Below are 121,896 nucleotides of genomic sequence, written 5' to 3'. Positions count from 1 at the left end.
TATCTTTACAATAAAATATTATTAATATATTTATATAATGTGTGCTTTGTATTTGTTATTTAATATAATATAGTAAATAATGTATATTATTATTTAAAATATATAAAAAGCATCTGCCCAACCTCATACCAAAGTCAGGAGGTGAGGGGAATCAAATACTATGAGGGAAGGCTGCTGCCAGCTTTAGCTGACACAGCCTTAGCCAGACAAGTTGCTGCAGCAGCTGTGGTACCTGCAGAAACAAGCTGTATCTTCCCTGCCACACAAAAGGTCAGGAACCGGGTGGGTGCGGTGGCAGGAGAGGGAGGTGAGGGAGTCTGGGCAAGGAGAAAGAGGTACCCGCTGCTCCTTTCAGACAGGGTGTGCAGCAGTGTCTCTGTTTTATGGTGGGTAGGGAGCAGTAAGGCTACAGGTGTGGCAGAGAGAGGCAGGGCGATGTAGCAGGGAAGGGAAGAAGGTTTATAACAAAAATGTAATTATGCCTTTCTTATTTGTAGAAAGAGCACACAAGTCATATTGGCACGGAGCCTGGGACAGAGGCAGAGTGCCCCAGATTTCCCCATATTCAGGGACACAAGACCGCTGGTTTCCATGCCAGGAGCATGTGCCGTGCCTGCACAACAGCCGGGCGGGAGGGAGGTCAGAGCAGCTTCAGCAACAAGATGCCAAGGTCAACAGCCCCCCAGTATTAGCATTGTCTTTTACAGGCTCTCCTGTAGTTCAGGTAACTCAGACCAGGGGGACGAATTCAGTGCCGTCAGCAGCAGGCAGTGGAACCACAGCAGCCCCTTGTCAGTGTGGCAGGGAACAGATGTGTTTCTATGGAGCTGTTACGCCCCGGCTCCACGATGCTCGTGGGTGCACTATAACCGCTATCTGTGCCCACAGCCAGATTTTTTACATTACAGATAGCGGCTGCTGTGTGGTGTGCTCTGCTAGCAATAGCCACCACGGCTTCAAAATAGATTACTGCGCTGTTGTGAACTTGAATGCTACCCTATTAGTGTTTATTTTATTAATTTATTGAATAAACACTGGCAAGGTTAGATACTGTCTGTGGCTTTGGCTTCTTTTTTCCACAGCATTCAAAGCAATTACTTTCATGAAAGCAAATGGTCCATTTAGTTGGAGAATCTATAAAGCAGAAATGAGATCAGATTCCTGAACAGATGTGCCCTCCTCTAGAGGGATTCAGTGTCTGTGAGGCTTCAAGCTGACATCAGACAGAAAACATCTCCTAACTTCACTAGGTCTGAGCTACACAGTGTATCTGGTGGTTATATCAAGGAACTGGCTCCATAACTTAAAACAAGGGCAAGTACACATCAGTTTAAAGCATTTCACGTACCAGGGAATGGAAGGGAAGAAGGAGGCCTTTGTCATGGGGATGGAGGTGAAAAAACCTAAAAAAACCAAACCAAACAAACAAACAAACAAAAAAAAACCCTACCCCTCATTTATCATAAGAAAATGCATCCCTCTTCCTCAACAACTCAGGCAAAGAAAAATGCTTTTGCTCATTTTTTGCACACATAGACCTGAAGAGAGGGGCTGGAGGGAGCCAACAACTATTACAGGTCCACACATCACGTAACGCTTTCCCTTGGTTGGTGCTGTGTGTCTCAGCAGACACCTGAGCTCCCAGCCCAGTCCCAGGTCAAGTCAGCAGCAAGGCACAACTCCCTGGCGTCGGTTCAGCAACTACTACGAGAGTTAGCACTGCTAACCACAGCCCAGATCATGCTCTGGGAATACGGCAAAGCCCTGCTGACACAGCCAGCCTCAACTGTGCCAGTTATCTCCTGGACAACAGCACATGCATCCATGGCAGTATCCCTCAAACCAACACCCTGGACTTCCCCCATCACTCACGTCTGGCTGGTGAAGTCCCAGTTTTCACCCTGTCCTCCTGGGAGAGTAGTGCTGGCATCAGTACCCCTGGGCTCCATATGCCTGCCCATGCACCAGGCCAGCCCGGCTGTAGATGTCCACCTTCCTCGACGCATCTTCTCTGGCCCATGCCCGCAGCCTCAGAGGGCTGCAGATGAAAGGAGGCACAAAGGAACAGCCGTCATCCACTCGCCTGCGGAGGCAGCCCCTCTGGGCAAAGCACATCGGAAAGCCAGCACAAGGAAGCCTGCATCGCTGCTGTCAATTCCCTACCTGCTCCATGGCTAAGCTGAAAGCTGAGGTCTCAGGGTGATGCATGCCTCAGCCTGGCAACTCTCCCATGCCCTGAATTAGCAGGCATGGAGACTATTTGAAGTCACTCCAGCCTTTAGATGTAGGGACGCACAGCTCCTCAGCGGTAACTGGTCCTGGGGATGCGCCCAGCTGGGACGCCCATCCTGCCATCCACAGTTCATGCTCGTACTCCTCATGGCCAGCATCCATGCCCATGTGTTCACCTGGCAGACTTCCCACCCACAGGCTGCTTGACAAGGTCTCAGCTGCCAGGCAATGATGCATTTAGAGAGGAAGCCTGAGCAGGACTGTAAATATAATTTCTTCAGCCTTCCTCCTCCAGTACAGGGGAAGGAATGGAGCATTTCTCACCCAATGACTGCTACATCATCTCAGCCTGTCCTCTCCTCAAAGCAGTCCATCCACAAGGTAAAAGCAGAGAAGGTAATTATGCACCTCACCAACTTAAACAGACACTAAGGAAAACTCAAAAGTAGTTGAACTTGCAAAGTCTCCCACAAATCTCGGTTGGCAGGAGAGGGGATCACCTGTCCTAATTAGTCATGAGCAAACGGTGGCGCAGGCAAAACCAAGGGTTAACATTTATCACTGAGGCATATGAAATTAGCTTGCAGTCACTGCAGGATGTACATGCAATAGATGTTTTCCAATCCAATCGGGTTTTACTTGGGACAATTCTATGAAACAGCATCTACAAGAATGCAAACATAGTGCAATGAGGTGGCAAGGATAGGCTCTTGTCAAGGTAGGGGGACAAGAACGCTCAGTCCTAACACCGGCAGGAGACACAAGTGGTTTCCAGAGCTGTAGGGATGGGTTTTTTTTTTCTTTTCCAGGCTTTTCTTTTTTTTTTTTTTTTTTTTAAATCTTACTGACTTCATAGGAGCTTCTAGTAACAAAGCACTCCTGCTGTTCAAGATCCTGCTGCGTGTAATGGCGTGCCCACATGAGGAGATGAGGGGGATGCTGTTGGCAGGGGACAATACAGCAGAAAATACGTGCTCACATCTCAAACTGCAAGCTACATGTAAGCTTACAAATGTGTTTTATCAAGAGAGATGGACAGAAATCTAGGCTTATTTCCCACTCAAGAGTGACTATGACACTGACTTGGAGAGCACACACAGTACCTGGCTTTGACCCCAACCTCATCTTTTGGGGGATTTTACCCAAGCGCCTGGATCTTCAGTGTTACTGTTGCAAAGGGACAGTAAGCATCACCATCAAGGAAAAAGGAGAAAGCTTTTGTCTAGGCGTGCTGCAACTGAGAGCATTCCTAAGCCTCAGCATTTTGCAGCCATTTCTCACAATTAGGCAATACTCTTAATTTTAAATAAATAATTTCTTCTATATTTATTTAGTTGTCATCATGTAACAGGTAATATTCCCAGCGATGACAGGCAGGAAGCGACCTAAAAGCCCCTCACACTTACAGCTACAATTCAGGCTGTCCTTCCCCACTTACTCAGAAGTATTCCATCACTGCCAGTCATACACAGAAAATTCTTAGATAAAGAAAAGGTGGTACCTACCTCCAACAAGGATCAGATTTATTGTTGTTGGGTTTTTTTGGTTGTTATTATTTTAAATTGTATTAAAATTCCCATGCATAGGTCAGGAAGATGAGAAGGGGTTGTAAAGATCAGAAAAAAGCCCCAGACATAACAGCTGCCTCTGGGACAACACCCAGAAAACAACTTTCTGTGCAGAAAGTCCCTCTGAAATAGGTGACAACTTCTGTCCAGCGAGAAGTGAGAAAATCAGCTACAAGGGCAAGAGAAGACACATTCTTACCTGCACATCCCTCCTTGACCCTACTTCTCCATTCATAGCCCCTGAAACGTCACCAACTCGTCTCATCTGGAGTAGATACTTGGCCATACACCAGAACTCTTCTGGCCCAAATTACTTTATTCTCAACCAGGTAGCAGGGGAGGGATGCATTTTGAGTAATAGCTGTCCTACAATATGAAAGTAGGCAATAAGGGGGGTTCTGCTCCCCGAACCAGGCAATCGCTGCTTGAAATATAACCCTCAAAAGAGGAATCATGCCATGCTGAGGCACCCTTCCAAAACATATGTAAAAAGTAATATTCTTATAGTTTGTGGGGTTTTTTTGAGAGTGATTTCTTGCCTTAATCAACTATGTGAGTGTAGCTCTCCCAAACAGAAACCAGAGTCCCTTCACATTCCCTAGAGATACTTTTGGTGCACTCACTGTCTTTTATAACCAGTCTTTAGCCTCTGCTACATGCACTGCTAAACATCATGTTTTAAATTCAAAAAGACATTATTAGATGGATTAGGTACTATCTGATGAAACTCAGTAGCTTACATTAAGCAGATCAGCCTATGCAGTTTTAATGGGCCCTTTTATGATTCTACTATTGACAGATGTAGTGTTTTTCACACACTGAGCTAGTTTTTTTGATATCGTGTTATCCAGGTCAGAGGATAACAAAGCCTCCTCAGATTAAAAAAAAGAGTCATCAACAGTGGCTTTTTGTTCAGCAAAATACTTGTCTGTTTGTAGGCAAACCTGCCATAAACAAGTCTGCAACATCCACTTAGTGCAAAAAAATCTCGTCACTGAGGATGATTCATTATACATGGTGATGAGAATAATACACAAGTAAGAGCTGAGCAAACAGCTCCCCAGTGTTAACAGGGTGATCTGGACCCAGGGAAAAATTTCCTTGACACTAGAATTCCTCCTCTGAATTCAAGCCTTTGAAGCCAAGTTACATGAAAAGTGTTTTTAACTCATTAGGAAGACCAAGAAAAGTTGCATGTGTGTGTTTGCTACAGTAAGAAACAAAATTGCAGTAAACAATGCAATCAATACCTTTGATCTGAAAACTGCCTGTACTTCATTAAACCTTTAATTCAAAATTAAGGTCTGGCAGATAACCTGAAGTAACCCATCAGAGAGTCTCAAAAGTGGCAAGTGTGGCAGGAAAAGCTGGTATTAGAACAGTAGCCCAGGCAGAAGTTTCCATTAAACATATTACAAAACCGAACCTAAACCGTGCACTACTAGGGAAATGATTAGTCCTACTCTCTTGCCTGCTCTATGGCTTCAGATGAAGCAGATATGCAGAGTGAAATTATTTGGCTAATTGGCCAAAAACGATGGCACAGGAAATGTTGTGTGCGTGAGACCCACTGGTTTCAGTGTATTCAAAAAGCGGTTTCAAATCACTAAGTGGTTACAAAACCACATGACAGTCAGAGGGCAAGAATGCATGTCCTGGGACAGTAATCTCAAGTTATAAAACACATCCCAAAAATCCACCAGTGTAAGGGACTGTTAGCGAGCAGTTAATTTAACAGTTGCACTTACTCCCCTTCCTGAACAAGATGGCATTCATTTCAAGTAGGTGCTACAACCTGCCACAGAGCCAGCATTAATGAGTCTGGTCCCTGGCCAGCGGCATCACCTAATCGCTACTGCCAGATGGGATAAAGGGCTGGATGAACCCAGCTCCGCGATGCATCACTTAAACACAGGTAGGCCAATATTAGTTACTTTATATTCAGCAAGTTACTCTTCTAAACAAAATCCAAAATGCTGGGTTTAAGCTCCATGTCAATCAAGCTCTCAACTACCTGTTGAATTTGATACAGCCATACAAGAGAGAGTGATCTCAAGGCTGAGGTTATTTCCCAGTACTTTTCATTTTTGGCTCCAGTAGGCAAGCTTACTTTTTGTGTTGCTAATACTAAGCATCCACCTTAAGAAAAAACCCAAAGTTTTGTATTTATTCTTGAGAAAACAGCAAGTACAGCTGTTAACATATAAGTGTAAAACAAAGACCTAAAAACCAGCTTATCACATACACGTTACAAAGGCCTTCACAAAATAATTCAGAAATGGAAATGCGGATATGCCTTAACAGATGTTCAACCTTTGAGTATGTTTGTCACTAACAAGTAAGGAGCCACGTCACGTCCATCCCTCCACCCAGTACAGTTAAACTCCTCCCCAGGAGGATGTCCACATGACCACAACTTGTTTCTAGTATTCAAAATCTCAGCTGCATCTGTATTGCCCAGGAAATAGCAGAATTGCTATGGGGAGGGGAAGAAGGGAAAAAAAAGGAAAAAAAAAAGTAACCTATTCTAGGAACTGAAGTTCGGTCTACTTTTTTTTTTTTTTTTAATGTGAAAGAGGAACCTGAAGCCACGTCTTCCACAGAACAAGAATGCTTTAAATCAGTATTACATCTCTCTTGTATGTAAACTGTAATTTTTTTGCAGATAATGCAGCGTGTGTGACTTAAGCAGATTTTTTTCTGCCACTGTTAAATTAGCCCACATTCAAGTTTGATGGTATTCCCTTTCCCCACAACTCACAAACACCACAAGTTAATAGGAATTGACATTTTTAATTACAGTTTCTTTGACACACGGAAACTATAGATACTAAGAATCTTGTAAGACTTTAAGCTGTGCTTGCAAAACTGGCTGAGGAAGTGTCCAAACCCTTAAGTTATTTCAAATCCATTTTTTTGTCAATGGTTTCCTCAAAAATTATCTCACCCAACAAGCAGGCATATACAGCGCCTAGAGGCCCACCCCTTGTTTTATGAAAAGAACATTTAGGATACCCAAGAGCAATAAAATGTTTTAGTGGATTATCATCCTGTAGGTCAGCTAACTCCCCATGTGACTCATTTCCCACCTGTCAGCTCCAGGTGAAGCAACCCAGGCAACGGAGAGTAAGAAGACAAGCTGCAATACCTATCTGGTAGACGCCTGCAGGCTTTGGACAACTACTTTTTAGGTGATGCCCAAACGTGCATATGCAGACAGCTAGCAGGGCCACCAGCAGCTATCGCTCACTCCAAACAGCACGACGGACGCGTCAACATGTGAAATGGGGAAATTGCATTGATCAAAACTCCATTCTTCAGTTATTTTTAAACCACACCATGGCACATAACTGGATCAGAACCATTTTGTGCCCCACTCTTCTTCAGGCCAGAGAGCATGAACCTGTAATCCCAAAGTGACCGAAGGAAGAGAGCACCAGCATCACATCAGCAGCTTAAAACTTCACACTAAATAACATGTTTATCCTACCTTGCCTAACAATCCACGCGTGCCCTAACCGTGGACCTCGAGCGTTACGTAGTCCTCCTGGCCCGCCGCCACTTTCCAAAAACGCTTTTTTACGAATGCTACGACACACGGAAAAAAGTTGGTTAAACAGGGACTGTAGACAGTCTTGTTCCGCCTCCTCCTCAGCTTTTGTTGTTAACACCAATCCCCATCATTGTGTTTTGTTCTTTCTGCATTGCAGAGCATGTATTTGAGAGACTCCCAGGTACAAGTGAACTGTGAACTCTTGATGAGTTGTGTCAACAATACTTATGACAGATAGCTTCTATGAATCTGCTGGAAAACATATAACCCCAAATAACCAAACTCTCAGCATTGACCATTTGAAAAGAAAAGTTCTTATTGAAAGCTGATCATTTAATTACTTTTACCTTCATGCTGCTGCACATTAAAGACAAAAATATAGTGTACGCAGGACAGGGGGTGAGAAAGCTAGAGATTAAGTAATTTGTTCAGCAATACAGTGGAAACATGTTAATGAAAATCCATCATACTTGAGAAACCAAGTGAGGAGCAGAGCAGTGGTGCCCTAAGATTCCTCAGGAATAAAAACAAGACAGCCTCTGTATCAATACAGACATAGACAGCTAATCTCTAATGACTGACGTGGTGTCTCTAGGACCACAACCGTCATAACCAACACTCTCAGAGACAAAATCTTATCCCTAAACTGTAGGTGTAGCACTGCAGGCTTACATGTTGTCAGCTGCATAGACTCCTGATCCCTTCATCTTCCATTATGAATTCTTCTGCCTTGAACAGTTTAACTGCATTGACATGGTATTCCTCACCCCAATTCTCTTTTAAAAGAAAGAACTTGGTATTTGAGTACCAAACTCTCTAGATTTGGTTTTCTAATGTACCTAAGAAAGAAAAAATTCAGTTCCTTTATCAATACTTCAGTTCCAGGTTGTTAACAAAGTCAGCCTATTTACCTTTTTGCGTAGGTGGTTGCAGCGTTGTTGACTGATGTTGACCAAAACAGAATTCTGAAGTACAGGGCAAAACAAGTAGTTGATTATATTGAAATGCATTTACAGCAAGTTATCAAGTAGAGAGAAGTGACAATTCAAATCAGCTAAGTCTCAGTTGCTCACCTTTTATATTTCTGTTGTTTGGGATGCTCCAGAACAAGTTTTCCTTAATTTTTAGTTGATTGCTATGAACTGCTTGGCATCAAAAGGATGTGATCACATTTTGCCCAGCATTAGTTTTGTCTGTGACAAGCTACTCCATTTAAATAGACTTTACTCTGCACAACCCTGGCAGACAGCATTCATTACTAAAGCCGAGCAAGTTATGAATAATGTGATTTGCTCTATAATTTTTGGTTCTCTGCTCAAGATACCAAAGCAGATAATACATCTCTATTAATGCTCTTTGGAAATCTTCAAATTCACTCATGTGTTTAGAGCTCACTCAGTACCTCTCAAAAGAAGTTAGCAGCAAATAAGCTCTGTAGGGGTCTTAGCATAGAGGGGAAATCCTCACTGCCTGCATTATTTTCTTCTCTAACTCATTCCATTATCTGCAAGAGCTATCAAAAAGTATACCACATAGCTCATTTCCAGACTGGTCCATCAGAATCCTTAACCAAGTTTCAGGTGAAAAAATTAAGATGAAGTTTTTAAAGAACATCATTTTAGCAGTAATTTTTTTCAAAGGAACTTTCATCATCAACTGGGTGGGGAATACAAAAAAAAAAAACCAGTACATTTCAAACATGTGTTCCTGTCTTAAGTACTGCTTCTATGAAGTACTGTAACAAAAGTGGTACAAGAGTCTTTTTGACTAGAGTGTACAAACTGAAACTGATCACATGTAGACTAAGCTCTCAAACATGCTAGAGGGTGTGACTGAAACAAAGGTAGTCAACCAAAAAGTGAACACCTACAAACCAAGAAACCAGATAGAATGCAAAAGGGGTGGGGGGGGGAACACAACCCCCAAAATACACCAAAAAAGAAAACCCCAAACCACCACACCCCACCACTTATACCATACTAAGAAACCACAAAAATCAGAAATGCTTCCAAATTCAGCATTAAGTCAAGTAAAAAGGAACCTAAACAGCAACAGAACTGCTGTTTCTTCGCACTACAGCTTAGTTAGCGAGCTCAGTCCAGCTCCAGACTCTACCCAGTAACATACTCACCAAACTCGCTTTCACATGGAATGGACAGAAATTTTACACTCTTAAAAACCCTCACATATACACTACTTCAGCCAAGGTAATATCCCCAGGGTTTGTTTCCTAGATCTGCTCTAAGTGTTTAGGTCACATATTGAAGATAAAAAGGGAAGGCTGGTGTATTTTTTAAATCAAATACGACCCGCTTGTAATATTTAAAAATCAAGACTAAAACCAGGCATCATTTAATGTATTTTAATAGCAAACTTACAGGAACAGCACAGAAGACAGACAACATTAAAAACATGTACTTGCATGTAGGACAACTCAGTTAGAAAAGTATAGTGAATGGATGGAATCTACTGTATGATAAAAATGCTACAAACACCATTTAGTTGCCATTGATAAGAAATTTACTTGTTTAAAAAAATCCAAATGCTGGCATTGTCCAGAAAAATTTGACAGGTTTCTTTCTTTTTTTTTTATAAAGTTGAATTGTTGAAACTTGTTCACTGAAACATTTTTTGACCGTATTGATGTTTTATGTCCCCTCGTTTATATTAAAAATCCACACACAAATGAAAATGGAAAAAAAACTTGCAAATACCCAATTCTGTCCCCTATTTTTCCATTTGCAACCATATACTTAGGTACCTTTTAACCCCATGGAAAAAATATCTAACGTTCATTACTACCAATAACAGGAAGAAGATTTTGCTTCGAGAATGACAAACCCATCATAGTGAAGTTTAGGCACGCTCTCCACGTATGCGGCGTGCTAGCTGGATATCTTTTGGCATGATTGTGACACGTTTGGCATGGATAGCACACAGGTTGGTATCTTCAAACAGGCCAACCAAGTAGGCTTCACTTGCCTCCTAGTGAAGAAGAGAAGAGTTAAGAGCACTTTCAGTCTCTGAGCACTAGGAAAGAAATAATAATGATTCAAAGTACAATATAACGCGGCATTAAGTTCAGGCTTCTATCTTTATTACCTGCAAACAGCAAAAGTTTTAGATTCTCAAAAAATAAAAGCCTCCATTTTCTTATAAACCACCAAATAACATTCTACGTCAAAGTTGCACACTGTTGCCATTCGGTGAAGACATCCTCCAGAACACAACTGAACCAATGTTCTGGCAGGACTATCACAAGATAAGGGGTTATCTTATCAGAAGGTTAGTTTGTTTAGGAACTTCTGTTACACTATTTGAATGACTTGCCTGCTGCCTCTTCCAGAGTAAGAGCTATTAAGCATCAAGTGAAATTGGCAAGTGTTAAGGAGAAGAGGAGCAGGTATTCCTTCACTACACGCAGTTCGAGCATGCAGCTCCTTGCCATAGGATACTGAAGAGGTGGCTTCATTCCAAAGTCAAAAATTAGCAGGAAAAAAAAGGTACTGAGAATTATTAGGTATAAGACACCACCTTTGACTCGGGAACTGCTTGAATCACAAAAACCAGGACAGCAGTCTGAGAATTACCATCAGGCACTTGTCCTGTTCCTACACTTTCTTCCTGCCTAACCAACCCCCGTCTATTTGGGGCACACACCACAGCCCCCACAGTCACAGAAGGTTCTCACCTCACACCAGTAAGAATCACGGCATTGGCACTTGGGAGAGCAAAGGACAAGCCCTGTCCTGGGAAAACCACAACCCTGACCACAGGATTTTCTCTGTTAGTGAACCACTGCAGAGAGGATTCTGGGCTAGACAGATATTGCGTTGGACCCAATTTCATGAGTTTCTGGCTCATGTTAAGTCAGCTGCTATTAAGCCCAGCACAGCAATGGTAACCATTGACACATTTTTGGGTTGATACAAAATTCTAACACCTAACAACCTCCTAGGAAGCACCTGGGCATGCCAACATCAGACCAGGACACAGCACATGGTTGGGGTGAGAAGGCAGGAATGATGGGGCTTGCTTACAGAAAGGGAGTCAAGGTCCACCATTCTAGAATACATGCAAGAGAACAGCTTGCGTGAACCATTTTCTTACCAGGAACCACAAAATCAACTAAGTTCAAAGTTCCTGCTTAAAAACGTAGAGCACTTAATACAAAGAAATAAAACTATTTACTACAGCAGATGAGGACTGTTATCCATAAGTTCCCCTAACACAGGTTTGCTAAATCACTACATGAAAAGTTAAGACACTTCACTGAATAAGCCATGCTAGCATGAACAACATGGTACTAAAGGCGTTAATGGGGACTGGGGTTTGTTTGGTGGGTTTTTTTTGTTTGGGTTTGTTTTTTCTTGGTGTGGGTATTTTTGTTGTTGTTTTTCAAACATGCAGGAAGCACTAGGAATAGTACATGGACAAGTTCTATACCAACAACACCTTAATGCAAAACAGCCTTCTGAAAACGTATTAACTACTGACTGAATTTTAATAAGCAGTTCCTGATAAAAAAAAAGATACACTGATAAACCTCAGGATTTACAAACTACCACATTCACTCACAGCAGCGAGGACAGAACAACTAAAAGCAAAATTTCAGCAACTTCGCAAATGCATACAGTCCCCTTTTGAAGCTAGGCATTTGCTCAAGTCTATAGCATCTCATGGCATACATTTTGGCCCTTATCAAGTGCGAGTCATTAGCCAGAAAAACTCAATTTTGCCTACATGTCAGATATTCTCCAACTGCAGATAGGTTCTGGAACAATCTTTCAATAGCTAGAAGAACAGCAAAGACCTGTCTTTAATCAGGAGTGTATTTATGTCATGGAGAGGGAAACGTTCCCCCAAAAAGGACAGAGTCTTGGAGGGGACCTAACTTTGATGCAGGAATGTGGGGCACAAAGAACACTCGGCATTTCACCCTCAGTATACTCTAAATAAGTTATTTAACTAATCTATTGAAAAAAAATTATGTGTTTAGCATCAAGCACATGATACAAAAGCACTTTTTTCCCCAACCATGTTTAGATGTGGTTTATTGAGCTGTATTTCTTTAAACTGCATATGAGGATATCAAGGCCTCCATTTGGACACACTAGACCAAGCTTTACACGACAACGCTTTCAGACTGCACAGCTTTCAAAGGCAAAAGCCTCTAACAAAGCTCGAGGATAGAGGAAACATTTATCTTCAGTGTCTTAATAAGATGCACTGTTCTGTCAAGTGCAACTACTTGAGGGGTGGGGGCTGTTAAGAAAGAGATAGCCAATCAACAAAAACAAACAAACAAAAAAAGGAAATCCCCTCTCAACCCCACCCCCCCACCCCCCTTAATATCTTTTGTAAGGAGCTGCAGACCTGTCACTGCGTTGTTTTAGCCTATGGTATAGCAGGGTATCAGCAGATCCCCCTCTGAGCAAGGCAAGGCTGGGGAGCACATCCCCCCACATTAGGCCCCCCCCCCCGGAGGGGCCACGCCCACTGCAGCAACTCTCCAATCAGGTGGAGCTGAGCCTCACCCTAGAAACAGCCTGGCCAATGGGAGTGGGAGGCGGGGCCCTCCTGTACCTCCAGCCTCCAGGTTTTGGGGGGCTTGGGGCAGGGAGCGTGTGTGTATGTGTGTGTGCGTGTGTGTCGCTGTGACAGCACCGGCCCCTGCCTGCTGACAGGCAGCCTTCCCCCTCCAGGAACCCCCCAGAGCAGGCGCTCCCCTCATTAAGGCTCACCTGCAAAGCACCGATGGCAGCGCTCTGGAAGCGCAGATCTGTCTTGAAGTCCTGAGCAATTTCACGCACCAGACGCTGGAAGGGAAGTTTGCGGATCAAAAGTTCAGTAGACTTTTGATAGCGTCTGATTTCACGGAGAGCCACAGTACCCGGCCTTTAAAAATTAAATAAATACATAAAATAATTAGTATTCAGAACACTCTGTATCACCTTAAAAATATGGGTTCATTACCTAAACTAAGCACCACACACGCTCTGTTTTCACCAGAGGAGTCCCAGCGTTTACAATACAAAACCAGTTTCACCAGCAAAAGGTCACCGGCTTTTCACCACTGACCTGCGCAAAGTCCCACCGGCCTCAGCAGGGATCCCTCGGGCAGACGCACCGGGCCCTGACTCGGCTCAGAGACGAGGCGACCGCACACGTTAGCCAACCGACGCTAACGCACCTCGCTGCCGACGTGGCCAACCGCAACGCTGCCACAGGTTAGCTCGTGCGGCTGTACCACAGGTACCCCCGGCCGTCAGCCTGACAGCCGGCGCAATTTTAAGGGAAATCTGGTTCTTCTTCCCTACTGACATCAGGCACTTGCCAAAACCCACAGAACTAACAGAATTTATATTCTGTGTTGTATTATCAGCACAAAACATCTAGCGTATTTCCTTGTATTTGTTTCAGTGTCAGAAGGGCAAATTCAGATTAACGATGTACTTTTGCAGACACAAAGTCCATCTGTGAAACTAATACCACACTTGTTTCTGCGGAAACTTTGTGTTTTCCTACTCCAGCGTTATTACCTGTCTCCTGGACTATTAATGCCACCTCACACCTACAGCAACAGTCTTTCAGATTAAGTCCGCTATTTCAAAGTCGCTTCTCCTTCCCAATCCACTTTCTCCCCCACGGAATACGTACACCTAGCCCAAGATCCTCCTCCAAGCTGAAGCACGACCGTTACCGTTCTGGAGCGAGCACAGAATTCCCCGGGGCGGAAAACAGCATTATTAGAGGATTATCAAAAAGATCTACTGCTCATTACAGCCTATACCCTCCCGTGCACAAACGTCTGCGTTTGGGACGGCCGAGCCCGCGGCTGCATCCGCGGACGCGCCGCGCCCTCTCGCGGCAGATCGCCTCCCCCGCGCGGCCATCGGAGCCCCGGCGCCGCCGAGGAGGGGATCAAACCCTACAACTAAATTAAGATATGCCGGTAACAATAAACTTCGCGGCGGCACGGCCCTGCACGAGCACTGAAATAAGCAGAAGCTAAAAAAAAAAAAAAATTAAAAAAAAAAAAAAAATCGCAGGGGCGCACTGACTGTAGAGGAGGGCGTTGATTTTTTTTTTTTTATTATTATTATTTTTTTTTAGGGGCCAGGACAGAAAAGCCCGGAGGGGCTAAGGGTAAACACCGGGCTCATGCCTGCACTGGGTATTTATGCTTTTTAGGGCAGGTGCGGGGCAGACGGACACCCGCACCCCGCGGCAGTGCTGACCCGGGGAGGGGGTGAGGGAAGAAACCCCCCCCCGGGGGAGGGTTTTTTTTTTCGGGGGGGGGGGGGGGGGGGGGCGGGAGTGCCCCACCGGTGCGGCCTGCGCGCGGCGCTGCCGTTACCTGTAGCGGTGCGGTTTCTTCACCCCGCCAGTAGAGGGCGCGCTCTTGCGGGCGGCTTTGGTGGCCAGCTGCTTGCGGGGCGCCTTGCCGCCGGTGGACTTGCGGGCCGTCTGCTTGGTGCGGGCCATGCTCCTGCCGACGTCGCTGCCTTACACCTGCCGGAGGGGCGGAGGGAGGGGCGGAGAGAGGGGAGGAGAGGGGGGACGGGGGGGCCGCCCCGCTCAGCCCACGTTCCGCCGGTATCTGTGCCTCCCCCCCGCGCCCCGCCGCCCCCCGGCCCCGCCGCCCCCCGCAAGGCGCCCCTACCCGCGGCCGCTCAACGGCCGGGCCAGCCGCTACCCCCGGAGCCCGCGGCCGCCTAACGCCTCCCTTCGCCGAAAGGAGAGGGGGGGGAAAAAAATTAATTAAAAAATTTAAAAATTAAACGTTTAATATTTAAAAAATAGTTATTTTGCCCAGGAATTCAATAGCGAGGCGGCGGCGAGCGAGGCGCCCGGCGCGGAGAGGCGGCTGCCGCCTGCCCCCGCCGGCCGCCCGGCACCTGCGGAGTGTTTGCAAATACGGCCCGGCCAGCACCGGCGGGAAGGGGGGGCCGGCACCCCACCCGCCCCTTCCACCCTCAGAAACACCCCCTCCGAAAGCCGGGTGCGGGTGAGAGCGGAGGAGCGGCCCCCGCCGTCCCCCTGCCGGGCTGCCCGGCCCCCGCCGCCGCCGCTCCGCCAGCCGCCGGCGAACCGGCGTTTACCGTGCGAAAAGGAAAGGGTGCGGATAAAGTGCGAGAAAGCAACAAACTTTTTTTTTTTTTTTTGGGGGGGTGGGGGGGGTGGGTGTCGGTTTTTTTGGGTGCCGTCTTTTTTCTGTGTAACTGCTTCCCCAAAGCCGCCTCGCTCCCAAGCGCCTCTCACAGGCAAACTCATCTCCCAGACCCAGAACAAAATGGAAACAATCACGAAATGCAGCCCTAGTCCTTTCGCAAAGGAGGAAAAAATAAATTGCGAAAAATAACGCCAAAAAAATCGCAAGGAACTCCAAACCATGTGGGTGCGGATGAAGGGGGAGGCAGCGGAAAAGTTTGCACTCGAAAACCAAAAATTGCCTTGGGTTTGGGTCGTTCCTTCGGTGAATTTCTTTCCCTTTTTATTGTTTTTTATGCAATAGGAAAAAAAATATGGTCGGTGACCAGAGAAAAGAGACAAGATGGTGAAGCTGAGCAACAACTGTGGGGAGCAGGGGAAGGAAGGCAGGAGAGTTACCCTGGGCTGGCGAGCGGCTCCGCTCTGCGGCCGCTTCCCAGCCCCGATCCGGGGGGATGCCTGGCCGGGGAGGCAGCCGAGGGGCCAGGGAAGCCGCCGGTGGGGGTCTAGAACGGGGGCGAGGGGGGCAACGACGGCGCCAAGCGGGTCCGGGGGGTGCCGGGCGGAGGGAGCCGCTCCGGCTGCGCCGGGAAGGCGGCGCGGTGGAAGGGGACCCGGGGCTGCCGCCGCCGCCACCCTCCCGAACCCCACAAAAGTTTGTGGGGAGGGTCGGGGAAGGGGTCGCCGCCGGTGTGGGGTGTGTGGAGGGGTGCGGGGTGGGGGGGGAGGCGGCGGCGGCGCCAGACTTACCCCGTCCGCTGGGCGAGCGCGGCTGCCGTGCGGGAGGGAGGAAGGGAGGGCGGGAGGGCGGGAGCGAGGAGGAGCCGGAGCTGCTGCTGCTGCTGCTGGCGGCGGCTCGGAGCACAATTGAAAGATGGCTGACTCGGGAGGGCCGGCCCCGCGCTCGGGCCCGCCCCCAACCGCCGCACCCCGCCCCGGCCGCGCCCGCCCGCCAATGGAGCACAATGGAGGGAAGGCGCGGCCCCGCCCCCCGGCCCCGCCCCCTCCCTCGGCGCCGTGTGTACAAACACAAAAGACACGCCGCGCGCGCGAGGGGGATTCCCTCCCCCCTCCCCCCCACCGCGGGCCGGGGGCGCGCGAGGCCACGGCGGGACCAACGGCCGCTCAAGGCCGCCGGGAGGGGAGAGGGGACCGCTCCTGCCCGCACCGAAGTACAAGGCACCATGTCATCCCCCAGAGTCCCTCTTACCGGATTTGGGGGGTTTGCGGTTTGCTTTTTTTGTTTTGGTGTGTTTTTTTAATTTAAAAAAATTATTTTTTTACATAGAAGCAACGCCAAAACCCTCGCTGTAAGCAGGCCCGCCAGAAGCTAACCCAGCGAGGCTCTGCTGTGGAAGCACCCTTTCCCTCGTTCTGCAAAATCAGGGCAGGAGCGGGGTGCAGGGGTCGCTTCTGACTGGGAAGCAAAGGGCAGCCACAATGGGCACGGGGAGAGCGAGGGTCCGGTGGGAAGAGGTGTCTCGCCCCCGGATCAGTGCTGTCACACTGTTGAAACGCATCTATTGGAGAAGCGACGGTGAATTTGGCACTGCATCGCCAACAGACCCCATCCAGTTTTATCAGCTGCCATGTTGTTTAATGAGAAAATTAACTTTATTCTTTCAAAAATATTATTATTTATTTTCTGTTAATGTCAGAAATGAAACACCCTACGGGAAAGTAACTTCTACTCTAATATGACTGAGCAGTCACTTGCAATTTTCTTTACATTTCAACTACTGAGTCAAATTCTGTGCTTGCGCAAACTGGTGCCACCACCTTGTCGGTGATTTAGGTACAAGAAAGAGCTGTATTTGGTTTGCAAAATCTTTATTATGGGTGACGGTGCCATGCAGTTCTGCACAGAGACATCCGGGCTACCCCAACAGCAGAAGCAGTTTAGCCACGTGAGTAGAGCAGTTCGCTCACGGCTAATCAAACCCAATGAGGAAGACCGTGTTATCGTGGGCAGAACAACCTGCCAAAATAGATATAGGCTGCTTTGGCACTCGAACAAACACAATGGGCTGCGCTACGCGGACTGGTGTAGACACACCAGGCGTACACCTCTGACCCTACGGTGAGTTTGTGAGAGGTGGCTCTCAGGAAAAAGAAACTACAAAGGGTTTTTGTTGTACTTACAGAAGAATTATCAGAGTAATTTCTCTATCGGTAGTATTTTATGAGAGAACGGCGCCTTACTGGAGAGCCGGAAAGAGGACTCGAAGCCGTACAGTATTATACAACGGAGTATTTGCAAATACTCTGTAAACTCTAGAAGCCAGGCGCCGAAATTGGCGTCAGTCCCCAACATGACACACGCAACCCCTAACGAGGAGCCGCGAAAGTTAAAAGCCGGCAGCGCCAGTTCCCAGCTGCGAGAGGCTGCCCGGAGATTAATAATTCATAGGTTATCCCTGTTAGCTGCAACCCCCAACGCTGACGCCGCCGCCGCGGGGCTGACGCGGACACGCGCGGCTCGCTGGCGCGGCGCCCCCTGCCGCCGCCATTGGCGGAAGCGCCTTGGAATTCCATGACGTAGCGGCGGGGGCGGGGCGCCGGGGCTGTCCCGGCCCCTCCGCCCGCGGAGAGCCCGGCCCGGCCGCGGAGCCCACGGCGATGGGAAGTGTTTTTCCTCCGGGAAACAGGGGACCCAGCAAGTCTTCCTCTCTCCTCCAGGGCTCCGCCGCCGCCCGCCCGAACGCCAGTAGTTCTGACTGACGTAATACGCTTAAGAAATACGGCAGGCCGGGCTAAGGTACTACCTGTTGACTGCCTGTGCTGACCCTGACACAAAGCCCAGATACGGGAAAACTACCCCAATATTACCAACTTTTGCATCCTGGTTTCATCCTTGCCGATTAACGCCACTAAACGCCTGTTTTTCTAGGGCTACAGGAACAGGTACGAGCCGGGGCAGCCCGTTAAGCTTTGCCACCAATGATATCTGTGTGCCAGCAGGACGCTGCAGAAAGAGCCGCCCCAACACTAAAAAGACTCCAGATGTCTTTCTTTCACCAGCTGCACAGATAAGTGTTCGCTCCTCCTCTCTGACGGCCTTTATCTCTGCAGACCACGGGGATCTTCCACCCTTCAGCATCTGTAAGCCACCGTGAAGAAATCTAACCTAATGAGATTCCACCGGTTTAACCGACAACATGCCAAGGACAACTGCAGCGCTTCATCTTCACCCAGTGTAACCACCGCCATTGCGAACGTGTCCACATTGCTACAGGAAATAAGGCTAGGGTGGAAAACAGCCGGTCCAGTTTGGAGCCAAAGATGACTCAAGTGATACCGGATAGAAAGGAGGAGCATTTAAATCAGAAGTTGTCCAAGATGTTTTTAGCACCTTTCACAGGACGTGCACAGCCCTCACCCAGCAAAGAGAGGCAGACTTCCACAGCCCATACTCACTGTGTCTGGCTGAGTAGTGTACATTTTCCAAAATACTGTCTTTCATCTTCGCCTTGGTGGGAAACTCTCAACTTGCCCAGGAGACTCTGGACAGAGAAAGACAGGCATTTGTGGCATCAGGCTGGATTAGTTGCAATGAGTGTATCAAGTTGAAAATACTGTTTCAAAACTGTTACTGAAAAAAACAAATTGTTGCTTTGGAGCAAAGCTTCAAGCTCAAGCCCTTCAAGTAGCTCCCAGTCAGCTTCAAGTGCTGGTATGCGGGACTGGCCCTGTTGGCCAAAGAGCTAATGGATCAGCTCCAGTAACATCACAGGCTGCGTGAAGATCCACAGACAACTGCAGCAGATGAAGAGTGTGCCTTTTCTGAGGTTATCGGGACAAAGGAGAATAAGTGAGTCTGCAGTACGACTGTTTTTTAGCAACATTGCAGGTATCTTTCAGAAACATTTAAAAAAGGTTTTCCATTACAAGAGACATTCACAGTTTGTTTTGTCACCAAACTCCAAAGACTCTCTGATTGTCCTGGTTTTGGCTGGATAAAGTTAATTTTCTCCATAGTAGCTGGTAGAGTGCTGTGGTTTGGATTTAGGATGAGAATAATGTTGATAACCCAGTGATGTGTTAGCTATTGCCGAGCAGTGCTTGCACAGAGCCAAGGCCCTTTCTGCTTCCCACCCCGCCCCACCAGCGAGCTGGCTAGGGGTTCACAAGGAGTTGGGAGGGGACACGGCTGGGACAGCTGACCCCAACTGACCCAAGGGATATCCCACACCATATGACGTCATGCTTAGCATATAAACCAGGGGAAAAGCTGGGCGGAGGTCTGCTGCTCAGGACCTGGCTGGGCATCGGTCAGTGAGTGGTGAGCAACTGCATTATGCATCACTTGTTTTGTATATTCTTTTGTCATATTATTTTCCCTTTCTTCTCTGTCCTATTAAATTGTCTTTATCTCAACCCACAAGTTTTACCTATTTTTTTTTTATTATTCTTTCCCCCATCCCACTGGGGGGAGTGAGTGAAGAGCTGCGTGGTTGGTGTTTAGCTGCCTGCCAGATTAAAGCACAACACTGGTCAAAGAAGAAATATTTCTTTCCTATCTATCCCCCAAAAACACAAACTAAAAATCCGAATGACTTAGTCTAGTTCCAACTCAACCAATAGAGAAAGGTCCTATCCTATTACCCAGGGGAAGTTGTGGTTGTTATTCATCTTATGCAAAAAGCTACTCAGACATTCCAGTGAGGGAAGGAGTATAAAAGACTAGCTTTATTTGTCTACAACACTCACTTGACTCCTACATCCACGTATCTCCTCCTAGACCCAATTCTCCCTTCCTGTTCTCCTTCAGCTCCACCCCTCTCCTCTCATGCATTGAACCTCCAACCACCCTTTGCACTCAAGCTCTGCGTCCTCACCCCTATTCCCTGTCTCAGCTGCCAGCCATTTTATGATTTCATATTCCCTACACACCCTCCTCGATTGCTCAGGCAGTTTCATTTTTCACCACCTTTCTCCTTGACCCTATCCTCATCTTTCATCCTCTTGATTTTCATGCCAAACCATTCCCACCTTCTCCTAGTTTTTCGGCCAGTCCCAGTCCCATACCTGCTGTGTTTCCTTCTGCAGCTCCCAGCCATGAGGGTCTTTCCTAGCCAATTCCAACCTCCGTCCTTAAAAGTCCAGTCCAGGGCTGCTTCATCCTCAATCCCGTCCTGGCTAGCCTGCCATCCAGTTTCTGGCTGCAGCTGCTATACAGTCACAACTCCTCCTGGAAATTAAAGTAAAATGTCAGTACAAAATGCTCACAAGTTTTTTAACTATCTTCCTCTTAAGATGTATTTTGGCAGAATGAAAACACTTGTGACCTTAATTTTGTATTAACAGTATATTTTGGTGCAGGTTTAAATGTATTCCTAAATAATAATCTATATAAGGGATGAAAATACACTATTTCCAGTGTTTTTACTAGGAAGTTACTAGGGGTAGGAATCACTGGCACTTAGGAAGGAAAGTACAAGTCATTTAAAACCTCAAAATTATTTACAATAATTTTGTCTCTAGGTAAATAGTTTTCTATTATTATTTGTTTTGACGTTTTCTAGGTCATGTATTTGTATACCACAGAAGTGACAGCATTGTAGTAACGCACAGTTGGCTGATACACACATATCTATCGTTTGTACTATTTATACTCTCTTTCAATATACAGGCAAAAAACACACCGGCCAAAACTACCAGCTGTAGAGTACACTGGAAATACAGATAAGAAGTTGTGTAATAGTAGTAGACACAGCTTTTTCCTCTCTTTCATCTATTTTCATTAGGTCTTTTAATTGTGTATTTTGTCTTTTGCGGTCCTCTAAAATACTTCGCATATGTTAGACATTATGGCCCTGCTGCTTAAACAAAACTCTTAAACACATGTTTACTTTTAGGCACCTCTCAAGCTCCATGGACCTCAGTGGTCATACTCCATGGACATACTCTTAAATTTACACATGTGCTAAAGTGTCTCCCTGAAGACTGATCCCTAAGGAAAGTCCCCCTGTTTAAATAATGACAAAGTACATGTGCCACATGAAAAAATTCTTGGAATTCCTGGGTTCTTTAAGAAGGCTTAAAAGAGACAGCTACTTTAAAATGCAAAATTATCAGTCCTGTCAAAGGTACTTCTTTTCATACTTTGAGCATCACATATGTGCCAGGGATTCAGAACAATCTATTGCAGAGACAAACTGCATTTTTTCTAACATCTCATAACCCAAGAGCAGTAACTCTGTTTTGTTTTTTTCCCCCCCACCTTTTTCTTTACTATTATTTTTTAATTTACACTGTTTCAGTGAAAAGTTTCTCCCAAAAGGAATTTCAAGGACAAAGTTCTAAAGGAGTGAAAAGAAGCCTACGGTAGCTTAGGGAATAAAATTCAGGACTCCTCGGTTTTGCTTCTCTTTTTGGATTACCACTAATTTTTAAGAGGCTCGATGAGTTTGACTCAGCCTCCATCTTTGTGGTTCCCCTCCTGCAAAGGCTTACCAAGCGTGTAGTTTCACTGGGTACATGCCTGCTCTTAATATGTGGACTCCGGGCTCTAATTACCTATGTATCATCCAGGATTCTCTTCTTTTAATCTCATCTGTACTGCCTATTATTAACATACATGCACTGCTGGAACTCATGTCCCATCCTTCTAATGAGGTCCTACAGAACATGAAAGAGTAAATAACATTGGATAAAATAGCATCAATTCTTTCTTTTCCTCGGTGTAGTGAGTTTCTTCTGGTGGAAAGTGCGCTACACAAAAAAACCTGTAAGAGCACGCTATAATGATGTCCCGAAGCTCCACTCCAATTCCTATCTTGTTTGCTTGTTTTATTTATAATAGCCTTTTAAATATGCTTATTATTTTAATGTCCTTTTTATATTTAAAAAAATCAAGTCCATTGCCTTTTAAGGACTGGAAGTTAAAAAATATCTTTAACTGCCTGATACACAGCTAAGAACAGTTCCAGGTACATAAGGTGCATAGTAGCTGTAACCACAGTCTCAATTTTTTTCTTATCAGCTTTGAAGGGCTTGTGTACAACAATTCATTATCTTAAGGTGGAAACGGGTCTTGAAATACTACACCAAAAAAGCAGTATTCCTATTATACTGACACTATACAAATCCTAAACAGAAACACAGAGAGCTTTCTAAAGAGCCATAGTCTATCTTATGTTTTTATTTTGCATGACCCACATGCTTAATACTGGATAATTGTATTCTCATCTGTTTCAATGTATGGGACAAGAAAGGACAATAACAATACAAATAGCACTACATGTTTACACAGTCACAGACCTCCCCTTGTCAAAGGACTTCAACTTCTTATTACCTTCTCTAAGCTTATGCCTTTTCTTCTTCCATTTCTCAGGACAGTATTACACTTTTTTCTTAAAAGATACTATCAGTTTGGAGTGCACTCAAGGGTTAACTGAAAGAGAAACCAGATAGGGTATAGGGTACAACAGATAATTGTGAGGTTATTGTAGAGCCTTGCCAAAGACTAGGAATTGTATGATACCACAAGGAGTATCTGGGATTTTTAGATAAAATATGATCAAATGTCATAATGTATTTCAGAGATATGCTGTGGAATTTAGTTATAAAAATATGTCTAAGGCATTGGGTGAAAGGACTGGTGGACAAATAAAAAGAAAAGGGAGTTTATACTCTGTAATGATAATACAAGATTTTGAAATTTACCGTACCTGCTTGAATTAGTTTGCATTGACAGACACATTTCACGTGGGCTTTCCCAAGATTTTCTGCAGTACAGGGAACAGGAATTGTTCTGGGGACTATTTCTTCCTAAAGTTACAGTACAGTAAAATTATTAAACTCATTTTAGCTCTCCTGGTTATTCACACATGACTAAGTTATCATAACAACCTTTTCCGTCTTTTTGAAGCATTGTATTGTACTGTGGAAGGAACTGGAGAGCCCGTGGGCTTCATCCTAACAGAGACTACTGTAAAATCCTTTATTTCCTAGTACTTCTCTGTTGATAGATTCATTAAAGCTGCCAAGGAGGAACAACCAGCACAAGCTCTAATTGGTTCCCAAAAAAGATCCCTACTACTACAGTGGTTTCCTCGGAGCTCCTGTTGTAGAAGAATTTCAGTAAGCTGATTTGCCCCAAGACTCACACACACTGGAAAATAAACCCCTGCAGGCTTGCATTAGGGAGGGAAAAAGAGAGAGAAAAAAAAAAAAGGCTCACTGTTTTCCACCACCCATTAGGCTCACATTGGCCTCATTTTGCAGTGCTGTTCTTGTAAAGGATGTCTTTTTATGCACTGATGCAATATCTATCCCGTGCTGACACTGCCTTGAAAGGCTCTATGAGCTACTATACTTGACAGAACCAAGAAAGTAGTACTATTTATTTCATTTCTTTGCTCTGTGGGATAATCCCATGAGATATGAATCTCTTCTTCACAAGGCCCCTGGGGATAGGAGTCAGAGTGAAACTCAGCCATACTTCAGTACAGTGCAGACAGCATAGACCACAGTACTCAGGCTCCAAGAGCAAACACCAGACCAAAATATCGCGTATGATGCCCAATATTGTAATTTATTTGGAACAATATTCTGTTGACTGGTTACTTCCAGAATAGATCTGCTTCTTCCATATAGAAGCACAAGAGTAAGATTGTCTTGAAATGGCACTGATGCTTCACAAGCCTCATTTGTGAAAGTCAGCTGAGGAAGGGTCTCAGAAACTAAAATAATATTCCTGACCCTAATGCAGTTGTGAAGTTGTGAAGCATTCCACCATCTTTCTTAACTACTCCCAAATCTCAAAACCTACTTTCTGGAGAGCCAGTCTCCTGAGGGCAGAAAAGGGAAAGGGAAAGAGAAGACGGAGTAGCAGACTGTGTATTTTAAAGCAACAGCAAATAACACTAAGTTATTTTCAGTCTTATGAGACTACAGTTTTGGGGTTTTTTAAAGAAATGAAAGTTTCCTATTTTCCCAATATTCTTTGGAAGTCACACACTCTGTAAACTGTACTTTACTGCACTGAATTTTTACATCATTTTTCTTCATTACTCCTCCTCCTCTTCTTGAATTTGCATCTTATAAGGCATCTCAATGTGAAAACTGCAGTTGCTATTAAGAACAGTCCTTAATATTAGTGCTGCTCATTAGTTTCCTAAATGCTTAGAAACTTATGTAGCCCAATTCACGTTCACACCTTCTAAAGAATAACTAATTTGCCCTGACTACTCATTGTTGAGTATCTACAGTCCCAGCTGAGAATGAAAGGATTCACGGGTATTTACCACTTCTGAAAATCAGGCCTAGTATGCCTTTGACTACATAGCCAGATGTGGGCACCCCAATTAGAGGCTATTTTTTAAAAATCCTTTAAAAATGCCCATATACCTGCTTTCACATCACGAAGACAACAGTGTTAGAACCAGAATTAGAAGTTCCTGGCTCCCAAACACACTCTGACCACACGTCGTCTCTTGTGATAGAGAGCGGAAGCGAGGGTACAAAGGAACGATGTGGCAATAGGTAGTTCCTTCTGATCAAACAGCGCCTGCCAAGCCTCACTCTCTTTGTGGGTACTGCAAAGCCACTTTCATGGGGCGCAGCTGCTTTAAAGGAGTCCAGCAATCCTGTGCGTACAAGAAGAATTTATCAGGCAGCACCAATTCTTCATATGTCTTAGCCAGTTGCTGATAAAATTCCCTCTTCAGTTTTACGGTGAGTCTTGAGAGCTCTAGCAAAAGCCCCAAACCCCTGCAGATAGGTGATAACATCAAAATCTCATCTTTTGTTTTTGAATTCCAAAGAAAGTGTCAGGCAGTTGTGCTTGCACAGACGAGCTTGATTCCCCAGCAGCTCAAAACCCACCAAAACAAACAAATAGCAGTAGAAGGTAGACGAGAACGCACAAATTTAGCATGTGCAAACATTGCATGATTCTGCAAATCCTAAGTTCTGTGGGGACTCATGACAATTTTTGTAGGCTGAGTCCTGGGCACTACTACTTAAAGTGTATGGTGATGTTAAAATACAAGCCACAATCTACACAACTAAAGTGGAGAACATCGGCTGGGTTTAATAAGGGACCAAGGGGCACAGAGCACAGATCTAAAGGCAGAGACAGAGAAGAACCACCACTTGGAACCTCAGCAACAAAGAACTACAGGGGAGGTTGCCAGCCTGCTTCCCCTGGGCTACAAGGTTTTCAAGCACAGCTCCCATGCTGGCACTCTGTCCCACATCCAACAGATGGGCTGTGCTTCTGTAGGATAAACCCCCACTGTGAGAGGGAGTAATTGATCAGGTGCTACTGAAGTTGACATTACACTTCGTTACACCTTGAAGTTACACCCTTTGGCCTAGCCCTGACCCACAATGGACAGCTAGCATTCCTGGGAGCCACGTCATTTCCCACCTGCAAAAAGCACATGGTGCCCTTCTCCCTTGGTTCACTGAAGAACAAGCTGGCTGTCTGGCAGTCCTAAATTTTGGTATGTGGCTCAGAGGGCCAGGAAGATTGGTCTCACCACATCTGCAATATTTAAGATCCTCGGTTATGACAGCCACAAGATCACCTGTAGAGCCTTTACAGGGAAAGGGCTGCCCGCACGAACCATGCGGTGAAGGTGCTTCAGTGCCATGCCCAGTTCTGCGGGTGTGAGAGACAGTTCGAGTGGCATGAAGGCTTCTCCTGATAAACTGCTTCTGTAACTTCCTGCTACAAAAGAACAACGGGGAGAAAAAAAAACAACCATCATCAACATGATTTTCCATCTGTGACTTTCACATGCTAGCAAGACTTCTTCGTGGCCCTGCTTTGCGAAACAAGTGATCTGACATATTCTGACACCGACATCACTTCTAGGCCACAGCCCAAGTCAGACAGGAACACGAAGGAACAAATGCACAGCTGTATCATTGTCGTGTTGCTAATATTCAAATATAACCATGTGAGGACATGATTTTTCCAGGCCTCACATATATATGGCTTAAGATCCTCAAGGGGCATAGTACGCTGTATTACAAATTCCTCACGGATGATGCATAATTACCTCTATTTTGGAAAGGATTAGAAGAAACACTGGAGGGGAGTCCAAAATACACCAGTGACATTCCTTAAACACCATACTAACAATTTAATTTCAGTTGTATGGGTGTGAGAAGATGTTGTATAAACAAAATTGCGAACTATTCCAATATTGAGCCAACAAGAAGATACACAAGTCTGTAATGTAATTAAGTTGGTGTTTTCCAACCTGAGCTTACTTTATAAAACAAAAAAAAATCCAACCATTTTCCCTAAAAATTATTTGTATGGTTTCTTTTAAAGAGAAACTAATAAAACCCTGCATCCATTATTATTAATTTGTAGGTCCTCTTTAAGCTAGCAGAACATTCTCTACACAAGGAGATAAATATTCCTATTACAAGAATGCTATCTGAATATAAGTGGGGCTTACAATGGGCCAGTCAAAAGGAAGCCACGTCAAACTCAGCACCCAAAGAATGAGGCCTCTCCACACTACAGACTGGATCCTTAAGACATTTCTCCTTCAAGCCAATGGAGCTTTGAAAATTTACGCTAGCTGAGGATCTGGCTGATAACATTTTTAGCAAGGGACGAAGAAATCAGTGACGTGATCTTGCTTTAAACAGGATTTATGAACACCCACAACATTCCACGCCCAGTGTAACCATGTGTTACCTCTGCTGAAGGTAATTCAAAATGAGGGTTTACCTGCTTGAGGCACCCTGCTTTAAATTTCTGTCTTTTTAGACCTGTCCTGTGTGCTCTCCCTTTTCTTGCTGTCCTCCTTTTCTCTTTTAGCTTCCTTGTAGAATCTCCCCAGGTAAACCGAAAGCAAGGAGTTGTGGGTGGGGTAATGTAATTTGGGAGCTACTCCCAACTACTGGAAATGCAACTTCAGTTTTAGCAAGGAACATTTCCAATCAACTTGCATCTCAGAGAATCATAGAGTGTCCTGAGTTGGAAAACAAATTAAGATACCCAATCTTTTTTTTATTCTCCTTCAGCTGATCGTTTCAAGAAGAGTATAACTTACTTTGGTCTAGGAGTTTTCAAATGTTTCAAGGAGTTTTCAAATTATTTCAAACAGTGCCACAACTGGATGAAAAACTCCCATTGCAAGGGCATGCAATGTTCGCTCTCTCCTGTTCCTTAAGACCTTTAAGGCACAGGGGTCTGACAGATAATAGAGAGCTACCATGTACATAATACACATCTCATACTGTATGCTCGCTCTTAGCTTTGGATTTTTGCAAAGTTGCCAAACGTTCAGATGCCAATTAAGAAACCAGAATCCAGTCCTTACACAGAGATTAAGTAATTCAGCACAGTGTCTCTGCAAGCTATAATTAAAAGCAATTAGTTTCATTACAGGGAGAGCAAAAGTAAAGAGGCAGAGACCTATTTTTGGTATTGTTTTCCTATAAAATATACTGTACACTACAACTAACCCATTCACTGCTCTCCATCTGTATTCAGTTAAAATTAATCAGAGCAAACCAAACCTAAGCACTAAGGCTAGCAAATCAGAGGAAACACAAGGTTAAGGAAAGCTAGAATCTGAAGTATTAACTCCTACAAGATTACCTGGATGTCTAACTAGCCAATTCATGTCAAATTATTGCTGCCAAATTTAAAATTATTATTAACACTAACAAGGCCGACCATGCTGATGATACTTATGGCCAAGCAAAAAGGGACCTTGGTTTCTCAGGTTCATTACATTATATGCACAGAGCAGTACATGTTCCTTCCCTGAAAGGACTCACAGCACAGGATGGAGACAAAGATATTAAAGCACAACAAAGGGACTAATGTGAGGGCAAAACCAGTTTTACAGCTATTTTTAAATCTAGATTATGTCTAAGTAGCTGCACTATTACAAACTGTGGGCTATAAGAAGAATAAAATATAGTTATTTACCACAGACTTGTTCAGAAAATGATATCTAGGCACTCACTGTGAGACAATAAGTATATTTAAGAGTAGTTATTGTATTAATACAAGGTTAATATAAGTAATGTAACATTTGTATTTCTCTCCCCTCTGCTCCCAACCCAGTAGCAGGTATCTTAACAGGCTGTCTCTACCCATTGCACTGACAACACAGAAACTGAAGCAGACAACTACTGATGTTTGGCAGGAAGCTGCACTTGCAAATATCAACTTAGATTCATTATGGTTAATTACATTTCTGTCAAACAGTACGATGTCATAGTATCTGAAGTAAAAAATGTTCCCTCATGTCATACGGCATCTTAATTATTGTCCTAAGAATATGCACACAAAGGTTTCTTTTCATCCTTTCCTGATCCTCCATGCAAAAATAATATGAAAGAGTATAACACATTTAAGTCTTGCAAATACATTATCTGCAACTTACACTTTGAGATACCATTAAAATGTAAAAGAATATATATTCAGATGAGCCAGTCTCCGTATATACGATAGTACATGACTGACTGTCTAGCAGACAGAAAACCCACTCTTGAAAGGCATGTTTTAAAATTCTTGAAGTGACTGCAGTGGACAAAATCTACCTTTATTAATATCCCTGCACACTTAGAATATCCTAAAAGGAACGTACACATATGTTTCATATTTTAAGTGCTACCTTTCATCCCTTCTCTTGCCTATGTCTAGGAACATTTTCAGGAGTGAGAAACATTGAATACTTATTAGAGCAACTTTTGACCCATCCTTTGTTAATCTGGGTACCTTGTGAACAACTGGTTTTGTGTTCATCACTCCCACAGGCATCTTTCATGTGCAGATTAGAAATCAAGGGCCAATGAATACCTTATAACTTTTCTCAGTACAGAGTCTTGCATAATGTGATCTTGGTCTTGACAGACCGTTATTAAGCACTATAAAGCGCTGCTACTACTATTAAAATGGTATGTACTGGAGGAAACAATAAGGATGAACGAATGAACAGCAGCATTATGACAGTTACATATATGATGGTTCCAGACAGAGATACTGTAAAACCTCTGTTCCAAGTTAAATCAAGTAATAGATTTTAAGCAGAAAATAGTCTAGTCTAACACACTGCATTATATAGGCCACGGAACCACACCCAACAAGTCAGGCATCACACGCATGGTTACCAGAATGAAATAAGAAAAGGATGGGTAGTCTCATCTCTCAAATTATGTCATGGTAGCAGGAAGTTCTAAATTCTAGTCTTGGTCCTTGCACTGATTTGAGAAAGCAGCATAATCAGTTTGCCTGAGTGTTAGTATTTTAAAAGTTGGAGTACTTACTTATCCCACAAGGATACTGTCAGGTTTAATTAATTATGTCTGTAAAATCCTTCCTAAATGAAAAGTGGCAAGCATGATTTATTAATTAAGTCTAAAACACCACTGCAGAATCAGAGACTGATCATTGTTTTATCAAGAGAATAACATTTCTAATAAAATACATTTCAACTGGGAAATTATAGTAACAGCCTTTTTTACTTCCTTTGACTACATGACTTTTTGTGAGGAGCAGGACAATAGACTTTTGATGAGTTGTAGGAATAGAAGTGTGATCAAGCACATGAGATAGAGGAACACTCGCCCACCAACATTAATGTGGCACTAGCATTGTGTAAATCATGAGAATGGAGACTATATACCTAGCACTGCTGTAGGACCAAGCTGAAAGAAAACTACTCCTCTACCTATTAGATGCCACTTGCTTGAAGTCTGTGTGCAAGGATCTGCGTCACTCACCTACGTATAGTCACCCAGAACCAAATATGGCATTAGTAGGCCAAAACTACCTGTAAAGTGGGAATGTCTGATTTAGAAAGGGCCTAATTTATGTCAGTATGACTCTACTGCTGTCAGCTCTCATGCTCACAGGTGTATCACAGCTATAGTTATGTATTTGCAGGCAGAATCCAGGTGTCAGTTACGAATGACAGCTGTCATTGATGTGCACCTCCTCTCAGAGTGCAGCGGGCCCTATTTTTTGGTCCTCTTTTTCCCTATGACAGCAGCTGTGTTAGCTAAGGTAGTCCTTGCAGGGAAATATAATGAAGTTGGTGCTTACTAGGGCCAGGAATTCATCAGCACAGATATAAGAATAGTTAGAAACATTCAGAAAAGACGTGGATCAAAAGACCTGTGGATTACACTGATCCAGCGTATCTATCAGACAGTCTGTGGCCCAACTTTGTCCTGGACGACTCCACCTATTTGGCCTGTAAAGCTGGCAAGCTCCACACCCTCAGCACCAATAGCCGGAGTTTCAGAGGAGGAAATGAATCATGCCCACGGAATGCAACTGAAATCCCACAGATCTAAGAAAATGCTTATTCATCTGCACATGTATACATGCATACCTTGTATATTGCCAATTACATTTCAATCAGATACGGCATATGAATAAAAATACCCCAGATCAAGTGGAATGTAACATTAGGCATCATTCCAAAGATACGGCACGTGATTATAAATGAAACAAGCAGTACCACGTGACTTAAAATACGTCAACTGAATTTGGGCCCAATCCAGCACAAAATAACCACAGCTTTTCCAGGCTACACAGACATCAGGCTTGAATGGTCACACTGTGGCAGCATGACACATAATTTGGAAATACCAACTTGTTGTAGAAAGACAGTAAGGGATTGTCTAGACTGGGTCAAAATGCTTTGCAAATATGTTTTAGCTAAAATTAAGATAGCATAAGTACGGTTGGGTGAAGTTTGATTTGTGAGTTGGCCAGGACAAGCCCATGGGGAGATCCGCTTAATTAAATTATTACTAATTTGTTTACATTTGCGGGTGAAGTCCCCACTTCTGGGTCATGTCACCTCTCTGCCTCTTTGTTTCCCAGCTTCCTCCTTTTTTACCACATTGACTTAAGACTGCCAGGCACGAGAGCTACTTAGCTGTGCTTACAAAGGCCTGGCCAAGCAGCACGGCTCCTCTGCAAGCAAAAAAGGGCGGGACAGCCACAGCACTGAACTTTTTGGAACAGCCAAACAGCTCAGACATAAGCCCCATCTTCTTAAAGCACCATCAATGCTTAAGGCCTGAATTTAGCCACTGGCTCCAACATAGGTGCCTATCTCACTTGTTAACATGGGGTTTTCAGTGTGCTAGGTGACCCCCTGGCAGGGGACCCCCTCTCAGGCAGGGCCAGGGCTGGAGTGGGCAGATTGTGCCATGAGCAACAGCTCTGGCCAATGTTGCTACTAAACAAAAAGGCAGTGCAGGTAACATCGTTATTTGGAAATAAGGTGACAGGCATATTGTGCTGCAGATCTCAGGGCAGCCCAACCACATCTTCACTAGGGTTTGCAACAGTTCCGACGAGAGGCAGCTCATAGTCACCTACCCTCAAATGTCCTTTAGCTGGGTGGTTAAGCTGAAGACACGGAGGACATTTGAGGCCACCAAAGAACACAGTAGTTACATCATCTGGATCGTCATCATACCTCTGTATGCATCCTTTCCTGGAGAGGTAGAGGTGTGCATTTTCTTCCAACCACTTATTCGGTCTCCTGCTTACCGGTAGTTACCGCACATAATGAAGAGCAAGCATGGCCTCCTGCTCCAGCTCAGCTTTCATCCTGATTTTAAAACATTTCATGTGACTATGTAATCAAATCTAGCCCCCATATCAGAGTTTGGGGCCTCTCCCCATCCATACGCTTAAACACATGTTGCAGGACAAAGAAGGCACAGGGACAGAATCCATCATCCTGCAAGTCCTTACATGAAATTTGCACCATATTTGATCGGACAGTTGTGCAACGGCTGCACATTTCCATAACATTTCTTCCACTTGCAGTGCTGCGCAATGGCAGCACTGCCCCTTCCCAGCTGCCCGAGGCGGTATGAGTATTTCCATTCTCATGCTGCTGCTGCCACCACTACTAAAACGGCAGAGCAGACGAGCATGTTTGTAGCCATGGTCCATTTTGCCTGCTGTTACATCCTCTCAGAGTCGATGTGACAGGTTGTAAAAAGTCTTTACAACCTGGTAGGCTGCACATAGCGGTCTGAATTAGAATGATCCGTGTAGAAACGGTAATGCACAGAAACCGCTTCCCAGGATGGCTGCTGGTATCGCTCACAGTGGGAGACGGGGCATTTCTCCGAGCAGCACAATCCAGACGAACAGTGCTCGGGGCCAATTCCTAAAAGATGATACCAGGATGCTGCGCATAAGGCCCTGTGTGGTATGATCAGACCTGTTCCCTCCTAGGCAAGAGTGCCGTGCTCCAGAGTTTTCATTCCCAAAGACTGACTGCTAAAAATACCTAGATTCTCATTTAACCTTTCATGTCTAAAAATGAGAAATTTGGTCCCTAAAAGGACTGAAAGGTCAGACTGGCTCAAGTTTAAAATGTAAGAGATACAGGTTGCCTTACACCTTTAAGGTGTGAAAATGACAAATGTGGTCCCTAAAAGGACCAAAACATCAGACTGATTCCAAAATACCAGAAATGGAGGATGCCTCAACACCTTTCAGGTGTAAAAATGACAGATTTGGTCTCTAAAGAGACTGAAGCATCAGGCTGACTCCAAAATACCAGAAATGCAGGTTGCCATAAGCCCGGTTTGATCCTCCAGCACTTAAAAAACCCCAGAAACCCAGCAAACAGGAAATCTAGTAAAACTCCAATTAAGGAACGGGTTAACAGCAGTGAACGGCCCAGCCAAGCCACCCGAGGACAGAGACAGACCTCGCCGCACGGAGCCCCTGAGGACGGCATAAAGCCCCACCCCCTACCCTTATCCGCGTTCCCGGCCCCGAGCTCTCGGCTTGCGTCACCTGACCGCGCACTGCTGCCGTCACGGGCGCACGCGCGCTGGCCGTTGGCGGCGCCGAGAAGCAATGGCGCTGCTGGTGCGGGACCCGTTGGTCCCGCGGGCGCGGCTCCTGCCGCTGCCCCCCGGCGGTGGGTCGGTGCGCGGCCTCCTCCGCGATCGCGCCCGGGCGCTGGTGAGCGACAAAATGGCGGGGGGAGGAAGGGAGCCGGTGGCGGTTGTGGGGGCGCGGCGTGCCCTCGGGTCTCGGGAGGGCGCCGGGCTCCCGGTGGGTGCCCCGCCGCCCGGAGGCCTGCCTCTCCCGGGAGGCACTCTGGTGGCCAGGTGGCTGGCCGGCTGTCGTCATGTCGCGACTGTGGGCACGCTTCTGCTGGTTTTTGTCGCTTAGCTGCGTTGGGGGACTTTCTCTAAGAGCGTGCTGTCGTCTCTTATATATACGTTATATATATATATATATATATGGAAGGTATCAACCTTAACTTATTTACAGCCCAAAAATGTGGGTTTGTTCTGTTTTTATTTTTTTGTTTTTTTTTTAATACAGCATGTTTGAACACAGCGTAAATATTCCCATAGCACGGCTTTTCCCCGTTCACGTTTACAAGCTGATTTAGACTGTGTTTAATTCTTTGGTAAACAGGAATTAAAACAAGCACCATAGGGAATATTTACGCTTTTAAGATGATCTGATTTTTGCTTCCCCTTTGCTCCTATAGGAAGGAAGGAAACGTTGCTCCTTAATGATTTGCTTTGTCAGAATGTTTCACTCTCAGTTGACTGTATGATTCAATTTTCTGTTTTTAGAATATTCCTGAAGAAAGTTTGTATGTGAAATGTAATGGACGACTGGTGAATGATGAAGATGTGTTGCAGAATGGAGCTGTTTATAGTCTGGAACCGAGACTTTGTGGTGGAAAAGGAGGTTTGTTGCTTAACTACTTGTTATTCGTTAGATTCTTAAGTTAAAAACCTTTTATGGTACGGTAGTCTATACTGATAGCAGTGGTCCTAATCTGTTAACAGATCTCCTCTAATGTGAACGACTAATATAATGTCTTTGAGCTGAAACCAAAGTCTATGTGCAAAGCTAAGAATTGACCAGGGAAGCTGCAGTTCAGCTAAATGACTTTGCTGGCGTAGCTCTTCTTTGCTTCTCTGGTCAGCTCAGCTCTACTAGTAGAAATCTGTAACATGCATCATAGTGACTTCAGAGTTGAAAATGTATTTAAAAGCACCTGGCTTCTGAGGCTCTTAAGTTTCATTTATGGTCACTGAGGACCAATATTCCATGTACAAATAGTCTGTGATTTGAGTATGGTATATGTCCTAATAGATTTTTGTCTTCTCTTATTTGAAAAAACATATAAACTTGAAGATCTCAGTAGCTTAAGAAATAAAGAATTCAATCTAAACTAGACTCCTTATGTTGACAAAATATTTTCACTCTGTTATAGAAGATGTATAAAATGATACAGCTGCTGACATTCCCTAAAATGGAACGTGATGTGTGAAGCAAGTTTAGCAGAGTATTTGAGTGTAATTGGAGTATGTTTGCTGTTTCAGTCCAGTCCTCAGAATTTTCCAGCTGTTGAACTAAAATGCTGAATAATTGTGCAGCCTTGCATCAGCCTGCAGTTCAGCTTACTTTGCCTTCTTCAGTTTAAGATAGAACTGGAAATAAATACTGTTGCTATAGCATATGAGGTATTGTGGTTCCTTTAAGTGCCCTAAAAGCAGTGCATATGGTATAAGTTGACAGTATAGGATGCTTCTTTCTCACCTGTTGTCCATCAGCTTCAGTTATCCTGGGATGACACAGGGTAGATACTCTGTGATTCTCTCTGTGTTACTGATTTGCCATTGGGGTCAATTTAAAATCGGTCTTTAACAATTTTGTCTGCTTTCTAAAGTGTTCTTTTGTTTTGACTTTATAACTTAAAAGCCTGATAAAAACAGGCAAACAAACACAGGTCAGAGCCATCAAGACTTACTGTATGGTCTCAAGGGAGTACAGATCATGCAGGCTTAGAAGACAATTGAGCTTTTTATTATCAGACCTAAATCAGCACCTGCGTCCTTAGTGAATACATAGCTGTTGATTTCTGGAAGTATGCCTGGCTACATGTAGCAGCTAGGTCCGCATCCTTCAGAATGTAAAATTCAATAGCATGTTTCATGAACTACAGGAAATTCTCCTCACCAATGCCAGCAATTGGTTTTTTTAGCTGAACGCAGTACTTTTTCTGCCTCATGATACAGTAGGCTGTGTGGATTGCTTACTGTTTGTACCACTTCTTAAAAGTACTTTTGGGGCACTGAAAAGTATAGATTTTTTCAGCACCCAGTTAAAAAACAGTGCTTGGCACTTTCAAATTCCTTGAAGGAATACATTAATATTAATCCACATTGTGTTTCTTTGAGGTAGTTAAACAAGTGTTTTTCTCCATCTGGAGACAACATAAGGTGGGACGGAGAGAGAGAAATCGGCAGCCTTGCTTATGAGTAATTAGTGGCTGAGGAGTGTATAGACATCTATTTTGGGGGGCTTTCCAACATAACATTGTACATCATTATAATCTTGATGAAGCAGCTAAGGCTATCTCCTAAAAAAGTTATTTTCTTTTTTGATAGATTTTTAAAAGGGGATTTAAGTTTGGTGGTGGCTGAAGGGGCTTGAGGGGGAGGTATATCCTGGCTAAATTAGAAAGGACCCAAAATGTTATCTTGAGACAAAAAAGGTTTCAAACCATTTTGCTGGGGAATCCAGAAATAGGTGTTCCTGTTAGAAGTGCTGCACAGGTTCTGGTAAATCTGGAGTCCCATCTGGTGTGATACAGGAGTACAAAAAGGAGATGAGTGGTAAGTGCTGGATACCTTTTTTTCACTTAGTGTTTCAGCATTTCAGCCAGTGACAGTTCTCCAACATGTTGCAACTTTCAACTTACCCTTCATTTCAGCTGCATTGAGGGAAAGTGTTGGATTCGCTGTATTCATTTTTCATAATTAGTTCTTTTGTTGCAAAGAGCTTATCTCTCTTTTTCTTTAGCTAATTCTTGATAACCTTTTTCTCAGGGTTTGGATCTATGCTGCGAGCACTGGGTGCTCAGATTGAAAAGACAACAAACAGAGAGGCTTGCCGAGATCTCAGTGGAAGGAGACTTCGAGATGTCAATCATGAAAAAGCGTAAGGCGTTTTCGTAGGAGCTAGAATTACAAAATAAAATGACCGTGTAGTTAACAAAACATTCAACTGACAGGCTGTTGTAGCACTGAGATTTTATTTTGAATACTAAAAAGAGCAAAAGTGAAATCAAGCACAGATAGACTGGAAGCCAACAGTATTCTTCTGACTATAATTACATTACTGCAAAATAGAGGTGATTGCTGCAGCCTGCTTCTGAGAGACTGTTCTGCACCTCTTGGTTTTCTCATCTGGAACTCTCACGGTTCTTTCCTCGGAAGCTGCCAGACCATGATATTGGGGATATGTGATCTTACGGCTGTTTCTGGCTTCCAAAATAAACTTTACTTTCTTCTCAGTAGCAGAATCTCTGTACGTATATTCCTTCAGGAACTCCCCTGGGCATTGTTATTTGTCTTTCCCCCTTGTCTGCCATCCTAGCAGGTGGTGGAAACATTCAGTAATTACAAAGCAACAAACTGATATTACATTAAATGTTGGAACTGGTCTCATTTTTGTGGTTCTGTCACCTGCAGGATGGCTGAATGGGTGAAGCAGCAAGCAGAACGGGAAGCAGAAAAAGAGCAAAGGCGCTTGGAAAGGCTGCAGCGGAAACTTGCAGAGCCAAAGCACTTTTTCACAAATCCAGACTACCAGCAGCAGTGTCATGAAATGGCTGAGAGACTAGAAGATTCAGTCCTTAAAGGTAGTACAGTTTAACCTCACTTTCTTTCCTCAAAAAATAAAGCAAACGAAAAGTCCCTATAGCCTCACTTCAGTATGAAAATTAAAAAAAAAATTGCTGACAGTAACTTTCAGTTGAAAGAAATTTTAAATTCTGGTAAAATTTGTTGGACTTAATTTTTCCTCTTTGGCTGCTGCTTCTCTTAAATAGCATTGAACAGCGTAGCACAGAAACAAGTGATGCTTCATCTTGCTGTGCTACAGTGCCATCTCGTAATAAAAGCAAAATCCTACGAAGGCAGTGTTGCTAGTTCAGCTGTAAGAATTACAGTCATTTTCAGTGAAGTGATGAAATATAAACAGGTCTTATGTAAAAATGAGAAATGGAATCTGACTACAAAATACCTTGTTTCACTTACTGTTCTTTGTAGTTATTTTATTTATCCACAGATTTTTCCCTTGCTGGCAGCTTGATAGTGAAACTTGAGGCTGAGCGGGATGTAGAACCTGAGAGTTCATTCAGGAATCCAATTTTAATTGACTCTGTGCCTTAGTAAAGCCATATAGGAAAGCTTTTGCTGCTACTGAGTTTATTTTGAAGCTTTGAGTCAATATAAATACTCACCAATAGTGATTATTTTTAGTGTTTTAAATTGCATCTGACATTAAAAGGTAAGTAGAATTTACAGCATATATGAATTTTATACTGATGAAGTAGACTCTTGTTTTGAAGGATTGCAGGCTACTTCAAGCAAAATGGTGTCACCAGAAAGTGGCAGTAGTCGGAAGCGTCCAGGTGAATCTGGAAAGAATGGAGCAAAATCTCGGAAAAAAAAATGTTTTTGGTAAGCATTTTGCCTTGGTTTTATACTCAAGTATTAAGCCTTGAACAGAATGAAAGGCTAGGTACATGCATGCAAATCAACATCTTACCTGAGATGTAGACTTAAATAGGAATAAATACATTGAACTGATTAAATCGTAGAATTGAAAGTAAATGTTGCTGCATTCATGTAGTCCTGTCTCAGCTGGAGCAGACAAACTTTATTTGTGGAAATAGGCACCCTTCCCTCCCTCCCTGCTTTCTAATATGGTTATATTCTACTACTTCCCATTGTCCTTTTTTTTTTTTTTATTAATGAATTTAATTTACAATGAACTTAAAAGGAAGAGTTTTTTTTTACCCTGGCATTTTTCATCTAATGTAACATAAAAGAGAAGCCATAATGGTTCCAGTGGCGTTTGGAGTAGCAATAGGTAGCATGCATTTCTGTATTGGGAATGCTGTAAAAAGATACGTGTTTTGGGGGGATGTTTGGATCCTGTTCCATATTAGCAGTGCTGCCATTTACTAAACAGTGCTAAATAGCTGCTGGAGTAGTTCACTGCAGCTCTCTGAAGTGAGTTTTGGAAAGAGAGAAGTGACAATAAAACTACTAACAAAAAAAGTTAAAATAGATTAATATTCATTAGTAACATACTGATTGTGCCAGGCTGGGATTGGAAGGATTAGATGATGACGACAGTTCGGATTGTGAGGATGACAGTGAAGATGACTCCCCTCGTGCATCTGACGGAAGTTGTCCATCAGGCAGCAGATACAGTGAAAATGCTGGTAATTCAAATGAATGTTCAAGCAGCTCCGTGGTTTCAGTAGAGGATACTCCATCTACCAGTGTAACTGAGAAACCACTGGAGCAGCCAGAAGGTACTGGAAAACATCTGCAAGGAGAGACATGTGCAGGTGGGCAAACTGAAATTCCAGCTGATGAAAACAGTAAAATGACAAAGCCTGTGAAGGAAGAGGCCCAAGAAAAGAATGAAGTAACCCAAGCTCTGAAAGAAGAGGAACAAGAAAATGTTTCTTCTGAGGCACAGGAAACGAGCCAGTTACAGAGCACAGTAAGTATGAAGCAGTACAAGATGCAATAGTCTTTTTCTTCAGCTGCTTTTACTCAATCACTTTTCCCTTTGTGGATCGCAGAAAAGGGGAGGGGATTTGTGTCCTATGACTTCAATGCATTAGGTGTAAGTGCTTGAATTAGAATCATAGTCTCCCTAACAAGCTAATCAAATCTCCAGTTTGATTCAGAGCACAAAATATCCCAAGCTTAAAAGGAAAAGCAGCTTGACTGAAGATGCCCCATATGACTTAGGAAAATAGAATGTAGCAAGTTGATGGAAGCTGCAGCCAAAGACGACTCTTGGTTGACAGTGTCTCCATGGTGAAAGTTGAATTGTGGTATGGTAGCATTGTCTTGAGAGATGTTAAGTAGAATGGGTCAAGGAAGAACTTTATAAGATTAAGATTCTAATAGTGTAGAGTTTCTACTAAAATGCAGTTGCCCTGGACTCTCTAGTAGTGTCTTTCCTGAGAGCTTTGTTTCCCCTTGGGGTTTTTCAGTTGTTGTTTTTTCCTCCTTCTACATAAATAAATATGCTCTGGATCCAGAATTCTTTACTGAGGGCGAAAAAAGGAAATAAAATCCTTTTGTAGAATGAAACGCTCGTATCAATACTTTTCTTGAGACATTACCAAACACTGTCAAATTATAACATAATTTGACTTTAATATTTATAATTGACATCAATGTTTAAATTAGAAGTTGTCCCAAGTAGAGTCCCCATAGCCAACCAGCTGATCAGTTTTTCTTAGTTTCTATCATAAAAAGACTTGAGTCTAGCTCATAGAGAGCCCTAGAAGTCTGGTGCGAACTTCAGTTCTTCATTGAACACTGAAAGTCTGAAAGCAGCAGCTCCTTCACTAGAGAGACAGGATTAGTGTAAATGATGGGTGTCGTGTGAACTGCAAAGGATGGTGGACAAATGGTTTTAAAATTCATCGTCTGGTGGAAGCAGGTCTGTACTGTTGCCATACCATTATCTCTCCTGGCAATCTGGGTTGGTATCACAGCCCTCAACCAGGTCTGGAGCAGTGCTGACCGTGAGGTTCCTTCTCTGCTTATTGGCAGAGGATGGCTGGGATTCTTCTCCTGAAGAGGCTTTGGATCAGTCTTCTAGCCAAGGGAGAATATGGCTTTTCCCGCTGAATTGACAAAAGCCTGAGTAATGTTTGGCAATAGAAGGTGCCAATACTTGTGCTTCATTGCCCCTTGTGTAATAGTACTATTAAAATTTTTAGGGTGTAATGAATCTAGGCTTATTCTAGCAGTAAAACAAAATGTGGTGCTTTTTTCAGGCTAGGGAGTCACTCGGATTTTCTGCCTTGTTTCAGCTGGAGCAGAAAGTCTACCATTGGTTGCCCCTGCCAATGACTGAATTCTGATAAGTGAAAGTTTGATACAGTTAAATACAAAGAAGACCAAGGATGTAATCTGATAAATTAGAACTTTGTCATCTACTGTAGAGCTGGCAGATTTTAAACAGGATGTTTACCACTCTTCACTGTTTACCTTTCGCTCAGTATTTGTGAGACTGTCTATTTCTAGAACAGGAAACTCCACCAATGCAGTGGCAGATTGTTATTGCAGGTGGAAATATTTCTGTAATAGTCCTTAATGGATTGGTTTTTTTTTTTAAATAGGATAAGAATAATGAGGCAACCAGTCTTTTTCTGTATGCTCAGCAGGACAAAGGTTCTGATTCTGCTAGCATTAATTGTATTTGCTGAGTCCATAACAGAGTGGTCTCATTCCCACTGCTGCTATTACTTGCTCTGAAGTCCCTTTGATAACTCCAGCATGATACATACTCTAAGACTAATATATGCTTTAAGCATTGAATGAAATGGGATTTTTGTGTCCTTTTTAGTGTGTTAATGTCAGGTGTTAGTGTGTCATTAAATTCCAGCATTTGAGTTATCCAGTCTTTGTCTATGTTCTTTCATGGACAAGACCCTGGGCTTGGACTAGACATTTTGTAGAGGTCCCCTTCAACCTTGATTATTCTGCAAATACACTAATTCCTTTTAACATTAAATTGTAATCTATTTTCTTATGGCAGGATGAGATTTGAACTTCAGAACTTGCTCTTTTGTTAATCCTGCTAAGAAGCGAGTGCTTTTATATTTATTTTTATCATCACGGTGTAACTGCATTACAAATAACTATTCGTCCTCCTTCCTCCTGCTGCTGGGGGCATATTGGTTATATTATACATCTGGATAAAAAGCGGCTGATAGCTTTGCCGTGCCTCTGGAAGCCAAGGTTAAGCGACTGAACAGCTAAGTGAGATGGTGGGCTGTTGTTTTTAATTCAGTGTTCTTTGGAGTGCTTAACTTCCCTGGGGGTAAAGACAGTGTCAACTTGTTTTGTCTCCAGAGGAATAGGATTAAATACTGCCACTTTCTTCAGCATTCCTCTATTCCAAGTAGAATGTGTTAATTCTAGTGGAATAATTTTTAAAAGTTCAGTGGTGTGTATATCATTTTAAATGACCAGTGCTTCTGTCTTGGAGGCTGTGTACATTGCAAGCCTAAGCACATCTGCAGCTTGTCTGGACATGTTAGAGCGAGCCCTTAACTAGCTAGCAGAGGTACTGCGAGGAGCAGATTTGTAGCAGCACAGTTGGACACTGGGTACAAAGCTCACCTGGGCATTCACCCTGCTCTTGGGTGTGTTATCTCTGCTAAGATTTCCATGTTTTATGACAAGGCTGCTGGCTGGCTTCAGTTTTCTTGTACATGATGCAGTGATACTTTGCCTGGGTAGCATTAAATACTGCTAATAATGAGAATATACAGCATAATACATACGGAGACATTGCTTAACTTTATTGAGTATCATTAGGAGCATGAGATAATCGTAATTGAAGGTCTTCTCAAAAACGAAGCATTCTGTCTATACTTGTTCTTCCCCCCCCAATCAGGAAGAAAATAAAAATAGTCTGATGGGATGTTTTTATCTTTGCAGGAGGCGGAACCAATAGACCTACTGGCATTCAACTCTGCTGCTGAAATGGAAGCTCTGGGTTTAGATAAACTGAAGATGGAATTGATGTCTTTAGGACTGAAATGTGGAGGCACTTTAAAGGAAAGGGCAGCAAGGCTTTTTTCAGTGAGAGGACTGTCTAGAGACCAGATGGATCCTGCATTATTTGCAAAGCCCACTAAAGGGAAAAAAAAGTGATTTTTTTTTTTTAAGATGTAATTTTGTATCTGTGTGTTTTTTAAATTTTTCTTATTCTGTTGTTATACTGCCACATAGAACTCTTTGGCACCCCTGGATGTCTTTTGTTTCTATTCTTAAGGAAGTTTGATTAACATAGAGTAAGTTGCTAGATAGTGAGTTAGTTATGTGTTCAATATTAAAGGAGTGAAACTACTATCTTTTGATAAACTTTACAAATAGTTACAACAAGTCTTAATGCAACAAGTAGAGCAAGCTCACTGTATATGGAAAGAAATAACCTGAATGTTTTCTGGAAAGTGGTTTTGTGACACTGTCATCACCTATTTTAAGAAAAACATCAATCCTTTCTTAGCGTTATATTGAATCTTCTTTAATGTGTATTCTAGTTAGCAGAGTTACAACCATCATTGGTTGAGAAATATTGAACTTATGTTTCAGGCTTAAAAGCTGAAGTTTCTTTATATAAAAAGAACATTTTTATATTTATGAGGTCAGTATAAATAAATATGCTGTGCTATGAGTTTCTGTGGGATGTCAGGTATCAGTACGACAAATTATTAATGCGTGTAAGTATTTCTTTTAGAAGAAGTTTGCTCTGGAAAGGTATCTGAGTGAGGGAAAAGGGAAGAACCACATCCTTAAGAAATTAAAAATAATAAAGTATACCTGCTGAAGGTTAGTAACATACAGAGCAATCATCTGAAGCTGAGTGGGAAATTTAGGATGGTTTTAACTTTTTTTTTCAGTGATAAAAGCAATGGAATTGTCTCCCAAGGACTTAAATACCTGTAGTGGTGGTGCTTTATCCTGGAGCAGCATCTGTAATCTCAGTGCTGGCAGTTACCCTGTGAGGTGGTAAGGGCCCTGTGCAGGAAGGGCAGCACGCTCGCATGACTGTGGGTGCAGCTGCTGCTTCTCTGGTTGGAGAGGCTTTCTAGAAGTGTTTAGTTCAGTGCCTCAGATTTCAGACTTTACCACCGTATGCTGGAGAATATTATGTTTATTATCTACTTATCAGGTTTTCTTGTAGAGACATGAAAAATTAAAAATTATCTCTCTCCTCTTCTGGCATTGTACCATCTGTTCATCTGTTTTAAACTTTGGCTCATGAAGTAGTTTTGAATTGCAATCCTGGGAGGAAGCGGGATTCACATGCTAGGAAATCAGTTCACTCCTATAGTATTTAACGTCTCTGACATGAGCAGCTTGTATCTGATATTTCAGTCAGCTTTGCAGTCTTATGATTTGTCAGAAACTCTTTGGTTTATGCTTGGAAGTTTTGGATTGAGAGAGGGTGTTAAAGCTCAAGGATTTATTGTTGACAAACTCTACAGGCAAACTCTTAAAACAGTCGTGTTGGTGCAGCTGCTCCAAAATGCTGGTTAACCTGACGGTTTATCCTTCCCTCACGCACCGGACCTTCCCAGGCAGGCTTTGTTATAAAATGACGTGGGAAGGAAGGCTCGCTGCCCCGCCGGTCTCAGCGCGTCCCGGCGGCAGGTGTCGCTGCGGGCCTGGGCTGCCGAGCCCTGCCCCGCCAGCCTCTGCGGCCAGCCGGGAGGCAGCTCTGTGCCTCCGCTTAGATCCCGGTTTGTAGTAGGCGGGGCTTGGCCCTCCTGAGGACAGGGGTGGGAATTGGGAAGTGCAGAACTTATTTCTAATGCAGCAGCTGATGTCTATGCAAATCAAAAACACTGCATGCGCTACAGTTTTACTACCTGCAGGACGGATTTGAGACTATTCACCTATTTGCAAGCATATTTGATGTGGTTAAATAAAGGTATCCTTTCAGCTGAGTATCCCCAACTTCTAAATTCACAAGATAAGCTTCGTTAGCATCCCAAGGAGTTACGAAAAGGATGGGCTGGCATTTGCAGTGGTGGTAATTACACTATCATACACAAAACCAGCACTTGTTTGACACGGTGTTCTGAAAACGTAAATCATGGCACTTGAGGGCTAAATTGTTAAAGCACATTTAATCTGTTCTCTGTTTACCTACCTATGGGATCCAAAAGTAATTTTGCAGTTTATCATTAGTATAATCTGGTTTTATATGATGAGCAGTGACTTAAATGCAGCAAATTATATAGTAGGTAAGAAGGTGTTTGGTGGCAGTAAAGCACTTGGCATGTCTGACATTTTAATCTATAAGGGGGTCTTGGAAAATGTAAAGAAAGATAAGGAAGGGAAGAGTAGTGAGTCATTAAGTCTCTGTAAATCACATCTCATGGGGGTTGTCACAGGGCAAATGGACCCTGGGTAGAAAGGAAGTGGTTTTGTTTACTGAATATGTTTCATTAGGAAACTGGAAGGGAGGGAGGTCACCTCAATGTAATGAAGTTATGCTGGGAATGTTACCCACCAGTGGCAGTCCCGCTTGGGTGGCAAGCCTTCGGTGTGCTTACTGCTACTCTCATAAAGGCATGGACACTGTTTGGGTCAGGAGAGCCTTCAGCTACATGAACACCCTCGAGCTCCCCTGTAGTAAGGCAAGGACAGTGTGGGCCAAGAGAGAATAGGCCAGTTTAATGACATGTTTTGGCAACAGCTCTTGCCTAAGTTATTTTCCCTCACTAATTGCACCCTTGCTTCGGTTGTGCTGACGCAGCCATTTCTTAGCCTACCCCATGCGTCACCTATTTGCGTTTTGTTGTTGTTGTGGATTCCCTGTTAAACCAGATCAGTTCCCTGATGGGGCATACGATGTGGCTATAACAAATTTGTACCAGTGCAACCAAAGTAGCATTACAGAGGGCAGGGAATAAATGCTGGGTGGTGAAGGGGAACTAGAATATTTTAAACCAGCAGTAGTGCCAAACAACTTATTGATCAACTGTGTCTTCAGTAGTGCCATAATTAAAAGAAATACCCTACATTGGTATTAGAGCACAAGAGCTAATGTGTCACTTGAAACAGCTCCATGCTTAGACACATTTATTTGGGAATTGTTTAACTCCTGCAGAGCTAAGCAGGAGCACGGGATTGCTCTGGGATACGTCCACATAACAGGTCATCCTCGAGCACACTGTCTGGAGAGCTGTTCAGGCACTCGTGGGCAAGGCTAGACTTCCATGTGTCCATAGGGCGTCCTTCAGAAAACATCTGGACAGCAAACAGGACTCGGACTCATCCTTCAACGAAACAGAAAGAAGCAGGCAAAGTGCTTGAAGCTTTCTTAAGAATTTGGGTAAGAAAAGAAAGAAGTCAACAAATACCAGTTTAAAAAACGAAACAAAACAAAAAACAACTTTAAACAAACTATTTCAACATAGTACGGGCCATTTCCATAGGACAGTGTGGCCTCAGAATAGGGGTGATCTTTCTACTCCAGGGCCAGAGGATAATGCAGAGTTTGCAGTACCCTGCCTGTATCTATCTTTTTCCAAGGATTAATGCAGCTTTGGATTTCAACAGTGTTTCTGGTTGTAAATGCACCGAAACTGTGAACATCTTCCCAGAGAAAAGTTTCATGCTCCTGTGTAAATACTTCCCCAATAAGCAAGTGGTGTGACCTACAGAATTCTTCTGAAGTGTCATTTTAAATGCATTTATTTCAAACATCTAGAAGATCTAGTGCACTGCCTCATGTTTCTCTTGCATTTCAGAGTTACTGACTGAAAAAAAATTAATTGGCCAAAATGGTGGCACAAACCTGAGGGAGGGCTTTTCCTCACCTCTTACAGATCCATCTATACCCAGGAAAGAAATATAAGTACAGGTACACAAAAAATAGCATGGAACAGGGCTGGTCATTACTCAAGAAAAACATTCAAATTTGGTAAGAAATTGCTTCTGGCTGGCAAGTTCAAAATTAGAGCATACTGCTTCCTTCTGTGCTGCTTTCTAATAAGCCTTTGGTCTGCTGATTGCTCAGTGCCAAAAAGCAATACTCGGGACCATCCAACATCACCAAACAGGAACATTCATAGCTAAACTGGAATTTTTTTTTTTTTTTTTGGCTTATTTCTGTGGCACAAAGGACCAGAAAGTTGCTGTTGTTCAGTGAAAATTTATATTTTCATTCCAGCCCAGAAGAAAAAACTTCAGAGAAATCAAATGTCACAAAACCCCACCTGGCTTGGCTTACCGGTGTTTTTGATTTCCACTAATGACTTCCATCTCGGGATCTCCCCACAGTGTAAGAAGTACTCAAGAGTTCATATTCACGAGCGTACTGTAAGATTAGGACTCATTACTTGTTTTCTAAACTGAGCTACAGAGAAATAACTTGTGGATGTTTAGAAAGCTCATCACCAGCAGACACAGCAACAGCCTTCAGCCAGAAGGCTTCTTTCCCGTTTTCCTTGCCTGGCAGTCCTCTGCAGCATGGACAGATAAATTACTTGCTAAAAAGCCACTGAAGTGTTTTGACCGAAACAGCACTTCACTTGCGTGTGATGGAATTTCTTCCTCTGCTTTTCCGAATCTGACAGCTTCTCCTCTTGCTACTGTAGGTGGCACTGAGCTAACGGCAGAAGGTGCATCCAGTTTCAGCAGCGCTGACGAAACCCTCAGCTCTTAACAACAAAATACCTGACCGGAGGCCCTGACTTTGCTGCATGGTGCACATGCATACGGTGCTGCTGCAGAGTGGGGGTATTAGGTCACGTTTACATCATTCTGTCTATTCCAGAAACAGCCAAAATTAATCATTTCGGTCCACCTGAAATTAATTCTTATTCAAGATTTTGCTTTCTGGAGAATGTTGACATTTTAAAGGCTTGTTTGTAGTGATGTCTATGTCTATTCTCAGGAAGATGCTGCTTTTAAATCTTAAAGCTTTCTCCAAAACATTTAACTGGCAATGTTAAAGGCTTCACCCTAGCTAGTTAACACAGCCACCTCAGCTGGCTTGTGTTACAGCTGAGCGATTAGGGTGGCTTTGCAAATTAACATACCTAATGGCACCTGAAGGTAGGGAAGTGACAACTGCTTTGGCCTCCTCCAGCTGTTCAGGAGGGGCTGGGCAGGCACTGGTGCCCTCCAGCACTGCTAGCGGCTGGGCAGGGGCTGGCTGATCCAGGATGGTTAGGCTGGATTTAGACCCACCAGCTGTGCCTTCTTGGGAAGCATCGCGGTGGCCTGAGTGCATGTGCTACATGTCCTGCTTTTCCCCACTGTGCTCGCTGTGTGTCTTGATGCACAAGGAATCAGGAATTTGCACAAAACTTGGAGCACAAAAAGGAGCAAGAAGCTCTTGAAAGACCTACCTGGGATGTGTGGAAAGAGCAGCAGTGTTTATAAGGAGCCAGCCAGCTTGTGAAACATCTGCTGGAAATATTACACATCTGAGTGAAAACATGATGTCTGGTGGTTATAGATGGCACCTTGTGGCCTGTGTGATACTGTATCCAGCATAGGGTAACTAGCTGAGGCCTCCTAAGTGTGACAGAGTTACTGATGTCTGGGCTGGAAGTTGACAGTCATCTGTGAAGCAGCAACTCTGAACTGATTGCATTCATTTTCAGCAAAAAGAAAACAAACTTTTATAGGGGATACAGGTACGTGGACTTTCAAAGGAGCAGATTTATCATCACTAAGAAAATTAGAGGAAGGAAAAATATAAACAGAAAAACACAAACGTTAGGGGTACCTTTAAAAATAAAATACTAAATAGCTTAAAAAAAAAAAACCAAAACCCCTGATTCAGCAATTGTCAAAAAGGATACTGAGAGCTGTGGACTGACGACATGACTTTCCAGTGCCCAGTATCCCCAGATAACTTCTTATTTCCTGCCATGGTTAAAAACTGTTTCTTGGCCGTTCTGTGTCTGCTGGTTTAGCAGTAGGGAATCCCAGCACTCAGCAACTCTGGAGTGCCCTTGTGCCCCTGGAGCAGAAGGCAGCAGTTGTCAATAGCTTTTTATTCTGCTTTATTCTGAAACCTGCTGAGGTTGTGCAGGGTGCTCTCCCGCACCCGCTCCAGGAATGGACAGAGGAGTTCAGGTCCCAGCTGCAAATCCAGCACTTTGCACAGGAGCTAATGTCACATTTACAGTAATGGCAAAAACTAGGAGATGTTGAGACTGTTAAGAGGCTCTTCTAAAAATATCAAAGTCCTGCAGGATCTCTGCCTCCCTCCTTCTGTTTGCCCTGGGTTCGCCTTTCCCAGACTCCAGCTGTTCCCAGCCAAAGCCAAGGAGCTCCTCTGATTATCACCTTTGCTGGGATGTGGATTGGGCATCTGACTTTCCACCCTCACCAGCAATTAGAAGGCTGCCCTGAAAGGCAAAGTGTCAGACACTCTTGGTAGGAGTTTGTGAAATGCAAAGGGGAAAAAAAACAGAGAGGGAGAGGAAATAAAGTCTCGACAGCAGGGTACAGCTGCAACTTCTCATAGATTTTGAAAGAAAATGGGAGAGCAGCCTTCATTCAAATGAAACTGTGGAAGGATCAATGTAACTCAGCTAGCAATGGCATTTAATGTGGCTTGAAACTTTTGTTATCTCTCCTAAAATGTAATGGTAACGGAGAGGGGAAGTGCTGCTGTCCTGCCCAAGCCTCCCTCATGAGAAAAACTTTTGTGAGACCAATAGATTTCCCCATGTCCAGCTCCACCAAATATTGCAGGACCTCACGGATCATCTTGCGAGCTGTTCCATGAAGGCAGGTCAGAGCTCATGCTTGCAATAAGCTTTAACTCAGACAGACACACTGCCGCTGCTAACGCTTACACGAGAGCTTAACTTCAAGTGTGGGACTAACAGGGCCGTTGAAGCCCTTAATGTGAACTGCACACACCTTCTTCTCCTTGAGCACTACTCAGGTGCTCTGTGCTGTCACTAGTGCAGGAGGATGCCCAACGTTTTAACCCTGGTTTTGCCTTAAAACACCTTTACATTCTTCTGAAATAATTTCTGCTTACATGTCATTCATTACGCCACTGCACCACTCTTCCTTTTTTTTTGTAACAGCACAGCATAAATGTTAATTCTGAACGATGCTGCTGCCAGGTACGTAAGATGTTCCTTTTTTCCTCAGAGACTGTGGTGCTGCTCAGATGGAAAGGATAACATGACAGCCTGACAGCTTTTGTATGCATTACAAGTTGTAGCAATATAAAAGCAGCAAGGTAGCACACAGACGGTATCACAGCAAATGCAGCCCGGATTGAAGATGACAAGCCGGGAGATAATTTCCCGCAGCACAGGCTGATGTCTGAAAAAGCCCCAGGTGTGGCAGTATTTCATCCACAGCCTTCTGCCTAGAAGTTTGCACTGTAGAAATCTCTGGAGCCTTCCCCACATCAGTCCAACCTCTGAGCCTGCTGCATTTTCACTGCAAAGCCAGCTGGAGTTTGAGGAGCAATGTCCTGCCTCCCCAAAAGCAGGGATTTTCAATCAAACGTGGGTTAAAACCTAGCCACAGTATCCATCATACTGAGACAATAGCACAACTCGTTAATTTTTAATTAAGAAGCTTGATTTTTTAGCCACTTTAACAGGTGACGGTGATGCTGTGCAGAGTCAGGGTAGGGAGGGTCTGGGCAATACCAGGAGTCTGCAGGAGGCCCCATGTGCGGTGGCTGGGAAGGGACAGATGGGGCTACAGATTGTGGGCACAAAGAGATGGAGACGTGAGCTGCCAGACATGAGTGTTAGTGCTGCCCAGCCTGGTGCATAGCCACCCAGGCTCTCTGTACTTACAGCCTTCTGTAAGTCACCTCTTCCCCAGGCCTCCGCCCTGTGCTCACGGCCCTGGATGGCAGGCACCACGCACTGGGCTTGAGGGCTGTGAACACAGAGGGGCTGTGGGAGTGAGGAGGGAGGGACATGCCATGGTATCTGTGCGGCTCCCCTAACAATAAATAAGTGTCCATGCTGGCGGCAGGATTGCTTGATTGCTCACAGATTTGTGCCCTGTCCCTGCACTACAATGCCCACAGTTGTCCCCACGGTAACATCGGATCTCCCCAGCCACTGCCTTCCCCCTCCCCAACTCCCCCAGCTGTCACACACATGCACACAGACCCACCGCTCGATGTTATGTACCTCATGTCCACAGGATACCAGAGCAAAAGGAGCTGAATGCAAAGCAAGGGGAGCTGAACAAAGTGCAGGATCCTGATGGAAGGGAGCAGAAGAGAGCTCAGACCTTGTCCGCCCCACTGGTCCCAGCCCCGCATCCCTGCTGTGGTGTTCTGCTCCCCACTTCTCACAGCAGCCTGGCCCGATTTCTCCCAGGCCTGGGGGGTGATGTCTGGAGTCCAAGTGCTGGAGGCTGGAGGGAAGCCAGGGGTAATGCTCTTCATTCTCTGGCAGGAACCAGTTCAAACACTTTCTTCCCCAGGATTGTGTGGATAAATTATCCGCTTTGTTCTTCACAGGGATCGCTGAGCTCATGGCCTTCAGGCTATGCCCTGCCCCGAGCTGGGGTGGAGAGGAACTGGGGCTGAATGACAACGCCATTAAGATAGATGCTACATAGTCATGAGAAGGAAATGGCCAGAGATTGGGCGGCTCATCCAGTTCTCATTCCAGTAACCCATGGTGCCACCGTAGCCCAGCGCTGGTGACAGGTAAGTCTGTGCTTCTGCTGTTTTTTCTCTCCTTAAAGGTCTTCTTTTGCCACAGGCGTTTACACAAGTGAAAGGTGCCAGCCTACCCAGGGGCCAAGGTGACAGGCAGGGATGCCTCAGACCTGGGGTCCTGCAGGGTAGCAGGGACATTTGACATCTCAGCCTTCCTGGTGAATGACCCAAACCCACCGCAGAGTCCAATGGGTCCCACATTTCACCTGGTCCATGGCCCATGGCCACCATGTCTAGCCAGACAAACTCACTTCAGAGTCCTCCCACCACAGTGGGTTCAGCCAGAGCCTTGGGGACCATGTCCCACAGAGATGGACAGCAGCAACCACTTCACCCCCAGAGCAACCAGTATCTCAGTAGGTTTTGAACCAAGGAGTCTGACGTGAAGTGCGGAAATCATTATAATTGGTGACACCCAGACCAACAGTTCAGCAAAGTTCAAAATGGGATTAAACCACATTATCACTGCATTTCTCCAGGGGATATGTCGGTCAGATGTCCACAAGGAAGGGTCAGGGTTAAAACACTTCACCTGGGAAGGGAGGGGGCGGGAGGCAGCTCATCTTTTTCTGCACCACAGCTCCAGCTGGTTGCCTGCAGTTTCTGGTATTGCAGTGCTGCAGCTCACACGGAGAGCATCACCTCTTGCCTGTCAGATATGTTGCTAGGTTTTTTCTTTAAGAAAGTGTTGGCTTAAATTCTGCAGCCACTGCAGGAGAAGTGCTGGCAGTGTGGGCTCTGCTCCGCTTGCCAAGTCAGCCCAGCCTCAGTCCCTGCCTGAGTATATAAGCTTTACCAGAAGCAGGTAGAATCACGCAGGTAACAGAAAAGCTATTACTGTGTTTATGTTTATAGGAGCTGGGCACTGGGGTATATTCAGAAATATGACAGGTTTTTTTCCCTCCAATTTAAACCTAAGAATAAATATAAGCAAACACATGGCTACTTTAACAATTATATTTTATTTTATTGTTTCTTTGAGTTTGAAAGCACACAAAACTTGGAAAATATCCCTAAATTGAAATAACTGTAATACACCAGAAAAATAAGGGCCTGATTCTACAAACTCACTCATGCGAGCAAACCTAAGTCCTAATGTTCTCATTGATTTCAGGACTTCTGCCTAAAACTGTGCTAAGCCCATGGTGCGGGGGCCAAAAATATAATCCTTTGAGTTCCAGACAATATTTTATGTACATGTATATATATGTATATAGGCATACGATACATATGCACATATATATGTTCCTTTGAGCTCTAAACAATAATTTATGTACATATATGTATGTATGTAGACAATATGTATATACCTAATATGTAGGTAGACAATACATACATATATTCATATACTATATATATGTACACATGTGTATGTGTGTATACAGTATATACATGTAAGTGCTTCTGCTCTACAGTTCACCATAAACGTGACTTGGACAGACAAGGGCAAAATCTTATGAAACGTCATGAGTCTAAGATTGAAAAGCTGAACCCCCCACGTGTTACTTCATCACCTGGCGATGAGCACTCCTCCTTTGCCTGTAGCTGTTTGCAGTACTCCTGGGGTGGGGACTAAAATAAATTTGATGCAGGTCTACTGAATTCAGTGAAATCTGGATAGCATCAAGGAGGCCTCAAGAAGCGTTAGGCTCCATAGGCACCCCTCACATAGCTATGTGTGAAGACAGATGCTCTTCTGAGCCCATCTATATGGACAGTGCCTTTAGGTGCACCCTCTCTGCGGGGTAGTGAGGTGCGTGGGAAAGCTGTAGTCCCAGCTGCTGCTGACCCTTGCAGGCAGGTATCTGGGGGTCCCCCTAGACTTTTATTGCCGGTACCAGGGCAGGGGACCGGGGTGGCTTTGGGCAGGGCTGTGGCAAATCAGGGGACCAGATGACATCCCACTTTCCCTGTGAGAGCCGTGGGTGCCCAGCTGGCCGTCCGCCTCTCACACCAGTGCCATGCCGTCTGTAACGCAGCTGCACTTCTCAACGATCATGTTGGGAAACTCGGCTGCTTCGATCTCCGTGCGGTTGCCCCTCTTGACAAGGTATATCATGGGGAGCGGGGAGGTCTCTGCCACGGCGCAGGAGCGCTCCCCATAGCCGAAGCGCCACAGTGAGCTGGGAGGCTGCAGGCAGCCCCCCGAGCAGCGGTAAGCCTGGTACCCTGCTGGCTCAATGATCCAGTACTGCGTCCAGGCGAGCTCACGGAAGTTGATGTAGTGTTTCTGCCGGCAGCAGGTGGACTTCCCCATCACCGCCTCCTCCTTGCAATCCCCAGGGCCCCTGTGTGTCAAGGGAGAAACAAGAACTGATGCCATAACTGAAAACCACACAGGTGGGCCCTGAGACATGACTCTTGGGCCACATTCAGGTTTTATTTGAATATTCAGGCAACAAATACAGGATGAGGAGAGGTCTGATTCAGCAGAACTTTCCAACTCCTCTATTCATAACTGTTTACTTGCGAGGGCAAGAGCTGCACACCTGGGTTGGCACACATGGTACAATGATTCAGGAGCAAAGTTACAGCGGAGGCAGTACAGACTTAGGTTTCATACATACCCATAGTCTTCCAAGTCGAGGGTGTAAAGCACCAGTTCAGGTTTGCCTAGGGCTTTATCCTTGGGGTCCTGAGAGGTGAAACGCACAGCTTTGGCCATTTCTGAGGCATGGCTGCCTACCCTTTCTCCTTCAATCCAGACCTCCAGGAACATTGGCTCCCGCCTCTTGTTTCGCAGCCAGTAATGCACAGCCTGCGTCACATCAAAGTTCTTCCATCCCGACTCGCGTATGGGAACCAGCCTGTGCAACAGGGGCTCAGCATTAGAGAAGAGCCTGTCAGATAAAGCCTAGGCTCACAGTGCTGTTACTGCAGCAGAATAATTTGCTTCCCGGAGATTGTCACGTGCCTTGATTACATGACAATTTTTGCTGAGTGCTCTGGGGAAGCACCTATGGCAATTAACTCATACCTCAAAAAGAAGCATGCAGATCTAGCAGACCCTGAAGAGCTAAATAAAACCCTTTGTGTGTGTTCATGTCGAAGTATTCATTCATGCTCATGTAGAAATATGGCAGTGCAGGATTATATGCAGCCTCAGTATTAGTGACAACAGCCTGGTAAACATCACTACTCCCACCTGCTCCTGTCCTAGCTGTATTAGGGCCATAAGTTTCTACACATCCAGAAAATTGTTTTGATGTCTAATTCTGCCTTCAAGGGTTGTAAAACTTCCGCAGAGCTCAAGGCTACAGAATCAGATGCTTTTTTTGGATAATTTACTTATTCAAACCAGCTAATGAAATGGCCAATGGAACAAATACCAGCAGCCAGTAACCCATGTGAGTTAAAGAGTGAAAGAGAAGTGAGCCAGGTGAAGGTTTTTAGAGGGGAAGACCTAGCAGTACATGGCATCGTTTGACACAGAAATAGATTATTTCAGTGAATCATCCTATATTGCAGTCTTAACCTAATATCTGCTCTTACGAACTCATTCTGGGTTTAAAGACTATGGAGCCTGATTCTACAGATGTAACCCCATCAGACTGACCGGAGGCACAAACACATGACAACCAAACCCAGCCCAGGGGACCCATACCCCATAACTAGAGTCTTGCCTTCAGGAGAGGTCCTTTTCTTACCGGGAGTCTACCAGGGAGGTCCTGTTGGTACCATCATGCTGCCGTTGCACCCAGTACACGCTGACTCTGGCATTGGAGACAGGCCTGTGAGACTGCTTGGCAGGCAAGTTTGCTCTGTCCAGAGGCTTTTTGAAGAGTTTCAGTTCAGCCATTGTCACTTCACTGTTTTTAGGTATTCTGCCCTCCATGTCGAACATCAGGTTCTGGCGTGTGGTGGTGTCAGAGTAGAGGACTTCTTCTGCCACGCCTGTGCACGTTGGGAACAGAAAAGACAGCCTGCCATTGCCATCCTGGTGAGCAAAACCCACCCACTTTGTCTACAATTATCATCACAACACACACTTTTCATGCTCCCAAGATGAGCCCTTGTGGCAGAAACACCCACTAAACACACCTTTTCTAATGCATACTTGAATCAATGTCTTGCAAATGCCCTAATTATTCTTCTATGTCTGAGTGTCTGCAACCTGGAGGCAACAGAAAGAAATCTCCTATATTAGTTTCCCCCATATTGAGCAGACATCTCTCTGCCAGTGCTGGGCACCGAAGCAGGAAACTGTACCCTGCTTGCAATGAAGAAGTGAATTTACTTTTTTTTTTTTTTTACGTTGTTTTTCCACCTGCCCAAAATGTCACCTGTGTACCAAGGCTTTTCTCTTCCCTCAAGCTCCAGCAGCAGCCTGCCCTTTGCAAGGACTGTAGGACTCCCTCTCCAGGTGCAGGGAGTTACTAGTGCATGTTAATCTTAAAGATGCTGTTACATGCATCTCTTTGACCCAGCTCAGGTTTAAAGCCAGACCCAAGCCTCATTCCCCCGATGGGTTTGCCTCTGCCTGTCCTGTGGCCGGCCGGGCGAGCGTGGGCAGCTTCCCCTGGCAGCAGCACAGTGCTTTCTGAGTTCCCGACAGTGACACCAGAAACATTACCTGCGTTGCCAGGGATCCCCCTAAGGATGCCGGCCAGGCTTGGCAAAGCTCGGCGCTTTACCCTGTGGCGCTTCAGCATGGAGATGTATTTGTTCTTTATGTGGTCTGGGATAACCAGATCCACTAAGTCTCTCTTATGAAGTTTAGGGACCTCAGAGAGCCCCAGCTGCTTCAGCAACACCTCCTTGAAACCTTCCTGGGTAAATGCTTGGACCGTGATGACCAGGCAGAGCACGCAGAGCATCTCGGCAAACCTCGCATCCATCCTCCTCCCTCGGTGAAGCAGCCACCTGACCAGCAAAGACGAAGGGGGGATCTCCCTGGGGCTGCTCTCAGCAGCGATGTGGTGACAGGCTGCCTGAGCGGGACAGAGGTCCCCTGCACCAGGGTTTTATAGCCAGCCTCGTCCCACAAGCACAACAAATTCCACAAGTGGGGACGAAGCAGAGGACTTAAAAGGATCACTCCCCAGTCAGTAGACACATGCCAGTTTAACACCTTCATCTACTGCAAAGTTAATACAAGAAGGTTTAGGGGAGCTTCCAAATTCCTTCACGGGGGAGAAGTTTCCATCCTTTTTTAATTCCCTGTAAACTTTTGCCCAGAAAACTTTTGCTCAGCCTAGGTCAGGGAGGAAACACATCTGCAGAGTACATTGCTTTATGTACCACACCATATGATTCTTAAAGGAAGCGTCAGTCTTTACCGCAGGGGACTTGCTACCTAAACCAGCCAATATCAATCAGGAGAATAATGCTTTAGCTGGAAGTCCATCTTTATGACAAGCACTAAAAAATCATTTAAAATCTTTTTTTGGGTGGTAGGTACTGCTTTGATCTCTGAATATTTGTATCAAGCGTATGAATCAGGGCAGTGAATCACAGCAGCTGAACGGTTTATGGCCTTTTACGCTACTTCTGAATCACAGAAGGTGGAAGATGTACAGGCCTGACATTTTAGAAAAATGTCCCATCACTCTTTATGGATTCCTGTGGGTTTCATAATACTTGTGCTTAAAAGAAGTCTTCATATGAAGGCAGATCACCTTTCAGTGAACATGAGAAACTACTCTGCTCTTCCATAACATGGATGAAGAATATTGGTATTTTGAACACTATTAACAACCACAATAGAGAGCTCTCTCCGGAGAGCAAAGCTGACCTGGAGGCTGGGGGTGGGATTGGATTTTTGCCTTGAAGTCAACCTTTAAACTTGAAGCTCACATCCTTTGCTTCCCCTGCCTTTACTGGCATAAGATGCAGAAGTCTATTTTTTAAACCAATCCCAGGGGAAGGGAATTGAAAAATATAAAATGTGATCGATAAAACGTGTGAAGGAGCATGGCACTTGGGGCAGATTCTCATCCTCTCCAGCAGTAACATGCCTGAGCATACTACAAATGTCTTCAGCGTCAAAAGTTCTTTGGATTTTATATGTCTCTGTAAATTATTTAAAATTGGTCCAGCTTCATCCAATGTCCACTCTGAATGGTGTGCCCTGAGAAAAGTCTGGCTGGAAGACCTGATGCAATGAACTTGTACAAAAGCACCCTGTTGTGGTTCATCCCTCATTAAAACAAGTGTCAGCCGAGGCAGCCTGTTTTGTACGCAGAGGAAAGCAACAAAGCCGCCTGAAAGACCCTAACTAAACACTTCTGTTACTGCTCATTTTGTCTTTATAACCTTTCAAGAAACTTGTCTCCTTAAACATGATAAAGCCTCCATCAGATGTTAAAGGGGCACCTTATTTAGTTGAATTGCGTTTTAAGGCTAAAATGGAAACATATACTACAAACTAACAGTTTGTGCATGGCCCAAGGCAGTACAGTCTTTAATCTTTCCCCTTGCGTAGCATCTTTCTCTGAACGAATCAATATTTTCCATTACATTAATTCCCAAGACACAAATAGCAGTGAAAAATACCCACTTCATTTGACTGCCTCAACTTCAACTCATGTTAAAAACTCCTGCTTTTGTGAATAAAAGGAGGGAAGGGTTTTTTTGCTGATCTTTGTGAACATCTCAGCTCCTCAGGAAGGCACCTTACACCTGGCTGTTCCCTCCCGACTGCCTCCGCAGCTAAATGGCACCTGATTCTCATGGGATGGGACAAATGGAGTCACAGCATGAACCGCTTTGGAGCCTTGGGTTGCAAACTGCACCTAAGCAGTGTTCAGGTGGCTGACAAAGTTTCCTTCAGGTATGCTCTATAACTGTTGGCTAACTCAGTTCCAGCAGTGAATTGTTATGTTTATGTAGCGACAGTTACCTGAATAAACCTGCAGTTCATGGATTTGTAGCGGTCTCTCTTTCATGACAGAAGACCTGATCCTGTAAACCTTTATCCACCCAACTAGTGTTTGCTCTGGAGAGTGGTCCTACTGTGTCACGAGGGCTCTTCAAAAAACCATGCTAGCATGAAATGAAAATGCCTGATTGCTCCAGCAGCACCCAGCTTTCCTGGATCTGGATGTGATTTCTCTTGTGGCTGATGTCTAATCTATCAGGATTCTTCACTGTCCAATGTGTATTGGAGGGTGATTTATGGACTTCACACATAAAATAAAATTATTAACCAAACACAGTTGAAGCTCAGCTAAGAGGAAAACAGAGGATGTGGATTGTGGGCTTTTCACAAGAGAGTGATTATCTGGTCCAATTGGAGGATTTGTCATTCCCCTTTTGTCATGCAAACAAGAAAAAGTCAGGAATTTTAGAATAGCTCTTTTTGTGCAATGTGTATTAGAACCTGCATGGCACATTCAGAATGTCAAACAGAGGATTTAAAGAGGCTGCAAGGGATGAAGTATGAGCAACTCACAGTTTTAATAAAAGCCAGTACTCAGTGAAGAGAGAATCTCTGTATTTAAGCTTTTAATTTAGTTACAAACAGTTCTCTAAGACATTTGCTGGGCATATCTATGCAATGATTTTTGGTAAATAAATCCAATGGGTTCAAAGAGAAAGTGTGAAAGGCTTAGCCTAATTATGTAGCTATTATCCTGGGAAACAAGAATGTTTCAAATGTATTTGCAATGTGTCACTAAGGATCTGACTATTAAATTTTTCAAGATTTGAATTTCCATGGACATAATTATTTTGTATTACAATTGGGCCCATAATAGAACAGCCTTTGCTTGATGTGTGCCCCAAGAAATGCCCTGATTTGTGCAACAGGTTTATCATCCAGAGACGGGAGCATATCCCTATGTAGATTTTGTTCTGTTTTTCCCCAAAGTCAGGGTCTTTTGAATCTAGGAGTGTGGAATTAGAACCAACAGTGGTTAGGATGTGGGCATAAACTTGCCAAGTTAAAAAAGAATTTGAGTAGAAGTTCTGTTTCATATTCTTTTTCAGTCTTAAGCACACCAAGTTTTACATAGCTAACAAAACACCACAGAATAGGCTGGTCATATGAGGTGCTGGGTTAGAGGTTTCAAAAGTGGAAGTAAACTGCAGGCTATGCATGAAGACATACCCTTCCCACACTGCCTCAGCAACACACCAACAGTCACCAGCCAGTGCTTCAAACTTAATATTTCCAGCAGCATTTTAAACCCAGGCTGCATACCTTTAAGCAGGATTTCATAAGTATCTTTGGCTTCCTTCTTGACTGGCACAGTCTGCACTGGTGGTGTGGCCCCTGTTCCTCTTCAGGGACCAGCCCCACATCAGACAAGTCCAGACAGCAAGCGTGGAGCTCACCAAGCACCGCCGCTGGCAGCAGACAGCAGCTTGATTTCACTCAGTCTGGGTTTATGCCTAATTTCTAAATAGTGACTGAGGCAAAAAGCATTTCCATTTCCCATCTCTCAAGCTGCGCAGCACCTTCAGCGCAGGATGAGAGCGAGGTGTCTCTGAGAGCAGGACAGCATTTGCTGGGCTTGTGGCTTAGCCTGCCCTTGGTGCAAGCACAGCTGGGGGTGCAACACAGCGCAACACTGGTCCCCCCACCAGGGAGGCAGCCCTCTATGTTGGTGTCATCACATTTGTTTGCCACTTCAGCTCCACAGACCACCAGCCACCCGCCTGGTCTAGAAGTGCTCTGTACTGTACTGTATTTGTTCCTTGAAAATGGCGTACGCCTGCTGAAAGATTCTGGGGAACTATCTTGCCAGGGCAGTGGCTTTCCATCCTCCTCTACGTCTAGAGACAGCTACTCTTTCATTAGGGCATGAGTAGCTTGCTCAGTGTACAGAGCCAGAATAACAGCACCCAGAACTCCTGTGGGGCTGGTATAGCTCACTGGAGTTTGCATGTGCGTTCCCCACGGCCTCAGCCTGCTCTGCAAGAATTTGGCATGGAAAAGTTTAATAAGATATGGCCTGATAACATAAGACACCCAGGTTTTATCTGGCTCACAGGGCCAGACTGAAAAGAGCAGAGCCACTCACTGCTGGTTCTGATTTGTTCCAAGAATTTGTCCATGTTAATTTTTTGTGCCAAAAGGCTTTACGTTCAGCCAGGTATTGCTTGAGTTACCTATCCTTACGTGTGCATTTCATTGCATCCCCCCCAGTGAGCATAAAATAACAAAATGGACTTTACATCCATGTTGTGAACTTTGGCTGATACAACTCTGGGAAGTATAACTTTATGTCCCGTGTCTGAGCTGAACCACATTTATTTTGTCCTGATAGCGCACAGATGTCAAACCAAAGACACTGCAACCACAGCCTCAGTCCCTTAGGTTTACTCTGCATGCCAGCTAAGAAGCCAGTTTCAGGAGCAAGTTTTGTGGTGCAAATGATCATCTGCTTGAGCTATACAGAAATTATCCAATTCATTTAATCTAGGCAAGGACATGAGTCTGCTTTTCCTTATCTCCAGTCTAGGCCAGATTGAACCAGCCATCTCCAATGGAAATTTCTTACAGATCACATGTCCTGTTGGTTTCCTGTCACAAATGCTGGTAGTGAAGCAATGGGGATAATACTTCCTTATGCATTTATCCCACAATGTATCCAGTACAGTAAAAACCCCATTTTATTTGAGAGAGATATTGCAAACCTGGTTTGATCTTGAGCTCAGTTCACGTAACTTTTGGTGCTGTGTATCTTAGATTGCATTGACTTAAGCACGCCTTCCATAGGCAGGCTTCTGCTTTTACTCATGGGCATGTTTTGGTCAAATGGCCAAGACAAAAGGCTGCCTGTTTGAAGAGGAATGGATAAAATGTCCAAAGCCCCACCATCTCCTTGGTCAGCTGATGTCAGCTGGCTTGCTCGCAGGGTTTGTGTTGGCAGCATTTGCAAAGTGCCAGTGTTCTGGGAGAAGAGAGATCTCCAAGATATTTTCTTTTTACAGAAAAGCAAACACAACTGTTTAAATACAGCTTTTTCTGTCCCCTCAGCAGCCTCCTCCCCACCACCCTCGTCTGTGCCTTGTTTGTAGCTGGGGAAGGAGGATTTATTAACACTCAGATGGCTACAAAAAAGGCTGATAGCAAAAATGCTGACAGTTAGCAAATGCTGTTGAATCAGATAAATAAGCATACAGCCCTAAATTGCTTGTTTTACACCACAGTCCACTTCATTAAGGAATGTCCCCATTACTGAGAAATAGATGTGTTTTGTAAGGCCACCACTTAATTTTCTAGTTAAAAATGCTTCTTTTTTTTTTTTTTCTCTTTGCAGCTGTGTGTTTACACTGTAAAAGTTTATCAGCTTTTCTTAAGAGTATGTTTTTCCTGCTTTAGTGATGCAGGTGAGAGCCCAACTCCAGGCCAGACATGGCTGGTGAGGCACTGAGAGGATTCACAGGCTTTCCCTGCCCTTGGCGGTGCTAGCTACCAAGTTGGGCCTTAACCAATGTGCTCCAGCTAATGCCACCATCAGGGCTCAGCGTGCAATCCCCTCAGCTGCCTGTCCCAGAGCACGTCCATTGGCAGAAGGGAACCTGTGTGCGAGGGAGGTGTCAGGCACGCTGGAGCAAAATGCGGCAGCTGAAGGTTTTAACGCATATGGTACTATCAGGAGAGCTGCGCTCCATGTCAACACAGCTTTCAGGCCAAACAGCTCTACGGATTTCTGAAAGTTTGGTGCGTGTCCACCAATATGAGCCAGCAGTGTGCTCAGGTGGCAAGAAGGCCAACAGCATCCTGGCTTTTATCAGAAATAGTGTGGCCAGCAGGAGTAGGGAAGTGATCGTGCCCCTGTACTCAGTACTGGTGAGGCCGCACCTCAAATACTGTGTTCAGTTTGGGGCCCCTCAGTACAAGAAGGACATCAAGTTGCTGGAGTGTGTCCAGAGAAGGGCAACAAAGCTGGTGAAGGGTCTGGAGAAAAGTCTTATGAGGAGCAGCTGAGGGAGATGGGGTTGTTTAGTCTGGAGAAAAGGAGGCTGAGGGGAGACCTCATTGCTTTCTACAATCACCTGAAAGGAGGTTGTAGTGAGGTGGGTGTTGTTCTCTTCTCCCAAGCTACTAGTGATAGGACGAGAGGAAACAGCCTCAAGCTGCACCAGGGGAGGTTTAGATTGGGTATTAGGAAAAATTTCTTCACTGAAAGGGTTGTCAAAAGTTGGAACAGTGTGGGGGAGTGGTTGAGTCACCATCCCTGAAGGTATTTCAAAGACACGTAGATGTGGTGCTTGGGGACATGGTTTAGAGGTGGACTTGGCAGTGCTAGGTGAACAGTAGGACTCGATGATCTTAAAGGTCCTTTCCAACCAACAATTCTGTGTCCCATACCCTTACAAATTCTATGCCAAGTTTGTGCATAAAGTGGCCTTCCAATAATTGAGAAATGCCCCCGTTTTCACATAATATCGGAATACAGAATGTTAGGGGTTGGAAGGGACCTCTGGAGATCATCTTGTCCAACCCCCATGCTTGAGGAGGGACACCTAGAGCAGGGAGCACAGGAATGCATCCAGGCGGGTTTTGAATGTCTCCAGGGAAGGAGACTCCACAACCTCCCTGGGCAGCCTGTTCCACTGCACCCTCACAGTAAAGTTTTTCCTCATATTCAGGTGAAACTTCCTGTGTTCCAACTTGTGCCCATTGCCCCTTGTCTTGCCATTGGGCACTACCAAAAAGAGTCTAGTCCCATCATCCTGACACCCACCCTTTAGATATTTATAAGTATTGATAAGATCCCCCCTCAGTCTTCTCTTCTCCAGGCTGAACAAACCCAGGTCTCTCAGCTTTTCCCAATAAGGGAGGTGCTCCAGTCCCCTGATCATCTTTGTAGCTCTCCACTGGACTGTCTCCAGTAGTTCCCTGTCCTTCTTAAACTGGGGGGGCCAAAACTGGACACAGTACTCCAAATGTGGTCTCACTAGGGCAGAGTAGAGCGGGAGGATAACCTCTCTCAACCTGCTGGCCACACCCCTTTTAATGCACCCCAGGATATTGTTGGCCTTCTTGGCCACAAGGGCACAGTGCTGGCTCATGGCCAGCCTGCTGTCCACCAACACTCCCAGGTCCTTCTCAACAGAGCTGCTTTCCAGTAGGTCAGCCCCCAACCTGTACTGGTACATGGGGCTGATCTTGCACTTGCTCTTTTTGAATTTTGCAATTTTGCTTTTTTTGAATTTTATAAGGTTTGAATTTTATAAGGTTTCCCTTGGCCCAGGTCTCCAGCCTATCCAGATCTCACAGACTTCTGGCAGCACAGCCTTCTGGCGTATCAGCCACTTCTCCCAGCTTCGTATCATCAGCGAACTTGCTGAGGTTCCGCTCGGAATACTATTCATGTTGAATCTGTGGCAGTGAGTAGCCTGGCTTAATTATGGATTGTATTTCCTCCAGTTAATTTTAACTATAATAACTTTTGCTTCACCGGACAGACTTTCTTCTTTTGCTAAGAAAAAGAAAAAACAAATAACTTTTTCCCAACTCAGATAGATAAAGAATAACACTATATTCTAGCAGCTGTAATTTATTTTTATTACCAGGAGAAGCTGCAAAAGCAGAAAGATTATGAACTACATGTTAATGAAAGTTGAATAATTTGCATTCCTAACTTTGCTGGAAGATTTTTTTTCTGCAGGCCAAAACTAGAGATGAAAGGCCAAAGTGAGTGAGATCTAAAAGGAACCTCTTCTGCTAAGCATTGTGAGCTGTCATGCAAAACAGTAATTTGTTAGTGTAGTGCAAAAAAGAAAAAGGGCTGTTCCTTGCACAGAAAATTACAAAAACCAGTGCAATATTGTAGGAGACAAAATTAAGTCATAACATGCACAGAGATTGCAAGATAGAATCGATAAATATGTTAGACTTCTCTAATTTGGTACATCAGATGGAGTGTGGAGTAACTGCCCAAAGGCTCCCATTAGTCCTCACTAAGATATTTAAATTCAACTTGGGCAGTGCCTTAGCAAATATATTGATCAGAAAAAAGATAACTGCAACAGCAGGAAAACGAGCTAAACTACTTATATAGTTGTTTTCCATCTGTAACATCTGCTGCTAAAGTGACTTTGGGGCTACTGTGCATCAGTAGCTTTTACACCATGGAACCTGGATGTATTCAGTTTCAGAATAATTACTTGCACATAGGTTTTTTTCCTTGATGTTAACAGCCATGATCAAAAGGATGATGAAGCGGAATTCTGAATGGGTCCAGCAACACCACCAGACCTGCCTGCCTGAGCTCTGGGTGAGCTGGGCTGGTACTGGGGAAGGATGTCTGAGAAGCTTCCAGGGCGTGCGGGAGATTCAAGAGGTACAAAACAATCTTCTTGGAAATGATGATCTGCATCAGACTATAATCCCTCATCCCGATGCTTAACGTTCATTCTTTTTAAACAGAAAGAGCCACGCCGAACTGGCTGTAAATGTTGCATTGAACTTTGCAGACACACTTTCTTTGTCTTCAGAGTTCTGCCATCTCCTCAGAGAACGGCCTTAAAGGGCTATAGGGTTATTTGAAATGCATTTTAAAAGATTTTAGATCTGTTAATACCATTTCAAGTCATTAACATTAATTCATTTTTTGAAAACCTAGTGAGCCGTTTACTATTTATGCTGATTTATTATTTATCCTGTTTATTCCATTCCCCTTCTGTCCAGATTGGGTACCTTGTTACACCTTTTAGAATAGTGTAATAACAGATATCAAAAGAGCCCCCTAATTTTCTTTTGCCTTCAAACAGTGCTGCAATGTTCAGAAACGAGGGTGTGTGGATAGACTGCTTCCACTCAAGCGGTTACCACAAAGCTGTTTTCACTTAAATATTTATATTATCGTTGTATTGCTTTTGTACCTATTTTGGTATGTTATTACTTTTTAATGAAAATTACTTTAGTAGGAAAGAACTGGAGAAAATACAGTTCCTTGTGTATTTGACTCCAAAACAAAGGAGTATTTTATTTCATGGCACAGGTTAAATTATGTAATTTCCTGCCATGTACCCATATCTATGTAAACAAGGGATATAAAGTCTCGGATTTAACATGGCCCTTGTAAAGAGTGAAATAAAGCTTTGTGACCTGAATAGTTTTAATCCTTTTAGCATTCATACTACAGGACCCTGGGAGATGCATCATGGTCATTTGATTTTAAAAGGGAATCTAGCCACCCTTGGCCGGGTCACTTGAAGCGTGAAACCCAAACTTCAGTTGTGGTTTGTTTTTTTTTTGTGTGTGGTTTTTTTGTTTTGTTTTGTTTTGTTTTCTTTTCTTTTCTTACCTAGCCATTTGCTTATTCAAAAGCATTAATCCAGGAATGGCCAACATTTCCACATAGCAACCAAATGCATTTCTTTAGTTTTGGATTCAACATGAGATTCTGCAGGAATTGCCATGCATTTGAAGCTTCTACCTATCAGCTTCCCAGGCTGAATAACTATAGAGAAGACATGGTGACTAAAATTTGTTTTATTTAGGCAGTACGGCTGTTAGCTTCAGCAGTTGCCAGTACACAACCCAGGGTCTTTTGACAAATCATACACGTGGAGAAGATTTTCAAATGCACAAAAAGGAATTCAGAGTCCATTTTTCACTGATTTGAGCAAAACTTGGGTGCCTAGTCCCTCTTCGCTGCTTTAATTCTAAAATAGAGTCAGGAATATTTTACCTCTGTGACAGCAAAACTAGAAATAAATGACTACAATCAGAGCAGAGACATAGATGACCTGGGAATTAATTTGAGATACTTACTTACTTGGTTTGACTGGATCTGTTAGAACACCTCAAAGGCAGACTACAGGAAAACGGTGATTTCAATGAAGTTCAGGTTCTGCAAATCCAACAGAACGGATTTGAAAATCATGATGTGCAGCAGACTTGGAAGAGTGGCTCTTAAAACTCTTCAGAGGCTGCATCACTTGATTTGTTCTCAGTCCTTGTGGCAGGAAAAGTTACCTCTGGACTTCACCGTGTTCCCAGGCTGGTGAACTCTTAAACAGATGCTGTCCTAAATCAGAAAATGCTCCAATTCATAATGGAACATGAAAATATACTATTGCCTGGGCTTGCCTTGAAACTGATCCAAAATCCGCAGCAATTACAGAACACGGTTGTCTTGTTTCCTAAGGAAAGTGGATGGGAACTGGTTTCTTAACACAATTTCATGTCCTCTGAGAAATGCTCTCACTGTGATAATTTGAATAATAAGTTCAGGGTCTTACACTGACATATGAAACCCTTCTAATCTTCACAGGAACTACGGTGCAATGGAACTATGAACAAGCTGGCTCGCCATTCCCCGGAGCAGTTGGCAATTTGGGGCCTTCAACCTCAGGTCTCCTCATCGTGGGGCTCCGCATGCAGCAGTGCCAGCTTACACCTGCTCTCTCAGCTATGACCATTCAGTCCCAGGAACCAATCCAGGCAGGGCGTTAAAAGCAAAGGCGCACCGTGTTGTGAAGGCAGGAATAGTTTGCCTAGGTGCTTCCATACAACATGGACCCTTTCATATGCCTTGGAGTCCATCTCACCCCAGAAACTCCCACAAAGTGGCTGTGCCACTTTACAGGACCTGCTTTTATCTCCTCCCAAATTAATTCTGATCACTCACTTCATTATAATTTGGTATATCATCTGAATATATAAACATCTGCTTTACTGAAACTGTTCAGAATATCAATAGGAAGGGAGAGTTGAAAACATTTTGGCTCTCTTCCCTGTTCTGTCCCTGGGTCAGGATAATGACCTTGAACAAAATGCCTTGGCCAAAATTTTCAAGACCATATTTAGACACCAAAATAAATAACCTGATTATCAAAGGCACCAGCCAACCACAGCTTCTATCAACAAAACCCTAATCACCAACAGACTCTAACAATTACCGTACATAAAGTATCTTAGTAAAACAAGAGATATCCCTCTTGCCATCTGCTACTGCTTACTTACAGGGAAGAAAAAGTTCTCCACTAATCCATAGGTCACCCACGTGTTTAAGCTCAGCTTGCAGTGACTACATTACTTTCCCTTTTTACACAGATCAGGCCACACTCTCACTATGAGGCAACGTCAGACATAGCAAGTACAGCTGGAAGAGATGCAAGGAATACCTTTATACCCTTTGCATACATTTGAAAGGAGAAAGATGGAACAGAAAGAAGAGAGAGTGATTCAGAGAAAACAAAATCATTACAGAAAAGGAAATATGAGAAAGGATGAACGGGAGGAGGAAATAAACTACTACAGGAGAAATGAAAGAGTGGATAGAGAGGGATAAGAGTGGGCGAGCCTCTGGTGAGGCTATGTCTGGTGATAGTATGTCCAACAGGTGATCGCATGCTAAGGAATGGCCAGTATTTAGGTACCTCTTCTGCTTCCATAAAGTGGAGGTGCCAGAAAGTGCCCAGCAAGGACACACATGCCTGCAGCGTGCCTCGAGCAGCAGCCATGCACTTGGAACTAGTCGGATGCTGCTGCACCCCCCATTTCCAGTCACGCTCTAGTAAAGCCAGGCCCTAGGTGCAGGATCTTCCTCGCTGGGAAAAGCCACGCTGCCCTTGGTCATGGCTGTTTGCTGTTGTGATAGCTCTTCACGGCTTCCTGCTTAAGCCACTTTGCATCCTGCCACCAATTTGCTCTGGACACTTGCGCCTGGCGTACCTGGCACCTGACCCCCTGCTTAGGCTCACCAGGATCATCCTGCTGTCATTAGTGGCCCCCCGCGCTCGCCTGCTGTGGCACGTATCTGCAAAGGAGCCAAGTCACTACTGCAGTGGAAAATGTAACAGGGACCTTCTCAGCTCTTTGCAAAGCCAAAATCTGAATTTAACAGACCAAGCTTATTTCTGAAGGCCGAGACACACAGATCTGCAGAGGTAATTACTGGTGCAAGCTCCTAGGCAGAACACAGAAGCTAATAAAGTGTAAGCCTTAGTTCTGCTGTGTTGGGTTTGTTTTGAGTTATCCTGAGATTAAAATAAAATCAAAGCTCTTTGAAATCTTCACAGTCTGCACTCTGAATTTTTTCATCTGTAAATCCAGAATTGGGAAGGAGGAATTCTTGCCCAAGGGAAAAATAGATTACTCACTTTAAAAGTTCTTTAAAAATTATTTAATCCAGATTTCTATTCAAATATATTCTTATTTTTTAAAAATATATTTATTTAAAATATAACCACCTATATTAAGGCTTAAGCTTTTGACACTTTAAAAATATTGTAAATTACATTTATAAATGTTCAAGCAGTGTGTTTGATGCTGACATTTTAAGGGAAGTCAAGCCAGTGAACCAGGAATGGTCATCACCGAGGCCTTGAAACCCAGTTCTTAAGTCTAAAAGCCGGGGATCTTACTGGACTCTTTGTAGATAGAGAGTGGATAAAGCAGACCAACCAGTTTAATGACTAGTTTACTCAAAGTTGTCAGACTGAGCAGTATTTTAAAAAAAAAAAAAAAAGGAAAAACTAGTTTTACTCTTCTGATCTATTCTGATCAAAAACAGGATTTGAGAGGTTGGTTAATATAAATTTACTTTCAATCCAAGGTTCCATCAAACCCTGCCGACTTGATCCTCCACTGGTTTAGACTGCAAGATCCCCTGGAGCGTTTCATGGCTCTTGCACAAGCAATCACCCCACTTTCTGCTCCAGGGGAAGCAGAACTAAGGCAAGGATGCTAATGTCTGTCCAGGTCTCACCCCAGTACTGTTGCAACAAGAGTTACTATGTACGGTCAGGACAGGTAAGGAGCACAGAGGATCTTGAGGACACTAGAGTTCTTCGCTAAAACTTAAGTATATTGTGCCCAAGAACAGGAAAACATGACAAGCTGTAAGTGGTTTGATATTTTACACTGGTGACAAATACATCTGCTCCCTGATTCACCTAAACCCAATGGGTTTTGTGGCCAGGTGTTCTCCTTTTCAGTGGGAGAGACCAGATCGTGACAGATGGTTTCTCCATCTCCCTCATTCTCTGAAGGAGCTGCCTTAATTATAGTCAGTGCTATGCCTCCTATGCATTAACTCCCTTCAGCTTCTATACACTCAGGGTTAATGCATGGATAGGCATTAAGATAATATGTATATTCAGAAAACAATGAAGTCCTCCATGTTTCAGGTCACCTTGTCCTAGTTTTGTACGAAAGTGTGTCACATCAACAGCGGTTGCGTGTTGAAAAGCTAATAATAAACCTAAAAGTCCTACCTATCAGCAAAAGATTCTCCACAGCTGCAACTCTGCAAAACAGAAGTTTAAAACCTCACACTGAGCACATGTGAGTGATGAGGAAGCCCATGTATTGTCCCCTGGTAAGGCAGAGACCTGTCTTAGCCCAGGCAGGCCTGCGGCTGGGTTTAGGCAGTGTTTATAGCTGGGGTATCGGTACAGAAGCCTAAGAGGGCTTACAGGGATGCCTTTTCAGACCTAGCCACGATGATCAAAAACAGTGAGCTCAGTGCACAAGGTAGGGACAATAATTCACCATTTCATAAATCAAGTTTAAATGCAAAGTAGGTTGTAATAAGCTTACTTTCTTCTCCTGTATACTTCTCCTGTACTTTTCAGTATTGCTATTTCAGATTGCAGTTACTTGTGCATTTTAATAAAATTCCAGTTTTCATCCAAATATTGCTGGACAAAGATCATAAGAAAAATTAATCATGCTTGAGCATCAATACCAACACCCTGTTCACCATTTCCTACCTTACACAAAATGCAAAAGAAAAGCAGGGCAAGTTTCTGTCATATATTGCTAGATATATTTGGTTAAATACTTTGTATAATAGTTAATAGTCTTGTTTAATAGAAATGCATTCCAACTTTAATGCAAGGCTATTTCTACCTTGAAAATAAACATATCTATGAATGAGAAGCAGCACTACAAGATTAATAAATATATAGAGAAAACAAGAGTAAATTGTTAATTTAAATCAACGCTTGATGCTTGCTTATTTGTGTTATGATGAGAGTTCACTTAAGTCTGTCTGTCTAGATTTTTCTATTTGTTTGTTTTTATTATACACATATTAATGCTCAAGCCTTTGAAAGAAAGATTCCATAATGCCCACGCTAAATCCTTTGGTATATTGAGGCTTGTAAACAGATAGCTAGATGAAGGCAAAGATTAAAAGATAGCAAAGGGCTGCCAGGCTAGAAGCCTGAATTAAATCCATTAAGATATATTTGAATAGGCAGATAAGTAAGGAACAGCAAGCTGGGCCGATGAGTTTCTTCACAGAGAAGAAACCATGGTGAGAGTTGCCACGCATGGTAAAGCATCAGGCCACCTGCTACTGATGTCCAGAGACTATTGATGTCCTGTTGGGAGTTCACCCATCAAGGGAAGCCCTGCTGTGATAAATCAAACTAAAGTGACAGCAGAGTTCTTCAGCCATAAGGTCATTTAATAAAGTTAAGGGAAGAGTCACACATGTAAGTGTAAATATCCCACACACTTGTTCAACTTGGTGCTAAAGAGCTGTTGAAGTGGATATGGAGCATGCAAAATACAAGAAAGATAGAAGAATTTTAAATTCTGTTGGCCTGCTCCCTACATCCTGAGGCTGGATTTCCATCTGCTCTAGCAACATAATTAAACGTTTGCTAACTAATGACAGTATGTGGCTTTTGTCACCAAAAGAACAGACAGTGGTAAACAAAACCCTATTTACAAGAGGTGGGGAGGAGGGAAATGTGACTCTGCTGTTGAAATGAGAGATAAACAAAATCACACCACTTAGCTAAAGAGCCTGTCTAGACAGAGGAAGGGGAAAAAAAATGAAAAGACAAAAGCTTGATGTTATTCTGAGAAAGAGAGGGAAAAATTATTTTGTAGCTGGGCAAAACTCTTCAGAATGAAGAATGTCAAGACTACAATGTCAAGATCGCTGAGTATCACCTATTTTATGCTATAGAGTAAGACAGTCTAGCCAGAGCAAGGCATTCTTAATTCTGAAAAATAAGACAAGAATTGAAAGGACAAACGGCTTAGGAAATCAGTGAGAAAATAACCAAACAGATTTTGGTCCTAGAAGTGTAAGAGCTGCAAGCATACATTGAGGCTTCGTCTACATGGTCAGTCTACTCTGCTGCAGCTACATCAGTAAAAGTTAATTTAAAATAAAGTGATTCTAATTATTCTACTTGGAATTCCTGTTTTGAAATAAACTGTCCACAGGAAAAGTTATTCCAGAAAAGCCAGGATGGAATAATTACTCTGCTACACTCATGTAAAACAATTTTTCCACCAACCTTAGCCCTAAGTACAGTGTATTTTAAAGCTAAAATAATTAAATTCATTCAACAACAGTAGAATTTCTTTATTCCAGCAGTGAATCTGAACCACTCTGCTTTGAGCTGAGAACTTTTATGCCATTTTCTAACATAACTGTTGCAGCCAATTTAAAATCACGTATTATCTACAAAGCAGCTGCTAGCTGAATGACGAAATTCTATCTTGAAATGTCTCTTGGTTAGTGCACATAACTGGGACTTCTCCATTGTTCTGGGATGGAGTGGGGGAAGGCCACACAGTAGCATATGTACAGCCAAATGCTGGTCTCCACTGAGCAGGCATTCCTGAAAGGTAAAACAAGGGTTTGACAGAGCAAAGCAATTGTGGATTAATAAAATGGCAGAAAGCAGGATAGAGGGTATGCATGCAGCACCCTAAGTAATACAGGCAGTTTGAATACACGGGGACATAGAGAGTTGAAGATGGAGAGGCAGGAGCAGGATTGTCAACTGCAGGAGATGCTGACTTCTTGGCAGTTGGGATGCTAATTTCTTTTAAACATAAAAGTTGACAGATGACGGAGATTTTGATCATTGTAACATCAGACTGAACCTTGCAATGCCCTGATGATTTTGGTTGATTTTAGAGTGGGTCGCTGTTCTGAAACATCACCACTGCTTCATCCACAAGACTGGAGGTAGGGTGCAAATCTCTGAAGGAAAGTGGCCTCCCTGCCTCCCTCTGAATAGTCACATTTTCATCATTATCATAATCATCTTCTTCCTCAGGTGCCTGCTGCTCATTGAGGCCAATCATGCCAATCAGGAGCAAAGGATTAAGACATAGGAGGATGATGATGGTTAGCAATGTTGGGTATCAAACAGCTGTTAAGGGAACAGTGAAATAAAGGGTAGAGAAGAGGTTGATGTCAGGGCCTTGCTGTACCACATTTCTGGCCTGTTGGCTGGAAGCAATTAACGCCTGTAAAGGATAGGACATCTTTGTGGATGGCTGGGAATCAGTCTTATCCCAGATCTATCATAGACACATGAAGTTAAACTCCCTAGGTCTCATTTTTTCCAGTTTGCAACATTTGAATGCTATTTCTCTCTTTACAGGTGTGTGGAGACAAGGGGCTTTGAATATTTCATGGAACATTCATATTACTACTACTACTTAATTTATTTCAGCATTACCTATCTTAGTGTATGGCCTGCTCCACTTGTACCTGCACGCTTGTCCACTTTACCAGATTGGGAATCTTGAAAACTCATCTATTTTCTTCCTTTTCTGCTATAAAAACTTCTATTTGGATCTGGGTGGGTTTTTTTTCTTTATGTTAATGAATAACGTGAGTCACAGAGGCAGAAAAGGGTTTCGTCCAAACCAGAGCACTGCCGTCCCTTCAACATTAAAATTGAGAAATCTCCAAGTAGTTCGGAAATCCTTCATTCTTCATCAGAGATTTTGTCTTTACAGTCTGGAATAAAATGTTTGTTGATAATCTATGAACTTCTGAAATAACTGTTGCAAACCATTATAGATATAATTTAAACGGTACTGCATAAAGGGAAAGCTTGGCTGAAGATGGTTAAAAGGCAGTTCTGGCGTACACAAGCCTCCAGCTTGGAAGCTCTTGCAGACCCCATGTGGAAATAAAACCAGCTCCCAGGAGTGCCTCCTGTCCTACAACAAAACCCCGCCGAATAAATCCGGGTAACAGCCTCTCCCGACCGCCATGTCATATCAGCGGCAGATGAAAAGGGACAGCGAGAAAAAACGCCAGCGACTTTCCCCCGGTTATTTTACTATTTTACTAGGGGGTCCCTTCCCGGAGGAAAGCACTTTATGGTCTAGGAAAGCAGGCTAGGGAGGCAAGGGGTAACATGATCCCCACGCGAACAGCCAGCCGCCCCGGGGCTGCGCTGCCCCGTCACGGCGCCCGGGAAAGAGGCGGGAGAGTAATGGCCACCGCCCCGGTCTCTAACCGCTGTTTGCGGCGCGGCCCGGCCCGGCGGCGGGCCTCGGCCCGGGCACGCATGCGCCGCTCCCGCGACCTGTTGCTGGGGCTTGTAACTTAGGGGCCGGGACGGAGCTCCGCGCCGCACCCCGTGTGGTGAGGAGGGGAAGTGAGGCGAGGCGAGGCGAGAGTACCCCGGTGCAGGTAACGGAGGGCGGGAGCGGCGGCGGCGGCAGCACCACCCCTGGTCGGTGGCGCTGTGTGGGGACGGGACTGGATGGGGCTGCGTAAGGCCGCGGGGGCGAGGGCAGCCCCCAGGAGCGGGCTGCGTTGCCAGGCGGGGCTGAGACCGGCCGCCTCCCACTTTCCCTCCTGAGGAAACAGCTGTTTCCTCTGGCCTTCGTCCCCGCTCTCCCCTCAGCGACGGGACCCCGACCCCCCGCCGGCTGGGGCCGGAGCGTCCCCAGGGGCGTCCCCTCCCTGTGGAGGGGTGGCGGGGGGGTGGGCTAACCCCCTCACCTTCTCCGTGCCCAGAGGCCAGCAGGGAGCCATGGGGCCGGATCCCGTCGCCGGTTACGAGCCCTGGCGTTTCCCGGTGTGCCGCTTGGGGAGGCTGGCCCTGCCGACCCCAGTTGCGGGCTCTTCCCCGGGCCGGGGGCGCTGTCAGGGTCCCAGCCAAAATAAGGGAGAATCGGTTCTAGAGGCCGTACCGGTGCCCGGCTTAACCTGGAGAGGTGGCCGAGTGCCGCCGGCGGCGTGCTGCTGTAGCAGCGCGGCTCCACCCGTGGGAGGTCTGCAGTCCACTTTATCTTCCTGACAGGCCGGCTTCTTTAAAAATAATAGCTTTCAAGAACTGGAAACCGTGTCTGGTAAGATCTAGTGTCTTACTTAAAATTTAGAATGCGGTCTCTGCGGTTGTTAGGACGAAGGTTTCCAAAGTATGTTCAAAAATACTTTCTCTAGTGTCAGCACTAAATTTCAATCCTTAGAAAGCAAGGACAGACTCACGGTACAAATTTTGTGTGGGTGATTTTTTGCCCTTTTTTTTTTTTCCCTGTGATGAAACATGTCAGTTGGGACAAAATTTCTTCCTGATCACGTCACACAGTCTGAAGTTCAGCAAATGCTGTTTTGAAAGGAGTGTTCTCCATGCTGTTTTCCTGCTGTTTCAAGGCAGAACTCAAAGTCATTCATATTCTTGTTTTGGTTTTGTTTGGTTTTCAGCATCCAGAATAGCGCTGTCATCAGTCATGTGCAGTCCTCTTACAGAGGCATGATATCCCAAAAATAGTGTCCCTGGACCCGTGTGATGAGGACCTACAATATTTGCTTTCAAAGGATAGAGTTTTTTGGGGTATGCTTTCTTTATGAATTTCTCAGTCAAAAGTGTGTTCTGCATGAAGCATGCTTTTGTCCCATCAAGTTAATAAGGTCCAAGAAAAGAAATGTTTGAAGCAGAAAGCCCCAAAATAACTGAGGAATTGCCTGCACTGATAAAAAGACCTTTGTATCAATAGCCAAATGTTGTATGGTCTTGTATGTTACTACGTAATCTGAGCAGGTCAGTTGACTAAAATGAAGTAAATGGCTGTTCTCTTAGAAAATTAGAAATACTCTATTCTGTCTTGTTCATGATAGTCTATAATTACTGTGCTGTTCTTTCAGCTGAATTCTACTATTAAAAAAGGAATACCACACAAAATTCCAAGAACAGAGAGGAGCATGTGTATTTGTGTATTAGTTTCCTGTGGAGTTGGTGAATTTGTTAATAATATCAAGGTCTTGACATTTGAATACAAAGTTCACAAGCCGGTACGTTCACACATGCTCATCAATTAGGAGCAGAATCTGCAAACTACTGTTGTTGGAATATCTAATGCCCTGTGTTACTCCTAGAATCAGAAACCAGGCTGGAATAAGTAGTTTTAACATTATAGATTAGAAGATGGAGAAGTTTGTTTTGTGTGGGTTGTCCGTCATCTTCCTTGGGTGTCTGTAGAGGACATGGTCAGTTAGATGTCTGGAATTCTTGCTTGGGGACTGCTACTAACTGAGCCTGTCAGTTATTGTGAAATATTTTACAGGGGAAGATTGTCAGATTTGCCTTTGCTTCTGAAGTAGTTTCATGGCGGAATCTTCCTGTAGTTCTTGTACTTGTAATGTTAGTACACCTCCTAAATACCATCCAGGCTTTTCAGATGGTTGTTTTACCTTTTTTCTTTTTTTTTTTTTTTCCTTTTTAAGGGGAAGACAAAATGAACCCTTTCTTTTTTCTGGATTTTGGACATTCTCATCTAGTCTACTTCTGGAATAGAAGTATACCTCTCAACTCGACAAATGAGATATACTGCTACAGCACTGCCCAGGGCAGCACGGTGCTCCAAGGAGTAACATTTGGTGGAATCCCAACTGTCCTGCTGCTTGATGTAACCTTCTTTTTTGTAAGCCCAGTTTCTATTTCTTGTATTGAAAATCTTTGTGGCCATCTCAGAAGTTAGATTGTTTGGAATTTTCTTATTTATCAGGTAGGGATTTATTTCTTAGAATCTTCAGAATAAGAAATGTGCTAAGGCTGTCTGGGGAACACCAAAGCATTTTTCAAGTATTGATAAAGGTTCACATACATGTAAGATGACAGTGTCACTGTATGTTGGATGTGTAGATGTAGAGAGAGTGCAGAATCATAGGGTCTGTATGTGGAGCCATGGTGGGCTTTGTAGTGGTAGCTCAAATTTCTATGTTTTGTCTTAACTGCAAGAACATTTTTTCCTTACTCTGGGTTTAAGTACTGGGTACCTTTTCAGGGAGGGAACACCATTGCTAACTTGATTGTTTTTTCAAAAGGAAGTACAATATGGAAAATCTGAAATTTCACAGATTTTGCTTTTTAATTAGATTTCCTGAAGCTGTCAAGGAAATAATGTACTGATCAACTCAGTCCTGACCAAAGGAAGAATAGGATTATTTGCTGGTCTGGAGGCTCCAAAACTGGAGCTGATCTGGAGGCCTGAAACTCTAATAAAACTTATGGTTATTTCTATAATTTTGGTCTAGGGGGTCTTAAGCCACCAGAAAAAGAGCTGTAGATCTGAAATTGGCCCGAAAGGTGAGGTTTCTGATAGTAAAATGAGACTAAAGGTATTACATAGTTCCTGAGTTCTAGAAAGCCACTGTGGAAAAACTTAAAATCCCTGTGTAAGGTCCAAGCTGGTAGTTCTGTAGGAACATAGAGGATATTCCTAGAAGTTATGTAGTGGCATTCTTTGCTATTGATTTGGTATATGTAGCATGCTACCATAAATCAATTTTCTGAGGACGTACAGTATTTACTGCTCTGTGTGACTGATGGCACAGCATTTAACAAGATTTAGTTGAGTGTTTGGGAGTGTTTGAGGTTTTTTCAAAGCTGCTGTTGAATTTTAAGATACTGAGTCTCTGCTTTTGAGTTCCTTGCTGTTGAACCTTCCTCTCAAACAGCATTAGGTAGAGAGTTAGATGCAATGTAGAATGTTCCTCTCTCCTTCACATACAGAGTACTGCAATTTATTTAGCAACTCCTGTATTCCTGTGTTCGTGACATGTTTTGTGACGTGTAATTGTCAGTTGATGGGTTTCTGAATATTATTTCTAGGCTGGTTTCCTAAGAAAGTGAGGTTTATATATTGCATTGTCTTCCCATTTTTGTCTGGCAGTTCCTCCTAATAACTGTAGAATACATTAGCCAATTTCAACCAAAGTTGTCAAGGTCTAGAGAACTTCCCTGCTTGTGTAAAGTTTAATAGCCAGATGAAGGAGGAAAATCTAAATTAATATTCCCTGTTGGGAGGAAGGCTCTTACAAGAAGGTTTTATTCATTGTGAAATGTGGAAATCAGCTGTGTAATCTTGACCTATAGATAACCTTGACATATATCCTGTCTGGCCAGTCGGTATTTGCATAGTTCCAAATAAGTTACATCACTAGCACCAGTTTCTAGCCAAACAGGTATGGCATGTAGGAGGGGCTAGGATGTGAGGGCGTTGTGCTACATATGCATAGAAAACAGGCCTTGTTACTTCTGCTTCATTGCTTTGTACAGAGCAACTGGGTTCTTTGAAAAAAGAGAAAAAAAGAAATGCATCAATGAAATACATAGTGGGGTTTTTTTTTTCTCCTTGTTTTCTTCACCTCTTTGAAAAAGTGAAAATACGGGGGGGGAGATAAAAAAATACATTGCAGATATCAAGTATAAGTTTCTGGGCTTTATGAGTTATAATAATATATTACTTTTACTGAAGATAAAAATAATTCTCATACTTGAGAAAATAGTTGAGGCCCCTACAGCCTATTTACATCACTGTTTAAAAATAAAATAAAAGAATAAAATTGCAAGTCTTACATCATAGTTCTGGTCATTAAGTAGTGAATGATAGTAAAGGTGTATTTATGTAAGTTTTGACTTCCTCTGAAGTACTACTTGCTACTTTTCCTGTCACAAACCTTCATACACTTGCATTCGGAAGTGTTTTTGCATACAGTTCTCCTCCTTTATAAATAAGAATAGGAAGGCAGGTGTTCTGCTCCTTTGGTCCCAGACAGGTTGGTTTGTAGCATGGCCACCACTGGATCAGTTAACATATGACAGCTGGTTTAGGGGCTAGGACAGCTTTTTTGACAGTTGCTATATGTCTAAGAATAATTATTATGAAGTGGAAAAATTAATATTCAAAGATCTTTGTTTTTATTTTCTAGATTTTAATATTACTATTTTCCATTATAAGAAAAAGATTCTGGGACTACGGTCGTGTTGCTCTGGTGTCAGAAGCTGAAAGGTAAAAAAGATATGCAGAGTGATTTGTTGAAACCATTTGGGGAATGTTGAAGTAGGTACAGTAAACAGGACTTAAATTAAGTGCATTTGTATCAATTAGATATGTTTGTAATCACATGCACATATTTGTTAAAAATGTCTTCACAGTGCTTTGTGTGAAAAATGTTTCACTCATGGAGTTATTCTTTGTGGTTTGTGTGTTTGGCGCTATTGTGAATTTCATTCTACAGTTGTGAGTTAAGGAAGCGGAGGCAAGAAAATAGGCTGTTTGTCTGCTAACATGTCGGGTACCTACACACTGATGTTTACAGTGTGTTTCTGTGATAGAAGGATATTAACTATTTTGTTTGTCTTGACTGAAGCCCGGTGTCTTCCCATAGCTCCCTATGCAGCCCATGCCATAATATTTCTGAAGGGTTTAAAAATAAAAAAGAAATGCATAATTTTAGATTTCTGAAATTCTTCACTGATTTTTCGTAACACTGCAAATGAGCTTTCGATATTTTTTTTTAAATATTATTTCTACAGGATGGTGTCTTGGGGTGTTTAAAAGCTAGCTGTCTATTTATGAAGTGGGTAAACTTTAACAGCGAGCTTCTTCCTGATATTAGTGGTGTAACTTAAGTTGTGGTAAACTCACAACTAAGCAACAGGAAAGGACTCAAAATGTGGTTTTTCAGGTGTAATCCTTGGACCATTGTGAAAAGTTGATGGCGAAAATAAGATGGGCAATAACTGAGACAGCTAGCTCAGGCAGCAAGAATGAAGATGCTCTGGTAAAGGTTCCCATGTGGGCTGTAGAGGCCTCTGTGGGACAAACAAGTCCTTGAGCAGTCAGGCACCTAGGAACCTATGCTATTGTCCCTGCTGGACTGTGACCTGAGCCAGCTAGGTCAAAATTATCATAGATACACCTATGAATACACTGTGTTTTAACAGGTATTGTCCTGTAATTATGGGCACATCACCATTGCAACATTTCTTTTTAGCAACAAACTAAAAACAAGTACGTTGCTATATTTGAGGGCTACAGAGTCTCTAAATGCTTCTAGCCTTGCAACAGGACTGAATTTGTGTGTGGAGGTGGCCCTGCAGGTAAGGGATTTAATTGTGCAGAGAAGTTCTGAGTAGTGGCTGTAAGAAGAGAGGTGATGGGAAAAGAGGTGATGTTTTGTGATAAGGAATATGTGAACAGGAAGCTATGTTGTAAATCTGATCCTTGCTGGGCTTCCAAACCTGTGTTGCATCGTCTAATGTTACTGTTGTTCAATATCCCAGTAAAACATTGTTTTCTTTCTAGTTTGGTTAAATGCTCTCGCTTCGGGAGCTCATGTGACCTCCCTTTTCAACATGAGACATAGCAAAAGTTTTTATAATTAAGCATATGCTACAATATGAAACCCACGGTTTTCATAAGTGAAAAAAATGGTTTTGTACTACGTCCCTTAGTTACTTCAGAATTGTTAAAGTTGAAATAATTCTGTGGAATTCCATCATCTGTTATTAAAGGTACTTAAAAGCATCATTTAATGTATTTTAGTGAATCAAGATACAACCGATTGTCAACATCTTCATCAATACCTGAAGATCTTGAATATGATAGGGTAAGTATTCTAGAGTTTTGATATTTTTTTTTTTAATGTAATGGGATGGAATCTGTTGTAATTTGCTATTCCACCTAGCCCAGTGAACCAGTCATTAAACTGGAAGGCCATCTATATGCAAAAATTAGTAATGCATTGTGTACTATGTTTTTATAGAACCATACATAACCTCTCTCCGTTTCCTGACAAACTATTGCCATATCACAAACCATTATCTTGTGTCTTGTTTTTTTGAAGTGACTTTTTTTTTTCATTAAGAGGGGGACTATGTGTTAGAGTTTCAAAGGGGAGCCAGGGAAGAAGACAGACTGCTAAATAATTTGTGCTTAAATAACAGTTTTAAAAGTTACACTATGCGCATGTTGCAAATAATACTTAGTTGGTCTTTACAGTACATTGTCTTCCTCATGAATATGAGAAAACTGGATGCAAGTATGAGGCTGGTAATGATTCCATGTGTTCTTAGTGTTGAAAGTGGTTTGGAGTGGAAGGCAATTTTCTGGCCAGACTTTTAATTGGTCCCATTCACGGTCCTTCTAGAGTCTTTGAATTCACACATCTCTCTCATTTTGTGTTGCAGCTTCAGAATGAATCATGTGAGAGTTGTCCAATGGTGGCAGCCTACAGTTTAACATTTTCTAAATGTATCAACTTACTATCTAGCCTTGCAACTAAATAATTGTGTGAGCATGAAAAGCATACTGGTTTTTGATCACGATTGCTCTGCTATTTGTGTAGTTTTCTTCATCTTTTTTTAAAAACCCTAAAGCAGCTTTATCATTGAAACTGTTGAATAAAATTGTGCCTCTCTAGCTTCATACTATTCACTTGAAAGAGGAGGCCTTTCAAGAGACAAGATTTTTTTGAACCATACTGGAACATTCAGTGAGGCATGATCTCTGCTGTACAGTTTCATAGGAGGATTTGTAAACCTATACAAGAAGCCTTTCTGTTAATGTGATCACAGCGTTGTTTCTAACTACCGTTCAACTGATTAGCTTGTATTAGACTCTCATGGAATTTGTCCATGAAATTGGAGAATCTCTGGAAATGGTTTTAGAAAAAATAATAACCTTTTCTGCTTTAAAACAATCCTTTAAAAAAAATTCCTTAGAAGCCTCATTTTTACTTCTGTTCATTGGAGATTTAAGAAGCCCAAGTAATTAAAAAACCCTTAAATACTCCTTGAAGACAGACATATGAGGTACCTTGTAAACAGTATGTGGAGTATGTGGTATTTTTCTGTATGTTTCTAAATGATGATTTCAGACCAATAAACTGCCAGCTTTTTAGCTAAGAGGTTGGCTTAATGGAAACACTTGTCTTAATCTTACGGATTAGAGACTATATTTTTTGTATGATAGCTCTTAAAAAAACTTGCTTTTTTATTTACAGGGGTTTTGTTCTTGGATGACAGCTGCTTTTCGGATGCAGTAAGTATACAAAATGGAAATAATGACCTGTGGTTTGCTTTGCTCTTTTTTAATTAAAAAGGGGGTTTGCAGTAAAAAAAATTTTAGTTTTCCCTCAAGGAGATAGAATGTAATACAAATAGTGATACAGGTGCCTCTGGTGGGATGGAAAACGAATATGAAAACAGGGTCAGCTTATGGGAATACTTCTTCAGGACACAGTCATCCTTCTGCTGGCAGCTCAGGGACTTCCTGATCTTGAGACAGTGTGTGAAGCAAAGTGAATCTATGGCATTTATATGGATCCTGAGCTAATAACTAGGCTCTAGGCTCTTACCCTTCAAAGAGTACTGTGTGGGTGTTCCCCTCTTTGAAGCCAGTAGGGCCCTGGGCTGGAAACAGGGTTTTCCTGCAAGGATTTCTGTGGAGAACTGGTGGTTTAGTTGGGGCTGGAATTGAGTAACTAGGAAAAGCTCATCCCACTGTTTCCTGGCAACTGAGCGTTAGTTAGACCTGTGGTGTTTGTTCTTTATATCTCTTGGGGCTTAGTAAATCATGACTTTTAAAAAATCATTTGCTAGCTTGGGTATGTTGAAACAAAAAAAAGGGTGGGGATTGAGCCTGTCTTTCTCCATTTTTGCTAGTTCAGTTCCTTCCCTTTCCAAAAACTCCTATTATAATGGTCTGTCCTGCTGACAAAGGATACGTGATGAGAGTTCCTTCCAAAGCCTGTTAATATATTCTGTTAACTGGATGTCATAAGAGTAAAGTGATTCTATTGTCATTTTCCTCATGGGGAGTCTTTATGGAGATGAGTGAACACTGTCACAGTGTGATCTTAGTTTGAGAGCTAGGCTTAACACCTTGTGACTGTCATAAAGCAGGAGGTCACAGCAAATTACTTTGTCCTCTTGTAGACTGAAAGAACTTGGATTTATATTTGCTTTTCAGATTACTTGTTTCCATCTTAAATTCCCTCATGTTAGTTTTTGTATGTTGATACTGCACAAGAAAAAGACATTTTTGGAACTTGTATTTATGTATGAAAGAACACAACCATGTTGCAAACGGATAGGGATTGATGGAGATGTCACTGGATAGACTGAGAAATTAGTGTCTGTTCAAACTGCCCACCCCCACCCCGCAAAGCCCCAAGGATATTAAGTAGACTGACCATGTGCTTTTCTGTCTATGATGCAGCGATGATGAGATTCATGAGAGATGTGGTGAAGATGCAATACATTACCTTGCCTTCCAGCGTCACATCATCTGTTTGTTGATTGCTGTCAGCATTTTGTCTGTGTGTGTCATATTGCCTGTCAACCTATCGGGTAATCTACTTGGTAAGAATTTTTTGTGTATTCTGAGAAGATTTTGTGGTTTACATCACTGCAAAAATTTTTGGAATTTTTTTATTTTGGTAAACTTTGTAGGGTATTCCCCCCCTGCCCCAGTCTGATGTGTGTGTCATTTTGTGTTAAATTTGTATGAGAGTAGAGGGTTCTTTAAACATCTGGCAAAAACTGTTGTCAGAAACAAGATGGCAGACTACATGCAGACGTAGATGGCTAGACCTAGAAGGCTCAAGGCAGAATTAACTTGACCTACGCTGTCTTAACCAGTGTTTATCTAGGTGCTCTTTGTGATTTTTATTGGTTGTGATTGCCAATGGAAACTGTCTTCACAGTTGAGAAATCTTTTTCTAGCATGCAGTCTCAATCTCTTCTGTTGCAATTTGAGATCACTGGGGAGAACAGATTATTCTTTTCCTCTTTGCAATATTCTTTTAGCTGCTTGAGTATTACCTGTCCATCTGTGCTTTTTCCTCTTTTTTTGATAAACCAGACCAGTTAATTCAGTGATTAATAAGAAGTGTTTTCCATTTGGCCGACCATAAAATCATCAGCCATCCTCTGATTTTTATTTTTTAATCTAGCTAGACTTCTCCCATTGTTCCTTTCTGTCTTGGTTCGTGGCTCCAAACTGGATAAATCTTCTCGCACTTTGACAGTGCTGGCTAGACAAAGAATTATTTAATGTTTCTTGCAGTCTAGTCCTGATTATGTCTGCCAGTGTGACACCTACCATTATTGTCTCACACTCAAGAAATACAGTAAGTGTGTCCTCTAGTCTGCCATTCAGGTTGCTAATGAGAGTACTGGTGGCCAGAATTCTGTTATATCCTGTTTAAACAGTCTTCAGTTTTTGATAATGAGCCCTTATAAGCCCATTTTATACCTGGCTTTGTATCAGTCTTGTCAAGATCATGTTTACTGAGTTCTTCACTGTTGATCATCTTGGTGAATAGTGATGTAAAAAAAGGCAATAATTCATTTGGTTTTCCCAGGAGCTCTCAAGCAGAGCATTTGCTTGTGTTTTGTTTTGTTTGTGCCTATACCACAGCAATTGCATCTTATTTTGTGTACTGGCCGCGCTGATCTTTGTCCCTATAATTTATTCTCTTCAACTGTCTTTAATAATGAGGCATAGTTTTTGTTTTCAGTTTTAGAGAGCCTTGTGACTTAACCCTCATCTGTAATGGGAAATATCGTACCTGTGCCTTTAGTGTTGCTTCTTTGTGGAACTCCCATCTCTGACTTCCCTTTTATGAGCTCTTTCTTAGCAATTCTCCGTTTATATTAATATCTGCTTTCTTAAAGACCATTGCTGTTCTTTTTTTCTTCTTTGCATTTATTTTCTTGTTCTATCAAAGGACCCTTTGTCACTTCACAGTCACTTCTTCCTTGCTTTCCATCTCTGTGTCCTCAGCCAGCATCCCTAGTTCTACAGAATCAAACCCAACACAACTGGTGCCCTAGTTGCTGTCTTCACTTCCTTCATGAAGTAGAGAGAGAGATGCTGGTGCCTTCAAAGAACTTACAGAACATAGTTCCCTCTTCGGGTGTAGTTACTACCTGTATATTTATACCAAAATGGATTTTTGTAATACTCATCCATTTGTGTGCACTGTCCTTCTCTAACTACAATTTGGTAAAAGTTAGAGTATCTTGGATACCAATAGATGCTCTCTGTTAATTTAAATGGCAACAGTATGGCTGGCCTTTTAAAGCAGGAAAATACAGCTTCTGTTTTCCTGCATTAATTTTTGTGGTGCTAGGAAATACAGCTGAAAAACAAATATGAAGTTTTAGTGTCTCTCTCCTTCCTCCTCCCCTTCCACCATATGTTGATTTTGTGCATTTGCAGTTCTTCCTGTTGTGATGGCTTAACTTGCAATGTGGTTTAACAGTCTATGCTAGAAGATTGTTTAGCTTTCCAGATACACTTAGCTCTTTTTCCTTTGAACATGTATTCAATTTTCACTCACTTGCATTAGCATTTTTTAAAATACTTGATAGTCCAGAGAAACAATGTCATAGCAACTTTCTCATTTTTGACCTTAGTAAGATTATCAGTACTGTTTTGTCAACACTGGATTAAGGCAGTTTAAAAAACTGAGATAAGAAATCAGTGAAGGTGGAATAAAAGTATGAAGGAAATATGTTCAAATCTCTAAACAATGCTGTTAATGGATGTGAAGGGAGATTGGAGGGAGAAAGGGAACTGCTGCAAAGACCTAGTATTCAGATTTTTAAAGGAATCTATTATTTCTCTTGATGGGTTGAATGTGGTGTAATCCTGGCTTGTGGGTTGTTTTTTGTGTTTTGTTTGTTTGTTTTTTTCAACTTTAAAATGCAGTGTAAACCCACGTTGATTATCATTCTAAATCTTTTTAACAATGAGCATGCTCAGCATGAAAAGAAAGTATATCAACATTTTTAAAAAAAGAGAGTAAAAGATGACTTTCTGATAGTTTGCATGTTGCACCAGTTAATTATGCTACTTGGTTTTGTTCTTCCTAGATAAAGATCCCTATAGTTTTGGAAGAACAACTATAGTAAACTTAGGAACTGGGTAAGTAAATCTTGCAGAGTACTCTTATGCTTATGTCTGTTTCCTGTCATAATCTCCAAACACATGAATTGATGCTTGCAGCATGGCTCATGGGGTAGGAATTACTTATTCACGCTTCATCAACTGAAACTGGGATATGTTCTACCTCAGGCTATGCAGTTACAGTGCTGATAAGAAATCTGGAGAGTTGGCTTCTACTGTCTCAGCTCTTACTTCTTACACCACATGTTTCTTTTGGCTAATGACTGCACATCTAGTGATTTTGTTTTCGGAAATCTCCACATTAAAAGAAACCATATTTCAGAAGGAAAATAAAGCTGACAGCTTTACTAGAACGTGTAACTCGGATGATTTAAATTCTCTTACATCAGATTTATGCGTGTGCATATCTTTCCTATCTGAGATCACAATTAAAATTCTGTAAAAGAGGGAAAACAGAGATGCTAAGCTGTGCAGTTTCATCTGTTTTATTACTTGATCAATGCATATCTATCCGTGCTACTACATCCAGTAGAGTTTCTGCCCATGCACTTTGGTTGTTTTTTTTAAACTGTGTTATGCATCCTAGTAACTAGTGGGGATTTTTATTTGTAAAATAGGTTCCTGTATTTTAGGTGAAATGTAATTACTAATGCTCTTCACAGAACTGAAGAACTGTTCACAGAACAGAACTTCTGTAAGCTTTGGGGAAGGAGCTGTCAGAGAAGCAGAACTTATGCCCTCTATTAGGCTGTTTTCAATTTGAGTAAGGATCGTGTTCGAGGAGAGCTCAGTTATGCACTCAGCACGGTAACTAATAAGGCCAGTAAAAAAAGTTTGGCAAATAGCATGGTGTGTGCTATTGGTCATCTGAATGAGAAGGCGCAAGCCAACTGCTTCCTAAAAATGTCCATGTCATAGAATATGTGTTTTCTTTGTAGGTCTGTTACCCATAGAATTTTATGATAAGCAAGTAACCCTAATGGCTGTCCAAGGCATCTGCATAGGGGTGACTGATTATCAGTAACTACCTTTTTTTTTTCCTTCTTGTTTTGTGTTCAGTGAGAGGTTCTCATCTGCTTAGCATTTTGAATGGCTACTTCTATCAGTTGGACAATTAGTTCTTCCTGTTTCTCATATTCATAACATTTTGTCCAACAGTAATAATCTTCTTTGGCTGCACACGGTTTTTGCTGTTGTTTACCTGATTCTGACCGTTGGCTTCATGAGGCATCACATGAAGTATGTCACATATAAAGAAGAAAACATAGTAAGTTTCTGTACTGGGATGAAAAAAAACATCATGTTTGCAGGTGGATAATGCTAAAAAACCAAATTGCTAAGATGCCTCCTGTTTGCTAGAATTTGACGTGAGAAGAAATTCCGTGAAAGCAAAGCTCTACTGAGTGAATCGTGAACATGGATGGAGAGAAGGGGCTTGGGGAGGAGTTTGTGACGTTTTAGTGAAACCTATTACCAATATCGACATTGAACGTGGTGCTATCTTGAATAGATGCAGTTCCCATCAATAGTAAAATTTCCTGCCTTTTTTCCCCCTCTACAACGTAGCTACTTGTCCTGTGTCACTGCCTTCCTCATATTCTTGTTTTCTCTTTCGTGATGTGGTTTCTTGAAATTGCAGTTGCATTTTCCTTTGCAGGTTAAGTGCACGTTGTTTATAACTGGTCTTCCGAAAAATGCAAAAGAAGAGGCAGTACAAGGCCATTTCACGTAAGTTCCATGCTTGAGTAGTATCATTAGGAACAGGAGATTTAAAATTGTCCTAGTAGTTTTACCTGCCCAAGCAGAAATGTGTTTTGAATTTTGCACTGTTTAAAATTCATATTATTATATCCGTCTTCTAAAAGCATAACTTATTCCCCAGACAGAATTGAGAAAAGATTATATTTCAATAAAGTTAGTTAGCTGATCTTAAAATTAGAATCTAAGAAAGTGGCTTTGTGTTCACACTTTCCATTCATGCTCCCACATGGCCTTTACTTGGGAAAAATGCTGCACACCTCACATTAAAGTAATTTTCAGTAACTGTCTTTCTGGAAGTCTCCACTCTGATACCTCATCAGAAATGAAATGAGTGATTGAGATGTCAGGTAGACATCAGTGATGCTCTTTGAAACAGCTTCTCATTGTACTTTCTGTTCTTATTGTTCTCAAGTACTGCTTCCTTTTCAGTGCTGCCTACCCAACTTGCACTGTACTGGAGGTCCAGTTGTGTTATGATGTAGCCAAACTTATTCATCTCTTCAAAAAAAGGTACTCGTTTTTGTAATCTACCTGAGTTTAGCATAATTTTATGGATCCTTTGCCAGTCCTTAATCAACATATACCAGTAGTACTAAGTTTGCACATACTAGAAGATAATTTTGTTTTTGAAGTTCTGGACTTCAGTTAGATTAATCTGTGTTTTAAGGTGAGTTGTGGGGCACAGCCTGTTTCTTGTAGGTGTGATATGTTGTGTGTTGCATAAGCTAAGCTTTGGCTCAAGCAGGGGGGTTGGACAAGATGATCTCCAGAGGTCCACTCCAACCCCTAGCATTCTGTGACTTGCTGGTTATTTGTTTATATATGTATGTATGTATTTAATTATTGTCAGGCAGTACAAAGTGGAAAACCCAACTATTTAATTAGTAGCTCTGGGATCCTGCTTCTTTGGCCAGAGGTGCTGGTCACAGGAGGAAAGTGTTATCTTCTGGGCCATACATTAGGGTTTTTTGTGGAACCTCACTGCAAGTGTAGGGTGTATAACGCTATTGCAGATTTGAAAATAAATTATACAAAGTAGCCGAAATAAGATATATTAATATCTTTGGTGACCGATTGATTTGTTATCGGTCCTCAATGTAACTTTTTTAACTTTTTTGTCTTGGGGATTATATTCTTCTTAAGCTTGATGTTGGTGCTGTTTTCTTGCAAAATGTTATGAATGTATTTTTCTGTCCAGAAAACAGGCAGAAAAAAGCGTGACTTACTATGAACACCTGCATCAGAAGTATGGCAAGCGGGTCCAAATCAACCCTAAGCCATGTGGTCAGTTCTGCTGTTGTGAAATGAGAGGGTGTGAGAGGGTAAGAGATTTGTGTTCATTTTTAGTTATGGCTAGGTAGACTGTTAGAAGATTAAAGAATAGCTTTAGTGTGACATCTGCTTGAGCTTCAGAAAATTCATTATTAATTTATTGCAGATAGCTCATCCTTCATGTTCTTGCTTTGTACAGAAAAGGAATTCCCCAAAACTTTTAAAATGTAATCTTAGTGCAATATTTGAAATACAAGAAAAACTTCCTGTTAGTCTTTGCGTTGTGACATGATTTGTTATTTGTGGAAGTAGTATAAGGAGGAGAGACTATAGTTTGTGTAAACTGTATTTTAGTGAAGATATTTGCCATCTGGTACCTGGATGTAACAGTCATCAATTTCCCAACAGGAGGATGCTGTAGATTATTATACTAAAGTTAGAAATGAACTGATGGAAGAATATTCAAAAGAGGAACAAGCTGTTCATAATAACCCACTGGGAATGGCTTTTGTAACATTTCAAGAGAAATCCATGGCAACCTAGTAAGTTTTGTGTGCTGTATTGTTTGTACTTTTTAACTGTAATAGTACAACTGATCTCCTGTTTGTGTCGCTTGTTTGCTTATGTTGGTTCTTCTTCCTTTCTTCTTCTTCTCCACCATCCTGTGGATTTAGTCTGCTTTGCTTTCTGGTAAGTTTTCCCATAAATGTGCATTTAGCCTCTGTGCTTCAAGTGAAGAAAATATTTGAGGGACTAAATGGCTGTGGTCATTTATTGGGATAAGGAGCCTTTCTCTTCTGTGTGGGATTCAGTCCATCAGTGTAGGTTAATAGTAGGCCGTCTGGCCTACTAATTGGCTCTTGAATATGAGTTACTGATTTCTCAATTTTATACTGTGCAAATGGTCCAATTACCAAACTGTCCCAGTGGCTGCAAATAACGCTGCTAGTTAATCATCTCAACAAAGCAGAGTCAGTGACTGACCCGACCATAGGTGGTAGATACACGTTATTATAGATATATGCGTAGGCCTAGTATCAGAAGCTGTTCAGTACTTTTTACTCAGTCATTTGTAGAGAAGTGCATGTAGCCTCTCATTTTCTGTTGACACTTTGTGAACATCTTTTACTAACACCAAGTGTTAGTAAAGGGAAGCAGAATAATATTTGTATTACAAAAGTAACCTATCATGCTTTTCTATTCTTTGTAGCCTCTCTGATTTAAATTGTCTGCATTCTTTTGACCTTCAAGTCATGTTAGAGACACAGTCATTCAGGCACTTTTTCAAGGAAGTCCAGGGTATAGAATACCCGGCAAGAATTTGAGGTACTGGAGGAAGTTTTGCATGCTGTTCTTTAACTGAGTAGTGCTTGTGTGGTGAAATCTGTCCCCTTCCTAATTTTGTAACATTACACACTGTATTTAGAGAATCTAGAGCATGAAATAATATTTTAAGATGTGAAACTGGAAGAAGAAATAAGCACTGAAGTTCCTTCTCTAGCTGCTGATTTGTTGTATACCTATTTTGATGGGATAGTCTCTCCTTGGGCATATGTTCTGAGTTGCACTGCTGACATCTCTGAGTTGAATTATCAAGGACTGAGAAGATTTTAGTTTGTTTAGCTTGGAATTTTGTTCTCTGAAAAGTTCTATTAGATTACATGTGAAGCTGAGACTACCATCAAATCAGAAAGTTATTTGGTGCCCTTAGTAGGCTCCACAGAGTTCTGAAATAGGATAGGAGAAACACGATGCCAGGACTGGAGTCCGGTGGTTGTAGAAGCTCGGTTAATCACTGTGCTCGGTAGTATGGCTGGTAGTGCTGATATGTCAAAGTGTAACTAACTTTCTTAAATATTTGCTGCTGCAAGATGCTGGCAATTTGACATCACTACTTGAATTCTGATAAGGTAAAGATCTGGGTTTGGGGGGTTATTTTTGTTTGTTTGGTGTTCATGTGTGTGGTTCTTTGTTTTCTTTATGTTAACAGCACAACTGAGAAGCAAGCACATTCAGGAATTTTAGAGTTTACCCTTCCAAATATAATATATACAGTTTCCATGCTAGCGTCATAGACCTTATCTGGAGTGGAACTTGTTTTACACAGTAATGCACACACAGTTGTACTGTCTCTGGATATATGCCTAGGACTTCTGTTGCTGTGTTTTGAGAAATCCTTGAAAGTGTTTATTCTGGCCATGTTTAAATACATTGTTAATCAACTCATAATATTGGAAGATGAAGTTAAGTATTTTGATTATTTTATGAGTGGGTGAAAGAGGATAATATTTTGAATTGTGAGAACACCAGCATGATAAAAAAATTCTGAGAATTGGTACTCAAGGCAAAATTTGGCTAGTTTTGATACTGGTGTAATGAAATGAGAGGGCAGACTAATTCTTTAGTCTGCTTTGATTTGAAAACAGCTGTAATTACATAAAGAGGTGTTTGGAGAGCTGGCTGTCTCTTATTTTTTCCAATGCTCTCATGCTTTGATGTATTTTTAAAATATTTTTTAATACAAGTTACTGCTGCTGTTTGTGTTGGTAGAAGCATTGAACAGTTTGAACCAAGGCTGCTTTTTGTTTCCAATTTGTCAGATCTCAGAGACCTGTGGTAGTAACTGTTCATATGATGGTCATGCATAATATAACATTAGATTGTTGCCTAAGTACTGCCTTGGTCTCTGGTTATTTAAAGTAAAAAAAACCCTTTATCGCTATTCCCAGTCTTTCTCATTACATATGCAGCATTTTCAGGTGTAAAAATATAGAAAAATCCTCCTCGACTTTTTCTTCCTTACAGTATCCTTAAGGACTTCAATGCCTGCAAATGTCAGAGTATTAAGTGTAAAGGAGAACCCCAGCCATCATCCTACAGCAGGGAGCTGTGCGTATCAAACTGGGAGGTTATGTACGCTCCTTACCCTGAGAATATTTGTTGGTAAGATTCCTGTCTTACATCTATTTGTGTATGATAATGTATGTTTAGAATGGGGCTAAGAGAAGGTGGCTGAGTGTGTTTTTCTTTAACCCTAAACTAAGACTTCTTGTAGCATTTGGATGTGGCTGATATGCATATTTATTTCCATTACTGGTGTTCATTGAGCGTGGGGAGGCCTCTCAGAAGCTGACTAGAGTTTTGCCACCCCAAAGTTCTGGTACCTACAGTTCCTGTTAACAAAAAAACCCCAAACCAACCAACAAACAAAACCCAAACGAAACCAGAACACACACACATGCACACACCCCTCACACCCCACCCCACCACCCCCCTAAAAAAACCCAACACAGAACACCTACAAACAAACAAAAAACCCCGAACTACAAAAAAGTATTGAGTATTCTCCAAGCGTGTGGGTTTTTTTTTTGAGTTCCCACATGCCGAGTATAATTTGATCCACCCTGTGAACTATGGTCTGTCTTCTGACATCTTTTTACTGACCCAGTAAATTTCCCAGACTTTACCCACTGCATACAGGAGACAGATAAATGCTTTTTGAATTAAACTGTTCCTGTGCTGCCTTCTGTCACAATTATAGGCTAAAAATGACTAAACGTTTTTCCAATTGCTTTGCAAATAACCTAGGATTAGGTCAATATAATCCCCTGTTCATATAACAGTGAATTTGTTGTGACATTTCCATTACCCAATCCAAAACTGCAAGTGGGACACAAACATACACAAGTTACTGTATGTAACTTTTATTTTTTAAGTACACTTTTTTCCCTAATGATTTTAATAGGAAATTCAAGGTGACTTCAAGGTGACTATGCCATCTATTCCTAATATTTGAGAGGTTTCCTCTAGAACTACAATTCTGCAGTTGGGAATAAAGTACAGAATCTGTAACCATAAAGCAAACAACCATGATTCTTAGCTGTGTCTCTTGGCAGCTGCGTAATTTTGAGACACAAATTAAAAATCTCTTGCAAGCTGCTTTCCAAGTAGGGTCAGTTTGATCTGCCTTTTTCATGAAAGGGTTCTTGCATGCATGTGTGCTTCATTTCTTCTTCCTTTCTTCAAGCACTGTCTTGTGGACGCAGGAAATGATCGTTGAGACTCAGTGGGTTGAAGCAATTACAAAGCTTTTCTAAACATCTCTGAGAGGCGAAGATGGTGGGGATTTGTGGTTGGTTGGTTTTTTTATTTTCTGTTCTTTTTCTCCCCCCCCCCCCCCCCCCCCCCCAAGAAGAGAAGGCACAGGGATTTACCAAGTTACTTACCCAGGTTTAGAAAAAGACTTGTCATAATATATATATTTTTTTTTAATAGCAAATGCTTACTGCTTGTTTTTATGTCCTTTTTATTTTTTTTTTCCAGGAAAAATCTTTCAGTGGGTGGACTGAAATGGTGGTTTAGATGGGCTTGCATTAATTTGCTGCTTTTTATTGTGCTCTTTTTTCTTACTACTCCTTCCATAATCATCTCAACCATGGACAAGTTCAATGTCACTAAACCTATTCACTACCTTAATGTGAGTATCACCATATGTTTGTATATAGCTGTGTATCAGACCAAAATGTTGATAAACTGACAATTGTATAGTAAGACAATGAAACAATGTCTATAAGCTAAATTCAGTTGAAATTCTCAGGATTGTTTTACTTAACTGCTGATTAAAAAGCATACATCCAGAATGAGGTCTTTAGTCCTCTTTTGTTCCTTGATAGTAGGCTGAAGTAATTTCACCTGAAACTTTGTATTATTATAAATGTCTTAGTTGTTTGTAGTAAAAATTTGCATTCCAGATTTATGCAATTCTAAATTTTGTAATCAAAAACCTTTGCCAAAAATGGAATCTGAAGTCCAACTTGTAATTTGATTTTTGTGATGAGAAGGAGGGAATTCAGATTTTAAAACCATAGCTTTTTACATCAGAGTTTATTTTGCTTATTGGATTCAAAATAGGATGGCATATATATCTAGTCCTAGTTTGACTGCAGCTCAAGTGTCTTGCAAAATGTTCATTTTAAATACTTCCCCAAGCTAGTATCAATGGCATCAAAACTGATTGTGAGACTTCACTCTCATGAAATTTAATTCCCAATCCTACTCGTTTTTTGTCTTGCACACCAATGCTTGCTCATTTTAAGACTGTATCTGAATATATTTTCCACAGTCAAACCTGCTATAATTTAGAAAAAGGCAAAATATTGCAATGTCTGTTCTACCACGTCTGCATTAAAATGTTTGTAATACTTTTTTTTTTTTTTTTTTTCCCCCTCCACTAGAATCCCATCATCAGTCAGTTTTTCCCAACGCTCTTGCTCTGGTCCTTCTCAGCTTTACTACCAACAATTGTCTATTACTCAACTTTGCTGGAGTCCCACTGGACAAAGTAAGCAAGATTTTCCTCTGTTTTGGCCTTATCAGCTGAATTACTAAAATCAAAGGAGAAAGGGCTTATCTTTCATGTAGCTCTTCAGCCTGCAGACCTCTCACAGCAGGGGATGTCATGTTCTTGTCTCTTTCTAATGTTATAGCCAATACCTTGGAGCTAAAGTAATTCGTGACCAATGCAGCAAGTATAATCTGACCACATGATTTGCTTATGCTTTTCCCTCTGCCTCTTTATGTTTATTCAGAAAAAAAATGTATAAGCAGGCTCAGGGGGTGCAGCTTGAACAGGAGCATGGGAGATGCCTTTGATCCCATAACTAGCTTGCTCTCTGGGAAGATGGAAGGTGTGGGTTTGGATCCCCTCCAGGCTGAGAACATCACAGAACCCCAGAATGCCACTTCAACAGAAAGTGCTCCAAGTGCTGATGTGCTACTTATAAAAAAAGTCATCCATCTTTTTGTTGTTTTATGTGAAAATGGTCTGGATGTAACTCTTGGCGCACAATTCAGTTGCTGTGGATATTGTTAGTGGTGAACTGAGAAGACCTATGGGACCAAGGCCCAGCAGATGTGTAAATGCAGGGTTTTCAGATATGACCGGTGCACTCTAGAGATGTCAAGCACGATTATGTGCTGCTAACTTGAAGAGCTCAGCACAGCTTAGTTTGGCAGATCAGATTTCATACCTAGTTTACCTACAGTTGGATAAAAGCATGATACTGCACACTGAATCCCAGCTTCACTTGACTTCACTCAATCTTTTCATAATGCCTGCAGCCATTTTTTGTTTTTCATATGCTAAGGTCAAATTTTTTTGACTTAATATTTTTGTGCCATTCCCTTGAAAGATATCATGTCCAGAATCTACTGTTTATTTATCAAAGTTGTCTACTTTTCGTCAACTTTTTTTTAGGTAGTTGCAGTAGGCACATGAACTTTGAGCCCTTCTCAATCAGTGGAAATAATTTTCTAAAGGCACTAGCGATCACAGATCTGATTTCAAGCCTCAGTATAGTTATACTGATATGTCCCACAGTGCCCAAGGGCTACATGATCCTATAATAAAACCTCTGTGGTTTTAATGCCCTGTCAGATACCACCTTTAACTGTCTGAATTGTTTATAGCAGTTGCTGCACTTTTCTGGTAACAGCGTGTCACTAGATGGATGTTTCTGTTACTGTAGTAAGAGTGTAGCATTAGTAGTGTCATGTTGTTTCCAAAGTCTTGACACTTGGCAAGGACAGTCAAGTAGCTTGTTTAAGTGTCTGGTTTCTTGGCAGTGGTGCCCTTTTATGAACTGCCTAATCCCTCTTGGCATAACACTTGAAGAGCTGTTTGTTTACAAGCTGTTGTGAGATGTAAGTATCGTTGGATGAGAGACCAGCTGTGATTGTCGCACATCCCCTTGTGGCGCAGACCTGTAGTGATGCTAATGCAGAGTCTGGATTAATGTTCAGGAATGTTTTCTTTGCCCAAGAAGATACCGAGAGCCTGCTTGGTCCAAATTAGTGAATATCTCAAAGATGCTTGTTTTGCAAGTATTGTGCAGCAATGTGATATGGTGGGGGAAGCTGGAAGTCTGATGGCTGCTGACATTCTCTGGGCAAGATCCTTGATGTGTTGGTGTCTTTCAAATGAGTTTCTTACTCGGTGACTTTTTGTGTTGGTAGATCTGCAGAGAACAGAATAATGATGCATAAAGTCTACATATTTTTGATCTTCATGGTATTGATTCTGCCCTCCCTTGGTCTGACCAGGTAAAGAATCAAAGTGTAACAGAGTAATGTTTGAGTATTTTTATCATACACTTGTGTTGCTGGTTGCGGTATAGTTGATTTACCCCCACTCCCTCCAGTGTGTATGGCTGTATTGTCATTACACACTGGATTTCAATGTTTGTCTTTTCATCTGATGACCTCATAGCCCTTAAAATTTCCAAAGGCTGATTTTTCTTTTAGCAAAGAAATTCAAGGCCTTGTAAGATCAATGACTAATTGAAAGTTGCCCATACTCGCCACCATAGCTGAGAACCCAGCTTCCTGACTACATCTTCTGCTTCAGTTATAGTTGTACTTTTCGTTCCACCTTTACAGCATTTGACTGTTTCCCTGGCTACTGGGGTAACATGTATTTGTCCTATCTATATAGTAACTGCTAAAAATGAATTATTAAAACCTTAGTATGAGGTAGACATTTCCGTTTTGTTTGATTCTGTATCTTTTCTCCTATTTCTGACTATCGGTCACCGTGATAAAGTAAAATAGTGTTCAGATTATTTGATTAAATTCTCTCTGTCCACTGGCCTGATCTGAACTACTTAAAAGGCAAGTAATTTTACACAGTACTAAGCTGTTGGAGTCTGAATTACATTAACTATCTTTCTTTCAGCCTTGATTTTTTTTTCCGTTGGCTGTTTGACAGAGAATCGGCTGATTCTGCGGTTAGGCTGGAGTAAGTATTAGCAACTCTTTGCTAAAGGAATATTTAGGATGTTTTTTGTTTTGCTGTTGACTGACCTTGGTTAGTGTTCATTAAAGTTTGCTTGGGGATGGTACCCTGTGGGTTGATATTGAGCTTCTGAGTAAGGGCAGGAGAATACAAGTAATTTTGCTATGAAGAAGTCCATACTTTTTTTCCTGCTAGCTAATGTATGCAAATGTTCAATAGAGACACACACATATTTTCCCAAAACTTCACAGATTTTTGTAGAAGACAAGAAAGGGCAGGATGACATGATGCAGGTCAGAAGGGGGCTAGAAAATGTAATGTCAAGGACACAGGATCTTCCTGAGCATTACAGTGAGACCAAACAGCTGCAGCAGTTCTCTTTCTGAAATCCATTGACTCTTGACTTTTAGAAATGTGAACATTTTTTTACATCAGCATTGCAAATTTGCAGGTATTGGTTATTATAAGTTCTCGTGACTGTTGCTGGAGGGAAAGACTAGACTGCAATTATTATGACATAGTTAGGTTTCCAAATGCAGTTTCAAAATCCGTAACAAGAAGGCACTTAGGAGTTACTAAGCAAGGAGAGACAATTATTCTGTTGCAGACTTATCTTGTCTCAGGTTGCTGTTGCAGACATCAAATGATGCTTTTGTCTGCTATCAGCCACCCATCAGACTGCTGTGTCTTTTTGTGAACAGTTTATTCCTCATCCAAACTGCAACTCAGCCAGGCTCTTACAGTATACTACACTTACTGCATTTATAGCTATGTAGTACTCTCTTTCAACAAGATTACTGGAAGTCGTCTAGCCACTTCGTATGGCATCCAGTGGTTATCCTTACGGTAAGAGACTTCCAAAGGCGATAGGGATCCATTGTATACGTGCCCTATTTGCTTGTCTGCTTTCCAGTCAGTGTGTGATGTCTTTCCTCGCAGATGTGTCTTCTTGCCTGACCAGGGAGCCTTCTTTGTGAACTATGTGATTGCCTCTGCTTTCATCGGCAATGGGATGGAGCTCCTGCGCCTGCCTGGCCTCATCCTTTACACCATACGCATGATAATGGCCAAGTCCACAGCAGAAAGGAAAAATATTAAACAGGTATTAGAGCCCCTCCTTAGCAAGAGGCAATTAAGTGACTGATCCTTACCAGAAAGAGCAGGAGCCCCTGTCCTGCATGCCATTAACTATTAGTGCCTGTCTTTTTTTTTTGGCCTTTGTTTCATTCATCCATGACAGGTTTGTATTACCTTCATTTGCAGCACAGATAACAGGGAGGTATTTATGCAAGTCAGAGATGGTAAAAAATCAAAACCCTGAACTTTGAATCAAAAATCAAAGCTCTGAACTTCAGGTATTATTCTCGTCATAGCTTCAAGTCAGAGTTCTATGATTTGGATTTTATAGGATAATTCTGATTTTATCTTACAGTCTAAACTTCAGGTTTTTAAAAATTCAAATTCTAGAGGAAACTCTAGCTTCTTCTGTCAGCACACAGGTGTGCACAACTTACTTTAATCTGAACATACACCTTGCAAAATACATAGTTACTATCTATATTCCATTTTAAGGGGTGGACTTTCACTTCCAGATGATGCATTGTCTTGCTGCTTGACATTCCAGGTGTTACAATAGGAACTTAAGCCTGTATACAGCTGCCCCAGTGCTTCTTTTTCTTCTCTTTCTTCTCTTTCTTTTTTTTTTTTTCTTTTTTAAAAGCATACTTTAAACATTCACTTTTTAACTGTTGCATATTACCCCTTGCTTTGGTTGAAATGATTTATATTGATCACTTCATCCTAAGAGGAAAAAGTGGGAATACTGACCACACCAAAGCTTTGATATCTTGAGCTTTCCTTACTGGGAAAGCCAACACAAGAAACAGTACAGATCCAATGGAATTTGCAGAGAGATGAAGGTCCTGAGTTTGGCACAATTATTTTCTGCCTTGTGGTTTTAAGTAGTTGCTTCTTGCAGATGAAAACCGATTTCCTGAGGAATTACTTTAAGGCTCTGAAAGAAGTAGCATATTTTCCATAAGTACAGATGCTTAAAATGCATAATACTTCATCTCTCTAATTACATCATTTATGCCTCTTACGGAAATAACTGATCTCTCATAGGGAGGGAATAAGAGAAGGTGAATTGTTGCTTTGGTGAATCTGTTCTTAACTCCTGACACATTGATAGATGACATGAGTTTTGGGTGTTTTTGATCCTAGCAACAAGCATTTGAATATGAATTTGGAGCAATGTATGCCTGGATGTTGTGCGTGTTCACTGTCATCATGGCCTATAGCATTACGTGTCCCATCATTGTCCCGTTCGGTAAGTTTTCCAGTGAGCTGTGGCACTGTGTGAGCAAGGTGGGGGGGTGTGGGAGGTTTGGAAGGTCCAGTTCTGCATTCTTATTCCCATTCAAATGCTGATAATCTGTAGGACTTGGATCCAAGTTTCCTTCCCTTCTTGTGGAAAAACAAGGCAGAATATGGTTAATTACTTAGCTCTTGTACTGCCTTTAGAAGTTGAAAGTATATTTAATGTCTACTAAATGATTGTTTTATTTCTCAAGTTTGAGTGTGTTAGCTCTGGTGGTGGTTTTTAATAGCTAAGCACAAGACTTCCTATAAGTTTGGGGATGAGGGGATTATTTTTGTCTCTGGGTTCTTGAGGTCTGGGAGAAGCAAGCTGCAGAGGGTACTCAGCCTGGAGGTCCACCTTAAGCAGCCAAACTTGACTTGAGACATTCTGATCCCCAAGTCCTTTAGGTGCATTTGAAATAAGTTTTGTCCTAAAGTTTGACTGATGGATGTAAAATGAAGCACAAAAATAAGTGTATTGATCCAGTAGCAAGAGACTGAAAAACAACCTGTCCTTTTCACTACTGCAGCTCTTCTGCATTGCACACCATTTATTTAAGATTCCACATTCTGAATGAGAATGAGAAAAGGGGCTGTGGTCACTCCTGTGCTTTGGGCAGCTGTATGCTCCATGGTCATGACCCCAGGGATGTGACCTAGCGATGTGCTGACTGCTTTGCTGGGACGTGGTCCTGGTGAACACCATAGCTGCCCTGTGACTGGAAAAGGAAATGCTGTATACTCTGGTAGATTTGCTGGCTTAGAAAACCAGTTGCTTTAGGACTTCAAGGCATGTGGGTGGAGCACAGCTGCCCTGTCGTATAGATAGTGCTGCAGTCCTACAGGACCCTGAGAAGGTCTTCAGATTTCTGAGTCACAGACCTCCTTTTTCTAGGATGTTTCTCTTATTCCGTTGGTTTAACTCTGTCCCATGGACAAAACTTAATATTTCTGCCTTAGGTTGCCTATATATCTGGCTTTGACTACATTCTTCTTCCTGTACCAGCTGTTAAATCCTGTATGGATGCACAAGAAACATAGCAATCTGTCCAGAACTCATGAACACTTGTCCATCTTTAGTGACTGTGGCATTATCTACGTCTTATTTTACTGCATCTTTTGTTCACAGAGATTCTGGACTGTCATAACGATTATGTATAAAGAATCATTTCAGCAGCTAAAGATATTTCCACTCTGGAAACCTGTTTATCAGTCATAAGTAGTAATAAATAATTTTATATAGTTGGTATTTCTCTTTTTATAATCCAGAATTTTAAGAGAGCTAGCCACAACATAATTAGCTAAATTAGATGTTGTTCTGAACTGGTTTTAATCAACAACCATATTATTGAGAGAATGTGGCCAATTTTTTTTGTAACAATGTACTTGATATTTATTTACATTTTGTTTTGTGTGGAGTTGTACATATGAATGTGATGCTGACCTCTATACCATATGCTACTATACCAGAGCTGTTGCAATTCATAGTTGTCACAGCAGTTACTGGCTCTTCTTTTTGGATAAGAAATAGCTGACTTGAAATCCAATCATGAATCTATTGAAGGCTGAGGGAGATGTTAAGCCACTGTTAGACCTTTCTTCCTTACCAGTATGGCGGTGGAGGAGTTACCAAGTCTTCCCTACCGGCTTGGCTTCATGTGCCAGCACTAGGAAGGAGCTCCAGGGTCTCTCTGGCATCAAAAGTGGTGCCACAGAGAGGTGTGTGGAGAGGGGGAGGGATGGGGAGACCCTGGGGGTCCTTGGCTGGGGATGAAGCAACCTTGGGAGCAGGCTGCTGTCATGCATCTGTACCCCATTGGTATTTGGGCTGTATCCACCATTGGTGTCTAGATTTTCAGTTGCTTGGTTAGTGTAGGTCTGCTGCTTTTTATCCAGTCTTCAACAGCCTTTCCTTGAGTCTCCCTTTTTTTCCTTCCAGGTTTAATATACATACTCCTGAAGCACATGGTTGACCGTTATAACCTTTACTATGCATATCTCCCTGCCAAGCTGGAGAAGAAGATGCACTTTGCAGCTGTGAATCAGGCCCTTGCAGCTCCAATTCTTTGCCTTTTCTGGCTCTACTTTTTCTCTTTTTTGCGGCTAGGTAAGTATTACCTTTTTCCATCTAGAAGCTGCTCCTACCTCTCTTGCCAGCATACCTAAATTACATGTGAAGTTTCATAGGGTCTGTGGGATTTTATTTTTGCTTCCATAAATGGGAAGTCATGGCGGTTACCTGTGGCACTGAATTGTACAACATTTGCAGCTTACAAAAGTTTGCATAAGGTACTTGGATGGAGGTGGATGATATATTAACTTCAAACTGTTAGCATGGAGCTTCACATTTCTTCATTTTACAGGAGATCATGTGTTCCCTAAATTTGTAGAGTTTGAACTGGCCAGTTGGGCTGTGGAGTGACAGACAGTAAAAATCATTAAATAAAACAAAAATCTATTCAGAATTAGCACTTTATAGTAAGATGGTCTCTGGCTTCATTACCTGCATTTCTGTAGTCTGTGCATAAGTTTAATTTGCCTGGGTGAATTGGCCTCTGTCTGTCTGATACAGCTGTCTGTCCATCCAATACAGCTGTCATTCAGAAAAAACTGTTAAAATATTGGCTAATGTTAGTAAGACCTGTGTTCTACATCATCTGTCAAACTTCACACAGAGGACTGCAGTGAGATGATGACTCTCCTCCCCATACTGTAATTTAAAAACTCATGTTTTGAGTGTAATTTATTTAATTTATAAATAGGGACATTCTGTATTTTGTAAATACTTGGCAGCGATAATATTGGCTGTGGTGTACTAACAGCTTTGACATCAGAAAAGGTAGGCGTAGGCGATAGCTTATGCCTTTTTATCTGTGATATAGGAGGAAGCATTTGGTGTGGAACAGGGATGCCGGTGATGCTGGAAGGAGCGGAGCTTCCCTTCTTGAGAAGGAGGCCCTTGGTATTTTGCTCTCTTCTCTGCTTTCACTGCACTGATAACACAAATGGCCGCTCTTATATTGTGTTTTTGCAGTATGCCAGTAGCACGAAAGGTATTGTTGGCAGACTGTCATCTAACTTTAGAGATAGCTCCCTGTGGATTTAAGAGGCACTTGGAACTATTGCTTCAGGCTGTCCTTGGATTTGAGCAGATGTCCCTGCATTACTTGTATGTTTGAGAGCTTGTTTTTTCCCTTGTCTTTGCAACTAGGAAGACGAACAAATCTGTCCTCTAAAATAACAGCAGAATTTCTAGAGCATGCTTGAGATAAATCAACTTGACATGCAGCGATTGATGCACCTCTTTAACTGTTATGAAGGAAATCCTGGTGCAGTAAAAATTAAATCTTAAATTAAATGTTCCCTGGTTTTGCATTTGTGTTAAAACCATCATTTGTCATGGAACTTAGTAACAGAAAAGACAGACTGGATTACCATCTTTGGCTTGGTTGGCACAGAGGATCCTGTTTACGGGATATTGTTCAGTGATTTGTCAGTGCATGGGGCAGTCTAGCCAAGTGGTATGAGTCTGAGAGGGAGGAATCTGAGATTTTGGTTTCATTGCCATTGATTTCATTGCTGCTTTTTGTGCCAAAGAGAAGGAAGGAGAGAGTAGAGTGCTTTGCTTCCTTATCGGCAAAATAAATCAGTTAACGGTGTGTAAAGCTTGATTGCTTAGTCATTGATTTGTATAGTTTGCCTGGTGTGGGTGTTTCAGTCTGGTTGCAGAGTACAGTGATAATAGTCTGTTTTCTCATTCATAACGTTAATGTAAGGCTGGAAGGACTTCTATCCCAGTTCTCAGTCAGGATCAAATATCACTTGACTGCATACAGAAGGTGATAGGCTGTCCTGGTGTCATCTATTTCCTTCTCAGTCACTGTTTTCTTCCTTGGCTCTTATGCCATCCACCAGTTGTGCACCAAAAGCACCACCAGGACACTCGCAACAGAGGAGGCGATGGTATGATCTGCAGTTCAAACCCTGTCTTTGAGGACAGTCACTTAAGTCCCATGTTCTCCAGACCTGTTGGAAGGGAGGAGTGCTGAGGACACAGGGCAGGGAAAACTGACCTTTGGAGATTATTTCTTCCCTGATCTCTGCTGTTTGCCTTGTGGTCCACACCACATATTGGTTTTGGTGTAGATGTGCCTCACCAGCTGGTAAATGCTGATGTAACCTGCACTTACAAAACCAGCCTCATCTAAAAGGACATTCCATAATACCCATAGGGAGGATTTTTCACTTCCCTTTTTTGTTTGAACAGTGACATGTTTGTGAGGTTTTTGGTGGTTTTGCGTGTGTGTGTGTGTGTGTGTGTTGGGTTTTGTTGGTTCCACCTCCACCACCCCTCCGTGAGCAGATCTGCACAGGACTTACAAAACCTGCTAAAAAGTAAAACCTGTCTGTTCTGTGCCACTGCATATGCTGGGGTTACCATGAAAATATTTGAGGGTTGTTGCCTCTTTTGACTAAAGAAGCTTGGAAATGGCTATTTTTTTGTTTAGTGGTTGGTTGGTTGGTTGGTTGGTTTTCCTAATGTCTTATTCAAGTCATCTTTGCTCCAAAATGAGATTAATTTCTTTTCCCTAGTGGACTTGAAGAGTAGTAAGTCACTGTAATCATTATAACTTTTTTTCCATACTAGAGGCTGTTACCATGTCCTTTCCTATAGTTTTATCTCTGTCTCTGAAGAATAAGTTACTTTTCAGCTTAGTTCATGATTACTTAATTTCTTCTCTTGTTTCTTTTCCTTGGATTTCTCCCAGTTCTGTTCATATTTTATCATGGTGTCCTCCACTGACAAGGCCACTCAAGTTGAAGGTTCAGTAGCACCAAATTATTTTGTATAGGTACCAAAGACTTGTTTGGGTTTTTAATTTTTTTTCTTCCCATATTTTGTGATAGCATTACACTGTTGACTGCTTTTCAGCTTGTAGTCATCAGCTATATTCTGAAGTGCTACAGGCTTGTTTTTCCCTCTTATCTACATTTCATTTTTCCTTCCAAATTGTAGCTATTTACCGTTTTCTACATACAACTTCATCTTACTTGGGTTTTTCTGTTGTTTTTTTTTTTTCCCTTGAAAGAGGATGGGGTTGTCTAATCTATCAAGGTCATTTGGATTTTTTTTTTTCCTTTGGGCTGTTTGCAAGCCATCTAGTTTGGTACCATCATCATATTTAATAAATGGACCCAATCTATTACACTTCACAGATCATTAATGAACATATTTTAGAAGTGGGTCCAGAATAGATGACTGAGGGAGGAGGAGAAGAATCACTCTGAGTCTTGTTTATCATTCAAGCATTGCAGCCGCCTTTCTTGGCCTTTAAGGAAGCTGGGGAAACAGCTTGCTCAACAGTTCTACCAGTCAATGAGCTTTGTGCATAACGACATTCTCCTGTTTGTGGCTGGAAGTGGTATGCCCAGTCGTCTAAGAAAAAAAAAAACCCGAACACAAGGCTTCTGAAAATGAGGAAGATAGATAAACCAAACCAACCTTTACTTTTTTTTTCCTGCTATGTATGTTTATATTGTGTTCTCTGGATATTTTTCTAGGCTTTAAAGCACCTACAACCATGTTTACCTTCCTAGTTGTCAACATCACAATTGTTATTTGCTTGGCCTATACATGTTTTGGCTGTTTCAAGTACCTGAGCCCACTGAATTATAAGGTAAGTGATGGATACGTAACACCTTTCAGCACCTACCTAGGTGCTTGAAGTAGCACCAGCTATTACTGCTGGGCTCTTTGTGCCTTGTCACTAACAATGTCTGTCCACAAAGGTTCATTCCGGTCAGATGGCTAAAGAGGGCTGATAGTACAGGTAGGCTGCTTGGCGCAGTGGAAGGTCTGTCAGTGTTAGCAGGAATTGAATTTGAAAGGAAAGAGCAGTATGCAAGAGGATTGGACGAGAGTACCAGCACTGCGCAGAGATCTCTCTCTGCAGGTTTTCAGTCACTTAACATCTCTTTTTATTGTTTTGACTTACCAACTTGATATCGTCTCTCTTCCTTTCCCCACCTGTTACTGGTTACAGATTGAAGACATGCAAGGTGAAAGAGAAGACGACACAGATGTACCAACCGTCCCAATATCTTCTGTAAGAAGTTAAGAGTTACTAATATTCTTTTAAGTTTCATAGAAAAACTTAATTTCTCACCCTGCTTACCAAAGAGTTGTGTAGGACATGTTGGTATGAATGGACTGTGGGCCTTCCCATGTGCGTGTGGGACCAGGGACTTCTGCAGCTGGGCTCCTTGACTGTTCCCAGGTGGTGTTCCAGAAGTACCTTCGGATGAAGTTTTAGGAGTAGTTGAGCCACACTACTTCCAGCAGTTCTGTGTGCTGTGTTCTTGGCCGTACACCAGACAGATTCTCACATCTGGACAGCTGCCAACTGCAGTCAGTTGCCACTGCTTTGTGACTTTGAAAGTTGTGACGTGTAGCAGGACTTAACTGCCATGTCACTAAAGGATGTAGGACTGAGGTAGAAATAGAGGTCTTTGTGCCACAGTCTACAAATACAGGTGAGTGTTTCACCCAGAAGCCTCTGTTAGGGTGCAAAAGGCCTTAGGTGTTAAGGTGAAGAATGGGAAATGGATGAAGAGAAGAGTGGTGAGGGGAAATATTATCCTGGGTGAATTATCCCAACATTATACTTTGGGAGACTAGTAAAATCCTTAACGCTTGTGATTTCAGATGTACGTCCCCCGAGTTTTGCATCCTCATTCCACAGAAAGGACGATGTTTGCCCATAAGAAGCAGCAATCATATGGCACCGTGGACAACACTAGTTCACAGGCAGAAGAAATAGTAAATTATTCAGCTGGACCTGCAGTTACTGAGCAGGCATCAAGAGGTTCGCTTTGAGTGCCAAGGACTAACACAAGGTGGAGCACTTGGTCCAGGTTTAGGAGAACTAATTCCCCACCACCCACTAAGTACTCTTTTATTTACATATTCCTGCCTATGGTATAGAAATAGTTCATTGTGTGGTCTGCAGCTGTGCTTGGAGATTAAAAAGCAGATGCCTTGGGATTGATTATTTTCCAGGCTGTCTACACATGTTGTGAAACAAACGTCTTGAGCACAGAGATGCTGATCCTCAGGGACTTCACTTATGCTATCTCATCACTTGCCTTATGAAGATAACTTATGCTGCATATAGATAACTGGTCAACAAAGTAAATGCAGCTATTACAGCTGTCATTTATTTCAATTTTTTTTTTTAATTAAAAAAAAACCCCTTGAGTATTTATAACCTCTTGGGATGTGTTAAATGCTGAGGCAATGTCACTTTTGATGAAAATGCTGTTTGCGTGGGTGCTGAGGATGGTGTGTGGGAGTCTCTTCTCTTGTCACCCAAAGTAGTTGGTGTAAACTTGACCATGATATGTTTGTTCTTTAAAAGAGTAGAGGGAGTTACAGTGCACTTCAGTACTAAAAGTACCAAAGCAGAAAGACTGGTGTAAAGAAGGGATTGATTTATCTGATACTGGTTTTATGTATTCTTTGGAGGGCATTTAAGTTGTTGGTTTCTGTTCACTATTTTTAAGGGCCTTCCACAATGAAAGTTCACCTGCCAACAATAAAGGATGTAAATGTTTTATTTTTATTTTAATCTTGGGTCAAAATGACAAATCTCTGGGTTTTTTTCCTATAGTGCCAATTATATGAGCTCTGAGGTACTAAGTTTTTAAATTATGTAGTAGGTGCTAATTTATTCCAAAGTACGTTATGTCAAAGATGTCAAAGTGTAACTAATAATCATGAAGCAATAAAACACTGAGTTCAGAGAAATTTCTTGCATCCTGTCTTGATTGATATATTTTTTTCTTTGTGTCTTGAAACAGTTCTATTGCTAGCTGCCTCACAGCGTGATCAGTGTCATGAACCGTTCATAAGAGCACTGTCATGAGGCTTAGAATGACAGCGTGTCCCATGAGAGCATTGAATTCTTTAAAATTTCTCTAGGGGATGAGTCTTGGTGACCTTTGGGTAGGAGAAGGTTTTGGCACTCCCAAGCCCTCATCGTTAAACTGTTATTCCTGAACTTGACCTTTTCTAGCATGTCTGTGAAGCAGCAACATCTTGAGATTGGAGTAGAATTTGTGCCGTATAGGGGAGAGTGCAGATGTTCAGTGTCATGCAGGACTGCCTCCAGCTTCCCCAGGCCAGCACTCAGGATAAATGCTGAGCAGGAGACCTGCCCTGCTGCAGGAAGGGCCCTGCAGGGCTCTGATAACCTTGATGACAAGCCCATCTTGTTAGTTGAAGGTATACATAACTCCTGATTCTTAAGAGGCAAGTGAGGAGCCTTGTCTAGTGGGGAGAGGGCATGGATTTGTGTCAGACTTCTGACACAATTCTGAGTATCGTGGACGTTTTTTAGCAATCATGGTATTACTAGAGGTGGTGTGTACCCTGGATACAAACTGCCATTTAAGATTGCTATTCAAACCAAGAAAAAAAAAACCACAAGAGACTCCACATTTTTTACTTGTCTCTGAGTCTCTCATATAGATTTGAGGACAGAAGGAGGAGGCGGAGCCTGTTGTATTAATTAGATCAGAAGTCTGTGATTGTTCTAATTCATTTCTGGTTGCAGTGCCCCCATCTCATACAGGTGTCTGCAGAAGCCGTGGGCAATTACATGTATGCTAATTGAGGAATTGAATAAATGATTCGGCTACCACACTTGACCTGTTTACAGTGCTGGCACTGTGGGATTTTTATGCTCTGTAGTATAGCTTACTTTTTTGAACAAGTGACTTTTGATATTCACTGTGAGGTTCTGTATGTCCTATGAAGGACAAAAAAAATCTTTCCGTGATGAGATTTCCTTGTTGTGCGTTGAAGGCTGTTGAACCTTGGTAATGAAGCTCCCTGTGGCTGGCACGGGTTCAGTACAGACAGGGCCAGCTCTCCTGTGAACCTGAATAAACCCACCTCCAGAATATGGAAGGCCTACGAGGTAATGGGAAGTTGTGTCTTGCTAAATAGTCATTGCTGGCATCCGAGGAACCAGTTTGTGTGTCTGATGGAGAAAGCACCTGCATATTTCACCGATCATGTAGCAGCCATTCTTGTTTGCCACTGTGCTCTGTTGCAGTTGAACTCATAGAAACGTCTTTTATATTAGGGCATGTGCTGGTTTGAGTAAAGCCTGGGATCGCCTATTAGTAAGTTATCACAAGACCTCCATGTATAGCAATACACAAATTAAAGGCTGGTTTATCAGCTTTGCTATGTTGTGCTTGCTTCCCTAGTATCTTCTGGATCTCTCTCTGAGAGCTAGAAGTAAGTAGGAAGCTGCACTGGCTCTAATTCATTCTTTCATGCTGGTGGATATCTCTGAGAGGATAAAATTAGATCAGCAGGAGAAACTCCTTGCATTCCTTGCTGAGCCTTAGAGAAAAGCTGAGGGATGGAAGCCTCAGCAAATGTGGATATTGGCTGTACTGTATTTGAAATTCATATTTAAAGCCATTGCACATTCTTTACTGTTCTTTTTATAAATCTTCTGGCAGGAAGCCTAAGCAAATGGCCCAGCTGGAGTTACTGATTGTAGGTCCCAGAAGCCATATTTGCTGAGATCCAGTGCCTGCTGCTTGCCTTGCATCCCTCAGTTGGAACAACTCCTGCCCCTCACCTCACTCCTTGCTAAGCCTTTACTTGTGTTCTAGCACCCACCACCAGGAGCGTTCCTGTGGAACATGAACTGTGGACAAGCCTGACACTAAAAACGTGAGGAAGCCCTGCAGCGTGGTCTGTGATCACGTTCTCTGTGACACAACTGAGGGGACACCTCTGAAAAGTTGAAGAATGGAACGCATTTGATATTTGTACAATTCAGTGCACTTCTACAAAGACTTCACTATAGGTGACCTTCTTTTAGTGAAGAAAATGCTATATGGTATGCTGAGACTCAAAACAAAATAAAGCCAGCCAAACCCACTTGGCTTGTTTAGATAACCTACCTCTGTGCCAGTTAGAGCTTATTCTATATGTGTGCCCTCTCTGGTTCACCTCCTGCCCTATTACAACACATCCACAACAGCCGAATGAAGATTGCAATTTCTCACTTGCATTAAGCGCACACGTTCATGCCTTTTTTTTCCATTGGGATTTTCTATGTCCTGAGCCAAAAGGAGATCTCTGTGCTGGCAAAGTTTTTACATGCTTTAGTGTAGCACCAGACCATGTTCTTCCTGTCTCTCTACAGAAATCCAGTTCCCAGCTCTGCTTACTCACCAATGCCAGCAGCACAGCTGAAAGCTCTCTCGTGTGATCTACAGACAGTTCATTTATTAGTGTTTGGAAGCCTTTTTACGCTTTTCAGGAAGGTGGGCTTGTCCTAGGAGCAGCAGACCACAGAGTTGTTCTCCTGGCTCTTGGCAAAAATGAGGTGAGAGGCACAGGAAGGTTTGGGGAGGAGTGGTCGTCTTCTGTCACGAACACAAACCCAAGTCCATAGAGTACAAAGAAAAGACACACTTTAATGTCTCTAAACTGCAACGCTACAAGGAAATACACACTCTTAATTCCAAGTGATGGCAGGGGTCATAACTTTCAAAGAGGACATATGTTCTTAAGCTGTCCTTGCAAATTCCTTTTCTGTCTAAAGACTTCTCGAATGATTCTACTTGTTGCCTGTCTGTAACAGCTGCAAGAGCCTGTTTCAGATATTTCAGAGGTACAGAAGTTGTTCTTTCTTACCAAGGACAGCTGTCTGACAGATCAAAACAAAAAGGAAATGACCAAAAGTGGAGACGCTGAAAATTAAGTCATTATAATGGAACATTCTTCCCTCTAACTTTGGTTCTTCGGTTAACTCCTGGCTCTTGCTTTGTGTCCATCATCCTACCGGTTGGGCCATAGCATCTCAGCTGCAGCAGGTGCAACTTCCCAATTTTTTTGTGCTGAAACACAGAGCTCCTGGGTTACCTTTGCTTTTTTGTTGTCAGCAGAGTCTGTAAGCATTTGTTTGGAAAGAATGTGTATCAAGGTCAGCTATATTTCTGTTGCATGTACCATAATTAGCTTTTAATGGTTTTGACGAAACGACGAGTGTGGCCCTGTGAATTAACTGGTGTAGTATACGAAGCCACTTCTCCCTACTCAATGTGCCGCCATGACTAATCTCTCCCAACCAGGAGCCTGTAGTCTCCAGTAAAGGGTGACTCTGGATTCCTGGCTGAGAGCAAAACGGCTTGCTTTGCTGGAGGAGGATTTCTTCCCTTCTGTAGCAGCTTATTTCCTGCCTTCTTAGGTAAGTTCTGGTGTAACATGTATCTGATCTCACCTTTGAATGGATTGAAAGTCCCACCTCAAGACCAACTTTTATGGCTAGTGGAAAGAAACACGCTGTGGTGTTAGGACAGGATTTCACTAACTTAATCAGCTAAATATATTTCTGACTTCCAATTCTGGATGGAGTTCTCTTTCCACTAAAGTTCTGTTTGGAAACATCCATAAGAGCCGTGATGAGGTTTCCTTGAGTCTGGTTAGATTAAAAGTTTGTGTATTTTAAAAAGACCCCTTTTTACTACTGTATCTGACTTCCTGCACAAAAGGTTCTTTTTGTTCGTTTCATTGGGGGGTTTTTGTGCCCCCTGCAGTGAGTAGGTGGAGATGGTATTGCCTGTCAGGGAGAAATTATATTCATTCAGCTGTAACCCTCCTCAGACCTTGATCTACCTGCTGCTGGCAAAAGGGCGGAGTTTGCGATGGAAGTTAGTGACTGTTTTTGAAAGGTATCTATTTGTTGTGCTTCTTGGATGTTTTAGATGTTTATTAAAAACACCTCCTGCAGTACAGGAGGAAGACTGAGGACAGAGGGAATGTAAGACAGATGTATTTTTGTACGGAGCTCACCTTCCTTCTATATGAAAATCTTTCATGCACTTAGTGGTGTTTTATACTTGGCTTTTCAAATTGATTAGGTTTATTACAGCCTGCTCTCCTGAAATGTAAGGCATAGAGTTGCTTCTTTCGAGTGAAGATGTTCCATGTCAAAACTTATTTTGAATACTAAGTTTTTCCCCCTAAGGCCAATTATCAGTATGTTTCTTCCCCCTCCATCTACAGACATAGAGAAATAAAAGCAGCAGCTATCTCTACAAAGAAAAGGAAGTGATTTAAAGAATTGCCAAGTGCCATAATTTGGTTGCAGGCATTGAATTTTTTTATGACAGGGTTCTAGCTTTAGAGAATAGAGTAGGATTTTCTTATTTTATATTTGACACCTGTAACTTCAAAATTGTTCCTAAAATAGGAAGAATTTATTCACGTCTGAGACTAGAAATAAAAATCTGCTGGGAAGAAAAGGGCAAAAATTGAGAAATAAATCACTTGTGCACCTTCAAGAGGAATAATTTAAGCAATTATTTATGTTATTTACCTTCAAAAGGGAAAAGACATAGTGATGAAGTTAGGAGAATTAATTATATCTGTGTTCTGCAATGGGTCCTGCTGCTCAGTTTGGGTGAGATATTACTTAATCCTCCTTTGTCTCTGGTTTCTCTGGAAGATTAAGAATGGCTTCTGATCACTGCAAAAAGCTTTATTAGCCACGGAAGACCTGGGTGATGCAAAAAAAAATAATTCCACTGAGACAAAAAATGCAGGGGTGAACCTTAGTTCCCTTGAGACTGCATGAGAATTCCTAGAAGTCAAGAGGTACAAATGTATTTACATACGAACTCACCCCAACAGTGCAGGCCTGGTTGCAAAAGAGCCTAAGAACTGCTGGAAGATAAAGCTGCTCTTAGACTTCCTCTACCTGGGAAAGTTGAAAAGGTAGTAGGTGCACTCGGAGCAGAGATGAGATCCTACAAGGCAACAATGGCCGTAGTCCAAAAGTGAATGGGACCGCTTAGGCTCAGCTGGAGCAGAGCTTCAACCCAAGCTCATGAAATCGGACCAAGCGATGCCATACAGACCATGGGAGAAACGTTAGCTGGGCTAGGCCTTTCCCTGCTGCAGAGGAAGACAGCGCTGATCTGAATACCTGGGGGTGGGACGCATCCATGTACTCTTGTGCAATGGACGACTAGGAATGAAGCGACAGCAGGTGGATCATGTTAAAGGATGTGGGGCATTTACCAGGAAGCCAGGATCAGCAGGACAGGCAAAAGCTGGTTTTGCGTTGGATGTGGAGAGGGTACTGGTCGGGGGCAACTCAGGGACTGGGAGGAATTTCAGAGCTGAGTGTGAGGTTTCTTTTTTCACCTGGCTCCAGGGCCTGTCCCTCCCTGGGCCCAAAGCAGGCTGCAGCTGCTGCTATGAGGGGCAGACAGCTGGGCTGCTGACACAGCCAGCGCCCCGTGCTCGGCCTTGGGGGCAGGAGGCTTTGCAAGCAGAGCGCCGGGCCCCTTGCAGCTGCTGCGACAGGCAGCATAGATAAGGTGAAGCAGTGGGTTTCCCTCCTTGCACCTCTCTTGTGCTGTTGGAACAGTCGCGCGTTCAGTCTTCACGTACAGTGGAGTTTGTCGTGCCGGTACCTTTGACTCAGTAGCCGGGCGGTTGAGCGTCGCTTTGTCTTCTCACATTTCTGTTCACCATGTCTCTCTGCTGTACTCCCTCTGCGCTGATCGTCTGTGGAGGTTGAACCATTGCTGCAAAGGGGGATTATCTTTCACTTAAGAAGATGGAAACTCATCACTTAAATCTCATTTATCGTACGTCCTCTCCTCAAAACTGCAGATATTTGGTTATTAAACCCAGGGAAGGCACGAACGTCCTTCTTAACATCTTAAAATCCAATCAGGAAGGTGTTTTGAAGACTGAAGTTTGGACTACATCTAGCAAGGGGAAAGAGCTGTCACTCAGTGCAGATCTGTTTATAAATACTGCTCTCCAGAAGACAACTGGCAACTGTAATGGGGCTAATCCTTCTAGCAGCACTGGCATAACACCATCAGGGCTGTCTGGCACTGCACAGGGTATTTCTTTCGTGAAAGAAAACTAATCCTAAGCGAGATGGTTTTAGTGAGTTATGTTCCTTAAAGTGCTGTTACAGCAAGTAAAACAAGTGGCATCATTTCTCAGTGTTTTAAAATAAGCTACCCTGAAATCAATATGGATTTATTCCTTGTCCCTTCCCACAGTATCCAAAAGGATCTTTCCGTTCCTTTTTCAGACAAAAATGTATCTTCATTTAACGCACCTGCTGTAAAACCCAGTGTATGTACATTTGATTGACTGTCTTGAACCAGTCAATCCCTGCCCCCAAGCCGTTCTTGCTGGCTCGGTGGTGATGAATAGTGCCCCTTATGGGTCTAGATCAAACTGTGATGCCAGACTTAACAGATTCTACTTCTCACTAAAGGATGGTTTAACCTCCTTTTTTGTATGAAAGTGTGATTTCTATTCATATATTTTTCATTCATTATCTTAGTAATGCCTTTTTCATTTACTGTACATGAAGGCTTGTCTTGTTTAGTTGTGCGGGATGTCCAATGGCTGCAGATAGCAGCTTGGATTTTTCAGGACTTTATGGTTTGTAGTTTAAAAATCGTAAGTTGGTTGTAGAGGGAGTTAGTTTAGCTGGAGCAGTGTGAGAAGATGATGACCTTACTAGCGTTTTTCAATACCGGAAGCGGATACTTTCCAAAGCGCTTCAGCTGGGGGGGCAGAGTGTAAGTTCTGTTTATTTTCAGTGGCATCTCCATGGTTCTGAACCTCTTATCCAGATTCTTCATGGGCTGTAACCAGCTAATTAAAAAGCAGGGTTTAGGTCAGCTACTTCTGGTTTCAGTGTGGGATAAATGCATGTTTCAGAGCAACTTAAGGAGGAATGGCTTTTAGGACAGCAGTTTCTTCGAGCAGAAACTTGGGGCAACTTTGGTCCAGGACTGGAAGCTTCACCAGTGAGAAATGGCTCTGGAGCAAAAAGAAATGTTTTGAACATCAAAGTGCCACTGGATTCTGGGTTCTCCTGAAGGCTGTAGCTACTATTTCAAAGAGCCTTATTCCCAAGAAAGAGCTCAGCCAGCCCAGCAGCAGCGCATTTGGCCTTGTTAAGAGGAAACTTACTGTGTGAACAGCAGGTACTCAGCTGGCTCGCTTAAATAAGAGCAAGCGGAACAGAGCAGGGAGTCCGTTCTTACTGCTTATTACTATTGCAATAATCTGACAGGCAGTTACTTGCTAACAGAAATGTTAAAACTGTTGCTGATTATCTGACTGGCGTTTGCACTGCTGACTCTAGTACTGCACCAAATAATTGCCCGTTAGCCAATACCAGAGTGTATCAGGAGTGAGTCTGGATTCACTCAAGGTGGTTATCAAATCCAAATCTCAGGCTCGTGGGAGAGTTGCTCCCTGCAGGAAGACACGCAGATACTGCCGCTAGCCCGCGAACACTTCATTAGTATTAAACCTTGCGCTACAGGCAGTGGGATCGGCTGCGTTTTGCTAAAAACAGATTATCGTTTTGAAAAAGGGGAGGGGAGTGGACGGCAGGCTCTACAGCTCGCCCATAGCTGAATTTTATACTCTCACACCATTGTATTTTCCTGAATCTTTGTATCTAAGTGTAGATAAGTAGGTGACGAACAACAGCTGCTGATGGCTGTGGGCTTAAGGTGTGAGAAGTGTGACATCAGAATTCAGAACACCCTTCCCTATGTAACAGGCATTTAGTTATCGTTTTTAAGCTTATGAAGTCTACACCTTTTATGTCCTGACTTTTTTCTCTTTCAGACAGTAGCTAATCAAACCCATTTTTGTGCTGGATTTAGTGTCTCAGTGCCCATCTTCTATACCAAGTAAAACTGACGGTGCGGGCAGCTGGTGTCTGCAGCAGGCGGAAGCGCACTTACCTGGCGCGCAGAGCGGGGCGAGGACGTGCTCGCTTCCCATCTGCGTTCACCATCAGTCTCAGATCGCCGAGAACTGCGAGGCATATATAAAAATAGGAAGGTTCTATGGGCGGGTGTCCTTTGTCCAGCTCTCGCTGGCGACTGAGCCTGGATGAGCTGCTGTAACTAAGATCGCTAAACGCAACCCTGATATGCCTCCTTTTGGTGAGGCTGGGCCCCTTCAAGAGGATCTGCTCCAGAAGGGAGAGAGAGAATGCTTTGAGCCTTCTACTCACATGTGAAAATGGGTTTGGCAGGTATCCCATAGCAAACTTCCTTCCCACTTACTTTATCTGCGTTGTGACCGAGCAGTCCCTGGGGAAGCGCTCGGTTCTATCAGTGTATGGCAGCGCTCCCAAGCACCGCAGCAGATGTCTGCCTGCGCGTTAAAGATGAGAAAGGATGGTCTCCAGCCCTGAAACGTAAGGCCACACAGGACAGAAGGCAAAAACAAATGTCCAGAGATCGAGACTTATGCAAGAGCGAGTGTAGTGGTACCTGTAAACAGCTGTCATTGAAGAGGTGAGCTGATTCCTCCTGAAAAAGCATCCTTTTTACTAATATACTGAACCTGAAACAAGTTTGGGGATGGGCGTCTCTGAGAAGAGTCTCTGTTAGACAAAGTGGATGATTCCGTACTTTCTTCCTGTTGACTCAAAACGCACTGGCCTGAACCACACGATGTTTTGCAAATGAGAACACAAATTTTGACTAATGAAAGCATTTACAAGTAAATGCAGAATTAGCACTCACTACTAATCTGGAAGCAGTTAGCTCTCTTAGACCTTCAAGCCGTACTTGAAGTCACCTCACGTAGGGAGACCTGAGAGTTGCTGCGCCTGCCTCTGCTGGCACCAGGTGCAGAAGCAGCGAAGGCACAGGAAGGGTAGCGAGAGGTCTCGTCTCTGCTCAGGAGGCTGATCCAAGCTGTTCCACAACTAGCCTGCTCTAATGATTTTTCTGTCGTGGGACATCGGGTGGCTTGGAGCACTAAGATTCAAACGTTCCCAGCAGGAGCAGTGTCTCACCTTCTGTGAAACAGAGTATTGGTTGGTATTCCTGCGCCTTAAAGGCCTGTGGGGTGGAGCCGGGCTCTGCTGGAGTGACCGTTATTTAGCAGCTTCCATTTCAATTAATATTGTGAAATGTTACTAATCCATGCAAGTGTTATTGGTGGATTATATTTCCCTGTGATTGCAAGGGTAGGGAAGTATATCAGAAGTGACTGGAAAACAAAACCATACTGAAATCAGTCATCTGGATACAGTTTAAGTGCGCTTGAAGCTCAACTGCACACACTAGGGACTGTCGCTGGCAAAAACATGCAGCCCTTCAAATTCAATTTTCTTTGAGCAGTTTGCCTTCAGTCTGACCTTTTTAACAGACGCAGTACAGAATCAATAGGTCCTGAGTTGATGCTTCTCTTTGCTGTGACCAAGCAATAGCTTGGTTATTCAAAAAATTTAAAAGAAACACAGGTATTATTCAAAATTTTAATGCAAGTTTGATTTTGAATAATGAAATTTTTATTCTTTACTAAGAAGTATTTATAATACCCTGCAGAAGCAGTGCAAAGCCACAGTGTCGTGAGCCTGTCCTGGGCTATGATTGTAGTTAAGGGTACAAATTCAGTGCAGAGGTAGCTTGGGCTATAATTACTCCTACCCAACCCCTCCTTCTGGTCCCAGCTACAGGCACCTGTGTGTTTCAGCTGTTCCTCACATGTTGCTGTCCCAGGAGCCTGGTGCAGAGGAGCTGAGCTTCCTCACAGCCAGGAAGCTGCTTAACAGCCCAGGCTGGAAGAGAAAGGCAGGCAGCTGTAGCCAGCTGGCTAGTTTGAAGGTACTGTAGATCATTGATGCTGATTAACCGATGCACTCGTGCAAGCTAGGTCTTGCCAGGCTGTTCCCCAGTCTTTATGTGAGGAACCTCACACCTACACCAACTCAAGTTTTACTGCTGCTGTGGAAAAACACCCCTTTCGTCATAATTAAACTGTTATTAGCCGTAAGGTCTACTTTTCCTATTGCAAAGCAAGAGTTGGGAATACTACAGAACAGATTTTAGAAGTCTCTGCTTGGAGGAGAAGACAGCCAAGTAAACTTCATGCTGCATTCTTAGCCTAGCTGAACAGAAAAAAACCACCAACCCACAGTCAGTAGGTCCCCACAGCAGTATCTCACTGACATAGACGGAATTTTATTTGCTGTCCTCTCTCACATCTGGTCAAGAATAACATCTAAATACATGGATTACAGTAGACTTAGTAAGGCCTGTACGTGTGCTAAGCTATAGGCAATTACCCTGCTGTTTGCTAGGGGAGTTAGCCTCCTTTTTTATTCCAAAGTTGCTCCTTCTCTACTTTCCCAACAAATTGCAGAATATCTTCAGCAAGAAGTTGAGGTTCCTCCAAAGCTGCGAAGTGGCCACCTCGAGGCATGAAATGGAAGGAAACTATGTTGGTGTATTTCTTCTTGGCCCAGGCCTGGGGTGTGTGCATGACTTCATTAGGGAAGGAGGCAATGCCAGTAGGTACTTGTACTGTGAGCCTGAGAGAGGAGAGAGAATAATTTTAATCTTTTAAACACTTAACTCGGCAAGAAATGGAAAGTCCCAAGGAAATGTTGTTCTTAAACCATTGGGCTTGCTGTTGTTAGGCAATTAAAATTTGACTTCCAGATCTTAAATTTGAAGACTAGACAACACTCTCATTCCTGGGGCGGGAATTGTATACATTGATACTAAGATAATTTTGCAAGGGCATAAAACTTAGAAGCATGGAAGTGGAGAAGAGAGCCCTAGGAGGTGGTGGGTATCAAGTTTCCTCGCGCTGTATTCAGGGCTCTAGTCATGTATTGAGGGGAAGGCACACGATTTGACAAGGGCTGGAGAGAGATTTACAGTGAAGATTACAACTAGAACATGTTAAACCTGGCAGGAGAACTTGAGGGTAGGCAGGGGAAGAATTATCTTGAAGCAGGAGGAGAGGAGAGGAATAATAGAGGGTTAATCTACGCTAGTTCAGAGGAAACATTTCTGAATGTGAGACTTTACCCTGTAAAGTAGCCCTCGCTTTCAGCTGGCACAAACACACTCTACAGAATGCTTTGCACATTGGCAAGGGCAGGGAAGCAACTGGGTTTGAGGGGAAGACTACCTAACAGAGTGGAATAAGCCACGCTTGTTATAAACAGAGCAACATTTTGTAGGTTTAAATATCCCATACAGGTAAGCTGCATTGTCAGAAGTGACATATTTTAAAATTCAGATACAAAAATTGCTGGGCGCATGACCACTGGAAGCCTGAAAACTGGGTGCCTAATTTTACTTAAGTCTTTAAGACTCCTTCCTCTAGGCACATATATAGCTCATCTCATGTAGGCAGAACTGGAGCAAGATACTGCCCACAGTGTAGCCACAACAGCTTCAAGAACTGAGTCAGCTTCCTGGGAGCATAATTTCACAGCTAAATAAATACCACAGCAGTGAGCTGTGGTTCCAAATATCTCAGGGCAGGTTTAAAGCTTTCACTAATACTCAAGCTGACACAAGTATATGCAACCAAACTGCTGTCTTAAGTGTCTGCACAGCAGGAACATCAGTCTTAATGACTTGCAAATTATGCAGTTTGTTGCTTCCAAATGCTGAAGTTGCTTCCAAAGGTAGGACTTAAATCTTTGGCAGAAATAGGCAAACTGCGTCCAGAAAAGTACAAAAACTACAAAACAAATAAACAACAGGCTAATTTAATAAGTAAAATCTGGAAGAACTTACATGTGCTTTTCCCTAGTTGGATACAGGGTGAATGGGAGGGCCTCAAGCAGAGCCTCCAGTCAGATCTCCTTACTGATGGTTCAGGATTCTTACCCAATTTCCGTGTTTTTCAAACACAACACAGTACATCAACTAACAGTCCCGTCCTGCGCAGGAACGCGGTGACACAGCATGGCTTTTCGTCAACATTTGGAAACTTGCAGCAGTTATAAGACAAAAGCAACCTGTCTGCAACCATAAAATTAAGTTCAGGGCAAAGTATTTAAAGAAAAAAACTTACTTACCTTTCATGTTTCTGTGTGCCTACCCCCTTCTGCAAATTTTCTTTGTAGAAACGCATTGAGGAGACTATGCAGCCTGACACCCAGTAGATCATGATATTGGTGAGCAGATCATCCAGGTTAAACTTCCTGAATAGGTAAGCCCAGAGATTGCTTAGTTAGAACTGAATACCACTTTGTATTACTTTAGCAGGGACTTGACTTCGGTTTGGTTGTAAGAAAAAAAGTTACAGGAAAAAAATAGTTAACTTGGTTAAGAAAAGAGTTGAGAGGTGAAGTGTGTTACTTTCCCTCTGTCTGTCAGAGACTAATGAAGCACGTTAAAGGCTTTCAGACACAAACTGGGAAGTGACGTTTTAACTTCTATACAGAAGACAGACTCCAACAAGCACCTTACGCTCCAGCCCAGCTCCCTGTACTGTCCCTAGACTGGGAGGGCAGGAGCAGAAGAGCACATGGAACTGCTTGTGCCATTTATTATTTGTAATTTGACATGCTGCCATGAGCCTTCAATAGAGCCAGCACATGTTTCATACCGAATTATTAGCTGTATGCAGTGCAAACACTCTATTCAAATCCACTGTCATGGGGCCTTTTCATAACATGCCCCTTTGCCCCACTCCTGCCAGGTGTCTCAGCAATTTTCAAAGGGGACTTCATCTCAGATTTCTGCTGCACACTAAAAATGATCCTTTATTAGCAAATGGTAGGTAGGTGAAGCAATACTGATCAATTTAAAGCAAATTCATAGAGTTAAGTATTAGTATTAAAATGAATTATGAGTTATCTTCCCCAGCATCTTAATGCATGGTAAACTTTTGTTTTTCTGTCCTAATGAGATTCTTCCACCTAAATCAGTTTTTAATCCCCAGAAGTTGCAGGGTGTATCTCTTTTTTCCAGATCAAAGCAGGAAGGGAGTACAGGCCTTCATGGCCTGTTTGCTTCTTTGCATGCTGTAGTAGTACAGCACTGCGCCATCTGTGGTCGCTACAGGCTGCCTACGAGATGCGAGGCGATCAATTCAGACAAACTTCTTCAGCTATGACTCTGGGCTTAGTCACCTCATCCAAAAGGGCATAAGACAAAATGCTTACTTCTCTAGTCCTCCATCCTCTAAGTTATGGAATTCCAGATCAGTCCATGAAGAAAACTTCTCCAAGATGTATGCAGCCAGTCCAACAGGTGAGTCATTCAAACCACAGCCTGAAAAGGAAGAGGAGAAAAATTGAACTCAGACTGTTACAGAAGCGGGCCATTATAATACAGAGCAGATAACGTTACAAAGCTGTTCCAGCAGCTCTGTTCTTAAATAAATAAATAAATTAGTAGAACAAGTTGGAGCCATTTATTGTTGAATCATAAACGGATAGTATCTGCAAACGCACAGGCTCCGCATTAGCTCACACTGTATGTTTTTTGAGCTGATGTAACAGTATTGGATTTCTGCTGCCTTTTTTCTTCATGTAAGCTAATAAGATTAAGCTCTATGTGCCAAGAAGGGTTTGCTTCCACTAATCTGGAAGTTGTCATGTATTAAACAGTATTACAGGGCCAAACCCCACATGCCTACACCTGACCAGGAGAACTTGCATCATTGTCTAACAGCAAAAATATTTTTAAAGGATTATTAGACGGTCATTAAAAGCAAGGCTTTACTAAAAGGTCCATCTTCTGAATTAGCATTAGTCAACTGACTTCATGCAGAACAAGGCTTAATATACTTTTTATAGTTTGGTTTGCTTGGAGAGAAAAAACCACGCCTGCACCTGGGACTTTGCTAATACATCCTAGTGCTGTGAAATACAGAGACTGTAACCTGCCCCAGCTGCTCAGAAAAACCTTAGAAAAAGCTCTTCCTAAGGAACAGCAATATATCTGAAGTTCCACCCATGCAACCCAACCTTCCCAAAAGATGGCTAACTCTATAGCCAGCACAATTTAATCAGTAATTGCTATTTAAACATGATACTTGAGTTTCAGTTATCAAACAACTAACACTGATAACTAAAATACCAGGTGTTTGAAAGTTATATTGAGCATGCTTTCCAGCTCTGCAGAACTGGACAAGCAATAGCCTGTTCTCATACACTTACTGTGAACAAAGAGTACGTCGGTTTACATATAGGAAAAATTTACATCAATCCTAGCAGTATTTGAATACAGGCGCTGCTGCCTATTTCAGTCAGTTGAAAATGAACCCACGCTCCATGCAGGTTTCCCAAAGAATAAGTGTAAAATCAAATCCATGCAGGCCACTTTGATGAAATGCCAACTCTGAAGCAATCAAGAGTATAGTATTAGCAAGCACAGTATATACCAAGAGCCAGAGACAACTTCCTTGCTTAGGACAGCTTGCAAGGTAGCCCCGTACCACCAGAAGTCTTAGGAAGACTGTGGTAGCCTCCATGGCTGCGCTTCTCCCAGCTACCTTACGCTCCCTTCTTCAGAGTGTCTTTCTCCCTACAGGAACCTGCCACCTGCCATGCTCCTCTCTTCTTTGTCCTCAAAATTGCAAGAATGCCCCTGCTCCAGCTCCCAGAACATGAACTTGCTGCTGGTTCCCAGTTGGCTCTGACAGAACACACGTTACTAGTAGGGACAAGAATCAGCCAGAAAACACAGCAGAAGGAGCATGGCTAGGCCACTTTCAGCTACCAGCTTCCCTGTGTTTTCTTAAAGCACAAAAAGGGATTAGAGACTAGTAACTTTTAGAAACCAAAACTCAAAAGGAAGCAAAATTATTTTAAAAACATAAAATTATTTTGCCTACATATTTTAAGAATATACCTGCTTCTGTAGGTAAGCTTATAGAAAACCATTAAGAAAATGTGTCCTTAGCTATGTTTTTAATAAAATCCACGAGGGAATTGCTGCTGCACTAAAAAAATATATTCAGTATTCTTGGCTCAGTTGTCCAATTCAGTTGCAAAAGATGTTTTCGAAATAGAAACACTTAATACTCAGATACTTTACTAGTTAAGCAATCTGAGTGACTAGCCCGTCTAAAAAGAACATTCATAGGCACAAGTGTGCCAGGCACAAAGTCTGCAAGTGGTTCAGAACAATGAGAACCAAATTTGATTTTGCTTTTCAGGTATTACTTACGCCTATAAATAAGGTACATTGTGTGCTGAGACAGCTAAAAGCTTCTTGTAGTTCACATCATTTGAATGTGATCCATTCTCTGTGACGAAACTATATTTTGCTCTCAGCATAATTACATTTGAAATAGAATTACAGGCCCCATTGATAGCAGAAGTGAAAAAGTATTAAACCATTTTATTTAGGAAAACTGAAAATGAGGTCGGTGGCACTTAGAGCATGCTCAGTTTTGATGTGCAGGCTTACCAATTCTGCATGCAAAAGTGAGAGTAATACTAAATACCCATATGTAACCTTTCCTGACTTGGATACAGACAAGGAGCGCACCTTTAAAAATCTTTAACCTTCCTGCTTCCATTTCCCTGAAAACAACTGATTTTCTGCATATTTTAAGCAGTATGTTTTGTTTCTATGAAAGTACAACAGGAATAAACAGACTAAGTATTCTGAGCTCAAAAGGCTTTTTTTTGTGTGTTTTACCGACAGTATCAGGCTTTGTAGCCTGTATGTGAGCATAGCCAGACTCCAACAAGATCCTGTAGAGCCCCTTTTTCAAGAAGGGAAACATCCGCTTAACATCTTCATCCTGGAAACCGAACAGCCCTGGAAGATAGCGGCCCAGCAGAATGGAGAGCAGGTGAGTGAATCCCATGTTCGTAACTGAGGCTAGATTTAAATGGAGACCTTTCATATGGCTAAAAATAAAAACAGAAAAAGCCCCGACAAATTAACAAAAATAAAATATGATTCAAAGTTGTTATATTTAAAATGTTATTAACAAAAATGGACATACCTGAAATTTGTCCTGCTAATCACATCGTGACCTTAGATGTACTTTGTATGTGGCTTTTCACACAAAAATGACAAGTCAAAGGGGCAGCTGTCAGTAATCGGCACACAGTCCTGGACACCAGGCCACAAATCCTCCTTTCGTTACAAGTACTTACCCCACTCCAGACCCCAGTGGGGCCATTACAAAACTACTGCATGAGTGTTTGAAAGAACAGGTGTAATTCTGGA

At 42.7% G+C, this 121,896-nt stretch overlaps 5 protein-coding genes and 2 long non-coding RNA genes across 17 annotated transcripts in view; 3 read left to right on the top strand and 4 right to left on the bottom strand.

The window, feature by feature from the left end:
• Positions 1 to 9,700: 9,700 nt before the first annotated feature.
• Positions 9,701 to 16,449, bottom strand: LOC135312497 (histone H3.3A). The gene is made up of 4 exons (XM_064446366.1): positions 16,318 to 16,449; positions 14,714 to 14,868; positions 13,098 to 13,251; positions 9,701 to 10,338 (listed from the first exon to the last, which is right to left on the bottom strand). The coding sequence occupies exons 2-4, from the start codon at positions 14,839 to 14,841 to the stop codon at positions 10,210 to 10,212; spliced, it is 411 nt and encodes a 136-aa protein (XP_064302436.1). The 5' UTR covers positions 14,842 to 14,868; positions 16,318 to 16,449; the 3' UTR covers positions 9,701 to 10,209.
• Positions 16,450 to 17,774: 1,325 nt separating this feature from the next.
• On the top strand, positions 17,775 to 19,944 carry LOC135312496 (uncharacterized). Its single transcript, XR_010372059.1, has 2 exons — positions 17,775 to 18,325; positions 18,458 to 19,944. It is a non-coding gene; the product is annotated as an uncharacterized LOC135312496 (long non-coding RNA).
• Positions 19,470 to 31,888, bottom strand: LOC135312495 (uncharacterized). Of its 7 annotated transcripts, none has more exons than XR_010372058.1 (5): positions 26,145 to 31,888; positions 25,946 to 26,062; positions 22,865 to 25,160; positions 20,596 to 20,758; positions 19,470 to 19,559 (listed from the first exon to the last, which is right to left on the bottom strand). It is a non-coding gene; the product is annotated as an uncharacterized LOC135312495 (long non-coding RNA). The 7 variants fall into 7 exon arrangements; XR_010372056.1 differs by having other exon boundaries at positions 22,865 to 22,963; positions 23,241 to 23,340; positions 24,922 to 31,872; XR_010372057.1 differs by having other exon boundaries at positions 25,946 to 31,888.
• Positions 31,889 to 33,349: 1,461 nt separating this feature from the next.
• Positions 33,350 to 43,364, top strand: SDE2 (SDE2 telomere maintenance homolog). The gene is made up of 7 exons (XM_064446364.1): positions 33,350 to 33,508; positions 34,138 to 34,255; positions 36,406 to 36,517; positions 37,051 to 37,220; positions 37,932 to 38,043; positions 38,692 to 39,100; positions 42,070 to 43,364. The coding sequence occupies exons 1-7, from the start codon at positions 33,401 to 33,403 to the stop codon at positions 42,283 to 42,285; spliced, it is 1,245 nt and encodes a 414-aa protein (XP_064302434.1). The 5' UTR covers positions 33,350 to 33,400; the 3' UTR covers positions 42,286 to 43,364.
• Positions 43,365 to 52,769: 9,405 nt separating this feature from the next.
• LOC104045646 (left-right determination factor 2) lies at positions 52,770 to 55,676 on the bottom strand. Its single transcript, XM_064448601.1, has 4 exons — positions 55,395 to 55,676; positions 54,469 to 54,703; positions 53,389 to 53,628; positions 52,770 to 53,109 (listed from the first exon to the last, which is right to left on the bottom strand). Exons 1-4 carry the CDS (start codon positions 55,657 to 55,659, stop codon positions 52,770 to 52,772), a joined length of 1,080 nt encoding a protein of 359 aa, XP_064304671.1. The 5' UTR covers positions 55,660 to 55,676.
• Positions 55,677 to 72,862: 17,186 nt separating this feature from the next.
• On the top strand, positions 72,863 to 105,652 carry TMEM63A (transmembrane protein 63A). 2 transcript variants are annotated; one of them, XM_064446363.1, is made up of 24 exons: positions 72,863 to 73,140; positions 74,161 to 74,290; positions 75,181 to 75,377; positions 77,668 to 77,747; positions 79,287 to 79,350; positions 80,746 to 80,783; positions 81,963 to 82,105; positions 84,626 to 84,677; positions 85,818 to 85,926; positions 86,317 to 86,387; positions 86,850 to 86,930; positions 87,619 to 87,742; positions 88,101 to 88,234; positions 90,498 to 90,635; positions 92,016 to 92,169; positions 92,927 to 93,033; positions 94,707 to 94,793; positions 95,425 to 95,487; positions 96,424 to 96,586; positions 97,708 to 97,813; positions 99,785 to 99,952; positions 103,408 to 103,523; positions 103,890 to 103,952; positions 104,552 to 105,652. In XM_064446363.1, exons 3-24 carry the CDS (start codon positions 75,192 to 75,194, stop codon positions 104,720 to 104,722), a joined length of 2,418 nt encoding a protein of 805 aa, XP_064302433.1. In that variant the 5' UTR covers positions 72,863 to 73,140; positions 74,161 to 74,290; positions 75,181 to 75,191; the 3' UTR covers positions 104,723 to 105,652. The 2 variants fall into 2 exon arrangements, with proteins under 2 accessions (XP_064302433.1, XP_064302432.1); XM_064446362.1 differs by lacking the exon at positions 74,161 to 74,290 and having other exon boundaries at positions 72,864 to 73,140.
• A 9,545-nt stretch (positions 105,653 to 115,197) lies between these two features.
• Positions 115,198 to 121,896, bottom strand: part of EPHX1 (epoxide hydrolase 1) — a 23,591-nt gene continuing 16,892 nt past the window's right edge. For all 4 annotated transcript variants that reach the window (XM_064446357.1, XM_064446360.1, XM_064446358.1 and 1 more), the window contains 4 exons: positions 121,357 to 121,571; positions 118,869 to 118,977; positions 117,777 to 117,902; positions 115,198 to 116,267 (listed from right to left, as the gene is read on the bottom strand). In XM_064446357.1, coding sequence (XP_064302427.1) covers positions 116,042 to 116,267; positions 117,777 to 117,902; positions 118,869 to 118,977; positions 121,357 to 121,571 — 676 coding nt within the window. In that variant the 3' untranslated portion in view covers positions 115,198 to 116,041. The remainder of the gene's footprint in view (positions 116,268 to 117,776; positions 117,903 to 118,868; positions 118,978 to 121,356; positions 121,572 to 121,896) is intronic.

The sequence above is a fragment of the Phalacrocorax carbo genome, chromosome 3 (assembly GCF_963921805.1).
Source record: "Phalacrocorax carbo chromosome 3, bPhaCar2.1, whole genome shotgun sequence".
NCBI lineage: Eukaryota > Metazoa > Chordata > Aves > Suliformes > Phalacrocoracidae > Phalacrocorax > Phalacrocorax carbo.
The sequence above is the reverse complement of the archived record's forward strand: the minus strand, read 5'-3'. Positions and strand labels throughout refer to the sequence as shown.

Bases quoted from the DNA above. Each gene is read 5' to 3' on its own strand.
- LOC135312497 (XM_064446366.1), bottom strand. From the start codon at position 14,841: ATGGCCCGCACCAAGCAGACGGCCCGCAAGTCCACCGGCGGCAAGGCG. The intron at 13,252-14,713 runs GTAACGGCAGCG...TAATTTTTAAAG, and splicing joins AAGAAACCGCACCGCTACAG to GCCGGGTACTGTGGCTCTCC. The intron at 10,339-13,097 runs GTGAGCCTTAAT...CTTCTTCACTAG, and splicing joins CTGCCATCGGTGCTTTGCAG to GAGGCAAGTGAAGCCTACTT.
- SDE2 (XM_064446364.1), top strand. From the start codon at position 33,401: ATGGCGCTGCTGGTGCGGGACCCGTTGGTCCCGCGGGCGCGGCTCCTG. The intron at 33,509-34,137 runs GTGAGCGACAAA...TTCTGTTTTTAG, and splicing joins GCGATCGCGCCCGGGCGCTG to AATATTCCTGAAGAAAGTTT. The intron at 38,044-38,691 runs GTAAGCATTTTG...TGATTGTGCCAG, and splicing joins CGGAAAAAAAAATGTTTTTG to GCTGGGATTGGAAGGATTAG.
- LOC104045646 (XM_064448601.1), bottom strand. From the start codon at position 55,659: ATGGATGCGAGGTTTGCCGAGATGCTCTGCGTGCTCTGCCTGGTCATC. The intron at 54,704-55,394 runs GTAATGTTTCTG...GCGTGGCAGAAG, and splicing joins GGGGATCCCTGGCAACGCAG to AAGTCCTCTACTCTGACACC. The intron at 53,110-53,388 runs GTATGTATGAAA...CTTGACACACAG, and splicing joins CTCGACTTGGAAGACTATGG to GGGCCCTGGGGATTGCAAGG.
- TMEM63A (XM_064446363.1), top strand. From the start codon at position 75,192: ATGAACCCTTTCTTTTTTCTGGATTTTGGACATTCTCATCTAGTCTAC. The intron at 90,636-92,015 runs GTAAGATTCCTG...TTTTTTTTCCAG, and splicing joins TACCCTGAGAATATTTGTTG to GAAAAATCTTTCAGTGGGTG. The intron at 103,524-103,889 runs GTAAGTGATGGA...TACTGGTTACAG, and splicing joins TGAGCCCACTGAATTATAAG to ATTGAAGACATGCAAGGTGA.